Raw genomic sequence first — 144,179 nt, 5'->3', positions numbered from 1 at the left:
ATAACAAAACACATGAAACCGATAGTACATTGTCCTTGTCTTTAATCTCAACTGGGTCTTTCTCAGAATAGACATGCATGAGTTTCTGATGAGGGGATCTTCAGTTAACTAGAGTACACTAGTTGAGTGCATGCATGCATCAACTAAATGTTAACTCTCTATTAGTTCCTCAAACAGTTTGGAACTAATTTAACTGGACTTAACTCAGTAAACTGAGTTAACTAATTACAACTCAAATATAACTCAATCTTATCTCCTTAATTTAAGGCTTATCTCCTTCATTCAAGGGATAACTCTTTCATGACTTCAGAAAGACTTCTAACTTGAATTTCTCCAACTAATTAAGTCAAAATAGCTTAATTAATTATTTCCAAGTAGCTGTTAAGACTAAATTTGATTTTAATTCACAATTTAATTCAATGACAAATTAAATTGGAATATTCTTGTTGCCATATTTCAACACAATGTGAGTTCGACTTGTATGAGCTTAACAACAAGGAAAAATAAAATAAAATAAAATAAAAAAAAATTAGATAATAATGATGAATTGAGTATTTGGGAGTCATTCTTACCTTAATTTATTTTTCTGCAAACCCATGTCTTCCAAGAAATTTTTACATGGTGTCATCTTAGGTATCTCCCTAGCGAGAAGGTTGTAATTGCCCAAAATAATGAAATCTTATTCGAAATTACACCAGAAACTATCTTCCAAGCTCTTCATATTAATCCTCAAGCTCCCTTATATCCATTTTCCACTGATTCACTCATGGAAATATATTAGAAGCTTACTTTCTCTCAACGAGCCCATATTTTTGAGTCTTTTCTACTTGACAATTCTGAGTTACCCAGACATAATCCCCCATACGCTACTTCTATTTTCCCTGAAATGTCAAGTCAAGTTATTTCTATGGTTACTTTCCTATTAGGTTATCCCATAGATCAATGGGTGAATGAAGTAGTGTTAGGAATTTTCTCAATCTTCTCAATTGGTCAAAAGCCATCAGTCATTTTCAACTATAGTCAATATCTATCAAATGTTATTCATGATCAGTTTCTAAAGTTTACTGTTGAAGGTGCATTCAAACACAAGTTAGTCTTTGTGTATTTGATGTTGTTCTATCAAGCAGACAGGTTCAAATTTTATTTGTAGAAGGTGGATGTACAAGGAAGACCACAATCAGTTATTCACTGGACTTCCTTCATTAGAAAGAATACAGAGGAATATTCATTTAGTAATTTTGTAAATCAGTTTTTTCATGTATCCTTGTGTCTTCTTAGTAGTAATGTTATACCAAGGATTTCACCAGAAATCAAAAGAGTTTTGCATCTTATAGAACAAGCCAAGGTTGGAGATTGGTATCTTTACCAAAATTATATAGAAATTTGAATCTATGGATGTGAACTCCCTCCCTACAGGTTGCTAATTTTTGTATCGATAAGAATATTTGCCTTGGAATATATCAGGAAAATTTTAAATATGGATGACCTGCATTTTTTGTCATGAAAGCAGAAAGTATAGTTTAAACTGAAGGGAAATATTGGTCCTTACATCGTCAACACCAGAGTAGTAGCAAAGGAAGCAGATGAGTTACTAAAGAAGATGAATTTCAAGCTGAGTTTCACATGGTCTTATGATCCTTTAGGGATAATTTCAAAATTGAGAGTTGAGAAGAAGACCACACTTATGCGCATATACTTAGACCAGAAATAGCGCAGTATGCCAATCAAGAGGAGTGGATAGAAAATACACTGCAAGAGGCTGAAGAGAAAATTTTAAGTCAAACATCTCTATAAACTCCTATTTAAAAGGACAAAGAAGCTAAGAGATCAAGGGAAAGTATGCCTCTTATAGATTCAGGTTCTCAAGATGCATACTTTCGTATTTTCAAGAGAAGAAAAAAGACATATCTTAAGGAAAATACTAAGGCTGGTACTAAAAATGATACTCAGACAAATACTCAAGAAGATGTTGAAAAATGGCAACAAGAAATTGCTAAAAATATAAATGCTAAAAATAGCAGTTTGGGTACCAGTGTTGGATTGGGCAACAGGGAATGAAAAATGGAAGTGCTAAAAACAGAAGTTCTATTTTTAGCAGTTCAGGATGGATTCCTATTTTAGTCAGTCCCTGGACTAAAAATAGGAAGTAAAATTCGAATTTGATATTAACAGCAGTTTGTAAATTAATTAATTAATTCAGTTTGAGTTAATTAGTTAAGGAAAAACAAACTTGAAGTCTATGTGAGGACATGCAACAATTTATCTATTAATTGAGGAATTTATCCCTTGATTAAAGGAGATAAGGATGAGTTCTATATTGAGTGTGATCAGTTGACTTAGTTTAACTTAGTCAAGTCCAGTTAGATTAATTTAACAGTTTGTTAAATTAATGTGAGTTCAATTAGTTAATGCATGCTTGCATATAACTGCTGCACTTCAGATAACTGAATATTCTCTCATGAATAACTCATGCATGTCAGTTCAGACAAAGACCCAGTTGAGATTAGATGGAGGGATTGTGTACTATCAGTTGCTAGGATATTACTTGTGAATATTCCTTGCATGCAGAAGGAATATTATTCCTTATGGATTGCATAGTTGGACTTGAGGTTACAGCAAGTATGATGTGGCCAATTCACACATGTTATGACATTGGACCCCAATCAAAACTACTCAAGGAAATAGGAGCTTGGAGGACTTGTGCATCCTATATAGACAAGCCTAGGTAGTCCTTGAGCTACATCATTAGTGTATAGAGACAACATGATAGCTTTTGAGCTGATTCTTTTTGTATGTTGTTGAGGATTTCCACTTGATTGATAATATAGAGATGGGGTTTTAGGCTGGTGCTTTCCCCAGGTTATATCTTCTGTGTTATGGTTGATTACTTCTCATTCTCAGTTATATCTGTTCATGCTTGATGTTGCTCATGTTCAATTAAGCTTCCGCAAAGTTTATGGTAGATGTAGATCTAGTATTATGCTTTAGTACATTGCATATATCAGTTTGATCTGCAGGTGAAATTTCTACATGATATCAGTGAGCTAGATGATTTGTAGAGAAAATTCTACATGGTATCAGAGCATAGGTGATCAAGGAAGAACAATATACAAGAAGGGAGAAGTTGAAGTTTGTGGTTTCTGAATATTGAATTGAGTTCTTATCACATCTATTTCACCGATGGCGTTCTATGGTTTGAGACTCAAATATGCCCTTGATGGCAGTTCGAATTATATAGCATGGAAGGATTGCATGGAGGCAGTATTAGAAGATAATGGTCTAAGGGACTTCATTGATCAGGAAGTCCAGAAGCCAACTGATGCTACTCAACTTGGGGAATGGAAGAAGTGTGTGGCTCGAGCTAGGAGAATCCTCTTGGAGGGAGTTCAAGACCACATTGTCTCGAGCCTCCATGGGAATGAGACTCCATTTTCGATGTGGAAAACATTGAAAGATATTTATCAGAATAGCAGTGATCATAGGAAGATGGCACTGAAGGACAAACTTCGAAAGATCAAGTGTGAAAGTGGGGACACGATCTCTATGTATCTGAACAAGCTCACCTCATCCAGGGATGAGCTTGGAAGTGTAGGGATCATGATCTCTGATGATGACATGGTGAGTCTTACACTCCTCAGTCTTCCTAAGAGCTGGCATAGCTACCAGGACTCGGTTAATGGAAGAGAGAAACTGCCAGATTGGGAACAACTTTGGTCGGATTTGATGCAGGAGGAGATAAGAAGAAGCACCAGAGATGGTTCTTCATCCATGGACAATGAAGAAAACTATGCCTTAGCGAGTAAGGCGAAGAAGGGGAAGGAGAAGGTTTCTCTTTCTGAGTCCAGTTCTTCCCATGGTGGGAAGAAGTTTGACAAATCGAAAGTGTGATGCTTTCGTTGTCATGAGATGGGCCATTTGTTACAAATTGTCCACTGAGGAAATCCGAGAAGGGATCCGAGGAAGGATATGAAGGTGAGGCACTTGCTTCACAGTTCGAGTTGGATTTCACACTCTTCGCATGCATGGTTTCATCTATGGTGGGAAGTGGTTGGTTTCTTGACAGTGGAGCTTCTTTCCACATGACCAGTGACAAGAGGTTTTTTCAGTACTTTGGAGGAGAAAGATCTCCAGATACTCATAGCGATGGGTAATGATGAAAAGTATAGTGTCTCAGGTGTGGGCACAGTTATTTTTCAGAGGGAGCATGGAGCTCGCCTTACCTTGATCGATGTCAAGTATGTACCAGGACTGAAGAGAAACTTGGTGTCGATCGTGATGCTGGAAGACAGAGGCTATGATGTAGTCTTCAGTAAGGGAAAGGTTTTCCTTAGACGCATCATCACTAGACGGGTGAAATAGATTGGTTCACAGGTCAAGAACCTGTATGCTCTTGAGGTTCAAGATGCATGCAAAGCCTTGAGCAGCAAGGCAACTGATGGAAACTTGGTGGTTGAGAGGGAGAGTATATTACCTCTCAACATGCAGCGCCAGAAGAAGTCTCAGATGATTATGGAGGAGCCACGATTGGTGCAGTAGCTTCAGGAGGTTGTGGAGCAGCCACAACAGGGGAAGCTGAGTGGAGATCGTGTAGAGACATCTACTCATGTAGAGAACTCCAGTAGGGCAAAACTTCGAGCCAGGTGGGCAGAGGGATCACATGCAACCATACTTCCAGGTAGGAGGTGGGGCGATGTGGAGTGATCGTCCCAAGGAGGAGGGGCAGGATCCTTGAGGTACCCAACCTCTTTAATTCGACTTTGCTATGGGAGCCCCGATGAGGAGTAGCAGAACTACTTGATTGGGTAGAGACAGATGCAGATGGAGCAGCAGAGAGAGCTATAGTGCAGGGAATCCTAGGACATCGTAGAGCTAGCAGGCTGCAGCAATGCGAGAGGCACAAGTGTGTTGCACAGTGCAGGGTAGCACAGAGAGGTGTGAAACGGTGCGAGATGCATGGAGATGTTGCAATAGCGTAGAGGTCAGAGAGGGAGCACTTGTCAGCAATAGGTAGAGCTTCAACATCAGAGTATGTTTCTAGCCCAACAGAGAGGTCAGTTGGGAGTTTTATTTGTTCTGAGAGTTGCTGGAGCAACCACACTTGGTAGAGGTGTTGCATGTAGAACATTCTGAAGGTACAGTATCAGGTTCGAGAGGAAGCCCTTCTTGTTGAGAGGGAGTGTTGAAAAATAGCAACAAGAAATTGCTAAAAATAGAAGTGCTAAAAATAGCACTGCTAAAAATAGCAGTTTGGGTACCAGTGCTGGATTGGGCAATAGGGAATAAATATGGAAGTGCTAAGAACAGAAGTTCTATTTTTAGCAGTTTAGGATGGATTCCTATTTTAGTCAGCCCCTGGACTAAAAATAGGAAGTAAAATTAGAATTTGATATTAACGTCAATTTGTAAATTAATTAATTAATTCAGTTTGAGTTAATTAGTTAAGGAAAAATAAACTTGAAGTCTATGTGAGGACATGCAACAGTTTATCTATTAATTGAGGAATTTATCCCTTGATTAAAGGAGATAAGGATGAGTTCTATATTGAGTGTGATTAGTTGACTTAGTTTAACTTAGTCAAGTCCAGTTAGATTAATTTAATAGTTTGTTAAATTAATGTGAGTTCAATTAGTTAATGCATGCTTGCATATAACTGCTACACTTCATATAACTGAATATTCTCTCATGAATAACTCATGCATGTCAGTTCAGATAGAGACCCAGTTGAGATCGGATGGAGGGACAATGTACTATCAGTTGCTAGGATATTCCTTGCATGCAGAAGGAATATTATTCCTTATGGATTGCGTAGTTGGACCTGAGGTTACAGCAGGTATGATGTGGCCAATTCACACATGTTATGACATTGGACCCCAATCAAAACTGCGCAAGGAAATAGGATCTTGGAGGACTTGTGCAGCCTATATATATAGGCCTAGGTAGTCCTTGAGCTACATCATCAGAGTACAAAGAGAGAAAGATAGCTTTTGAGCTGATTCTTTTTGTATGTTGTTGAGGATTTCCACTTGATTGATAATACAGAGATGGGGTTTTAGGATGGTGCTTTCCATAGGTTATATCTTCTGTGTTATGGTTGATTACTTCTCATTCTTAGCTATATCTATTCATGCTTGATGTTGCTCATGTTCAATTAAGCTTCCGCAAAGTTTATGGTAGATGTAGATCTAGTATTATCCTTTAGTACATTGCATATATCAGTTTGACCTGCAGGTGAAATTTCTACATGATATCAGTGAGCTAGCTGATTTGTAGAGAAAATTCTATAGAAGAATCATCAGAAGAAAAGGGCTCATAGGAGCAAGCTACAGTTGTTTTAACCAGTCTTCCCACCACTTATTTCTCACACACTAAAGAGACAACAAAGTCACTTGTATCTTCTACATCCCAGATTGCAACACAGTAAAACGTTTTTGCCAGATATAGAGAATTAAGAAGAAAAATGAAGCAGTGAAGGCTACAACATACTCAAAATTTTAGAAGCAAACCTCTACTACTCAGCACAAATTTTTGCCTGCACTTGACACAAAGAAGGGACAGTTCCAATTAGCCTTCTTAGAACCTACAGTTCCAATCCCTAGAGGTGCAAAAGACTACAAAACCTTTGTCTTTTCTTTTGATACCGAGAAGATTCATGCAATCGATAAGATTTATTTGCATAAACATGCTGGCGAAATGATATACTCAACATTAACAAGTTCATCCACGGCAGCCTCCAAGATGAAGGCCTCTCTAAACAACATGATTTCACAACTAAAGATAGAGTGAATGTCATCCTTGGCCAAAGACACTAGAACCAAAGCTCTTGAAGATTTGGTGATTAAAATAGGATACGATCCTAGTGACATCAAAGCAGCTAAGAAGTTGATTAAAAACAAGAACGTTGATATTCAAGCTCTAAGAAAGCATGTCAAGTTTCCAACCATAGAGCACCCATAGACTAAAGAAATCACTCATCTGGAGGTAGAGAAAGAAAAAATGTTCAAGTTGATAGTTGAACAGAATATTCAAATTCAGAAAATGGAAACATACATGGAGGCACTTTTGAAAGAAAAATAATTGTTGGCAGCTACAAGTACATCAGCACAGCAGATAGTACAGCAAACATCATCAATGACCTCAACAGAAAGGGAAGAAACATCCACTACAGATTCTTCTGAAAAGTTAATGAAAGATTTGGGAGATTTATCATTAACCAACCAAGAAAATGAAATATTGTTAGCATCATTGAAAATAATGGAGGAAAATAATATCAAAGCTGGCACTGCTTATTTAGCAGAAGTGTAGAAAAATTTCAAGCTTACTCAATAGATTAGAAAGTATGAAAAGCAGTCATTCACAACACAAATGTTGGCAGAGGCAAAGCAAAGCATATGGCATAACATTAATGCAAATATCACAAAATTGTGGTCATCATTCTAGATTATATTTGAGCAGGAGGAACTAGTATAGAATGTCAAAGTAGCGGTTGAAAGAAAAAAGGTTGAAATTGAACATAGGCCCATAGAAGCACACAAAATTATCAAGATGTTGAACTCCAAGACTAGGGATGATCTCAAAGAACTTCAAATTCAATACAAAACAGGCACAGTCATGGAAGTGAAAAATAATTCTAACAAAGAAGAACATGATGATACAACTTGAGAACAAGTGAAAAGAGATAGAACTACAAATAAAGAGGTTTAATAGAAAATTTAATTTGTTGCAGGAGAAAGAGCTTCCATCTTTGAGAACTTCTAATGGCAAATTGATTCCATTAGAGAACTACTAGGACCAGTGGTGTAATATAGTTGCAGATACATCCAAATTTGCCAAAGTGGTGGGAATAATAAGTGGAGAAGCTTTCATGGAAGGCCTACAATATGAACTCTTCATTGAGCATGAAATCCATCATTTGTTTCTCAATAAACCAACTTTTCAAACATACACAAAAGTGGATGAAAGATTTCAAAATGTGGTAAATTTCTCTATTCCAAGTGAAGAAAGATGGGATAAATTGTTGGAGATGGTTGAGTAAAATAAAATAGTAATCCTACATATTAGGAGAAATCAAACAAGAGGAGAAGAAATGTAGCTACAGTCAACATAAACACTCCTCAAAGTGTGAACAAAACATCTGAATTAGTCCAGGATTACTATCATTTGATTCTATTTTTGAAATATCTCCATTTTTTGCTAGATATTTTTTTGTAAATAATTTTATTTGAAGTTTGAATTAGTTCAAGATATACTCTATAACTATTTTGTAAAAAAAATTAGAAGGGTTGGATAATTCAAAAAGAGAAGATTTTTCTTTGATTGAAAGTTGTGGACTTTACTTTGAAGTAATCAATTCATAAATATAGAGGCAATATTGTTTTAGGATTCTTGTGTCAGACAAATGGTGATATTTTCGTCTCTATCAATTTTTTTTTCCTTCTAATATTTCATATGAATGTTCTTTCATGATTGTTACAAGAAGATTATGAGTCGAATTTACTTACAGTACTCTACCCTAGCTTGTTTAAACAATCTTGATGTTTTCCTTCTGAGATTAAATATAAAATCCATTTAAGTATGCTTTATATTTAATTGATTCTCACCTTATATTCATCTTATCCATACTACATATAATTCATGAGATCCAGGAGTTTTCCTACCTCGCCCTGTTTAGTTACTTCGTTTATTTGTGATTGATTACTGAAGATTTTCATGACTCCATGTCGAATGGAATTTTCTTTCATTCTACAACCAAAACTTTGATAACCACCTAGAAGAACACCAATCTACCATAGTATAAACCTAAAGTATTATAAACCATGTAAAAGTTAAAATTTTGTTCGATTTTGGTGCTACATGTAGTTTTATTTCACAAGTTGCATTAGAAAAATGTGGGTTGGCATCCTATGAGAATGATGACTTTAAACATGTTGAAATGGCTTCTAGGGTAAAACAAGTAGTAGGACCTAGTGTTGATCAATGTCAGGTAAACCTTGGGGTATGTATAACTAAATTGAAGGCATGTGTCATTGCGCTAGTACATATAATGTAATCATTGAAATGGATTGGCTATAAGCTCATTGAGCTTTAGTAAATTGTTTCAAAAAGAAAGTGATTTGTTTAGATGATGAACGTAGGTCAATTGTGATTTGTGGTATTGAGAGAGGAGTGTCCCTATGATTCATCTTGATGATGAAAGTAAAATGTTGTCTCCTAAATGGTTATAAATTATATGTGGTCGAGGCCATAAGTGACAATATGGGACACTCCCTAAATCAACACCCAATTTTGTCATAATTTGAGGATGTTTTCCACAAAGAGTTTCCATGATTTCCCCCTATGAGGGAGATGTTTTCTGCAAAGAGTTTCCAAGATTACCCCCTATGAGGGAGATCAATTTCTCAATCAACCTAAAATCTAGTGAAGAGACAATATCCAAGACACCCTACAAGAAGATGGATACATAACTTTGTGAGTTAGAGATGCAATTAAAAGAGTTGTTAGATTTGGGATTTATTGGACCTAGTATTTCACCTTGGGGAATGTTGGTGATTTGCATCAAGAACAAGGATAGTTCCTTGAGATTGTGCATATATTACAGGGACTTGAATTGAGGCATATTAAAGAATAGGTACCTGATACCCAAAATAGAAGATCTCTTCAATCAAATGAAGGGAGTTGTGGTTTTCTTGAAAATCAATCTATAATCTGAATGCCACCATTTCAAAAACTACCTTTCAAAGTCAGTTTGGAAAGTATGGATTTATAGTAGTGTCATTTGGTTTGACTAGTACACCAACAATGTTCATGAGTCTCATGAATGACGTGTTCTGGAAGTATCTGGACCACTTTGTGCAAGTATTTCTACATGATATTCTCATGTATAATGGGAAGGAGAATGAAGAACACTTAAGGGTTGTGTTGACATGCTTAAGGGAAAATAAATTGTATGGAAAACCATCAAAATGCTCTTTATTTCAGAAGGAAGTTCATTACCTCGAGCACATCATCTTAGCATAAGGGATTTTCATTGACCCGGTAAAGGTGAAATCCATAATGGATTTATCATTTCCAAAAAATTCTCATGAGTTGCATAGCTTCATGGGCCTAGTAAGTTATTATCAAAGACATGGAATGGCTTTCGAAGTTTGTGAAACCCATCACCGAATTTCAATTCAAGGGGGTTATATATGAATAGAAATATGAAAGATAAATTGCATTCACTGAACTAAAGAGATTACTAACTAGTGCACTAATACTTCAAGTGTCTGACATGGAGAAGGAATTCATAGTTTGCAAGGATGCTTCAAAGAAAATATTAGGAGTAGTGTTGATGCAATAAGGTGGAGTAATTTCTTACTCATAAATGAAGTTAAATAAACATGAAGAGTTGTATGCTACCCATGACTTAGAATTAGTATTAGCGATGCCAACTTTGAAATTGTGGAGACAATGCCTCATTGAATGCCAGGTAGTGCCAATGGAGTGAATTCATGAGTAAAATTTTGGAATTTTGTACATTAAATAAAAAGAGAATGTGATGGTTGATGCACTAAGGAGAAGGCCATAGACATTCTCCCCATTACCCTTGAGGGTTAATTTAAGAGAGTGTGTGTTTGAAAAACTCTTTAAAGATAAATGTTATATGAAAGTTACATCAACGCTCCAAAGTGGGAAGTAGATAGAACCAAGGTTTAAGGGTTATGCCCTTGAACCAGATGGACTATTGAGATTTCAAGGGAGAATGTACATCCCTTAGGAATGGATTATATGAAGAACCATCCTTAAGGAGTCACATAAAGCACTCTACTATGCACATCTTGGCATGAAAAGTATGTATGTATACATGAAGAAACTCTTCTTTTTGGTGGGAACATGATGCAGTTTGCCACCAAGTGTCTAGAATGTCAGTGAGAGAAGATTGATCATTGCCACTCAACTAGATTCCTACAATCGCATGACATACCCATGTCTAAATGTGAGATCATTTCTATGGATTTCATTGTGGGTTTACCACTCATGTCATAAAGGCACAATGCCATCTTGGTTGTGGTTGATAAGTTGATCAAAAGTGCCCATTTAATCCATGTGAGAGACACTTACGAAGTTACCAATGGAACAAGTGTTTATAAGCGAATTTATTTGAATACATGGGTTACCCACAAAGATCATTTCTGATAGAGACTCTTGCTTTATGTCTATATTTTGGACAAGTTTGTAGTCAACACTGGGGAATCAATTAAACTTGAGCATTGCATATCATCCAGAAATAGATGGTAGATTGAAAGAGTAAATAAATTTATGCAATACATGCTTAGAAGGTATGTTATGAATAACCAAACTCAGTTGGAAACGTACCTAGGATTGGTAAAGTTTTCCTACAATAGTAGTTACCACAGTTTAATCAACATGCCTCCTTATTAAGATATATATGGGAGGCCATGTAGGACACTATTGAGTTGGGAAAGGTTAGAGGATAGAGTAATAGCAGGGATGGAATTGGTCCAATAAATGGAGGTATAAGTAATAAATATTCGACAAAGGTTAAAGGAAGCACATGATAGATAGAAGAGTTATACCAATGCACATAGGACCAATCGAAATTATGAAGTAGGAGGCTGAGTTTTTATTTGTATCTGACCCAAAAAAAAAGAACCATTATTTTGGGAAACGTACAAAGTTATCACCTCGATTATAGGACCCTTTAGTATTAAAGAGAAATATCGACTAGTTGCTTATTGTCTTATACTACCACCACATTTTCATAAAACTCATGATGTTTTTCATGTATCTGTCATATGACATTTTGTTTCTGATGAATCTCACAAACTCAATTGGATAGAATTGTAGGTCTTGGAAATGGGAATCATAACGGTTGAACCATTATGCATATTGAACCATAGGGTTCCACAACTCAAGCTTTTCTTAGCCCAGATATGGTTAAGGCCCAGCAGGACAAATATTTCCCAGGGTTTGCTACCTAGGAGGATGCAAAGAATATACATCACGACTACCCCTAAATTTTTGAGCATTTTTTATGCCCATATTGACATAGATAACAAACTATGTTGAGGCCCTGTTTGTATTTCCATGTTGTATGTTTATGAATACTATGTAATATTGATGCATTTAGTTGAACAAATGAACATACTTATATAAGACACTTGATGCATTATGTTTTGTTGATTAAAATATTTGATGTATGACTTATCTAATGTATGATTTATCTTATGTATGCCTTATCTAGTTATGATTTATCTAGTGAATGGCTTATCAAAGTTGTGATTTATCAGATGTGTGATTTACTTCTAGCATGCCAATATTATTTGATTTTTTTCTAGGGTATGTGGATATTGGACCCAATAACATGATGATTATTATCACATGTCTATATATATATATTTTTTTATGTATATGCCTGGATGAGAACTAACATGTATATTGCAAGGCATTATCTGATAGCCAAGATATATGCTAGTGCTGGATGTTGATACATCCAATGAGGAATGGTATTATGTATATTTTGCATCTACTTGATATGCATTATTATGACATGAGGTAAGGTTCATATTGCAAGTGACATGAATGCCTGGCTGGATTATTTGGTGACAAGTATGCAAAAGTGTTGTAGTGTCATCCATGTTAGGGTGTTGATCTTAGGCCTTAAAGGAGGGATTGAGAGATTTCCCACCTTGTAACCTACAAGACTAGAATTGTGGGAGGCCAGTAATGGACACGATCCCTTGGACATGTAATGATGATTTCCAGTTCCCTATTGGGGAAGTTAGGTCGATATAGTCGGCACTTCTACCATCCTTTTTCTACCATTGGTTAAATCAATATAGTCGATGCCATAAAATATTGTAACAAAGGATGGATAGGATGGGAGAGGAAGTAGGTTAGGGGGGATAAAAGGTTATAAGATATTTGGGAAATATAGATGGGAAGTTGTATCCTCACTTGAATTCCTTAATTTGACTATTGTTTCCCACCACTTTGTGAGTGATATCCTCAAGAGAAGTTTTTCTCCATGATGAACCTCAACGGGCAGGCAGCAACACCTTGCAGCGTCGTACTAGCTCGTTATGCCATTTCTCTGCCACCTGAGCCAGCCACATGGTCCCTCACCCACCTGTATTGATCATATGTTTGAAGGTGGGCCTCCCGAATCTAAATGTATGTCTTTTCAATTGGTAATTGAGTATTGGGTTTACTTATCATGGATACTTCTAAGTATGGATTGATGGGGGGTTTGACTGAAAGGGTGGGATTAGTTTGTGCTCTTGTCCCATTTATCTCTTTTGGATGTTACCCTTGGACCTTAGTCTCATGGGATCTCCTTTATTAACAAATTGGTTCTACGGTGGTAATACATGGGAAACCTTGACTTTGGGTGCATGGTTGTTTCTGGGAAAACTAGTGTCTTTTCGATCTACTAGTCCCACTAGGATTGGAAACTATCCTAGAAACAAACAATCAAAGCAATTTGTGATTTCCTCTATGTATGATAGATAAGAAAGAAGCATAGGGACCAACCTGGATCTTCCGCTTGACTCCTTGATTGATTTCTCTCTCCCTTGATAGAGCTTGCGCCTCTTCTCCTACTTATCCCACTCAGTGAATACCAATAGAAACAAAGTAACAAAACACCATCAAATCATATTGATCTATTATATCATAAGCAATGCAGAATCAGAAATACATTGAACATACAATGGCATTCACAAATAACAACATTAAAAAATACACGATTGTATGGAGGAAAACTCAAAGAAATTTATTAATAAAAGAAGGGAGAATTACAACCCAGCTGTCTGATCCAGCATCATCCTCCCAGCATCAAAGCCCTCTTCACCTCATGAAAAGCAACATCACCCAACAATACAATGCCCTTTCTCAAAGACAAACTATCAGCACTTCCTTACAAATTACCAAATTCCAGCCTCCATATCTCTTAGATGAGGGATCCGTTTATAGATGTCTGTAAGGGTGTGAGTCATCTCTGGGTTTTTTATTAGTGTCATTGCACTTGTTGTTCTTGGTTCCACTTGGAGATTTTTTGGATCTCTTACTCATCCCTGGGCGAATTCAAAGAGGCAAGTGTCATAGGAGAAGTTTTTGGAAGATTCCATGAGCATCCACTTAGCAAACTATCTCGGACATTTGTCAATACTCGCTCATCGCACCCCACAGAAGGCCTCTTCAGTATGCATCGCACCTTGACAGTGGAGCAGTGAGTATGGTCCAGTTTTGGCCAGTTCTAAGTGTTTTTTCAGGTGGAACTTTTTGGGGAATGATGTAATCAGTTGACCATGATCCTTTTTGGTATGAAACAAAACTTTTAGGGGTTAAAGAGCCCTTGGTTTATCGACATATAAGATTGGGGTTACAGTGCCCAAATATGTCTATAACAGTTGCCCCCTAAAGCATGAAGTCCTAAATCTTTTGATGTCGAGTGAAATGCTTTATCATGAGGATCTGAGGTATTCAAATTGGAAGGTGACCTATATAAGATACAATACAATATAACGTCATCATATTATTTTCATGATCTAGCTGAGGCAGGCATTCCCATTCTTAGCTTTATAAATTCATTTTCATGTACATGGGACAGATAATCGTCTACAGTTGCAGACTGGTGATTCTTCATATGAAGATTCATCTTCCCTGGCTTAGATGACTATCTGTGCAGCTTCTGTGTACATTTGATGTCTTTATATCCCTGAATATATCACAGCCCGGATGGATGAAACTAGATCCGGGGTCTTCAAACTCGTTCAATCTTTGCTCGATGTACAAGTCGATCCATGTGAAAATATGTCCTGAAGTCGAACATGGAAAGACATCGCTTGATTACCAGCCAATAATGTAAGCTGTTAACAGGCGCGAGAGGAATCACCGATAATGATAATGACCCTCAAGGTATTACAGTACAATTCACGTGGTGTGAATATATGATCCGATTTCAAACACCACGCAAAATCTTTTAGTTGAAGGCCATTCATGTAAACCATCGCCAGAAGTGAGAAACTTGCCATTGAGGCATGCAAGCTTCAAAGCACTGAAAGGGTTGTTTCTAAGTCAAATTCTTGGATAATGAGATGATGTCAACAAGAGTGACCCATCATAGGATGGCCTTAATGTATCCCATATCTACGACATGAAACGAAGCAAATGATTTTCTAGAGGTGAAAACGATCTGATGATATAAGGTTAAGGAATGGCGATCATGAAAAATGGAGGGTGAAGGTATTGCAGTGGATGAGGCATTAACTGGATGGTGAATTCTCTGAATGACTTCTCTTGAACATATCGGCGACACTGAGATGGATTGGTAGTGTTAACCCCAAAAGATGGATGGTATGGAGGACCAATGGTGATATGACCAGTGAACGAAATAACCCAACCCGACTCAATCATGGTGATGGAGTGAAAGTGTCATGTTCAAGAGCAACCTGCTACCAATAAAATTCTTCAAGTTTTCTTCCCTTTTCCCCAGTCATTGCTGACCAGTACCTCTTTATTTTTGTCAAGCTTGAGGAGGATAACATATGCTTGTTCTATAATTTGCCCTTAAGGCAAACTTGTCGCTATGTTTTAGCGAGTCTAACGACAGTGAAACTCATTTTTGTCAGGGTGGACAAGTTTGTCGCTATTGTTTTAGCGAGTTTAACGAAAAAGATAACTCGGTCCTTTTCATGTTTAGAGAGTTTGAAAAGGGATGAAAAGGAAACTCCAATAGTTATTTTTCGTAGCGTAATCCCTTAAGTCCAAAAAAGATTAAAATAATACAAAAGGGATGAGTTTTCGATAACTTTAGCGAGCTAAAAAGATAAGTGCTCGAACTTTTTCATGAGATAATCCCTCAGGTCTGAAAAGTTTAAAATATATAGGAGGGATGGCACTTCCAATCACTTTAGCGAGCTAGAAAGGCCAATAGCTCAACAATCTTTTCATATTTAGCAAGTCTGAAAAGAGTTTAAAGGAGACTTTTTTTTTTAGGAACTAGTGGCATTTAGGGTAGCAACTAGTTCTGGGTAACCTTGGAACTTCCCAAAACATGGTGATGTGAAGAGGGTGGCTAATAGGACCACTCATTGCAGATGTTCCTCAAAAAGGTAAACAATCAAGTGGAAGCATATGATCGGCCAAAAGAATGGAGGTGATGGCAGGAACACAACCAAGGCTCAAAGGGCTAATGGCAGGGCAATCACAAAGGTTATTTACCAAAGGTGGGTTCATTTTTTAATGAGCTTGAACTCTGGGGGAGCATATGCTCAGTTGGCAGGTTCATTTTTAACAAGCTTGAACCTTGTGGAAACATTGCTCATTTTCCTTTTCATGTAGGCTAGAAATGACCAAACTACAAAGCTAAAAAACACTAAAAAGCTAAGGAACTACTAAGGTTAGGTAGGATGGTTTCATCAGCAGTTTAGATAAAACACTTCCTTTGCTTCATCCATAGCACAGAAAAAGGTGAATGGTCGATCAGACCAATCATCTAACCTAAGAAGTTGAAAAAACTAAAAAGCTAAAAAAGCTAAAAGCTAAAAAATGAAATTGGTCATTTTTTTCTTGCATAAAAAGGTTTGCATGCCCCCAGGCATCGAGAAAAGGAGAGTCTCCAGCTAACCATATGGAAGTCATTGGAGTTAAGTAGGATTGTTTTTTCAACAGAGCCGACAAAACACTCCCTTGGCTTTGTCCATCAAATAGATAAAGTTGAATGGTGTGAGATAACACTTCCAATCACATAACCTATAGGGAAACCTATCTTTTCAGCTGGGTTCGTCTCAAAATAGACAAGGGTGCATGCCCCCTAAGCTTCGTTACATTCACCAGACTACTCGTGGTAATTAGGTGGATGGAATGAAGGTTGAAGAGACACTCTTGACAGAAAAGGACCATTTAGAGATGATATTTGACTTGAAGCTGCGTTTGAACTGGGAAATGAAAGTTGGTAAACAATGACAACTTTGCCTTCATGCGGGAAACACATCACTCGAAAGAGTGTTGAAACAATAGCCTCCATGTTGTAAACATAGTCATGTCTAAGGAGTAGATTGTAATCTAATGATCCTTGGACTACCATCACATTCAAGTGAACGGTTTTCCTTCCCAAAGTTATTGGTAACTTAGAAAGGATCCTTAACGGTCGACTGGTTCCTTTGTTAAAGCCTAACAAATTCTGTGTAACAGACATAAGCGATGGCGAACCAAGTGCTTTCCAAGAAGTTGAGGAAAGGATACTCACTGAAGCCCCTTCATCTATGATAGTGCCAGACACGATAATTTTAAACTTGTATTATGATTCAAAATGGTACATTAGAAGGAAGGTGGGATCTTGCTAGTCGATTCCAATCAAAGGAAGTAACCAGACTGCTTGGAGGGGGTACCAAATAAATGGTTGAATTAACCCCTTGAGTCGCGGGAACTGGGGGATTCTCTTCCTGTTGTGAAGGAACGGGCGGATTTCCCCCAAGTTCATCGGACTCTGAAGTGACAAAAAGAATTTGAACAATATCGTTCTCACTCTCTTTGGGAATGATATCATCTGAAGGTGGACCTTCTGAAGGCAAGACTGGGTCGACTGCCATCTCGGCCTGCTGACTTTGGTTCGGTATGGACTCAGAAGATTCACTTTCAACGATAGGTGCTTCGACCGACAGTTGAGTTATGTCAGTCACATTTTCAACTAGTGAAGGACTTAAGGTGAGTTTCTTGTATCCAGATGGAAGTCGATGTGGTGAAGCAGGACAGTTACACAAGACTCTTTTGGCCTCATTGAAAACAAGACAATGGGGAAGGTGATGGTCCCCTTCACATAATCCACATGGAGTTTTGACCTTTCCTTTCTGTCCAGGAATTTCATTTTCACTAGTTGATGGTGTGTTGTCAACATGATCACCAGAGGTTGATGACACCGAACGGAATGAGCAGGGAGACCATTCTCTCAAGATCCACAGAAGGCAAGGACAATATCGATGAAAATGGTTTCCTTTGCAAATTACATAAGGATATTTTGGACATTTAGTGTGCGGATTTTCACCAGATGATTCATGGTTGCCCCCTTACTTAACTGACTTCTTCTTCTTCTTCTCCTTCCATTTCTTCTTCTTCTCAGCTACTTGGTTACTAGTATCACTATTTTCACCAAGCAAAGAGGAAGAAGGGGAGGGAGAAACAAACGACGAAAGAGGTGAAGGGTCAACTTCAGTATTAACTAGTTACTGATTCGATTGCTGAGGAGTCATGTTATTTTGAACCGCAGAGGTTGAGAACAACCATATTGGTAGAGACAATGTGGCCATATGAGGAGCACCAATATTTCCCCAAGAAGTGAAGGGACTAGGATTCCCCTCGAGAGGGATTCCTTGATTGGTGGACTCCATTATCTCAAACCTAAGATCAACGAAGGAAGTAGGGATGTTATTTCGAATTTAATAAATTTTAATGATGCTTTGACACAACTTTGCTTTTTCAATTTTTAAGAGTCGAGAAAAAGCTGAAGATGACTCTAGTCCCCTTCGATTTTTAATGAGCCTGAAGTGACAAGTGCTCAGATGGACCTTTTCTTTTAAGGAGTCGAAAAGGCACGAAAGTGACTACTCTAGAGATCTAGAAAGAGGGATTACCAAACCAATCGCAAAACTGCAAAATACACCTTGGTGATAAATTAAAGAGAAATTACCAAGGACTTATGTATGGCAATCAATCTTCCCAAATGTTGTGTTTAGTACATTGCGATCGATAGGGTGGCAAACATGGCTTCCTATGGATAAATGATATAAGCCTATTGTGGTCTCCCAATATATACTTGACGGTAAGGGGAGCACAAGTCTATGCTAGCACTTGTTGTATCAAAGAGGAGGAATCACCCAACCTTCGATGAAAACGATAGTTACTAGATTTTACGATGTCGGAACACGTCTCTAGCCTAGACCTCTAGATGTGTTGCATTAGGTTCCAAAGCGTTGTTAAGTTCATTAAAATTTATTTTAGAGCTGATCTTGTTTAAAAGTTTGCCTTTCAATGGTTCACCAAATGATGTAGATGTAAAATTCCTAAATATACAATCCAAAATGATAAACAATCGTTGTTTATTTTTAGCAATGAAAATCCTAGCTACTAAGGAAAGAAGATTACAATTCTTTCAAACAAAGAGAAAAGAGCACACACTAAATGCACTTTTCCTAATTCATTTTTTGCACACAGTCTAAATGCAAATGCAAATGCATGTATTTGTTTTTTCATTCCCTTTAATGTTAAAAGATCTAAAATATTTTCTTCAAAGCGACATTTCAACAATTTCTTTTCAAAATGAAAGAAAGACTTAACGACACCTTTCAATTTCGAATAGAAAATGCTTTTGACACTTCAAAATATCAATAGATCAAATCAAATACATGATGAAAAGTTCAATCGACTATCCAAGGAAGGAAGACTCAATGACACTTCTCTTTCTGATACAAAACGACAGTTATGACACTTTTTTGCACCAAAACGACAGTTCGATTTAAGCAACTTTTTGACAAAGGATTGCAAATGATGGAAAAATACATAAAAACATTTTCTAATCCTAATCAATGGAGGTTGAACTCTGTAAAGCAAGGAGGCTTCAACAATGATATACTGTTCATAAGCAGCAAAACAATTGAACAGAGCTGAAAATAAGGACAAAAAACGCAAATTTCAAGGAGAGAAATAGGCTTACTCAGTCATCGCAACTGTGCTTCACAGAAACAGGGATGCATCTCACCTGCTACACTCAGGAAGTACGATGCATACTAGATTCCAATGACAGATAGTGCGATGGGCCAGGGAGCGCAACTGAGATGGGTATTGGCTCAAATTTGCAGCTGAATTCAGTGAGTTAAGTTGAGGTATTATGGACAGTAAAGAACAAAGTACATGGGTATGATCTTGGAAGGTTATTGAGCTAACAAAAGAGCATCTAGAAAGCTTGTAAGTCAAATGTTCAAATCATAAATTAAACCAGAGATTGACTGAAGCAGCATTCATCTACTTTGCAATTGCAGAGCAAGAGCAGTTCGAAGGCTATCTAGCTAACTTTAGGCTCCGTCTATAGTTTATAAAACAAACAATCAACAACAAACAAACAAACTATTTGGTACCCAGCGGAGTCGCCATTTTTTTTCCGGGAAAACTAGTGTCTTTTCGATCTGCTAGTCCCACTAGGATTGGCAGCTTTCCTAGAAACAAACAATCAAAGAAATTTGCAATTTCCTCTATGTATGACAGATAAGAGAGAAGCAAAGGGACCAACCTGGATCTTCCTCTTGACTCCTTGCTTGATTTCCCTATCCCTTGATAGAGCTTGTGCCTCTTCTCCTACTTATCCCGCTCAGTGAATACCTGTAGAAACGAAGTAATAAAACACTGTCAAAGCATCTTGATCTATTATATCATAAGCAATGCAGAATCAAAAATACATTGAACATACAATGGCATTCACAAATACACGATTGTATGGAGGAAAACTCAAAGAACTTTATTAATAATAGAAGGGAGAATTACAACCCAGTTGTCTGATCCAGCATCATCCTCCCAACATCAAAGCCCTCTTCACCTCATGAAAAGCAACATCACCCAACAATATAATGCCCTTTCTCAAAGAAAAACTATCAGCAATTCCTTACAAATTACCAAATTCCAGCCTCCAGATCTCTTAGATGAGGGATCCATTTATATATGTCTACAAGGGTGTGAGTCATCTCTGGGTTTTTGATTAAAAATCTCCAAGTGGAACCAAGAACAACAAGTAGTCATTATTGTTGTTCTTACTCATCCTTGGGTGAATCCAGAGAGGCAAGTGTCATAGGAGAAGTTTTTGGAAGATTCCATGAGCATCCACTTAGCAAACTGTCTCAGACATTTGTCCATCCTCACTCATCACACCCCACAGAAGGCCTCTTCAGTATGCATCACACCTAGCTAGTGTAGAAGTCAGTATGCATCACACCCAGACAGTGGAGCAGTCATTATGGTCCAGTTTTGGCCAATCCTGAGTGGTTTATCAGGTGGAACTTTTTGGGGAATGGTGTAATCAGTTGACCATGATCCTTTAGGGTATGAAACAACACTTTTAGGGGTTAAAGAGCCCTTGGTTTATAAACATATAAGATTGGGGTTGCAGTGCCCAAATATGTCTATAACTGTGGTCCCACTCCTTTATTTGCATATATTACTCCCTTTCCACTCACTATACCCCATTGATCATTTCTTCCACCTGGGTCCAAATTTCCATTCTAAGTCCACATAGGGCCAGCCTCCCTATCCCATTTCCCCCATCTTGCATCAGGCCTGGAATGATGCCCCAGAGGTTGAAGCAGCTAAAAGAAAAAAGAAAAAATCAAAATTGGACACATTTAATAGGAAATTGTACAACAAAATGAAAAACATGGTCGGGACAAAATAATTGGCACATGGGAAAAACCCAATACATGAGTGCTACCCTAATCCATGGTCATCACCCTAGTTCCATAGGCCATAGATGAGCCTCCTTTATCATTCAGGAACCCATGATTGTCCCAAGCCATGGAGGGAAATGAACCGCCCTACATAAAGGGGGTAATCACTATTATATCTTACACATCATGCTCTTGTCCTTTGAGCCCCAAGCAGTTAATTAAATAAAATTCATAAAAGGAAAAAGGTATATAAATAAGGGTGGAAAAATCAAGGTCGGGGCACCTCATGTACCACGATTTCTCCCTCCTACACATTACATACCCAGGTGTGGGCTTCCCCTTATCTAGCTACCCCTCTGCCCCAATATGTGGCCCATAATTTCCCTTCTCATTCCCTACTCCATTCCACTTATTTATCACTTGCCACCCCCATTAGAGGGACGTACCTTGGACATACTATCCCTTTTAAGGGTTGAAACCACCTAATAAGGTACTTGGTTAACCCCCTTTGGAGCTTGGAGACACTAGCACTGCCAATGCCCACTGCGAAAGGGCATACCATTATGAAGTGCCGACTTTGTTATCAATGGTTTGTAAACTCTTTTATGCGATTATTTTAATGACTGGTTGTACTAGAAGCCTAGGGGACACATTTGATCTTATGCAAGATTATAGGTGCTTTCCATTTGGTCTATGTCTCCCTATACAGGATCTCAACCCCTAGAGGTCTACATTGGCGCATATAGCGTGTGCAAAGAGAACCATTGGCCTCCATGGTAGTAGACATCACTCCATAAATCTTCATCGATGCTCAGAGACTACTAGCGATCCACTTTTGGGGTGATGGTGATATGCTTGGTACATTATGCCCAGCGGGCCCCCATAGGAGCCCCACACTCTTGGCAGGTGTCCCTAATCTAAATTGGATCCATGAAAATGATCAAAATGCTATGACTGTATCAAATCAGGATAGATTTCAAAAACTTGTGAACAAAGAGCTATCAGGAAGGACCTCTGAACAATGGAAGTTTGTAGCCAACAAGGAATGATGAGGACCTCGGTCAAAGCGCGTTGACCAAGGCCCATGGAGATCGCGCAGGACACAAACTAGCAGTTAGGAAGTCCGGAACGGAAAACAGAGGCCATTTCTGATGCGCACAAAACCCCTTGAGAAGGAAAGGCCCCGAGAGTTCGGTCACATGGGAAGTTGGGAAACCATAAGGAAAGTGCTAAAGTGAAAGGCGGGTCCCGTGCTCTGAAACCAACAGAATATCATAGGCACTTTGGGCTGTAAGTGGATTTGGCAGAGAACGAGCGATTCAACACATTGCACGATGTGTGCCCAGCGGATGAGAGAGAAAACAACCTCTCATCACGGGCTAACGGTCGAGCAAGTAAACCACGCGATAAAAGCAAACACCATAGGATTTGTGGGCTCCAGATCTAACAGCGAAGATTGCAACCGATGTATGACAATAGCAGGCGATCCAAAGAGGCGGAAGCGGAAGCAAACAGTCAGAGGATGGATTGGCTTTAAGCCATGAATGAACAGACAAAGAAGGGTGGGCACTGTAAGAAAGAAAGAGATAGTGAGACCGAGAGACAGAAGAGACAGAAGAAAGAAGCAGAGAATGGAGAGCCAAGTTGACCTAAGGTGGCATCGAGCAGACAGAGCCAGGCTTGAGAGGTTCAAGTAATCCTTGAGAAGATATCTGTCGAGAACTGAGTACCAAATTGGACTCATCCCATTAAGACCAGTCAGGTCGAGACTTGGTAAGGAAGAGTTTGTGCACTCTAGTGGCTTGGGGAATCCAAGAACCACCCTACTAAGCATCATTTGTTTTAGGAGACTCAAATTGAGCTCCTCATTATAAAAACACTGTTTCAAAGACACAATAAAAGAAGGCCACCACTAAAAGTTGGACCAGAGATGTAACCTTGGAGGATAGGGTGAACTTTTTATTAATTTTTTGTGTTCTTGCATTTGCTTACTGTGTTTCTCTTACTGTTTTCCATTTTCCAGTGTCTGTGTATTTTGCAATCTTATCAATCTGTTGCCTAAGATAGCATAGACACACACTAGCACATGAGTCTGTAATATCTTCATTCATTAATTAATTAACTGAGATCACTCACGAGTCATTTTCAGATCAAGTGGTATCAGAACTCAAGGCTGTTAAGGTTATACAAGCTTTTGTTGGATTTAGCTGTGAATGCTAACTAGATCAAAGCTCAAATTAGGAGAAGGAGAGTTGGTCGAAACTAATCCTGAAATTGGGAGAGTCTATACTCAGAAGATAATGTCAAAAGAAGGTTTTTTAGGGCCAAACCCTCAATTCATAAATAGTTTCATAGCTATAAGGTCCATGGTAGAAGAAATGTATAAGGACTTTAGAAAACACAAGGATGAAGATGCATCAGGCTCCAAAAAACAAAAAGGAAAAGATGAGTCTTTCCTCTATGACCACTCAAAAGGCAAAGGGAAAGAAGAATGCTTTCTCACACCTCCTAATAGCCCTAAACATAAAAAGAAGGCATCTTTAATTAAACTAGATGTTAAATTTGATTTACCTATATATGATGGAGAGTTGAATGCAGAAAAGTTGGACAATTGGATTAGACAAATTGATGTTTATTGCAGAGTGCATAGTATCGACTCAGACAAGAGAAAGATTCAGTTGGCAAGCCTATGCCTTGGAGGCACTGCCTTGGTTTGGTGGGAAGGCAGGACCCAAGCTGACCTGAAGAGACATGGTAAGACTATCTCTGTCTGGAGTGAATTTGTTTCTGCAATCAAAAAGCAGTTCTATCCATTGGCCTACATGCAGCAAGCCATGATGAGCTGGAAAACTCTAAGACAGTTGAAAGGGAAAATTTTACAAGAATACACCCAAGAATTCTAAAAGAGAGCATTGATTCTAGGAATCTCATTAGACTCACTTGAGACTCTGTTGAAGTACTTTAGTGGTCTACATAGCTACATGAGGCACACTATCCTCATGTTTAATCCCACTAGTATAGATGAGGTATCTGTTCAAGCTACTCATCTAGAGGCTAGAGGAAAGAATGGAAGTCCAGAAGTTAGGGGATCATCCCAACCCACTAAAAGTAAGAATAAGGAGAAAAGAAAGCAGAAATGGAAAGCAAGGAAGACTAACACTGCACAAAAAAGCAAGGCTTCATGCACTCACTGTAAAAAGGATGGGCATGATGATGAGCATTGTTGGATTCTGCATCCAGAGCTGAAACCTAAGAAGTTCGAGGGAAAGAAGAAGAAGATTGTTGCAGCTATTCAAAAAGATTTGGGGTTAGACTCAGGAGATGAAACAACTATTGCAGCCACAGGTATAAGAGGTAATAATTCTGAAGTATCTACTAGTAATTCTACACAATCTATTATTGATGAAGAAAAAGACATGAGCTTTTCCATATTCGAGTTATTTCCAAGCATCAAAAGATTGATACTTTGTTTGATAGTGGCTCACAAGTAAATTTAATTTCTGAAGCAATTGTAAAGAAGTTGGGATTAGTGACTACACCTCACAAGAAACCATTCCCATTAGGATGGTTAAATGATAAATAACAACTACAAGTGACTAGACAATGCAAACTCAAGTTTTCTTTTGGGTCAACATTTGTAGATGAGGTTGAGTTAGACATAATTCCTTTAGATATATGTGGAATTGTTTTAGGAATTCCTTACTTGTATGATAGAAAAGCTATCTTCTATAGATATAAGAACAAGTATCTACTTGTTAAAGATGGAATCGAATACTTTGTAAGAGCTCATAAGCTCAAGAATAATTATACTCTCATAAACTCAGGGTAGATGAAACAAATGATAAATTCATGCAAACAATTCTTACTAATGGTTGTAAAGGAAAAGAAACCTGATAAAACCCATGTATTTGAGGGATGTGATGCTAAACAGCAAGCTGATTTAGAAAGAGTTGTTTCAGAGTATGATATCTTGTTTCAAGAACCTAAAGGTCTACCACCCAAAAAGGAAACAGTGCTTGATATTATTTTGCAGCAAGATGCTCCATTGCCTAACATTGGAATGTATAGGTTGTCCTCTTTAGAGAATGTTGAAATCAAGAAGCAAGTGCAAGAATTTCTCGAGAAAGGGTTCATCAGACCTAGCACATCACCATGTGGGTCACCAATCGTTTTGGTGAGAAAGAAAGATGGCTCATGGAGAATGTGCATTGATTACCAAGCACTGAATAAGATAACAATCAAAAATCATTATCCCCTTCCTCGCATAGATGATATTTTGGATCAATTGAAAGAAGCTTTTATTTTTCCAAGCTAGACTTGCATAGTGGATATCACCAGGTCAGGGTTGCAGAACAAGATGCATGGAAGACTACTTTCAAGACAAAGCAGGGATTATATGAGTGATTGGTTATGCCTTTTGGCTGAACTAATGCTCCTGCTACTTTCATGAGATTAATGAATGATGTACTCAGACCTTTTCTTGATGATTTTGTTATTGTGTATCTGGATGACATTCTGATCTTTAGCAAAACATGGGAAGAACATTTAAAGCATGTTAAGCAAACACTAGATGTTTTGAAAAGAAAAAAACTTTATGTTAAACTCTCAAAATGTGAATTTGGAAAAACATCTTTGATTATTTGGGTCATATAGTAGGGGTGATGAATTGAAGATAGATCCCTCTAAGGTGTCTGTCATTGTAAACTGGCCTAAACCCAAATCTGCTACAGAAGTTAGAAGCTTCTTAGGAGTAGCACAATATTGGAGAAAGTTCATTTCTAACTTTTCCTTAATTGCAGCTCCCTTACATGCTTTAAGAGGATTGAACAAGGTGTTTCAGTGGGGAGGCAAACAGCAGAAAGCCTTCGACACCTTGAAAGAAAAGATTAGTACAGCACCTATACTAGCACTACCTGATCTTCAAAGACCATTTGAGATCCAAACGGATGCCAGTGACTATTCCATGGGAGTAGTGTTGATGCAGCACAATAAACCCATATGTTATCATTCTGAGACATTTAATTCTACAGTAGTTAACTATCCTACATACGACAAAGAATTGTATGCATTAGTACGGAGTGTGAAAAAGTGGAAACATTACTTAATGGGCAAAGAGACAGTAATATATACTGATCATCAACCACTTCAATATCTACACTCCCAAACTAAGTTGCAGCAATCAAGACATTATAGATGGATGGGTTTTCTACAATAGTTTCATTTAGTCATTAGATAAAAAAATGACATACATAATAAAGTTGCAGATATGTTATCTAGACCCATTATAAATGCATCTACTATACTTAAGCACAAATGTGTTACATGAGAGCTACATTGAAAAATATGCTCAAGATATAGACTTTAAAGATGTATATGCAACTTTAAGTCAAGGAAAACGAGTAGAAGACTTGGATTATCATGTAAAGTATCGACTCTTATATCATTGTGGGAAGTTATGCATTCCACACACTGAGAGAGTAAAGATAATTCAAGAAGCACACACTTCTCTAATATCAGGTCACTTTGGGGTAAGTAAAACAATTGCACAGCTGCAAAGATTTTGTTATTGGCCAAAAATGAACGAGATAATTTCTAGATATGTAAGAGGGTGTACTATGTGTGCTAAAAGCAAGCCCAGTAATACAAAACTAGGCTTGTACACTCCATTACCAGTTCCTTCTCACCCTTGGGAAAGTGTTTCCATGGATTTTGTTGGAGGACTGCCTAAATCTAGGAAAGGTCATGATTATCTGTATGTTGTTGTGGATAGGTTCAGCAAAATGTGTATTTTGATACCTTGTAATAAACAGATTACAGCTGAACACACTGCAAAACTGTTCTTTCTACATGTATGGGTTCATTTTGGATTACCCACTTCCATTGTATCTGATCGAGACACCTGATTTGTGGGGAAATTTTGGTCAAGTATGTGGGAACTAATGGACACCAAACTGAAGAAAAGCACAGCTTTTCATCCACAAACTAATGGCCAGACCGAAGTAGTCAATAGGAAAATGATCCAGTTGCTAAGAGGATATTGCAACAAACATCCTAAGCTTTGGGATGAACATTTATGTTATGTGCAGCATGCTTATAACCGAGCAAAACATTCTTCTACACAGATATCTCATTTTGAGACCTGTTTTGGTTTCACACCAAGGTCTCCTTTGGATTTTGTCTTTGGTAAAGACACCATAGTTGAGGGACATAGTGATGTGGACAGGGCAACTAGGTTCATTGAGCAAATCCAAGAGATCCACTAGGTAGTATAGTAACAGTTGGAAAAGATCCAAGCCAAATACAAGGCAAGGCATGACAGGCATAGGATGGAGCATAGTTTCCAAGTTGGTGACCAAGTCTGGATGTATATCAGCAAGGACAGGATGCAAGGTGAAGGTAAAAAGCTAAATCCTATCAGGTATGGACCTTTCAAGATACTTGAGAATATTGGTGAGAATGCTTTTCGCCTTGATCTACCAGCTTACATGCACACCTACTCAGTCGTAAATGCAGATTGCTTGAGATTATTTGAACCTTCACTAATTGAGGATCCCGAAGAGCAAAGTCAATTGCCTTCTATTGATGACCTGCTACCTGAATATCTTAATGAATTGCAGGAAGACACAATTCTGGATAGGAAGGTGAGGACGACACACAGGGGATATGTTGAGTACCTCATAATTGGGCTCAAGGGTTCAAAGCTGAGCAGTGCAAAGTGGATAGAGATTGGACAAGTGAGACAATTGTATCCTCACTTAGTCGATGCTTGAAAACCAACATTTGGTGGTCCAAAAGCTTTTCCAGTGGGAAGGTCGTGATCCGAATTGGATCCATGAAAATTATCAAAATGATATGACTGTATCAAATCAAGACAGACTTCAAAAACTTGTGAATAAAGAGCTATCAGGAAGGACCTCTAAACAGTGGCAGTTTGTAGCCAGCAAGGAACGACAAGGACCTCAGTCAAAGCGCACTGACCGAGGCCCATGGAGACCACGCAGGATGCAAACTAGCAGTTGGGAAGTCCGGATCAGAAAACAGAGGCCATTTAATTGCGCATCGCTGGGAAAAACCCCTCGAGAAGGAAAGGCCCCAAGCGCTCGGTCGCATGGGAAGCTGGGAAATCGTAGGGAAAGTGCTAAAGCGAAAGGCAGGTCCCGTGCTCTGAAACCGGTGGAATATCAGAGGCACTTTGGGCGGGAAGCGGATTTGGAAGAGAACGAGCGATTCCACACATTGCATGACGCGTGTCCAGCGAATGAGAGAGAAAAACGCCTCTCATTACAGGCTAATGGTCGAGCAAGTCAACCGCATGATAAAAGCAAACACCGTAGGATCTATGGGCTCTAGATCTAACGGCGGAGATTGCACCCGATGTATGACTGGATCTAGAGGGATAATTAAGCGATGGCACATAAAAAGTCTGAAGTCCGATTTGACCGTTGAGTTGGTGGATGAATCATTACACAGCGTAACCGAAATTTCGAACCGTTTGAGGAAGAGCTAGCACAGTTCGTGAGAGGACAAGTGGCCACTTCCCTATGAGACATTACGCAGTGGCGATGATGCAGAGGCGGGGAACTCCAAGCGAATAGCAGCAGGCGATCCGAAGAGGCCAAAGAGGAAGCGAAGAGCCAGAGGATGGATTGGGTTTAAGCCATGAACAAATAGACAAAGAAGGGGGAGCACTGTAAGAAAGAAAGAGACAGTGAGACCGAGAGACAGAACAAACAGAAGCAAGAAGCAGAGAACAAAGAGTCGAGCTGACCTAAGGCGGCATCGAGCATACAAAGCCAGGATTGAGAGGTTCAAGCAATCCCTGAGAAGATATCTGTCGGGAACTAAGTACCAAATTGGACTCGTCCCATTAAGACTAGTCAGGTCGAGACTTGGTAAGGAAGAGTCTGTGCACTCTAGTGGCTTGGGGAATCCAAGAACCACCTGTTGATGCCCCGAAAATTGTTGTATCAACATTGGGGGATAACCACCCGGTCCGGACCTTAGTACAACTCCTTTTCCGTTTGGAATGGTGGCTCCGACTAGGGATAATGGGACCAGTTTCCCAGAAATGGATAAACGGGATGAATGAATGATTGGTTGACTAATCTAATGATAGGAGAATAACTTAATTTATTGGCGAAATAAAAGAACTACTACTAATCCCGGGAACTATTGTACTTTTAAAGTGTAGCGCTTGATGATCTATGTTTATAAACAGGCATGTAGATGACTCTATTCAATAAACATGGACTTTTATTCATTTAAGAATTACTCTGCTTAAATCGTTAAACAAAGGGATTAGCGCAATATTGCTACACTTTATATATCATCGATACATATATGATCAAAGGAAAGGCATCCCATAAACATCCAATAGTGGAAGGAATAAAGAAATGCTGTTAAAACACATACATATATTCGATAATAGCAAAGGTAATCAAATAACAATTCATATGAAAAGAATGAATTCAGACATAGATAATAGTACCATATGAGCTGCTAGACACTCCCAATATCAATCGCTATTTGAGGTTCCTCTTCCCACACAGAAATACTTTCAAACAAAGACAGTAGTGCACATTTGCATAAAAGCTTCCTTGTCAAAATTAGAATAACTGGTCCAACTTTATAAAAGAATATGGCTGAAGCACAATAGTGCAACTTCAGTCTTTAAGTCAAGTACAAAACTTTACGACCCTTTCCAAAACAATGAAAGGGTCTATAAATACTTAATTAATCTAACTATCTACGAAACTAAAATCCTACTTAATTGGTATCAATTGATTTTGATCATATTTTCCTCAGCAACCTGGCAGTCGGCGGCATGACTCATCAAGTAGGTTGTTTTCCTTTGACCTTGAGCTGACTTATCGCAAGCATCGGCTCCACTTCGGGCGTTCTTTGGAGGCGAGAGCTAAGCTGGGCGGCATAGGTGGCATCCTGAATATCGGGGATAATATACCCGATTGCATCTGTAAGGCACTTGAGGGCGGCTCTTTGAGTATGTGGTTTTATCAAGAAGAACCAATAGGTGTCCCATGTTAAACTGTTAATTCCAACAATTAATCTCCCCTTTTCCTTTAGATCTGGATAACATGACTGCTCCAATGTTTTCATCGCTGTCAATTTTCCTGGAGTGCATTGGGAAATCATGTTTGACAAGTAGAGTGTTATTAACTAATTCAACCAAATTGCTTGAAGTTGATTTGCACCTTGAAACTGCCCTCTCTGCTTTCATTAACTGGGACTGCCATTCTGTAAATAATATATCTTTATGTGACTCTAAAATTCTTGGTAAATTCGCCGCTTGTCCCTGATCAGTATCTTGCCAGTTAAGAAATGCAGCTATCGTTTCTTCAGCTGTTTTTTCACTTATTGATGCCGTCAATTCGCATAGTGGCTCCGCCTGGGCGATTTGTTGACATAGAAGCTTGATTTGGGCTATTAATGCTGTATTTATCTGTAGTGCTTCTACTCTGAATTCAGTTATTTGTGGAACGCCCTTTGTCTTCTCAAGCTGTGCTGATAGTTGAGCAATCTGCTCATCTTTTGTTTTCAGCATTTGCTCATTTGCTGCCTTCAGTTGTGCCAAGGCCTCTGACAATTCTTTCTGCTTCTGGATTGCTTGTGGTCAATCCTTTGTTTCTCTGCCTGCAATTGTTGAGTTAATTGATTATTTACTTGCTGTTGTGTCAACAATTGTTGTTTTGCCTGCTCCGCTTTCTGTTTGCTTCAGTTAGCTGTGCCTGTAATAAGAAGATTTCCTGGTCTTTTGTTTTCAATAAAAGACTCACCTCCGATTCCTTGTCTATTGTTGCTACCGAATAGGCTCCAGCATATTGTGATAGTTTTGTTAAGTCATCAGAGGGGTCAAATTCCTCCTTCCAAACCACATTGCCCGTGACCGTCTGTTCTGGGAAAAGGGAAGGTTAATCAGTCCTTCTTCTCTTCCTCTGTCGTTTTACTACAGCTTTATGCCTTGGGCTATAGAAGACATCCAAGGGAGGAATCTCTTCTACCTGCAAAATGATTTGATCGGAGAGGTCCTTTGGTATTATTTCTACTTCCTTTGAACTGGGTGGGCCACTGGTTCCACTTGGAACCTGTTGTGAAGTGGTTTCCTGTGTGTCTGATGCTTTCGAATTTTCGGTGTCCTTTGAACATTCTAGACTGTTGATAATAGAATCAAATTGTTGCCATTCCTGGAGCAGTTTTGGATCAATATGAGTATCCACGTTTACTTCTGCGTTGCGTTGCTTCTGCTCTTTAGTCTAGGTCTCCTCCCGCACTTTCTCCTGCTCTTTCTCCTGCTCTTTAGTCTGAGTTTCCTCCTGTGTTTTTTCTTGTTCTTTTGTTGTAACCAAAGGTTCCTTTGACTGTTGTTGTTCAGGCTCGCTTGATGCTGTTGTTGGGGTTGTTGCTAACAGATCAAGAGGCAGAGTTTGCAACCTCTGTTCTCTAAGTCTGTTGAATTCAACCAACCCTTCATCTTGATATTTCATTCTGGCAAATGCCTTAACCTGCATTATTGACTCGGCTGAGGAGAACAGGTCATCGAACATATCTTCTTTATGATCAAACTTTGTCAATTTGGCCTGTTCAAGTGCATTATAGGCGACTTTGTTGGGATCAAATCGCCTATTAGGGAGAGTTGCTAGAGTTAATGATTTTATCTTTGTAGCTTCTTTCTTTACATGTTTGAAATCATGCAATGTGTAGACACCACATCTCAAAGGAAAAGAGGGCCAGATCTGCTTCTTATTTTTCTTGAGAGTCTGTTTAACACCCTTAGCAATGATCTGATAAGCTATTTCCCTCGCCAGCAGTTTATCAGGTATGTACAAAGGAAGGACGTGAGGTTTGGCTTGGCTACTGAAAACTCTTATATAAGTGAACTTTTCCTCCCCGAACCATATTCCTACTGATGTTAAGTCAATCCCGGCTTGGTAGGAAATCTTGGGAGCAGGTTTATCAAAAATAGAGTAATGAATGGGTAACATAAAGCCATTGCAGACTTGGTATAAATGGTGCTTATAAGAAGATTTCCGCAATTTCTGATGGTATATGTGAATAGGCATGGGGTCTTGTGATGTCCACCTCCAGCCGAGCACAGGAAATTCAGAATTAAAACACAAGGTATCTAGAATATAGGCATTGTAGTAGAATGGGGGAATTAACCTTTCAGTAACGCGGGTCTTATTTCTAAACTCAAGAATAGCTGTTGCTAGTTTATCTGACAGTATAGTTGCCCAATCCATTATTTCACTGTTACACGCCGCTTCCATCAAGGGAACCATTTCTATAGTGAAATTAGCGGAATCGTGCAACCCCCACAATCTACACATCATTATTCCAGCATAACAATAAGGAGAGCATAGGGAATCAACAGAATACTTACCGAAAGATTCATGCTTGTGTTTTGCCGGATTTTGTCTCCAATCCCAGATGGGTTCGGATTCAATTTCGTTTTCTTTTCGGAATTTCTCCAAAAACACCTTGTTGTACTTCTTCTCTGGCTCAGGCAAATGATACATTTGCCTTAAATCATCAGCGTTGAATGAACTGAAAATTCTCCCATCTCTGGTGCAGAAGGTTCTGTCCATGATTGGGATTTCCTCAATTGCCCACCTCACTACATCCGTATATGGGAGAATTTGTTCCCGAGCTGCTATCCGATGAAGGAAGGAGTCAGCTAAGTCCTTTAAAGTACCATCAGATTTCCGAGTTGAATCTGCAGAGGCTTGTACTGTTGTCACTTCAGGTTCTTTGACTTCAATCAAATTATAGGTACTTTGACAAGTAGTTTTGCCGAGACCAGAACATGTAGTATCAGATATCAATCCTTTCTTTTTATTTGTTGGATCAGCGATGGCTTGTCCTGTGGCTGGCGCAGCGGAAGCGACTGTGGTTTTCTTAGACTTCTTCCCCATTCTGCTTGAGTTTTCTGATTTGGAAGAATTCTGCACAGGCGTAAAAATAAGCGTAACACAGAGAATTGGTAGTGAAAATCAAATATGAGAGAGATATATTGATCAATGCATGATGAGAGATTAACTTTAAAGTGGCTGCGGATACAATCTATGGGAAGATTTTAGGACTTACTATTACATTGAATGGCCATTTAAAACCTGCCAATCCTTTAAATGCCCATCATATCATTAATCGGCCGAATGATTTGTTTAAGCGTGCCTGGATGTTTTGGCGGTTGAGCGCAGGTAAATCATTGTTCGACAGATAAGGCTTTTAATATGAATTGATCGTAATATCCCTCTGTTTTAACGGCTTTTTTGAAATTTGCACTTTTGGCTTTATCGCAATCGGGCGTCGGGGAAAACTTAAATCCTTATATCGGCACCTTTTGAAATCCCCGATCGCCGATAGCGATATTGCATCGCATCGGGAGTGTGAGCACTTTTACGAATGCATGGATGGTATATCGCCGATCGCCGATAGCGATATCACATCGCATCGGGTGTATTACCTGGGGTGCTTTAAAAACATGCATAGCATATCGCCGATCACCGATAGCTATATCGCATCGCATCGGAGCGAAAGGAACTTTATCGCATCGGGGAAAAGCAATGGGCCTTTAAAGTATCCTCCTATGCCATTGCGATATGCGATCTTGCGATCGCTTTATCGCGATGATAAAAGATTGATTATTAATATTAAAAGGCCAAAATTGGTTAGTCCAAAAGGTTTTTTATAATGTCTTCATTTTGTTTTTGGACCTTTTTGAATAATACAAGGTTGATACCAATCAAAATTAAAAGGGACCCATTTCATATGATAGTTTTTTGTGAATAAAAATGATATGAAATGGGGGGTTGTTGTAGAGCACAACAATTGGCGATTCGCTGGAAGAAACAGTTATCTCTGAAAAGTATGGAAATACTTAAACTTTTCCAAAATAGAGTTCTCATTAAAGGAGAAAATTCTAATATAACTAGGTATATATGCATTCTAAATAAAATGAATCTATCTTTGTTAATTTCCTCTCTTGTTTAAGATTAGATACATTCTAAGTTTTAAATTGGTCATTATTGGTTTATAATGATAAAACAGAGAACCCTTCCAAATCAGCTTTTAGAATTGACTCCTTTGTCATAGGTAGAGCCTCTGCTGCCAGCAAACGTTCATAGTTTCGACAGGGATACCTTTAAACCATATTATTGTCCATTGTCCCATCCATTTAAGAGTGTGATTAACAGAATGAATTCAAAACATGTTTTCATATTTTGTATTTCCTTTCTTTTTCTGTTATTGCTAAGATAAAAAGCCATTGTCCTGGTTTGGTGGCCAGCTATTGACAATGCCATTCACTGGTAGTAATCTAACCGAACAAGCTGGCTCGTGATGAGACCCCTTGTCTTATAATTCTAAGTCATTACCCTGTTTTGGTATGCAGTATTGGTAATGTCGGTTAAACTATTTCCCTATGAACATGGTAAGCAGGCTTGTAATAAGACCTCTTATCTTTAATATCAGATTTTTTAGAATTACACTCTGAGTAACCATAAACTTTGGTGAATGGGATGGACAATTTTCTCCTTAAGAGTAAATGGAAGACAAGGTAAGAGTTAAAGATGCTAAAGTTGGATTAGCTTCTGTTTTGATATTGATAACCTTTTTATGACCAATCTGAAAACATAAAATGATTTACAATACTTCTAAACTTCGAGAAGGGTTCACAAAAACTAAAGTTTGATTTTGGAACGCAATTATACCTAGTTTCCTAGAAATTATCCCTCTTGTGTAATACTTCTATCATTTTAAAAGTAAATATCATCACTACTTCTGTTGAGCAACTTTTAAATACAGCAAAGGTCAATGGAAGATACATTACAACTTTATTTTCTAATGATCCTACAAACTACAAAACTCTATTAAACTAAAAAGGAGAAGGGGTTACCTCCTCAATTAAAGAGTTTCTTTAAGATAAGGCCATTAACAGGGAGAGAATCTCTCAAACCTGATAAATCTTGTAATATGAAGGTCGAATGGCCTATCTTCGCACAGATCTGAAATGGCCCAAGCCACATCTTCTGGAACTTGGTGTGTTTTCCCTTGTCCTCATGGGCTTTGTCCCATTTCAGAACTAAATCACCGACTTGAAATTGTTTTGAACTGGATGAGACTGAATCAAAGGATGACTTGATGATTTGCTGATGTTTTGCATGAATAACCTTGGCTTTTTCCCTTTCCTCTTCTAATTTTAGAATTTGTTCATGTCTAAGTTGAATAGAAGAAGAAGGGCTTTCCTCAATAAACTGAACTAGGACTAAGGAAGGAAGGACAAGATTTGTTGGTAACACTGCTTCTTTTCCATACACAAGATTGAACGGAGAAGATCCTATGGAAGCCTTCTGTGTTATCCTATCAGCCCATAGTGCGAATATTAAGGATTTATGCCATGTTTTATGGTTCTGTTCGATAGTTCGCTTAATAATTTTAATTAGATTTTTATTTGTAGACTCTGCTAAACCATTACCTTGAGGATAGTAATTAGCAGAATATTTTAATTTAAATCCTCTTTTAATAGCGAAATCAAACATAGCATTGCCTGAGAAGTAAGATGTGTTATCAAAAACAAGAGCATTTGGGACACCAAACCTGGTAATGATGAATTGATCTATGAATTCAATGATTGCCTCAGAATTTGTTGTCTTCAAAGGAATTGCTTCAACCCACTTAGTAAAATAATCGGTAGCAGTAAGGATATACTTATGCTGTTTGGAAGAATGCGGAGTAATTTCCCCAATGATGTCCAATCCCCATTGCTCAAATGGTTGTTCAATGTTGACCGGCTGCAAAGGAAAAGCTGATTTTCTTTGTCTTCCACTAGAAGTTTGACAATTTCGACATTTCCTTACATATTCATGAGCATCTTTAAGCAGAGTGGGCCAATAATATCCAGCATGAATGATTTTATGGGTTGTTGTGTTAGCTCCAAAATGTCCTCCTGCTGGTCCATCATGTAATTCCTGCAAAACCTTTTGTGCTTCAGGTTTTTCTAGGCATCTTAATAAGATTGAATCATAATTTTGCCTAAAAAGCACATCATTAATAATTGTGAAATTTTTTGCTTTCAATCTAATGGCCCTTTTGTTTTTGTAAGACAGGTTAGGAGGTGCATATCCATTTTTCAAATAAAAGATTAAGTCAGCATATTGTGACTCAGAATCAGTAATACTTATCTGGTTGATTTCTTCGGTTTGATCTGTATCATCTGATTCTGGAATGTTGGATGCTCCTGCCAATAACCTGCAAAAACCTTGGCCTCTAACAATCTTTGCTGGTTTAATTTCTAAGTCATATTCTTGAAGTGTTGTAACCCAATTTGCCATTTTTTCACCTAGTTCCCTTTGGATCAATAGTTGCCTTACTGCAGGGAAAGGAACTATAACTTTTGTGTGGGCTTTTAAAAGGAAGGGCCTGTAATGTTTGACAGCTTTATATACAGCAAAGGCTTGTTTTTCCACTTCGGAGTAATTCAATTCAGCACCCTGAAGATTTGAACTATAGAATGAAATGGGTGCTTCCAAATTGTGATCATTAAGTTGTGTAAGTACTGCTGCATAAGACAAGGTGGATGCGATAGTATACAATGTAAAATGATTAGAAAAATTAGGAGTATTTAAGGCTGGGGCATTGATTATTGATTGTTTGATTAAATCAAATGCTTCCTTTTCTGCTGATCCCCACTTAAAGACTGAATTTTTCTTAATCATAGTTTGAAGTGGCAAAATAATTTGAGAAAAATCTGGAACAAATCTTTTGACAAAATTGATTTGGCCTAAAAATGACTGCATGGATTTTTTATTATGAGGGAAAGGGATTTCAGAGATTTCTTTGATCCTGTCAGGATCAATATAAATGCCATCTTTAGACACAATAAAGCCTAAGAGATTTCCTTGATCAAGAGCGAAGAAATATTTTTTAGGGTTAAGAGAAATACCATATCTTTTGCAGCGTTGAAAGATTTGATTTAAATCATGCAAATGATTGGACTTCTCCTTAGAAAATATAGTAATATTGTCTAGATAGACGACTACTGTTCTATTAATCAACCCTTTAAAAGCTATATCCATCGCTCTTTGGAACGTCGCTCCTGCATTAATAAGTCTGAAAGGCATTTTCTGATACGCATATGTTCCCCATTTTGTTCTGAATGTGGTTTTGAGCTGGTCATCAGGATGGACCAATACTTGGTTATATCCTGAAAAACCGTCTAGAAAGGACATTAACTCGGAGCCTGCTACTGATTGGAGTATCTGCTCCATAGTAGGTAATGGGAAATTATCTTTTAAGCTTGCTTTGTTCAAATTTCTGAAATCAATACAAATCCTAATGTCGCCATTTTTCTTTCTGACTGGTACCATATTGGAGACCCAATTTGAGTGCCGAACAGGAAAAATAATCTTAGCTTTCAAGAGTTTATTAAGTTCAGATTTTATTTGACTCTCTAAGTTCGGATGTATTTTCCTTAACTTCTGCTGAATTGGTTTCTGTTCAGGAAGCATTGGAATGGTATGCTGGATGATAGATGTATCATATGTCTTTAAATCATCATATTTCCAAGCAAAAACCTGTTTATTTTTCCTTAACAGTCTAATGAATGCCTCCTTCTCTTCCAAGGAAAGTCCTAATCCTAAATTAATGTTTTGAGGAGTTTGCTCAGTGCCAAGGTTTATCAACTCAAACATTAGGGTAGAACTTCGGAGCTTTGCATTAGTCACAGGTTTAAACCTATCTTTAATATCATAAAGATCCTCAAGCTTCACCACAGGCTTAGGGATTGAATTTTCCTCAGGTTTACCTCTTATTTGAAGGTCATGCTCGTTTTCCTCGATGATTTGATCGTCATAGGACTTTTTGGAAGTTAAGAACTGTAAAATATCTTCATCATGGTTGAATACTCTCCAATTAGTGACATTGTCAAGAATCGATGGCCTAAAAAGAAATTCTACTGAAAATCTATCTGGGCTGTAGTCTTCGGAAGGTAGGAGCTTGGAAGCAACATTGGCTAGCAGGTCAGCTGCCGAATTTTGAGACCTGGGAATAGAAGAAATATTGAATGCCAAAAAGTGGGAGGTGAGTTCCTGTATCAGCGATTGATAATGCTTGAGATGGGTGGAAAGACAATGAATTGTATTCCTTACCTGTTTGATAATAATTTCAGAATCTCCAAACACTTTCAAATATTGGACCTTAAGGCCAATAGCTTTATATAGTCCTTGGACTAAGGCTTCATACTCTACTGTGTTATTTGTGCATTCAAATTCTAACCTACAGGACATCATTGTTTTTTTCCCTTGGGGACTAATCAAAATACATCCTGCTCCTGAGCCCTCACTAGATTTGGACCCATCGAAATATAACGACCAAAATAAAGAAGTATTAAAAATTTTATTTACAGTTTTCTCAGTACCATTGAAACATCTTGACCTATCTGTTTGTGAAAAATTTTCAATCTGAGATGTAAAATGGTTTACTGAGAAAGGGGATGGCTGGGCAACGAAGTTGCCAAAGAATGACTCTGATGAATAGTTCCCCAAAATGTTGTTATTAAATGCTATTGGTTGGTTTTCTTGCTCAAACTCAGTAACTGTATGGGTCATATGTTTTTCCCGATCGATCCTTATTTGATTTGGCTTTCCCTTATAGGGAAGCCACATATGTGACCAATCAGTAGAAATATACCCATGTAGTTTCTCAGACCAATCCCTACTCAAGATTAAACCGTAAAATTCAGGTATATCGGCTATTAGGATATCAATCCTTTGTATTATTCTGGGATCAGCAGATAACTTGATAGTTACAGAATTAATTTCTCCCAAAACCTGTACTTTAGTCCTGTCCAACTGTACAATATGAATAGAAGACTTCTGGGGTTCAATGTTCAGTTTGGAACAAACTGAAGCTGGCATTATGTTAGAGGATGCCCCTGAGTCAATCAAACAGTTGTGCAGGTTTCTATTGTAGATATCATAGGTTAGAAGAAAAGGTGGAGTATGAGAGTTTGATCTATCTCCTATTATGACTGCATCAGTAGCTTCAACCATACCAGAAGGTGGTTGACCTGTATCGTTAGCAGCTTTAGCACTGGGAAGAGGTGTAGTGGGAACAACATTTAATTCTTTGAGAAGCAATTTCCGCTGATGTTTTAATTTGCTAAGTTCAAACATGGTAATGTTTGCCTTAATTTTCTTCATATCATCAACAATATTATAATCCATTGAATCAGATACTACCAAAGTTTTAGATGTTGAAGGAGTATTTGAGGTTGAAGGTTGGTTTTGAGGAACTGCTGCAGGTGGCTTCTTTGTAGATACTTTTTCCTTTGTTGTAGCCGCACCTGCACTCCTTTTCTTTGAAGTTGCCTGAACAGGTTCGGAGGTACTTTTACTCCTAGTAGTGACAGGAAACGCTTCTTCTTCATTATCTGTAACGGAGTTAGGTAGTATGAAATCCCACATTCCATGACATTCAACAATCTCCTCTTCTTCATCAGTAGGTGTAGCTGTTTCTTCTTCTCCTTCTTCAAGATCTGAATATGCATTAGATATAACATTTGGTGGTTTTGATTCAGTTTTCTTATAATTTCTAAAGGGTCTTTTGGTCGAGGTTTCGGCTACTTGTTTTTTGATTTCAACCATTTCGTTTGACAAAGTCTTGAGGACCTTTTGCAGACCCTCCATGTCATATGGATCTTTTGGGGTTTTCTTCTTTGAATCATCTTTAAAAGAAACCTTTTTGGCTTTTCTATCTTCTAGAGCAGCTTTCTTTTCTAGAGCATTAATGCGTTTCTCCACAGCAAGTGCTTCTTTCATGTTTTCAGCTAAAGTAGGTTTCCCAGCCCTATCTACAAAAATAGCTATATTGGCAGGTAGGGCAGTTATATACCATTCGCTTCGGATTTGCTCACTTGGTTTGGAGGTCATTGGGATTTTATTCAAGAGTTTATTGAATCAGGCATTAAATTCCTTAATTGGTTCCCTATGCTCTATCCTAATATTGGAGAGATCGTTTATTAGTGTAGCCAAAGACCTATCATCTCCATACTTAGTAAGAAACTGTTCTTGGCAAGTGTTCCAACTGGTAATGGAACCAGAAGGTAAAGAAAAATACCAGGATCCTGCTGATCCTTGCAAAGTATAAGGGAAAAGTCTAACAACAACATCTTGTTCTGTTACTCCCTTCAAGTTGACTGCCAACATGAAGTTATTAATATGTTCCTCAGCTTGCATCCCATCATCTGGGTTAAACTTGGGTAGCCATTTTTCAGGAGCATCAGGTAATGCATGCAATGGTGCAGGCATGTTGACTGCACCAGGCCTGGTCCATGTATCTGCCATTATAACAACAGTAGTAGATGATACTACTATTGAAATTCCAAATGTCTGGGAAGGAAATGATATTGCGGAGTGAGCAGGTTGGGATGTTAAAGTTCCTAATCCCTGATGAACAACAATATGTAATGGGGGAGTGGATGGTTGACTTCGCACAGGGGAAGGTGAGATGGAGGATGTGGATGAAAGCTCTTCACTGTCAGATCCTTCAGTATATTTCTTCGCCTTTTTCCTTTTGGGTAAAGGGAACTCAGTGGGTTCAATACCGAGCTTTTCGCTCTGAAGTCTGGTGAGAGGGTGAGGTAAATTGAACTGCGAAGTCACACTGCTTTGTGATACCTCAAATTTCTGTGGTGAAATCGAGAAGCTCTGAAGTTTGTGGATAAGAGTCTGGACTTCAGGGGATTCGAGACTTAATTGTTCTGGAGTATGATGGGTTTGAGCAGTGGTAGTTGATTCCTCTTCTTCTTGCTTGGATACTGGAGAACCAGCATGCAATTGGGAAGTACGAGGTGATACGGAGGGAGAATTACTCTTAGAATGGCCTGCAAATTTGGGTTTGCTTGCCATTCACAGTTGAGGCCCTCCTTCTAGTGCCAAAAATGTTGATGCCCCGAAAATCGTTGTATCAACATTGGGGGATAACCACCCGGTCCGGACCTTAGTACAGCTCCTTTTCCGTTTGGAATGGTGTCTCCGACTGGGGATAATGGGACCAGTTTCCCAGAAATGGATAAATGGGATGAATGAATGATTGGTTGACTAATCTAATGATAGGCGAATAACTTAATCTATCGGCGAAATAAAAGAACTACTACTAATCCCGGGAACTATTGTACTTTTAAAGTGTAGCGCTTGATGATCTATGTTTATAAACAGGCATGTAGATGACTCTATTCAATAAACATGGACTTTTATTCATTCAAGAATTACTCTGCTTAAATCGTTAAACAAAGGGATTAGCGCAATATTGCTACACTTTATATATCATCGATACATATATGATCAAAGGAAAGGCATCCCATAAACATCCAATAGTGGAAGGAATAAAGAAATGTTGTTAAAACACATACATATATTCGATAATAGCAAAGGTAATCAAATAACAATTCATATGAAAAGAATGAATTCAGACATAGATAATAGTACCATATGAGCTGCTAGACACTCCCAATATCAATCGCTATTTGAGGTTCCTCTTCCAACGCAAAAATACTTTCAAACAAAGACAGTAGTGCACATTTGCATAAAAGCTTCCTTGTCAAAATTAGAATAACTGGTCCAGCTTTATAAAAGAATATGGCTGAAGCACAATAGTGCAACTTCAGTCTTTAAGTCAAGTACAAAACTTTACGACCCTTTCCAAAACAATGAAAGGGTCTATAAATACTTAATTAATCTAACTATCTACGAAACTAAAATCCTACTTAATTGGTATCAATTGATTTTGATCATATTTTCCTCAGCAACCTGGTAGTCGGCGGCATGAATCATCAAGTAGGTTGTTTGCCTTTGACCTTGAGCTGACTTATCGCAAGCATCGGCTCCACTTCGGGCGGTATGTTGAGGTGAGAGCTAAGCTGGGCGACATAGGTGGCATCCTGAATATCGGGGATAATATACCCGATTGCATCTGTAAGGCACTTGAGGGCGGCTCTTTGTGTATGTGGTTTTATCAAGAAGAACCAATAGGTGTCCCATGTTAAACTGTTAATTCCAGCAATTAATCTCCCCTTTTCCTCTAGATCTGGATAACATGAATGCTCCAATGTTTTCATCGCTGTCAATTTTCCTGGAGTGCATTGGGAAATCATGTTTGACAAGTAGAGAGTGTTATTAAATAATTCAACCAAATTGCTTGAAGTTGATTTGCACCTTGAAACTGCCCTCTCTGCTTTCATTAACTGGGACTGCCATTCTGTAAACAATATATATTTATGTGACTCTAAAATTCTTGGTAAATTCGTCGCTTGTCCCTGATCAGTATCTTGCCAGTCAAGAAATGCAGTTATCGTTTCTTCAGCTTGATCCAATTCCGCTCTAGCCTTTTCTGTTTTTTCACTTATTGATGCCATCAATTCGCATAGTGGCTCCGCCTGGGCGATTTGTTGACATAGAAGCTTGATTTGGGCTATTAATGTTGTATTTATCTGTAGTGCTTCTACTCTGAATTCAGTTATTTGTGGAACGCGCTTTGTCTTCTCAAGCTGTGCTGATAGTTGAGCAATCTGCTCATCTTTTGTTTTCAGCATTTGCTCATTTGCTGCCTTTAGTTGTGCCAAGGCCTCTGACAATTCTTTCTGCTTCTGGATTGCTTGTGGTCAATCCTTTGTTTCTCTGCCTGCAATTGTTGAGTTAATTGATTATTTACTTGTTGTTGTGTCAACAATTGCTGTTCTGCCTGCTCCGCTTTCTGCTTTGCTTCAGTTAGCTGTGCCTGTAATAAGAAGATTTCCTGGTCTTTTGTTTTCAATAAAGACTCACCTCTGATGCCTTGTCTATTGTTGCTGCCGAATAGGCTCCAGCATATTGTGATAGTTTTGTTAAGTCATCAGAGGGGTCAAATTCCTCCTTCCAAACCACATTGCCCGTGACCGTTTGTTCTGGGAAAAGGGAAGGTTGATCAGTCCTTCTTCTCTTCCTTTGTCATTTTACTACAGCTTTATGCCTTGGGCTATAGAAGACATCCAAGGGAGGAATCTCTTCTACCTGCAAAATGATTTGATTGGAGGGGTCCTTTGGTATTATTTCTACTTCCTTTGAACTGGGTGGGCCGCTGGTTCCACTTGGAACCTGTTGTGAAGTGGTTTCCTGTGTGTCCGCTGCTTTCGAAGTTTCGGTGTCCTTTGAACATTCTAGACTGCTGATAATAGAATCAAATGTTGCCATTCCTGGAGCAGTTTTGGATCAATATGAGTATCCACGTTTACTTCTGTGTTGCTCTGCTTCTGCTCTTTAGTCTGGGTCTCCTCCCGCACTTTCTCCTGCTCTTTAGTCTGAGTTTCCTCCTGTGGTTTTTCTTGTTCTTTTGTTGTAACCGGAGGTTCCTTTGACTGTTGCCGTTCAGGCTCGCTTGATGTTGTTGTTGGGGTTGTTGCTAACAGATCTAGAGGCAGAGTTTGCAACCTCTGTTCTCTAAGTCTATTGAATTCAACCAACCCTTCATCTTGATATTTCATTCTGGAAAATGCCTTAACCTGCATTATTGACTCGGCTGAGGAGAACAGGTCATCGAACATATCTTCTTTATGATCAAACTTTGTCAATTTGGCCTGTTCAAGTGCATTATAGGCGACTTTGTTGGGATCAAATCGCCTATTAGGGAGAGTTGCTAGAGTTAATGATTTTATCTTTGTAGCTTCTTTCTCTGCATGTTTGAAATCATGCAACGTGTAGACACCACATCTCAAAGGAAAAGAGGGCCAGACCTGCTTCTTATTTTTCTTGAGAGTCTGTGTAACACCCTCAGCAATGATCTGATAAGCTATTTCCCTCGCCAACAGTTTAACAGGTATGTACAAAGGAAGGACGTGAGATTCGGCTTGGCTACCGAAAACTCTTATATAAGTGAACTTTTCCTCCCCGAACCATCTTCCTACTGATGTTAAGTCAATCCCGGCTTGGTAGGAAATCTTGGGAGCAGGTTTATCAAAAATAGAGTAATGAATGGGTAACATAAAGCCATTGCAGACTTGGTATAAATGGTGCTTATAAGAAGATTTCCACAATTTCTGATGGTATATGTGAATAGGCATGGGGTCTTGTGATGTCCACCTCCAGCCGAGCACAGGAAATTTAGAATTAAAACACAAGGTATCTAGAATATAGGCATTGTAGTAGAATGGGGGAATTAACCTTTCAGTAACGCGGGTCTTATTTCTAAACTCAAGAACAGTTGTTGCTAGTTTATCTGACAGTATAGTTGCCCAATCCATTATTTCACTGTTACACGCCGCTTCCATCAAGGGAACCATTTCTATAGTGAAATTAGAGGAATCGTGCAACCCCCACAATCTACACATCATTATTCCAGCATAACAAAAAGGAGAGCATAGGGAATCAACAGAATACTTACCGGAAGATTCATGCTTGTGTTTTGCCGGATTTTGTCTCCAATCCCGGATGGGTTCGGATTCAATTTCGTTTTCTTTTCGGAATTTCTCCAAAAATGCCTTGTTGTACTTCTTCTCTGGCTCAGGCAAATGATACATTTGCCTTAAATCATCAGCGTTGAATGAACTGAAAATTCTCCCATCTCTGGTGCAGAAGGTTCTGTCCATGATTGGGATTTCCTCAATTGCCCACCTCACTACATCCGTATATGGGAGAATTTGTTCCCGAGCTGCTATCCGATGAAGGAAGGAGTCATCTAAGTCCTTTAAAGTACCATCAGATTTCTGAGTTGAATCTGCAGAGGCTTGTACTGTTGTCACTTCAGGTTCTTTGACTTCAATCAAATTATAGGTACTTTGACAAGTAGTTTTGCCGAGACCAGAACATGTAGTATCAGATATCAATCCTTTCTTTTTATTTGTTGGATCAGCGATGGCTTGTCCTGTGGCTGGCGCAGCGGAAGCGACTGTGGTTTTCTTAGACTTCTTCCCCATTCTGCTTGAGTTTTCTGATTTGGAAGAATTCTGCACAGGCGTGAAAATAAGCGTAACACAGAGAATTGGTAGTGAAAATCGAATATGAGAGAGATATATTGATCAATGCATGATGAGAGATTAACTTTAAAGTGGCTGTAGATACAATCTATGGGAAGATTTTAGGACTTATTATTACATTGAATGGTCGTTTAAAACCTGCCAATCCTTTAAATGCCCATCATATCATTAATTGGCCGAATGATTTGTTTAAGCGTGCCTGGATGTTTTGTCGGTTGAGCGCAAGTAAATCATTGTTCGATAGATAAGGCTTTTAATATGAATTGATCGTAATATCCCTCTGTTTTAACGGCTTTTTTGAAATTTGCGCTTTTGGCTTTATCGCAATCGGCCGTCGGGGAAAACTTAAATCCTTATATCGGCACCTTTTGAAATCCCCGATCGTCGATAGCGATATCGCATCGCATCGGGAGTGTGAGCACTTTTACGAACGCATGGATGGTATATCGCCGATCGCCGATAGCGATATCGCATCGCATCGGGTGTATTACCTGGGGTGCTTTAAAAACATGCATAGCATATCGCCGATCGCTGATAGCGATATCGCATCGCATCGGAGCGAAAGGAACTTTATCGCATCGGGGAAAAGCAATGGGCCTTTAAAGTATCCTCCTATGCCATTGCGATATGCGATCTTGCGATCACTTTATCGCGATGATAAAAGATTGATTATTAATATTAAAAGGCCAAAATTGGTTAGTCCAAAATGTTTTTTATAATGTCTTCATTTTGTTTTTGGACCTTTTTGAATAATACAAGGTTGATACCAATCAAAATTAAAAGGGACCCATTTCATATGATAGTTTTTTGTGAATAAAAATGATATGAAATGGGGGGTTGTTGTAGAGCACAACACCACCCTACTAAGCATCATCTGTTTCAGGAGACTCAAATTGAGCTCCTCATTGTAAAAACTCTGTTTCAAAGACAAAATAAAAGAAGGCCACCACTGAAAGTTGGACTGGAGACGTAGCCCTGGAGGATAGGGTGAACTCCTTATTAATTTGTTGTGTTCTTGCATTTTCTTACTATGTTTCTCTTACTGTTTTCCATTTTCCAATGTCTGTGTATTTTGCAATCTTATCGATCCGTTGCCTAAGATTACATAAACGCACACCAACACATGAGTCTGTAATACCTTCATTCATTAATTGATTAACTGAGATCACTCATGAGTGATTTTCATATCAGTCCCATTACTTGTACAATGTCATGGCAACATTCATTCCACCACTTGCACTCTTGCAGAGGATCTACAAGAATATTCGATTCATATGGAGACCCATTTGGTCATTTATGTGCCCTCAAACCCATTGGGCGCACCACAGTCTACTACTTGGAGAAAAAGGGGCCACCTCCTTGTGCATCATATTCTGAGGAATTTATTCCTCATTATGGCACTTCAGGATATTATTAGGCCTTTGGATGGCCCCACGACATGTACATATTATTATTTGGCCCCTTCTGAGGCTTATTTTTCCACGTGTGAGCTAGTTTGGTGGGCTTGTCACCAATAGGGGTTTTATTTGCACATTATTTTATCATTAGGGGATAATGTAGGCCTATAAGCTAATTTAGAATCCTTAGGACGATATATATTGATGTTAGATACATTCATTTGGATCATCACTTGACTTGGGATCTCTCTAATCATAGAGAACTTCGCATTTTTTTCCTTAGAGGATATTTTTGGAGATGGATGAATTTTGCTGTATGGATTTGGGTTATTTTTCTTGTCTTGGATATTTGTATTGAAAATGAAATGTTGGTTGTGTTGGTGTCTGAGTGTGAATAAACTATTCCACCCTTTTCCACATTAATTCATCAATTCGGGTGCGTACAACTTTCAAGGTAACGCGCAAGGTATATGCAAGGGCAAGGTTACAATCTTACATCAACCAAGGATTCGTGGCTAAAGAATCAAAGCATCGTTGTAATAGTAATTAGAAATAAATTGTAGAACTTAAAAGGCATTCACATCAATCAATAAAGATTTGTAACAACAATAAGAAATTAATGCACAATAATGAAAACAGCACACATAAAAGAAATACGTAGCACCTGATCAGAAGAGCGGGCCCAGCTCTCTGATCAGGGTTGCGTTAACTCACAGCTAAGAAGAGAACATCAACTTGCTTGTATTTTATTAATATGTAAAGAGATGTTACAATATATGCCTCTGTGCGGCTAACCCTTCGCACAGGAATAAACCCCTTTTATACAAATACATGGGAATGACATATTCCCCAAAATTGGAAACTAATGCCCAAAATATACAACAGTTCAAAACAACAACTAATTTCCGAGAGAGTGAGAACAGAAAAGATCCAAAATAGGCTTGAAAGCAGCTGCGAGTTGGTTATGTTGTTACAGTGTTGTTGAACAACTGCTGTGAATGCGGGACTGCTGCTACAAGTTGTGAAGGCGATACATGTTCACTGAATCTGCGGAAATAACAAGTTTTAGTAGTTCGCATAGGAAAAACCCCCGTGACTTTACTTCATCAATTAAATATTCCAAGAGACGTTAGGAAGAAGGGTTACCTCATAGGTTTATCACAATAAATGCATATCAATTGGTGCAAAAGGATGGAAGGATAGGTGAAAATGTAAGGAAAAGATAAGCAGATTTGGTGCCCAACATCTCCCCCCAACTAGCCTTCTGCATGCCCTCATGCAGCTCGCCGCTTTCGCAGGTCTGGGTTAGAATGGTTGTAGTCAGCGTGGAGCTGGGCGAGATCATACTCGTCTGCCATGTTTGTTCCTGGGGGCTTGTACCCTTCTAAGAGAAGGACATCCTTCCACCAATCATCTGGTACATTGTATGCTGGGGTATAATTTTCTACTAGAAACCAAATGATGGGGAACCTGAATCGGATTCCCATCCACCTAACCCCGCATGTTTGGATGCATGCAATATATCTTAGCACCCGACTTAATGCTCGTGCAAAATTTGGCGCTCCAAAAGGTTCCTTGTTCCGAATAGTTGTAGGTGACATCATCCACCTCTTCTGACAACTATCAAGGGCCTCATCTTGAAATGTGACTATTTGTTTGACACAAAGGTCAATACACCACTTCTGTGTCCTCAGCATCCGTTCTCTATTTCCCTCAATCTCTAAAAGGGTGGTGTGCTTATTATACATAGTCACGGACCGTTCATGCTCCCCTCTCATCATAAGAGACTTCGTGTTTTGATTTGACTCAAACATATTAGAAGCCTTCTGCCAGTTTATCTGGCTAATAGTATAGGAGGTGAGATCCCTTAAATTAATGTCCCTCACATATGGGACCGGGTTAAACTCTTTGTCATTGCGCAGAAAGTATCCATGTAGATAAAGCTCACACATCAAATGTTGGGTTACCAAGTCATGGATTCTCAGTAGACGGAGGAACTGTATAGATTCCTCAATCTCATGATTGACCTCCTTCTTAATGCTTTCCAAACAAAAGAGAAGAAATTTCTCATGCAAGAACAAGACATAACTAGAAGCAGGAGGGTGGCATGTCATTACATGGTGTGCCAGGCTGAACATCTGTTCTTTGTCAGTCTTCAATTCTAGCACTTGCCCTTCCAAACGTTCTACTTTGAGCTGCTGCTTTGTATACCTCAACCGTAATATGTCCACTCGCTCTATATACTCGAAGATAGCCTTGGACGACTGTTCTTGGACCCTTTTCACCTCATTCTGATAACAGGCCACGGTGGATTTCCAAGTTTGAATCTCAACTATTAAATAGAATTCACGACCATCGAACAAGTGCTCAATAGGATCTGTTTGAGTAGCAGAAAAGGTCATCGGCACATCATCTACCTGTGTTTTTGCTTCAACCATCGTGGCCTTAGGCTTCTTAGCCAGTCGTTTATACTTTCTTACCAGTTTCTTGAGTTGATGCACCTATCTTCTCAGCCTTCAAACCTCTGTTTTCAACTGTGTTGTGTCCCTGAACTGTAGCTGATATTTCTTTTTAAGGGGTAGACTCCTTTTCTCACATAGTTCTATCCATTCCTACTTAACAACCACTTCATCTGTCCCTATGGCTGGTTCAGCAGGTGGCAGATTACTCGGAGGAGTATCCACTGGTCCTTCTACCGGATTCTCCATCCTTGGTTCCTCCCTCTCGGGAGCAATCGCTTCTTGTTTGACAACCAACTCAACTGGCCCTGTAGCTGGTTCAGTAGGTGGTGGATTACTCGGAAGAGTATCCACTAGTCCATCTGTCAGGCTCTCCCTACTTGGTTCCCCTTTTTCGGGAGCAATTGCTTCCTCTTTGACAATTAACGCAACTAGCCCTACAGCTGGTTCAGTAGTTGGTGGATCACTCAGAGGAGTATCCACCGGTACTTCTACGAGCTCTCCTTACCTATTTCCCCTGTCTCATAAGCAATTACTTTTTCCTCCCTTTTGGGCTCCAGGGCATCTGTTGCCTGAATATCACATCCTTCGTCCACTCACTATTCCCATTCTTCTACAAGGTGTTCCTCCTCCCTCTATTCTTTGGAATGGCCTTGCTCAGAATCAGCAACCAACAAACTAACAGCAGCTGAACCTTTAACCGACCCATCAAACTTTAAAATGGGAGGAACAACAACCTCCTTTTCTGAGTGTCGGGGAGAATGAGACACTCTCGCTCCTCTTGGAATGGTGGCACAAAAAGGAGACTAAAAGATGTTTTCTCCCTGGTCTACATTGGCTTTGTCTGACACCTCGAATTCCTTCCCTTCACCTGTGACAATTCTGCTCTAGCTCGAGACTCCCATCTGTGTTAACTCATGTCCTGTGGTTGACATTGGTTCTTGTGGGACAGTGTCAACCTCAAGACTCATCCTTTCCACATTTTCTGGGACCAAATGGGTTGGTGGTGGTTCTTGTGTGGCACCAACACCCGTATCCGACGCTTCCTAAGCAGATGGTGCTGGCATTATTTCCTCTGGCACTTTATTAATAAAAGTGGACTCTTGTATCACTGTTTCAATCCCATCCATCGTGTCCATAATTCCTTCCTCCATCGGCTCCATAGTCTCTTTTGTTTCGAGCCTTTCCTGCTCCAGTCCTTCCTCTTCCATTGGCTCCACAGTCGAGGCTGGTTCTTGTGAAATAACCTCGGCTGTGGCACTGACAGTCTCTTCCACTTCAGGCCTTCCCTGCTTTGGTTCCTCTTCTTCCATTGACTCCACAGTCGAGGTTGGCTCTTGTGTAACAGACTCGACTGTTTCTTCCACTTCAAGCTCCCTTTCTTGCTTTCATTCCTCTTCTTCCATTTCCATCTCTTCAGGCTCTTCTTGGTCTACATATTCATCCTCTGTTGGTTCCTCCTCCATTCTCTCTGACTCCTCTTCTCTAGCAGCTATAACAGCTGCTACCTCTTCTTTTGTTGATTCCTGGAATGTCGCCCAAGTAATTTGAAATTGGGCCAATGCATGCATAACCAGTAACCGTACCATCTTGTGGTTGGTGATGACTGCTACAACCTGTCACAAACTCTGAGCAGATTGTGCCATCAATTGGAGGCTTTTTAGCATAACTAAGGACATGTTCAAAGTGAAGACCTATGACTGTGGAAATTGAAGACGAGCTAACACACTGAAATGATACTTGAATGCAGTGGTGTACCATCCTTCGCAAGTTACATATTTCATCACAAAACCTACTACATCGCCCCATGGATGCAGTAATGAGTTCCAGTCACACCCCCAACCTTTTTGGACGACACTCTCACCAGCCTGTAGAAATACTTTAGGAAACTCTGGGAGGAAAGTCCTTCATGAAAACCAGCTCCGTCCCTGTTGAGACAATCCACTGACTTCTACAATAACTTCCTCTGTGACAGGGATTTCTACCCCTCTTACCCGAGAGTTGTCTTCATTCAAATTGAGTGTGAATTCCACTACAATCCCCTCGTCAAATCCCTGCAACCTGTTAAAATAAACGTCCGAACCTGCATTGACGAAAAGCTACCACACCTCTCTATTGTTACGGACCAAGGTGGTATCCTCTGACTCATGACACACAACCAACCCACCCATTGTTGTAGAAACAGTAGCAGCACTTGGATGCAGTCGACTGTTGGGGGAGAGAGTAATAGCAACCAAATTGACAAAGATGGTAACAACATGGTGAAGCGCGGGGTAAAAAGTGGTGAAAGTGGCTAGTGATTTTTTTGAAAAACGCAAGAATTATGGCGAATCATGGTAAGTACGATGAAATAATTACAATAATTAATTCATATGAATTGGAAAAGACCGATTGGTTATTGAATGTTTGTAATTCAAATTCTAATGCATCAAACTAATTATTACAGAATCACGGGTTTTATGGGTGTATCGTTCGCACTAGATTTAATAATGATATATGATATGTCATTATTATGGTTTTAAGTATGCCGTCATTTACTTATGACAAGACCCCCCACCCCCAACTTAAATGTAGTTATCCATGTATATGTCTCGTCGATGGAATATTTTAATTGAATCCGTAAGAGTCAATGGAGACGTACCTGGCGGTGGAGTAACGACAGAGTAACCGGCAGAGTAACAGCAGTGGCGAACTAACAACACTGATGGAGTAACAGCAACGGTGGAGTAACAGCACCAATGGATTAACAATAGTGGCAGAGTAACAGCACCGACAGAGTAATAGCAGTGGTGGAGTACAACATCTGACACTTAGAAAAAAAAATCAGGAGTAACAACAGTGGCAGAGTAACAACAGCGGTGGAGTACAGCATCAACTATTACTTGGAAAATTTCTGTCAGCTCCTCATCATCAGATTTCGATCATTATTCCTGAAAAAGACAAACAAGCAAGTAGTAAAAGCATATTATTATTATTATTATTATTAAAATAAAAATAAAGAAGAGAATGCAGAGGAAGCATTATCTACACCAACAACCATCAAACCAGATTTATCAGAGAGTGTTTGATGAAGGCATCCTTAGAAGTTGGACGGTGGTATAATTTCAAACAGTGTCCGTTCACTAAGAAGGAAGCACGAGTATCATCTATTGTAACCAATATAACCATTCCATTATCAAACACAGCGTCCACTTCATAGGGTCCCATCCAGTGAGTATGAAACTTTCCTTTAAAATCTTTAAAACGAGAGTCATAGAGCAGTGCCCAATCTCCTTTATGAAACACCTTATTCTTGATAAATTTATCGTGACATTTCATTCTCTGTTGTTGAATAGCAGTAGTTTTCTGGATAGCCACTAAACAGATTTCATCTAACTCATTTAGTTGTTCCAGATGGTGTTTCTGGGCCTCCGATAAGTCTAATCCTACTTCCAAAGTTGTTCTGAGTGTGCTAATCTCAAATTCTATCGGAAATAAGGGGGATTTCCCATAGAATAACTAAAATGGTGAAAACCCGATTGTGTTCCTCCATGTTGTCCTGTATGCCAAGAGAGATTCCAGAAGTTTCTGAGACCAATCCTAACGATGGCTTGCTACAGTCTTTGTCAAGATATTTTCCAATACCTTGTCTGTACTTTCTACCTGTCCATTCGCCTAGGGGTGGTATGGAGTTGTCACCCTGTGTTTGACTCCATATTTCTGCATAAGCCTTGCTATCATGTGGGATGTGAACTGTGCCCCTCCATCTGAAAAATCTCCCTTGAAGTACCATATCGAGCAAAAATCTCTTCAAAAAGGAAATCTCAAACCACTTGTTCCATTACTTTCGCAACAACTCTGGATTCCACCCACTTAGTCACATAATCAGTGCAGACCAGAATGTGAACCTTTTGATGAGAAGGTGGTTTAAAAGGTCCCACGAAGTCAATTGCCCACTTCTCAATAGGCTCGAGGATTACCTGGGGCTGCAATGGCATTTCACCTGATTTTCCAGGTTACCCCATGTGTTGACAACTGTCACATCTTCGGACATAATCTCGAGCATCCCGAAAGATAGAAGGCAAATAATATCCCATTTGCAACACCTTGTGGCTTGTTCTTTTATCTGAAAAATGTCGTCAACAAGGGCCATCATGGGCAGCCTTCAATATCTCATAAATGTCATCCTTAGATACACAACGTCAAATATGCTAATCAACCCCTGTGTCAAAAAGGTATCCTGCCATCCATGAGTATCGGGTACTATGATGAATAATTTTCTGTTGTTCCCTGTATGACAAGTGATGAGGTACCTTCCCTATGTCAAGATAGTTAGCAATATCTGCATACCACGGAGTGTTAGCAGAAATTGCAAAAAGGTGCTCATCTGGAAAACTATCTTCTATGGGTGTACCTTCAGCATTATTATCTAGTATAGACAAAAAATTAACAACCACATTATCCTTCCTGGTTTATCTACTATGGTGATGTCAAATTCCTGAAGTAACAGCAGCCATCTTGGAATACGACCAGGAGTAATGGGTTTATTCATCATATACCTGATTGCTGCGTGATCAGTGTGTACAAAGGTGGGATACTTGGTAATATAATCCCGGAACTTGTTGATGGCGTAGATGACAGCAAGGAATTCTTTTTCAGTCACTGTGTAGTTTAACTCGGCAGGAGCCAAGTTATTACTAAAATAGTAAACTGCATATGGCACCTTGTCTACTTGTTGTCCCAAAACTGCCCCAACTTCTGTCTAAGAGGCATCAGCATGGATATGAAATGGTGATGTCCAGTCCGACCCTAAAAGGATCATAGCTCTACAAACAAGTTCCTTGATCTTCACAAAGGCTACATCACAGTCATCTATCCACACAAAAACTGCATATTTTGTCAGTAATTGAAAAAGTGGATGTGCTATCTTATCAAAATTTTCTATAAAGCGCCTATAATAACCAGCGCAACCGACAAAGCTACGTACCTGTGTGGGTGTTTTGGATATTGGAAAGTGAAATGTTACCTTTATATTAGCTGGATCCATCCAAATTCTAGTAGCTGAAAGCAGATGTCCCAAGATATTCCTTCCTCCATCATCATGTGGCACTTTAATGTACTCAAAGAGACATGCATCCGTTTGCATCTTTCAAGGAATTTTTCCAGATGTGTTGGCCCTTCTTCGAATGAATCCTCGTATGGAGTAAAATTTTCCATATAAATTTCAACATTGTCATCTACCAAATCAGAGAAAATCCCTAAAATTTCCCTTTGGAATGTTGCAGCCGCATTACAGAGGCCAAATGGAAGGACTCGGTATGCGAAAGTTCCCCAAGGGCACGTGAAAGTGGTTTTATCTTGATCCTCGAGAGCTATCTAGATCTAGTTGTACCCACTAAATCCGTCCAGGAAGGAGAAGAACTTCTTCCCAACCAAAGTATCCAAGACTTTATCAATGAACGGTAAAGAGAAATGGTCATTCTGTGTTGCCTTATTTAATTCTATGTAATCTACACATATCCACCATTTACCATTTTTCTTGGGAACAATCACCAACGGGGAAACCCATTGGCTATCCGAAATGGGGTAAATAAATCCTACATCTAGTAACTTTTGAAGTTCTTCCTTGACAATGTTTTTCAGAGCGGGGTTCATCCTCCTATGGGGCTGTCTCACAGGACGCAAATCCTCTTTGATGTATATATCATGGGTACATAGATTGGTAGGAATCCCCTTCATGTCTGTATAGTCCCAGGCGAAGGCTTCTTTGTGATTTTGGAGAACATCTAGAAGTTGTTTTGTCTGGGATTCTGACAGATTTGGGTTAATATTCAGGGTCTTTCCTAGTTCTACCTCCACAGGAATGTTGTCATGGGACACAGTTGTGGGCAACTCTTCAAATCCATCTGTTGTTTCAATACTTTCCTGCGTTTCACAGCTCAAAACAGATTCTAGAATTCGCTGATTTGAATCTGAAACAGAACAAGGGTCACTAATGAAGGTGGTAATTGTATCATCTTCTGTTTCTATTTTTAGCTAAAGGGCCTGTCCAATAGTAAGAACTGGTCTTAATTCTTCATCCTCAAATTCAGACTCTTCCTTTGGTAAAGGTTTCTTGCGACCAAATGGCTTCACTGATGGGCTAGGTTCTGCAAGAGGATATAACATAAGGTTTTTAGTAACATGCTCATTTAAGATAACCATATTCCCATAACGACACCCAATGTAGGCGTCTGCGGTTTCCAACCACGGTATTCCCATAATCAAGGGATGGCCACCAGCTGGGGACTACATTTACAGTACTAAGAAATCCATAGGGTAATGCCATGAATCAACTGAGATTGTAATGTCTTCTAACTTCCCTACCAGTTTGACGTAGATCTATCTGCCAGCTCTAACACCGTAGGTGTATGTTTCAGGTTTCGAAGACCCAATGTATGCATAGCTTCAACAGTGATGACATTTATAGCAGCACCCAAATCTACCAGCACATTTGGAATTTCCACTCCATTAATTTTCACAGTTAGAATTGGGTTCCCCAGGTCCCCATACTTCACATGCATAGCCTTTCCCATCATAAAATCTGATAACTTTCCCATCATATGAATGGTGAGTGGGTCCCTTGATTTCTTTCTAGGATTTTTAGCACAATATTACCTAAGAAGTTTTGCATATATAGGTACATCCCTCATAGCTTGTAACAGGGGAATCTTTTACAAACAAATTTTGTAACTCCCCTAACAGGTCAAACTCAACTTGAGGGATCTGTTTACTCAAGGCCAATCTTTCAAGATATGGCAAGTCAACTCGGTGTTCTTGAGTAATTAGCAGCTGAGGAGATGTCTGATTTTTAATAGCATGGTTTGATTTCTCTTCAACTATTTCTGGTTATTTAACCTCACTGCCAACTTGTTCAATAATAAAATGTGAGGGCCAAGCATCTACTACCCGCCAGAATATCAAATTCATCTCATCAAGTTCTGCAGTAGAGATGATGTATGAAGGCAAGTTGAGGGTGTCAGCTTACTGAGCCCCTTTATTGTTAGGATTTGGATTGGGTTGGATAGGAAGTTGACGGCGAATAGGCGGATTACCAGGAGGTATATTAGAGGGCAGTTGAATTTGATGTTGTGGCATTGACTGGGGAAACTATCCATGAGGAGAGGGTCCACACCAGTTCGAGGCCCATTGAGAATTTGAACTAGTTTGAGGAGCCCACTGTTGCCAGGGTGGAAACTGATATTGAGGCCACGTAGGTGGATAAGACATGGACTGAGGACCCATATTAAAATTATTAAAATATTGATATGGATCCTGTAACATACTTTGATTTTCAATTGGTGACCGAGGTTGCCATGGCTTTTTGGATCCCATAAAATACAGTTTGCCCATGTCTTCGGATGTCCCTTGAAAGACCGCTTTCAATCCTGGTAAGCGAGGGCATGAACTTGTCACATGACTCAGCTCGTAGATTGCATATTCTTCCACGTAGTTCAATGGACATTCTCTATGTGGATGCTTCTTTCTGCATTTTAGGCAAAATGTAGCCATAGATTTTTCCAATTCCATCTCTTTCTGTTTTACTTGCAGTGTGTCCATCTGTGTAGAAAGGGTACTCAAGATATCAATCCTTAAGTTATCCAACAAGTTTCCAATTTCTGCTTTCGTGACACCTCCACCAGATAATTTTGTTGACCGAATTCCTTGTTTATTCCTTGCATCTCCCCTCGAGCACTGGATGCACAACTCACAGATGGTATCGAAGTCCTATTTTGATATATCTCCCTTTCCCATTATGTTTAAAAGTTCCAGAGAGTCTTCTCAAAAAGCTCGAAGAAGGATAATTTTCAAATTGTTCTTATCCATGTTAGAATGACCTGATCTCTGTAGTGTGTACTTAAATTGTTCCACACAGTCCTCCATATAATCATCTCCCTTCTGCATGAACATAAAAAGTTCTTCCTTAATATCATGAGATTTGTAGTAATCCTGATATTTCTCCAGAAAAGAGGTTTTCATACCATCCCATGTGGAGATAGTATTTCCTCCTAGGCCCATAAACCATCACAAAGTTGTCCCTTTTAATGTAGCAGGGAATATTTTTAGTTTCTGAGCATCGTTTATATAGTCATATCCCCAACACACAATATAAAATTCAAAAAGAAACATGTCAGGGTCTTCAGAAGTCAGCCCATGAAAGCTTGGTAAAGCTATCAAAGGAATGGGCTTCGTTGGTGCGCCAGTCCCAAGATCCTCAATTGGGAAGTCAATAGTAGAGGTTGTGGGTGCCATGAATATCCTCCAATAATCACTGGGAATTTCAGTAGGCTCTGCAGGGAATGATGGAGGGGGTCTTGTCATGAAAGTTTGAGTTGCTTTAATAGCACTCCCCTTATCTCATGGTGATAACAATACCCTTACATATCCTTCCTCCCTGACATAATGGCTTGATCCCTCAGACCCCTTTTGTGCAACTTCTCCTTCCCTACTGGAATGGGCTAGTTCCTCAGACCTTCTGCTTGCAACTTCTTCTTCCTTTGTTATCAGCAACGATACTCCTTCATCAGGTACACTGTTGCATACTTCTTCTGCTACTGGAAGGTTTTGTTGTATTGAATCAACAGGAGGTACTGTGGATAGCACTGGCTATTCAATAGATTATCCCACTGATTTCATTTGAGTCTCTGTCCTCACAACAACATGAGAAGATGCCTCAGTTTCAGCTTTTGTGATGATTTGTTGGATATAAGTGTTCCTTCCCAAATCCTGTCCTCCTTTCTTCGAGGCTTTTCCTCTGCCCCTTTTATTCGAATCTTTGTTCATGCAAGTTGGTAAGAGGGAAATATTTAAACTAAATCACTACACTCAGGACTTGGAGTAGGGTCTCAAAGGATCATTCCCTCCCTAGGACAAGAGGCAAGGTTTTAACAAACAGGAAATTAAAACAACTAAAAAAAAAGAAATCTAGGGTTCAAGACCCGAAGCATGGTGTCAAAAGACCCTTCCCTCCCCAGGACGAGAGATCAGATAAGAAAATAACACACATAAAAGGAAATCTAAAGCTCAAGACCTGGAGCAGGGTGTCAAAAGACCATTCCCTCCCTAGGACGAGAGATTGGGTTTTAACAACTCAGAAAAATTTAGAACAAATGACCAAAGTAAGCGACTTGGCCCAAAAATAGTAAAAAGCGACAAAAATTAGAATAGTACGCTCGGGACTTAGAGCAGGGTAGAACTTCCCTCCCTAAGACGAGAGATTGATCCTCTGGTCAATACAGATCATGTCTTGCACCTTGTTAGCCTTCCCCGGCAATGGCGCCAAAATGTTGGTGTCCGAGTGTGAATAAACTATTCCACCCTTTTCCACATTAATTCATCAATCTGGGTGCATACAACTTTCAAGGTAATGCGCAAGGTATATGCAAGGGAAAGGTTACAATCTTACATCAACCAAGGATTCATGGCTAAATAATCAAAGCATCATTGTAACAGTAATTAGAAATAAATTGCAGAACTTAAAAGGCATTCACAGCAATCAATAAAGATCTATAACAACAATAATGAATTAACACACAATAATGAAAATAGAACACATAAAAGAAATATGCAGCACCTGATTAGAAGAGTGGGCCCAGCTCTCTGATCAGGGCTACGTTAACTCATAGCTAAGAAGAGAACAACAACTTGCTTGTATTTGATTAATATGTAAAGAGTTGTTACAATATATGCCTCTGTGCGGCTAACCCTTCACACAGGAATAAAACCCCTTTTATACAAATACATGGGAATGACATATTCCCAAAACCTGGCAACTAATGCCCAAAATATACAACAGTTCATAACTGTAACTAATTGTCAAGAGCGCGAGAATAGAAAAGATCCAAAATAGGCTTGAAAGCAACTGCAAGTTGGTTATGCTGTTACAGCGTTGCCGAACAGCCGTTGTGAATGCGGGACTGTTGCTACAAGTTGTGAAGGTGATACATGTTCACCAGAATCTGTGGAAATAACAAATTTTAGTAGTTCGCATAGGCAAAACCCCTATGACTTTACTTCATCAATTAAATATTCCAAGAGACGTTAAAAAGAAGGGTTACCTCATAGGTTTATCAAAATAAATGCATATCAATTGGTGCAAAAGGATTGAAGGATAGGTGAAAATGTAAGGAAAAGATAAGCATATTTGGTGCCCAACAAGTTGGATATACTATATAACGTTGTTATTCTTGTTGTTGCATACTACTAAAACTAGGGGTAGTTGTTCCATAATTGAAATGTGGAATTAAGCATGTTTTAGCTAATTTAATGTATGGGCCAATGTTATATGAATTAAATGTCCTAGAGATTATTTGTATCAATAATATTGCATCATTTTCTTTGAAGTATAAATGCTTGAATTTCACTTTTCTTTTCTTTCTCTCAACATTGGATTAAGATGACTTTCTAGGCCTCCTTGATTAAGAAACCAAGTTCTTAATCATAATCATCCTTGAATCCAAATTCCTAACTAAATTAGGCACTGATCCCTAAAAAGGGTAGTCATCTCCTTTAATTTTTTAATCATTTACCACCTTTTCCCTGGTCTGGCCGTCAAAGGTCACCTAGGGCATCAATTTCCTAGGAATTGACCCAAGGAAAACCTTCGATCTCCTACAAGATATTGTGTTGGTGGGTCCCCTCCCTCTCCTCCAAATTTGAGGTAATTCTAACTGTGGAATCTCAGGAATCCCAAGCCCTAGCTCTAGGATCAAATTTTGCCTAAGCATCCCCAAGGCTAGACCTCAACAGGATCAATTCAACCTTTTGAAGTAAATATTCCTTTTTGGTCCTTTCCCTTCACCTTGTCTAGGATAGGAACATCATTGGTTGCCACACTCCATCCTCTAGCCTGGGTTGGGTCCACTTGACCACGTGTGGTCCCACTTCTCAATAAAGATTATTTGTCAAGGACCATTTGGGAATCCAATTTTCCCAAGGATTATATGGATTGCAAACCTCATCTATAAGCCTATTCCTTCTCCCTCAACCCTCCAATCCTCACTCATTACCCCTGGAGGACCAAGTCCCTTGCTTAAAGAGCAAGAAAGTTCCATTCTTCACTCCATCCTTGGGAAAGGGTTTCCAGGGTCACTTTCTGCCTATCCGTTGACATATACTTTACAAGTGATCCCTACACTACCAGGACTCCTCCCATCGGTGAAATTCCATAAAGAGTAGGGTGACTTAGCTTTGGTGACTGTGGGCTAAGCCTCCACCATTTCCCTTAACCTAGTAGTTTCCCTCTTAGGAACCCCTTTTAGGCCCCCTGCTAGTTTGAGTGGTAACATTTCTGACTCTATTGTTGGGGAAATGAAACATGCATTTTGTTCCCCATACGAGATATTGACATATCATTATTAGCAACTCCATTGGAAGAATGAAGCCCTAGTTCTTCATTGAACTTTAAGGTCGATGCTTGTAGGGTGAAGCAAGCATTTTTCTAGGCATCTTTAATTTCACCCTGGCGACTCCTACATATGTTTCATGTATACCTAATATAGGTTTTCATTCTTTCATAAATTTACCACTTTGGACAATGCTAGCATTCCTAGACATCCTAATCATGTCGTGGGAAGGATGCTATGTGGGATGCCCGTGTTTGATGGTGATTCGCTCTCCATAATTGACCAGGTAGAAATATTTAATGCACATGGTTAAAGAAAGAAGGTTTTCCACCAAGATGTCCTTATGTTATTGTTCATGGGATATATGTGTGGTCATAACTCATGGCTGCATGATCATGAACCTATGAGCATCTCATCTATTGAAGAGTTTGTTGATGGCTTTCTTAGACATTTTCAAGTACACCCTGCATTATGCATCCAAGATGAAGCCTTCATCGAGCATCATCAAGACATTAAGAATCTAGGTAATGAGCAAGAGGACAAATCCTCCTTGGGTCCACATGATGAAAATAATGATTTTGAGGACACATGTGTTGGGAAGGATGAATTTATGGAAAGTGAAATTGAGACCAAACTTACCTTTCTCAAGGATATTACTCCTAATGAATCCTCTTCTAAAAAAATTGAGAAATATGATCCCATTAGCCCCTTGAAAGATGACATTTAGGACTATTTCCACATTGAAAGAGAGAAATGGGAAATTCTTAGTCCTTAATTTGATGGTGCTCCCATTTACAACACGAACAAGGAGGATGAGGATGGGATTGGTCTTCTTTTCCCCTCGAGCACTATTTGTGATGGAATACACATTGATACCCTTGGGGGGGAGAATCTTAATTTTTCCTTTGCATAAAGAGGGGGAGTTGGAAGTGATAAATTTTCATTTTAGGATAAACCCTATATTTGATACTAGGGAAACTGATAAGTCTCCCACTTCTCATGAGTATTATTCTATGTTATAATCACTTGAGCCTTTTGATTATGATCTTAGGAAAGAAAAACATGTTGAATTCAATATCTCATCCTCCCTTTTTCCTATTTTTCATCATCTTGAGTCTTCATTAAATGATTCCCTCACCTCTAATCATATGTCCTCAAGTAATTGTGAGGCCCTCCTCCCTCCTGAGTATAGTGTCAAGGAAGAGACCTTCATTGATTACATTTTTCCTCCTTGGACGTACCCTCACGGTTTTAATCACTCCATGGTATCCCCTCTCGAGTGTGATCATCATTTGAAACCTACTTGTGTCTCTCCATCTCATTGGCCTCCCTTTCCTACTAATCATAACCTGATGAAGGCCATAATCAATGACATAAATATTAAGGAAAATGGTGGAAATGATGTGCCATAGGTGGCCATCCATCAAAAGTTTATGAGCTTGGTCTTTGACATCTCTATATTTTGGTTGCAAGAGAAGATATCATGGACTAGATTACATATTTTTCTTACCTCTTCTCACATAATCATCCATGTGTGGGCATCATATTTTCCCACCTCCCACCCGCAACATCCTCCATGTGTTTGGGTTTGCATTCTCTTTGGGATTTGCTACTTCAGTAATCATACAAGAATGAATATTTATATTGACTTGATGACATGTTGGTTGCTTTGGCTTTATGATTACACTTAATATAAGCTTCGTCATATGCATCTTAGGGTCGAATGCATTGCATGATGATTTTTGCATTAGAACCAATCGCATATGATATTTCTCATGATAGATTAGATTGCATTTAGATTAAAAATTGCATATTATATTTCTTGTTGATTTTATGGGCTAGCATTAAGCATGGGTGATCATAAGACACCATGAAAAACATATTTCCCGTGGCTTTTATCTTTGACATGTGCTGATAACAGGTCTATGGTGACCAAGAGATTTATGGAGTTCCTGTGACCTCATGTTCAAGCAGCCTCGTCCACTTCTTCGAGAGATCACATCCCAGTTGGAGCCAGATGTTACCCACCACTTCATGGGTGATATCCCCAAGAGAATTTTTTCTCCATGATCAACCTCATCCAGAAGCCAGCAACCACTTACAGCCTCCTACTAGCTCGTTGTGCCACTTCTCTGCCACCTAAGCCAGTGAGGTGGTCCCTCACCCACCTGTATTAATCGTATGTTTGAAGGCGGGCCTCCCGAATCTAAAGGTATGTCTTGTCATTTGGTAATTGAGTATTGGGTTTGCTTATCATGGATACTTTTAGGTATGGATTGATGGGGGTATTTGGTGGAAAGGGTGGGCTTAGTTTGTTCTCTTTTTCCCTTGATCTCTTTTGGATGCTACCCTTGGACCTTAGTCTCGTGGGATCTCCTTTATTTACCAATTGGTTCTATAGTGGTACTACTTGGGAAACTCCAACTTTGGGTGCATGGTCCCTCTCCTTTATCTGCATATATTACTCCCTTTCCACTCCCACCTGGGTTCACATTTCCATTATGGGTTCACATACGGCCAACCTCCATATCCCCTTGCCCCCATCTTGAGTCAGGTCTATAATGATGCCCCGAAGGTTGAAGTAGATAAAAGAAAAATAAAAAAAGAATAATTGACCACATTTAATAGGAAATTGTACCACAAAATGCAAAATATGGTCAAGACAAAATAATTAGCACATGGGAAAAATCCAATACATGAGCACTATCCCAATCCATGGTCATCACACTGGCTCCATAGGCCCTAGATGAGCCTCCTTTATCATTCAGGAACCCATGATTGTCCCAAACCCTGGAGGGAAATGAATTGCCCTACCTAAAAGGGGGTAATCACTACTATATCTTACACATCATGCTCTTTTCCTTTGAGCCCTCAACAGTTAATTAAAGAAATTTCATAAAAGGAAAAAGGCATATAAAGAAGGGTGGAAAAATCAAGGTCAGAACACCTCATGTACCACGATTTCTCCCTCCTACACATTACATACCCAGGTGTGGGCTTCCGCTTATCTAGCTACCCATATGCCCTAATATGTGACACAGGATTTCCACTCTCGTTCCCCACTCCATTCCACTTATTTATCACTTGCTTCCCTCATTAGAGGGATGTACCTTGGACCTACTATCCCCTTTAAGGGATGAAACCACCTAATAAGGTACTTGGTTAACCCCCTTTAGAACCTGGAGACACTAGCACATGTAAAAGCCCACTATGGAAGGGCATGCCATTATGAAGTGCCCACTTTGTTATCCATGGTATGTAAACTCTTTTACATGATTATTTTAATGATTGGTTGTACATGAAGCCTAGGGGACACATTGGATCTTGTGAAAGATTATTGGTGGTTTCCATTTGGTCTTTGTCTCCCTATATAGGATCCCAACCCCCATAGGTCTACATTGGCCCATATATGGCATGCATAGAGATCCATTAACCTCCACAACAGTAGATAAGACTCCACATCTCTTGATCGATGCTCAGAGACTACTAGCAATCCACTTTTGGAATGATGGTGATATGTTTGGTACATTATGCCCAGCAGACCCCCACAAGATCCCCACACTTTTGGAAAGTGTCCCAGAACTTGTACGATGTCATGGCAGCATTCATTCCACCACTTGGACCCTTACAGAGGATATGTAGGCATCTCCGGTTCATATGGAGACCCATGGGGTCATTTATGTGCCCTCAGACCCACTAGGAGCACCACAGGTCTACTAATTGGAGAACAAGGGTCCACCCCCTTGTCCATCATATTCCGAGGAATTTATTTTTTAGTATAGCACTTTAGGACATTATTGGGCCTTTGGAGATCCCCATGACATGTACATATTATTATTTGTCCCCTTCTGAGGCTTATTTTTCCACTTGTGAGCTATCTTGGTGGGCTTGTCACTAATAGGGGTTTTATTTGCACATTATTTTTTTATTAGGGGCTAATGTAGGCCCATAGGCTAATTCAAACTCCTTAGGAGGTTATATATTGATGTTAAATACATTCATTTGGATCATCACTTGACTTGGGATCTCTCTAATCATAGAGAACTTCACATTTTTTCCTTGGAGGATATTTTTGGAGATGGATGAATTTTGATATATGGATTTGGGGTATTTTTCTTGTCTTGGAGATTTGTCTTGCAAACTAAATTCTGGTTGGATATACTCTATAACATTGTTATTCTTGTTGTTACATATTACTAAAACTAGGGCTACTTGCTGCATAATTGAAATGTGGAATTAAGCATGTTTTAGCTAATTTAATGTATGGGCCAATGTTACATGAATAAAATGTCCTAGAGATTATTTGTCTCACTAAGGTTGCATCATTTTCTTTGAAGTATAAATGCTTGAAGGTCACTTTTCTTTTCTTTCTCTCAACATTAGATGAAGTTGACTTTCCGGGCCTCCTTGACCAAGAAACCAAGTTCTTACTCATCATAATCCTTGAATCCATATCCATAAGTGAATTAGGCATTGATCCCTAAAAAGGGTGGTCATATACTTCACTTTTTCACCTTTTACCACTTTTTCCTAGGTCTAGCCCTCAAAGGTCACCTAGGGCTTCAATTTTCCAGCAATTGACCCAATGAAAACCTTCTACCTCCTACAGGTTACTGCATTGGTGGGTTCCCTCCCTCTCCTACAAATTTGAGGCAATTCTAACGGTGGAATATTTGGGAATCCCAAACCCTAGCTCTAGGATCAAATTTTGCCTAAGCATCCCCAAGGCTAGACCTCAACAAGATCAATTAAACATTTTTAAGTAAATATTATTGTCTGGTCCTTTCCCTTCACCTTGTATAGGATAGGAACATCATTGGTTGTTGCACTCCATCCCCAAGCCTGGGTTGGGTCCACTTGGCCCTGTGTGGTCCCACTTCTCAATAAAGATTATTTGTCAAGGACCATTTGGGAATCAAAGTTTCCCAAGGATTATATGGATTCATAGCCTTGTCTATAAGCTTATTCCTTCTCCCTCAACCCTCCAATACTCACCCCTGACCCCTACAGGACCAAGTCCCTTGCTTAAAGAGAAAGCAAGTTCCATTCTTCACTCCATCCTTGGGAAATGGTTTCCAGGGTCACTTTCCACCTATCCATTGACATATACTTTACAACTGATCCCTATACTATCGAGACTCCTCCCATCGGTGAAAGTCCATAAAGAGCAGGGAGACTTAGTTGTGGTGACAGTGGGCTAAGCCTCCATCCTTGCCCTTAACCTAGAAGTTTCCCTCTTAGGAACCCAATTTAGGCCCCTTACTGGTTTGAGTGATAACACTACTACATCTTTCTCCCTATTTTGTCATGCTTTATTGTCATACTACTTCTTGACTACTTGTATCCTCTTGACTCTTTCAGACGAAGTTTTCTAAATGAGCGGTGTTTGTAATGCCCCTACCTGACCCTATTATGTTACATGGTGTTAATAACCTATGAGTTGAATGATTTTTATCTATGCTTGATTATGATATGTATTATCAGTAGAGGTATGAGGTATGTATATGTTAGCTACTACCCACACCTCCCATGAATATGCTAGTATCTTGTAGCTTATTATACTAGATAATTAATTAACATTTAACCTTGATTAGCAAATAAGTTGTGATTAACCTTAAGACTGATTAATGATCAATCTTATGGTTACCCTTAAGATTGCTTAATAGTTAAGCTTGATTAGTGCCTAATTAATCCTTAATATTGACTTGTAATTAATAAATTATATTTAAACATGATTATTTAATATTTAATTGATTGGATTATTATGAATCCATAAGGTTGAGTGACATGATTAAATATTAATAATTTATTTATTTATTTATTTCTTCTTGGGCCTTAAAAAGTTGTTCCTCTAAATTTATTCGAGAATAAGGGAGAGTGGGAGTGGCTCGAGGGGAGGCATGGAGGGGTAGTCCATGACATTTATTTTGAAGGAAGTGGGTGACATTTATTTTAAAATGATTTGTTAACATTCATGGGGAGGGAAGGCATAAGTGTGGGGAAGTGGAGAGGTCAAGGGGGATCATTATTTTTTTTTTTTTTTGGTTTTGGGTCGTATGAAAGGAAAGGGAATAAGGAGAACCGAGAGGAGAGAGGAGGGAACCATGATGGGAGAAATTGGGACTTGGATGGTGGATTTTGTTGTTAGAAGGGTGTTGGATCGATTTCAAACACACTATGACTATGGTTGGACTTGGGCTCGAAGCGCTAAGGAACCTGTATATGTTCCCTAGGATAGGAAGTCAAATAAACTACCTAGTCAATAGGGTGGCATATTTAATCAAGTGGTCGCAACAGGAAAACCACAACTGAGCCACCCTTACATAACCAAGTATTCTTCTTGTGGTTTAAATTATGTAAATTGTTATAAATATATAGATATATATAAATTATATATATATATATATATAGATAGATAGATATAGACATAGATATAGATATATTATTGTGTTGTGAATATGTTATTTTTTCTACAGTGAAATTATGTGGAAATTATATTTTTGGTTGGAGGATCCTAGCATGGGTCCTTACAAAGCACTAATCCTTTTTTTTTAAAACAAGGTTAGAACATTGAGGTTATGTATTGGCTTTAGATAGTTGAACAAAGCCACTATGAAGAATAAATACCCTTTATCTAGAATTAATGATCTCTTTCACTAGCTAAGAGGAGCAAACATATTTTCAAAGATAAACTTGATATAAAGCTATCACTAGGTGAGAATCACAGAAGAAGACAGATGTCAAACAAATTTTGGAAAAAGGTATGGGAATTATGAGTTTGTGGTGGTGTCTTTCACACTGACAAATGCACTAGCTATCTTTATATGCTTAATGAATGGTATATTTATAAATTACTTGTATAATTTTGTTATTGTATTCTTGGGTGACATATTTATTCCAAGTCAGAAAAAGAATATGAACATCAATTGATATTAGTACTAAGGGAACATTATTAGTATGTTAATTTTAGAAAGTACTCCTTTTGCAAAGAACATATTCACTATTTGCAATACATCATTTTGGAAAAAGGTATAGCAGTGTATATAAAGAATATTGAAGCCATTAGGGGATGGTTTATAACAAAGAATGTTTCAAAATTCAGATATTTTAGGGGCTTAGTTGGATATTTCCTGAGATTTATAATATACTTTTCAAGGATAGCTCATCTCAACACTTCTCTACAAAAGAAGAGAAATAAGTTTGAATAAATAGTAGAATGAAAAGATAGTTTTTAGCTATTGAAGAAGTTTCATACCAATACACCTAGTTTCAATATTGTTGATCCAAATCAGGATTTTTTGGTATGTAAAGATGCATGCAAAGAAGGGCTTGGTGGAATTTTTACTCATAAAGGAAATACCATTAGTTATGAATCTAGAAGGCTCAAGGAGCATGAGATATATTATGTTACACATAATTTGGAGCTTCCTGTCATGATACATGCATTAAAATTGTTGAGGCATTATTATTATTTTATTTTTTTATCTACAAGAATTGGAAACTACGCTAATCTCGTACTTTTGTGACACGAGGTTGATTCCAAGCAATACCATTATTACCTCTAGGTGCCTATGTTTACCCCTTCTGTAGGCAGAAGTGAATCGAGGGGATTTGAAACTAGAACCTCCTTGTACTTAACACTTATTTTCACGACCATCGCCAATTGAGTTGCCCCCCAAGAGATAAATGTGGAGGCATTATTTATTGGGAAAAAAATTTATTTGATGATAGAACATAGTGGTCAGAAATATTTATTTGAGCAAGAAACTTTAAATTCTAGACAAAAAATATGGTTGGAATTTTTGAGTAAATATGAATGACTTTGGCATTAAGAACATCAAAAGGAAAGAAAATATATGTGTTGATGCACTCAATAAAAGGGTACATATTATGCATATTACAACCATTAATATCAATACTTCGAATTTAAAAAGCAAAATTTAAAAGGATACATTTATAGACTAGCAGTACCTACAAGCAAAAAACAATGTATAGCAAAAGGAACCACCACAAAAATTTAAAGAATACAAGCTATAAATGTATAAAATTAAGGTATATATTCCTAGTTCTTAGTAATTGACGGATTCGATGATGAAAGAAACACATATTGCTCCATATTCAGGACACTCTGGTTACCAAAAAACTTGCAACAATAAGAAGCTAATATTTTTGGCTGAGAATGAAAAGGATGTAACTAATTACATTTCTAGTTGTATGGAAGGCCAAAGAGTGAAAGTTTAGCATAAAGACCCAAGTTGTAACCAAATTGCTCAAGACAACAAGGGAACATGATTCAATAACAGTGGTAGTGTATAATTTGACATAGGATGCTCATTTTATTCTAGTGAAACTAAGTCATATGACAACTATTATTGAAGAAAAAAAACCCTATATGCATGGAGTTGTTGCAAACTTTACTAAACTTAGACGGGGGGTTGAATCAGTTTAGTACATTCATGGACAACTTTCATTTTCTTTTTAATGTTTATCTAAATTATTCAATACATAGTTTAACAACATATAAAATGCATATTTAATATATGAATAGCATATAATATGTGAACAATAACATCAAGTCAGCACATATAGACACCAAATGTAAGTGGAAACCTCGAATTTGTTATTGTTGTGATGCAAAGGCAAGCTCCTACTCCCTTATTACATCTAATTTTTTGTAGCCTCAAACATACAAGAAGTTGCTACCTTAGTTTCTTCTCTAAGCTTCAATTTACAAGGAAACTCCAACTCCCATAAATTTTCTGCGAGCTACAACCCACAAGAGGCTCCTACCTCAACAAGCTCCAACTTGTTCTTTATCAAGCTACAACTTGAAAGGAGACTACAATCCCCTGAAACATACAAGAAAAAATATGTTGGTTTACCTTGTGTTAAAATTGGAAACTTGGGCCAAATTCCACCTTAGGACAACTCATACGATGGAGATGATTATTGCATTGGATTCCTCTTTTCGAAAGGTCCAATATTGATATAAATATCATCTCATTCGGACAAGCAAAAGTGTGTTTTTGAATTTATTCTATCACATGCAAAAATTGTTTAGGTCGGCCTCAGCTTAATGTAGGCTCAAGAAGCCCAATAGATGTGTCTCTTCATGCACAACAAAGTGTATAAATAGAAGAGACCTCACACCTCATTTGGACATCATTCACTCACACATTCTCCTCTCTCTTCATCAAATTGGTTCGTACATCTTGGGCATATTCTTTCTCTCTCTCACACACATGTAGCTAGGATGACTGATTTTCTAGGCTAAAACAAAACTGAAATTTCAGACTATTGACCAAGCATTGACCACTATTTTTTTTACTAAATTTGACTACATTTTTGGAGGTAGAGTTTCACTCTATTGAGGTTGCATTGATTGGAATGAAAATCAAAGAGTTTGGGTTGTTTGACTTGTGTTGATCACAGGCTTGATTGACTGCAGGGCTGACTATTGTTTTATTGAGTTCAACCAGAGTTTGTGGGACTATTTTGGGTTGACTTTGACCCCTGCTAGAGGCTGAATTGGACAACCTTTGACCGACCTTCAAAGGAGGTGTTTTGCTGCCGATTTGATCAACATTGACTTTTTGGTTAGGGCTGAAGTTTGACTGCAGTTGACTACAGAATTTGACAGGGCTGATTTAACTTTGTATTGGGATATTTGTTTGGCTTTTAAACTATCTCTCTCTGTTGAACTATTGAATAATAATAAGAAGATTTGATCAAAGGGTTTTCCCTACATTGGGGGTTTTCCCTCGCATCTGCCACATCCAGTGTTCTCTTGTCTTGGCTTGTCTTTTGCATTTGTTTTTATGTTCTATCTACATTCATTGTCAATGTGCTTAATGGTTAATGTGATTTCTAGTGGAAATATTGGAAATTGTCATTGGGCTACTTAAGTAACATTGAAGTAAATTGAGCTAAGAATAGAACATACCATTGTTATCTAAAATTAACATGGGATTAGAGCTTAGGTGAAGACAAAGCCCAAGCAAGAGTGAGAAAATAAATCACTAAGGGAAGTTGTTGAACAAGAATTTGGGTCTAGCCTCAGTGGCGACTACATCTTACTTCAAATCTGAGGACAAGCTTAAGGACAAATTTGACTATCATGTATGGAAGATGTCTTTGGATTTGACTTTGAAAGAAAATCATGTTATGGACTATGTCAAAGGAAGAGTGTTGGAGCCTCCTTCAAATGCACCGATTGTTGTAGAAACAAAGTACAAGAAAGATGAGGTCAAAGTTAAGAAAAATATTATTGATTCTATTCACAAGCCTTTGGTTGCCTATATTTATGATTTGGAAACATCTAAGGAGATGTATGACAAGCCGGTTGGGATGTTCAAAGTAAATAATTGAAACCAAGTTCTCTTTCTCAAGGACAAGTTTAAAAATATCAAGATCAATAGAGGAGATTCCATTCAATCCTACTTCATGAAGATTACCGAAATCAAGAATGATCTCCTATTTGTTGGAGAATTTTTTGGTGGCAGGGAACTCAATCTTCTTTCACTTGCAAGCGATGGTGTTTAAAACTACCATCCTCAACAATGACAGGATTCTGGGATTTTATGAATTATGGGCTAAATGCACTCAACAAGAAATAATGATGATGGAAAAAGATAAGCCCTCAAATGGAAATAATCCTATCGATTTTTGTGCTCATGCTAAAAGAAAGAACAATGTTGGTCCAAGAAGATAAGGTCAAGGATTTAAGTGGGGATTCAAAGAAGGAAGAAAAGAAAGATGCTTCAATTGTAACAGGTTTGGACACTTTTCTAGAGAGTTTCCTCACAATAATGATACTCTAAGGGATGATGACAATAAAAACCACAAAAACTACAAAGGCAATGGAAACCAAAGGAACAACAAAAGAAAGAGGAATGCTCTTTCTTCTCGATATGGAAATGGCCATCCTCCCAAGAAGGCTATAAACTCTAGTTATAAAGAAACTAATGTTGTAGATAAGAAAAATTATTGTACCTTATTTCTACCCTCACCATTTCCTCTCCTCCGAATACATTGGATCATTGGTTGATTGATAGTGGTACCTCAAGGCACTTCAATGGGTACACGGAGGCACTCTCAAACTTGGTTGAAAAGAAGAAAAATATGGAGATCATACTTGGGGACAATGCCACCTACCCCGTGAAAGGGATTGGGACTATCACGCTTCACTTAAATCAAGGTCAAACCCTTCATCTACAATAAGTATTATATGTACATGATTTGAAAAATAACTTGGTCTCTATTTCTATTATGGAAGATAAAGGTTTGAAGGTGACATTCATTGATGGGAAGGTTCATTTTTGGAAAAGGAACCCGAAAGATGCATTTACACTTGGATTAAGGGTTGAAGGTCTCTATCAGGTTGGAGGAAGTCCTTTGGGAGAAATTCCTTGCGATACTTCTCTTCAATCCAAATTCTAGCACTGAAGATTTCCTCACCTTCATTACAAATCCTTACCTGATGTAAATAAGATGGCCATAGCTATGCCCAAATTAAACATAGATCATGAAGGGGTTTTTTAGGGTTGTGTAGATGGAAAACATACAAGGAGACCATTCCCCTCAATTGAAAGTAAAACTACCGATATTCTTCAATTAGTCCATTCTGATCTATTAGGTGTGTTGAACGTCATGTCTTTAGGTGGATACTTGTACCATGCGATTTTTGTGGATGACTTCTCTCACAAAACATGGATCTATTTGTAGAGAAATATTTTGGATTTCCCACAGTGGTATGTGAAATGTGGTATGAGAAATATTTTGGATTTCGCACTTACTGTCCTGATGATTTATCCTTTTTGGGATTCGAAATGTCGACACGTTTCACATACCACTATGGAAAATCCAAAATATTTCTCTACATTGGAACACCATGGAATTTTAAAATCTAACATGGATCTATTTCTTGAAGAATAAGGATGAAGTGTTCAAATGGTTCCACTCTTTCAAAGCCTTGGTCAAAAATCGAACAGGAAGGAATATCAAAATATTGAGGAGCGATAATGGAACCGAATATGAGTTAGATGAATTCAATGACTAGTAGAGAAGTTGGCATTAAGAGTGAGATCACTACTACATATACTCCTGAGAAAAATGGAGTTGCCAAAAGAAAGAATCGAACTATCATAGAAGCCACCCATGACAAGCTTCATGACCAAGGTCTATTGAAGTTCTTATGGGGAGAAGTTTCCAACACTGATGTATATGTTCAAAATAGGAGCTTGCATAAAGCATTGGACTTCAAGACACCTGAAGAAGTTTTCACCTATAAGAAACTTGATATTTCTCATTTTATAATTTTTGGTTGACATGTATATTTTCATGTGTGGAAGAAGAAAAGAAACAAGCTAAATGCATCTAGGAAGAAGGGAACATGTGTGGACTACACTGACACTTCGAAGGCATATAGAATTTATGTGCCTGGTCAAAGAGAAATGGAAATAAGTCATGATGTCACCTTTGATGAAGATTCTACCCTTCGGAAAGTTTGTGATCTTCCTATCCCTAGGAAGGACAATGATGATGATGTAGGAAAGCATAATTAATCTTCGATAGATGATCTGATGCCCAGTGTTCAAGGTCTGATGGATCCCATTGATCCACCTCCTGATGAGCCCCCTACTTCAAGGAAAAGACCTTTGTGGCTCAAATATACTCTTGAAGATGTTGAGAGACATCTTGCAACAAGGGGGACATTTCGTGAAAGCAAGAATCCGAATAGGTACCAAAGGTACTTAGTTGTTATGAGTACCATAGTTTAATTTAAGCCATGTACATGCGAAGAAGCTATGAAGCACCAAGTTTTAAAGGATGAAATGAACAAGGAATATGAATCGATCATGAATAATGATGTTTGGGATGTGGTTCCTAGACCTAAGGACAAGTCAGTGGTCACTTAAAAATTGCTTTACAAAATAAAACATGGAACTGATGGAAGTGTTGAAAAATTCAAGGCCAGGTTTGTTGCTCAAGGCTTCTCTCAAAAGGAAGGAGTGGACTATGATGATATATTTACTCTAGTTGCCTGATATACCACTATTCATTTGATCATATCCCTTATTGTCTCTCAAGGATGCAACCTACACCAAATGGATGTAAAAACTGCTTTCTTGCATGCCTCACTTAAGGAGGAAGTATATGTAGAACAACCTGAGGGGTTTGAAGTTCAAGATCGTAAGACACATGTACGCAGGTTGAAGAAATCCCTTTATGGGTTGAAGCAAGCCCACGGGGCTTGGTATGAGAGGATAGATAGCTATCTTATGAAGCTAAGTTTTACAAGGAGTGAAACTTACCTAAATCTATACTTCAAGATTTAAAAGGGCAGGCCTCTCATTCTGGTCCTTTATGTGGAAGATCTATTTCTGACAAGTGATGACCCTCTCATTTACCAATTAAAGAGGGATTTGGCTTCTGAATTTAAAATGATGTACCTAGGACTGATGCACTACTTTCTAGGGTTGGAGGTCTGGAAAAAGCCAGGTGAGATTTTTGTTTCTCAAGGAAAATACATTGTGAAGTTGCTTGAGAGATGTGGGATGGTGGATTGCAAGTCAATGTCTACTCCGATGGAACTCAACTTCAAGAAGCTATGTAGAAGTCTTGTTGGGACTGGATTAGCAAACCCTTCCGAGTATCATCAACTTGTGGGGGAGGCCTGATGTTATTGGTAAAATCTCATCTTGACATATGCTTCGTTATGAATACGTTGAGTCAATTTATGGTTGAGCCTCATCACATTCATTGGATTGCTCCTAAGAATCTCTTTAGATATCTCTGATGCACAATCCATTATGGATTGAGATACACTACTAGGAATTTGAGGCTACATGGATATATTGATGCTAACTGGGCTGGAAGTGTGGTGGATCGTAAGAGCATGTCTGGGTGTTGCTTCTCTTTGGGGTATGCTTCAATAACTTGGATGAGCAGGAAGCATAAATCAGTTTCTTTAAGCATTGTCAAGGTTGAATACATTGTTGCAAGTATGGTCTGTTGTGAGGTTGTTTGGTTGAGGAAGCTCTTCAGTGAGCTATTTGAGCATGTGTTGGATACCACTTGTGATCTTCTGCAATAACCAAAGTGGGATTCGCCTTTGAGAGAATCCCATGTTCCATGACTGCTCCAAGCACATTGATATCAGGTATCACTTTATCCGAGATACAAGGAGCAATAAAGCTCCAACACATCAGGATGGATGAGCAGGTCATAGACATTCTCAAGAAGCCCTTAGGGAAGGTCAAATTATTAACCTTCTGAGAGAGACTTGGATTCGTGGAAAGACCCTCCTATGAGGGTCTCGCATGAGTTGGACATTGAGCTCTGGGAGCTCCTGGTGGCTTGGGGTGCTTCTTGGAGCTATGAGTAACCATAAGGTGAGTGGTTCACCTTCCCCTGTGATACCCCATGTGTTGATCTAAAGATGATCTGAAGTCGTCATTTATGTCAACCCAAGCAGCAGCAGGGGCTACCCTGATATTGCAGGGGATTTTTTACTTGAAAACTTACTCTATTTTGAGTCAATGATCTTATAGATAGATTCTACTCGTCGAGATGTTTCTGTTGATATATGGCACACCAAGTAATTTTTCACGGTTTGAGAAATATTCATGATTGAAGTTAGTAACCCCAGTTAGTGGGCTGAAACCCTATTGGATTGTGGCATGGCACTCATAATTTGTTTAGTTCATTGAATAGTCATTAATTAATCATTTTTTAAGCTCCTAAAATCCCTCCAACATTCCCTATAGAAGCCCCTCTCAACTCTATAAAAAAGAAATCTCATATATCCTCCAAAGGTAGTGATCATGGAATTTTTGCTATAACTTCATTTATGCAAAGTCTTAGATTTGGAAATTAAAACCCATTTGATTTGAAATCCTGATGAACGTCATGAACGAATTTCGAAGATATGATCTATGGAAGTTAGGGTTTTCGCAGGCTGCCGAATTTCATCTCAAAGAAGTGACCTTGGGAAAATTGTCATAACTCTCTCTCTAAGAAGAGGATTGGAATTCAATAAAAAGTGATGGATAGTGCACAGGCTGTAGTTTTCTATTTATCAATTTCAAAGCCAAAGGAGGAAACAGTGACACGTGGCACGTCGTACATGTTCGCTCTACTGAACTAGTCCATAATTAGGTCATTGTGAGAGATTGGGCATAACTTTGCCTTGAAGAGTCCAAATCGGGTCAGACCTGTGGCATTGGAAAGAAGACTCAGAGGGCTTCTTTAGGACCAAATATCAAATGTTGGAGATCTGCAATCGTAGAGATACATCAGATTAAATATCGTGCTCCTAGCAAGCAAGAAAAACTAGATCAAGTGTTGTCAAGGGGTGCAAAGGACCAGAACTTCTAGGGCAGCAAAGAGCAAGGTGTAGTAGAGGTAAGCTACAGGTAAGTATCTTCTATATATGCATGTTCATCTCATAATTGCATTAGGTTCTTTGTATTCTATTTTGTTGTTTTTGTTTAGCACTGACATATGCTCTGTGGGATGAAGTAAGTTTTGCTATTATCATGTCATGGGCATTTCCTTGAAGACTTTTTGCAGGTATTATATATTCATAAAGAGAAGACTCAATGCATAATCTAATGTTATGAAGAATGAGAAAGGGTAGCATGACAAGAGCAGAAATCAAGGTGCAGAACAACAGCAAGAAGTTCACCACATGAAGTCTTCAAGTGGGCAGCACTGCATATAGACATTGTAAAAGTATCATTGGACAGAGTCATTGTAAAAGCATCTTTGTAAAAGTTGTACAAGTGTCTATCTACCAAGAGTTGAAGAGGCAGCGTCGGGAGGTCTAGGATCATCAGTAGGTGGTTGTGTCATAGTTGCAGTTATGGTCTAGTGTGTCGTCTTCTTCTACATCATTCTATATCATTGTAAAGTGGACCATCTTCCCTTGTACAGGAGTCCATTCTTCTTTTATTCTTCTATAGGGTGGTAGGCTGGTGCTAGGCTGGTGCATGAAGTCACCAACAGGTTCAAGCCTTTGAAAACTTTAGGGTGGTAGGGTGGTGGTAGTGTGAGTTGTAGCTCATTGGGTGTTGGGCCATCCGTTCAGTTAACTACTAAAAAATCTTGGGCGTTGGAGTGTCCATCTAGTGGGAGCTGGAGAAGAATGATTTTATAAATTCTAGTAAGTTGGAGCTTTCTTTTCAATTGGAGTTGAATATTAAAGAATTATTAGAAAAGTGTTCGGTGGTTTTTGACCCGGAGGGGATTTTCCACCTAAAATGTTTGTGCCTTCTGTGTTCTTTTATTCACTGTTGGTACTACATAAACATTAATGATAATTGAAGATGAACTAATTCTCTGAAAAGATTTAAAAGTGCTAATTCCTAAGGAATATTGATTCCCCCCCGCCCCACTCTCAGTATTTTCCAACAATTGGTATCAGAGCTTGGTTCCTTCAATAGCAGTTTAACAACTAGAAGGATATCATGGAGCATACCAAGAATGGTGTACCTCTATTCAATGAAAATAATTATGCACTTTCGAAAGGAAGAATGGAGGTCTATCTCTTGGCACAAGGTTACGAAGTATGGGACACTATTCAAAATGTCTTTACACCAACCATGGATGAACAAGGTAAGAAGAATTTGGTAAATGATGCAAAAGAAAAGAATATTATTATCAGTGGACTTATTGAATCTGCTTATCATAAGGTGTTGGGTTGTAAAACCACCAAAAATGTATGGGACAAGCTTGAGAATATATATGCAGGTGACTCAAATGTTAAAGAAGCAAATCTTCAAATCTACAGAGCAAAATTTGAGCAACTCAGAATGAAAGAAGATGACAACATTGTTGCATACTTCCAACACGTTGATGAAATAACCAACACTCTAGAAGGATTGGGAGAGCCTGTTGATGAGAAGACTATTATATGAAAGATTCTTAGAACATTACTAGGAAGATTCAACCCAAAGGTATCGACATTAGAATACAGTGCAAATCTGGACAAACTCAGCAAAGAGGAATTACATGGAGTTATCATAGCATATGAAATGATACTTGATGAAGAAGAGGGTACTTCGCATCTAGAAACTGCATTCGTTGCATCTAAGAAGACCAATAAGGACAAACAACCTTCAAAGGCAAAGCCCTGCACCTACACCTGTAAGTGTGAAGAAAAGGAAGATGATGAAGAAGGTTTTTCAGATGGAGAATGTTAGGTCCCTATAATACTAGTGATGCCCCCATTAATATTGTAGTTGTATCCCTTATTAATATTGTTATGCTCCTATTGTCCCCATATTGTTATTACTGTGCCCCATAGAATCCCTCTACTGTTATTTTTGTGCCCTTATATTATTATTGTTAGGTCGACCTGGTTATATTGTGACCCCTTAGTCTCCTATATATAGAAAGGAGGTTTTGTCATTTGAATCATCCAAGAATTGTTCATTTATGTAATGTAAAGGAGGTTTCCCCCTCGAAGAGGCTGAATTATAAGGCGTTGATCTATCTTTTCTATCTTTCTGTGAGCTGGTTTCATAACATTTGGTATCAAAGCTTTGGATTCTAGGGTTTTGCTGCTCCAAATAGGTCATCGTGGCATTTTCACTATAACTTTTTTTCTGCGATGTTTCAAAAGCAAAAAAAAAACCCATTTGATACAAAATCACACTGAACCTCAGATCCAAATTTCAAAGCTTTTCACTCTATATTTATGGAGATATGATCTGAGGACATTAGTCTTTTTGCAGACTCCTGAATTACATTCCAAATAGGTGACCTAGGGAAAATCATCATAACTTTGTCTTTGAGCATTGGATTGAAATTTTGTAAGAATGTATAGAAAGAGGACGGACTATAGTTTCTTATATATATTTTTCAGAGCCAAAGGTCGAAACAATGACACGTGGCACTTCATACAAGTTCACTCTTCTGGAAAGGTCTATAATCAGGTCATCATGGGAGATTGTGCATAACTCTTCCTTGGAGAATCCAATTTGGATCAGAATGGTGGCATTGGAAAGAGGACGCAGAGGTCTACTACAGGTCGCAATTTCAGAACTAGATGATCCAAAATTACGGAGATAAATCAAATTCAATATCAAGCTCCTACAAAGTGAAAAAAGGTGTATAGTTTCTTTTTTTAATTTTTGCATAAGCTTGGTTTGAAAAATTAGTTTGAAGGAATTCAAAGGGCATAGTAAAGAATTATTATCAGTAATTGATGCCCAGAGGAAAGAAAATGTAAACACCTAGTAAGCAACCTGAAAGCTCTAGCATGACTCATGAAGAAGAGGAAGAAATGCAACATGATATATCAAAATTACGAGACCAAGTGCAACAAGTGTCTCTTACACAAAAAGTAACAGAATTTAAGATGGATGGTTTAAAGAAAGATGTAGAAGCTAAGATGTTGGGTTATGACTTTGAAATCATATACAAAAAAGGGAAGCAAAATGTTGTGGCAGATGCACTTTCAAGAAAGGATGAGGATGTGGAAGCATTGTTGTGCGCCATTTCTATTATCCAACCAGATTGGATAAACGAAGCAAGGGAGGAATGGAAGAATGATGAAGAAGTGTGGGAACTTATTCAAAAGTTACAACAAGATTTCAGTACATCTGATACATTTAGCTGGAAAAATGATTCATTATGGTACAAAGATCGCTTATACCTCTGTAAGAATTCCCAACTCAAACAAAAAATTCTTCTGGAATTGCACACTTCTTCCTTAGGAGGGCACTCAAGATTTTTAAAAACTTACCACAGGGTTAAGAAGGAATTTTTTTGGGATGGCCTTAAATCAGATATTCAAAATTTTGTGGCGGAATGTTTGGTATGCCAACAAAATAAAGCTGAAACAATTAAGACACCAATTCTATTAAACCTTTATCCATTCCAAGCCAATGTTGGGAGGAGGTTTCAATGGATTTTATCATAGGTTTACCCAAGTTTGAAGGAAAGAGTGGTGGTAGTTGATAGACTTACCAAGTATGCACACTTTTGTGCATTATCACATCCATTTAAAGCCAGTACAGTTTCTACGGCATTTATGGAAACAATTCAAAAGCTACATGGAAGCCCAAAAATTATTGTAAGTGAAAGAGATCCCGTTTTTACAGGAAATTTTTGGACAAAATTATTTTCTTCTCTTGGTACTCAGTTAGCTCATAGCTCATCTTATCATCCTCAATCTAATGTGCAAACAAAGATAGTAAACAAATGTTTGGAAGGATATCTTTGTTACTTTTTATCTGATAAACATACACAATGGGTCAAATGGTTGCCTCTGGCTGAATGGTGGTATAACACTTCCTTCCATACTGCAACAAAAATGACCCCATTTATGGCAATTTATGGATATCAACCACCATCCATCACATCATATTTAAGAGAAAATTCTAAGGTTCAAGCAATGGAACATCACATCAAGCATCAACAACAAGTTCTCCAAATCTTAAAGGATAACCTTGTGTTGGCGCAGAATAGAATGAAACAATAGGCAGATCAACATCGCAGTGAAAGAAGTTTTGATGTAGGTGATTGGGTATTCCTACAGCTACAACCATATAAACAAATGTCCCTCAAGCAAGCTAAGAAGGATAACAAATTGTCACCAAAGTATTATGGTCCATGTTAGCGCTTGGAATTCACCTAGGCTGAGATAGACAAACTCTCAAGGCTACATCAAACCATTTCACCTCGTAGCTAGCCCTACGAGGTATGAGAAGGCTCTCTCGGGTCAGATTTGATAGATCTTATAATATAATAAGCTGACCAATTAGGATCAAAGATATTAGGCTAGTAAATTGATAAGGAAGGTTGATTTAAAGTTTTTGGGTTTTTTGGTGGCAATTGGAGGGAGTGCAATTCAGGGTGCGGGGATTGAGCTTAGTTTTTGCAGGTGGGTCTTTGGGGCAAGGTAGGAGTCTATGCTGATGCCTTTAGCTGAAAGAGATGATCAGGGAAGAAAGAAGAGAGGCTAAAGAGGGCAAACAATGAATTTGAATCCTCTCTAGACAGTGGAAAACATAAATTTTAAACAAAATTGAAAGCTGAGCATGGCATGCATGAATTCAAACTTTATCACTTCTTTTGTTTAAATAGCAGCAAGAGATTAAGAAATGGAACACATAAACACACTTACAATAACAGTAGGAGACACACCATCAACATAATAATCCACAATGAAGTCTGCAAAACCCTGGCCTTCCTTTTCCTCAAATTGCAGAAAATACAAGTCAAAAATACAATAGCCCTTCTCCCTCTAGAGTCCAACCATCAAAATGAGAAAGAGAAGGCATAATATAGAAGGTCAAACCTCTTTCCCCACCTCTAGGGGTCGAGCTCAGCTTCCTAGGAGCTGTTACAACTAATTCTAAATCAGTCACTAGATAATAGGCCAGCACAACAACTTGCCTCTAAAAGTTAGGAAGCCTATCCATGCATTAAATATTAACTATTTACATCAAAGAAGCTTCTAGAAGAGTAAAGAAAGATAAAGCCTATCAAATTACCATGAAAATATTACATTCATCCATCATCTACAAGTAAAAATGGTCAACCATAGTCAAAACAGTGTTTTTTGACCGAAAATGGCAAATTCTGGCAATTCTGGAAGTTCTAGTCGCGCCCCTGGAAGTTCTGGTCGCGCCCCTTTACAGTTGTTTTTGAGTGGGTTCCACTGATCCAAATCAGGTGAAAAATGGCTCATTGGAAAGCTTGGCCTGTCTAATTTCCATCCCAAGTGAAATTTCTGAATTTGGTGTAGATTTGACCCCTAAAAAACCATTTCTCCCAAGGTCACTTTCTGCAACTCAAAAAGTGGGCAGAAAGTCATTTTTTAGGTGTATTTTGAGCTTTTGGAGGCTCAAAACTCAAAATTAGGCTGCCCCCAAGTACTGGTAATTTTTCTTTTTGCATGCCCTTTCCAAAAATGCCAAGTTTGCAAAATTCCGAGCAGCCCTTCAAAATGGTCTCACCCGGGGTGAGACCAAACCGTGGGCAAAACCTGTAATTTTACCAAAAATTTGCAAAATGCTCCAAAATTCTCAAAATTTTCAGATTTTGATGCTAGATCAAGGCTGATCAGTACCATGATGAGTGAGGGATGCCTCAGCCAAGATGCGGAGTGGATTTGTCCTTTTCTTCTTCTTCCGGGCCTCTGACAGCTCTCTTTGGAGAATTTTCATTCTCGCCTTGCAAACATGTAATCTTGCCCAGTAGTGTGTCTTCATGTTCTGGAGCAGCTCTTTGTCACGGTTTGCCTTGTCTAATAGTCCCTCCAAGCGCCAATTTGCTCGGATGAGCAATAACTCTCTATCCTTGGGCAGTGGGTCCCCAGGCCTCCTGCGGTTGATGACTCGGTCGAATCGAATCCTCCATAACTCATCCAACTCCTTCTCGGTCTCCAACTGTTTGGTCCGCTGCTCTAAATAAGTGATAGTCCACTGAGCCATCTCAAGCTTCCGCTGCAACACAAGGTTCTCTTCCTTGAGCTCATAGAAATCTGAAGAGGAAGGAGAATGAGCATCACGACCAGTGAAATCATCATGTGCCTCGCCAACTGCCTCATCCTCAACCATGGGCTGCTTGCCCTCTCGTACTGCCTGTGCCGATGAAGAAAGCGAGGCCCCTTCCACCTAGTGTGGAGATAACACTCGCTGCTCTGATGATGAAGACGAGACCCCTTCCACTGGCTGTAGAGAAAGTACTCGTCGGGCTGCTGCAAATAAGGTCCTGTAACCTCTCTGATATGTGACCCGAGGAGAAGAAGCCATGTGTCTTGGGATGCTGGTCTCGGGCTGATGTGATGGCCCTCCCTCCTCATGAACTACCTCAGGCCCTGAATGTGGCTGTGTGAAAACATCTCGGGAGATGAAATCCGCCCAAGGGATGCCCTGCTGGCTCAGCTGATGGGAAACTACTAGCTGAATAAGACCATGATGGCATAGGCTCCGGAGCTGCTGTACTGGAGTCTGTCTCCGAAAGGTAGTGGCTATCCTCTGAATGTCGTGAAATAAGTATGCCGAGATGTTCATCATCCTCACTCTGGTGAAGTGCATCATCATGCGGATATGACAAGAAAATACTCGTGAGAATCTCCCCTCGCATGTGAAGTAGTGCATAATGAGTCTCATGGTGTCTATATACTCTGCTCGGAGGAACTTGATAGGAAAGTTCCTTGTCAAGTGATGCACATAGGCAGGCCTAACATATGGCTCATAGTATACCAGGTCCACCCACTTGCGCTTTGGCCATACCTCACCCACATTGGGTATCCCGGTAGCATCTGTGATAGCCTCTGGAGAAAACACAAAATTCACCCCTGCAAGGGTGACCTGCCTGTCATGGAGATGGAGGACAAACAACCGGGCCAAGTCTCTGTGATGCTGGATGTGTGACAGCCTCTCACAAAACTGAAAACAAGCCATATGCTGAAAGCAAGATACTGCCAATGGGCAAGCCTGCAACTCTGTCAGTGATGTAGGCTCTTCCCTCTTGTGGTGACCACCCTTGCCTCCCCTACGAGGCCTCTGCTGTATCTCAATCTCAGTAGATGATGATCGGTCATCACCTTGCTCATTAGTCTCAGTGGTTGACATGGTGTTATTGAGCAAGGTGGAATAAATAAGTCAAAATGACCGCTGCCCTGCCTGCAAAATGCTGTGAAGTATGCTGTTTTCAAGGGGAAACATCATGAGGGATATGTTAGGGGAGGGAATTTACATATAGGAAAGGGAAAAAATATATATATAAGCAGGGAATTCTGAAGGAAAACATCACATAATGTTAAACATGCCATCTCATCTTTCATCATTTGCAAATCAATACTTTATTTAGGGAAACTGTGATTTTTAATCACCAAGGGAAAGGACAATATAGAATTTTCATCATGATGGAAGGATGTCATGGGCATAGGGGGATAAGGCAGCATCAACTATCAACATTTAACCGGCTGCTCATTTCATTTTGTCTTTGAATGTCTATTAAGAGCATACTCTGTTTTTTATAACTTTTAAAATGGTCATTGATGCTTTTGGGGAACAGGGACTTTGTATGCTTGATCACCAAGGGAGGGAAGGGTTACTGTAATAAATTTGCAAGAAAAATGGGATATGATGTGTCAATGGTATTTAGGAAGATGAGGGTGAAAGGGAATTAGGGTTTAAGGGGACAATGAAACCCCTTTATCAATCACTACCAACTACTTTACATAACAGCAGTTCTTTTTTAATGCTGGCAGTTTCCATCATGCTTTACCATAGGGAATTAGGGTTTCTGATTGTAAGAGGAAAGGAAGGGGTTGTTGTGATCATTTTACAGTGGAAGGGAGAGGGGATTGTAACATAGGAATGAGGGAAAATAGAAGATATTAGGAATTAGGTTTAGGGGAAATAATGGAACCCATCAACAAAGTCTGCTGCCAATCAATTTTTGTAACAGCAATTCATTAAAAACAGAGGCAGCCTTATTTTTTCATTTGCCATGAGTGAATTAGGGTTTTCAATTACATACTTTGTCAAAAGGGAAGGGTATCAATTGCATAGGGATTTTAGGGGATTTAATGAGCAATTGAATCAAGGTTTTTGTGAGGGGAAAGGTAAGGGAAAACAGAGTTTAAGGATAGGGAGATAAATACCATGTCACTTTGCAAACCCTAGCACAACAAAACTGCTCTTTTGATAACTATGCAGCTGTATATTTAATGAATTTTTGTCATGAGCACCATACAGCTACTAATCTTTGACATTTACACAGCAAGAGGTCATTTTTCTTTTGTTTTTATAAGGCTATGCAAGTTACATTTTTCACTGTTTTTTTTTGTGTGATATTCATAAGCATGCCTTGCTATCATTTTTTCTTTTTGTTTTTATATGCTTTTTTTTATTCTGCTGTGTATTTACATATGTAAATTTGTTGTATATACTAGTGTAGGGTTTGAACATGACACATGGGAAAAGGTAGGGTTTATAGGGTTTGAAAGGACTAGGGTTTGCACATGATTTAGGGGTAGGATTTGATAGGATTTAAGGTGCAGGTTTGGTATGACTAATTTGCAAATGAGATTAACAAATATAACATGTTAACATATGTAATTTAATTTTGGGAAAATGAATGGAGGGATATAAGGAAAAAAATTGCCTTGAAAAACAAACAAACTGTCATACATATGCATGCAAAACATCAAGTCATTTTAACCTATTTTCTATGGATTTCCTTGCATAAAATCATGACCATAATCTTCTTTTGCAACCCCAACACCATTACACAAAACGTGGAGGAGGCATACCTTTAAAAATTGGAGAGAATTTGAGTGAATTTGAGCGTTTGGGAGAGTTTCAAGGCGGGCAGACTTTTTGGTCGCGCAAGCTCCCAGAATGGTCGCGCCCCTCCGTTTGGTCGCGCCTGTGTAATTTAACACAGCGCGTTGGCCTTTTTTTGGTCGCGCTCCTCCGTTTGGTCGCACACCCTCCAAAAGACTGAAACTGCTGCAAATTTGCTCAATTTCGCCCTCTAATCGCCTTTTGCTTGTAATTTCTTGCTCCAAATGCACAATGAAGACCTTTCAAGAGGGAATTTGCTTTTATAGGCTCATATTTAAAAAAATTTGACTTTAAAAACCCACTTTATAATGTTTAAACCTTTACATTCTCTTTAACACTATTTTAGAGTCTTTTTGTCCTGAAATAAGCTCTTTGGATGCGTTTGACTTCGTTCTTTTTGCAGGTTGACCGCCTGATGGACTGTAGCGAAGGAACCAGGGTTGTTGCCGGCACTTTTACAAATTTTTGAAAATTTCTTTGTTTTTTCAAATTCCACATGACCTTGGAATTAAAAACAGTGTTTACAATATAAGGCATAAAATGAGCTGTAGCTGAAGAAGATGACAATGAAACATATGTACAAAACTCCTTCCGGCTTGCTGGGCACTTACTGACCATGACTCATGACCTTGAAATGATTTTGACTCATAACCCTAGACCTAAGACCATGGGACTTCAAAACAATAATAAAAACAAGCATGACTCAATTACATTGTTGTATGACCTGATCCAACAAAGCCAAGAAGGGAACAAAGACCAGCTCCTCCATTCAGTGTTATGGCATGCCTAGCGGGATGCAAAACTGACACTGATGAGACACCTATAAATGCATATGCAAAGAGTTATTGATCACTGATGGAGGGCTCAAGACCGACACTAACAGTCCATACAAGGTGTTGCAAAATATTGGTACTATGGCATACAAATTGCAACTTCCTGCAGCTTCTCGAGTGCACCCAGTTTTCCATGTTTCATGTTTAAAGAAGGTTATAGGCGACAAGCTCCCAGTTCAAATAATATTGCCAAAACTTCACGAGGAAGGAAAAATTATATTGGAACCGGAAGTAGTCATAGAAACAAGAACTCGACAACTAAGAAATCGATCCATTTCAAAGTATCTCAACAAGTGGAAGAACTTATCCGCTGAAGATTCCACACGGGAGGATGATAATTTTATACATAAGCATCTAGAACTACTCAAGCGTTGAGGACAACACTTTTTTTGAAGGAGAGGGGCATGTTAGGTCCCTATAATACTAGTGATGCCCCCATTAATATTGTAGTTGTATCCCTTATTAATATTGTTGTGCCCCTATTGTCCCCATATTGTTATTATTGTGCCCCATAGAATCCCTCTATTGTTATTTTTGTGCCCTTATATTATTATTGTTAGGTCGGCCTGGTTATATTGTGACCCCTTAGACTCCTATATATAGAAAGGAGGTTTTTTCATTTGAATTATCCAAGAATTGTTCATTTATGTAATGTAAAGGAGGTTGCCCCCTCGAAGAGGTTGAATTCTAAGGCGTTGATCTATCTTTTCTATCTTTTTGTGTGTTGGTTTCATAACAGAGAATATCCTTAATTTACGAGAAAACTAAAAATTGGTAAGGGAAAATTCAAAGGTAAACTTCCATTGATATGTTTCTGTTGTGGTGAGGTTGGGCATTTCGCAACAAAATGTTCGAACAGAAGTGATGGAAACTCAAAAGGAAAGAAAGGCTTTAATAAATTCAACAAGCAAGGAAAGAAGAAAGGATTCAAAAGAAACTTTCTCTCTAAAAAAGATAGCTCATCATCCAATGAAGACAGTGACAATGAAGAAGAAGCCAATGGGAGAGTACTATTTATGGCCAAGCGCAATAAACAAGAGGTATCAAACAATGAAGAAGAGGGTTGACCATAGAAGAATTTTCTAAGGAGGTAATCAAGCTTATAAAAGAGCTCAAGGCTGAGAAGATTCGTTCCAATACTCTTGAAGAACAAGTTCAAGGTCTCAAAATTGAAGTTGAAGAACATAAATGTATTGAAGAGTCACTTCAAAATAAGTTGGAAGAAAGCAACCGAGAAAGGGAAGCATTAGAAGCCGAAGTAGTCTCGCTGCGTAAAGAAGTGTAGAAGGGAAAAACTATCCAAAACTATACCAACAGCTAAAGGGCATTGGAAGAACTCATCAACAATCAACGATCTTACAATGACAGAACTGGCCTTGGTTACAAAGAAGAAAAAGTAGGACCTTCCACAACAAAATACAATGAAGCTATGAGATATGATAGGCATGTAGACTTCATTGAACAAGATTCGCAAGAACAGCCTTGGAAGACAATTCCCCGACGAATATTTCCATCCAAGTACCAACATATTTTTCATGGCTATTGTTATTCATGTGGAAAATTTGGTCATAAAGTTGTATAATGTCGCACGTACCCTAGGAACCAATACAATTCCAAGAGATCTGTCAAATATGAACCTCCCAGGGCTCAACGAAACATCAATAGATTTGAACATTTAAGAAGTAATATTGAATGTTACAAATGTCGAAACTTTGGACACATAGCCAGAGACTGCAGACTTGAAAATCCTCCAGAAGAATCTTCGAAGCCATAGAACGAACGAACATGGAAGAAGAAGAACATTGATAATTGTGCTCTCACTCTCAAGGCTCAAAACAACAAAGATGTGTGGTATGTTGATAGCGGTTGCTCAACGCATATGACTGGAGATAGAAAGAAATTTGTATCTCTGAAAGAGAAGAAGGATGGAACCATGTCCTTTGGAAATGATGGATCTTCAAATGTTATAGGATCAGGTACCGTCAATCTCGGAAGCAAAGATGCTCTAGCCAAGAATGTTCTATTGGTTGAAAACATGAATCACAATCTGCTCAGTGTTGGACAAATGTGTGATCAAGGACACACAATGCTATTCAACTCCACAAAATGTGAAATTAGGAAAGGCAGGAAAGGTAAAATTGTGGCTACAGCAAGTCGAGCTCCAAACGACATATATGTTCTGGATGAAGCAACTAAAGCATGTCTACTAGCTAAAGAATATGAAAGTTGATTATGGCACAAACTAATGGGTCACTTAAACTTTGACAATCTTGTCAGGATAAGCAAAAAGGAAGCAATACGAGAAATGCTGAAAATCTCAAAACCTTCCAACACATTATGTGAGGCATGTCATCACGGCAAGCAAACAAAATGCGGATTTAAAACAAAAGAACACTTTGCATCACATCCATTGGAATTGATACATATTGATCTATGTGGTCCTATGGGAACAAAAGGCTTAGATGGAGAATTATATGTCATGTTAATGATAGAGGACTGTAACAGGATGACAGCTGTCAGTTTCCTAAAGAAAAAATCTGAGGCGTTGGTCGAAAATGAAACTGATTTAAAAATAAAGTTTCTAAGATCAGATAATGGTGGAGAATTCACTTCCAAATTATTTCAGAAATATTGTGACGAAAATGGAATAAAAAGAAAATTTTCAATAGCACGAACACCTCAGCAAAATGGAGTTGTTTAAAGAAAGAACAGAACCGTACAGGAAATGGGTAGAACAATGCTGAAGGACTCAAAATTGGATGAAAATTTCTGGGTTCAAGAAATTGATATGGTAGTCTTCATTATCAACAGGAATCTTCTCAGAAATAATTGCAATAAGACCCCATATGAATTATGGAAAGGAAAATCGGCTAATTTAAAATATTTCAGAATCTTTGGAAGCAAATGTTATATCAAAAGATAAGATCCAAAGTTGGGTAAGTTTGAATTGCATGTTGATGAAGCTATCTTTGTTTGTTACTCACACAAAAGAAAGGCCTATAAATGCTATAATCTAAGACGAAAATAGATAGTGGAGAGCATAAATGTTACATTTGACGAAGATAGTGTTCTAACGAATAATGATGAGGATCTAGAATCTTTGAAACCTGAGACACATGTTAAAAAAGGTACAGAGAAAATTCTAGAACAAGAAGCAACTGTCAACCAGGGAGAAGTAAATAATGATCAATAAGATATACAGGAACAACAATAAGAAGCTCCTCCAAAGAGAATAAAATAATGGATTCAAAAGAACCATCCATCAAATCAAATCATTGGTGACATAAATGAAGGAATTGGAACAAGAAAAGGTTGACAGCTTCTTTCATCACAACAAGCTCACGTTGCTTTTTTAGCAGCCTTTGAGCCTAGTAGTTTTGAGAAAGCCAACCAGAATGAACATTGGGTAGCAACTATGAATGAAGAATTGGATCAAATTAAGAAGAATAACACCTGGGAATTAATTCCACGACCAAAAGATAAAAATGTCATTGGGACTAAATGGGTGTTCAGGAACAAATGAATGAATATGGACAGGTTACCAGAAACAAAGCAAGATTGGTTTGCAAAGGCTATGCACAAGTGGAAGGAAATGATTTCGACGAAACATTTGCACCAGTTGCCAAAATGGAAGCCATTCGGATTTTTCTCGCCTATGCATGTTCAGGAAAAATAAAATTCTACCAAATGGATGTTGAGTCATCATTTCTTAATGGAGAATTAGAAGAAGAATTTTACATCGAACAACCTGAAGGATTTCTACTATCAGAAAAAGAAGACTATGTTTGCAGGTTAAAGAAGGCTCTCTATGGTCTCAAGCAGGCTCCCAGAGCATGGTATGCTCATCTTGATGGATATTTACGTCAACAAGGGTTGAAGAAAGGTACTGCTGATAGCAATCTTTACGTACAAATAGATAAGGATAATTTAACAATCATTGAGGTATATGTGGATGATATAATCTTTGGTAGCAATGATGATCGACTAAGTAAGAACTTTGCTACAAAGATGCAAAGTGAGCTCGAGATGTCTTTACTTGGTGAGTTGACATACTTCTTAGGGCTTCAAATATCTCAGCAAAAGAAAGGAATATTTTTATGTCAAGCCAAGTACATCAAGGAAATGCTCAAGAAATTAAAAATGGAAGATTGCAAACCCGTCCTTACTCTGATGGTAACACGTTGCAAATTGAGCATAGACGACTCATCTAAGGATGTGGATCAGAGGTTGTATAGATCTATGATTGGTAGTCTTCTATATGTAACATCCTCCCGACCAGATGTTATGCAAGCAGTTGGACAAGTAGCAAGATTCCAAGCAGCACCAAAAGAATCACAGATTATTACCTTTAAAAGAATTCTTCGATATCTAAAGGGCACAATAGAAAATGGCTTGTGGTATCCCAAGGGCAACAATCTCATTATTCAAGCCTTTACAGATGCAGATTAGGAAGGAAGCATTGATGATTGTAAGAGTACTAGTGAAGCAGCATTATATCTAGGTGGTTGTCTCGTATCATGGTTGAGAAAAAAGTAAACCTCAATCTCATTATCTACAGTGGAAGCAGAATACGTTGCGGTGGCAGCTTGGTGTACTCAAGTCCTTTGGATGAAACAAACTTTGCAAGATCTTCAAGTACAATTCAGTGAGCCTATTCCCATCTTTTGTGATAAAATTAGTGCCATCAACATCTCCAAAAATCATGTCCTACATTTAAAAACAAAACACATTTCGATAAAATATCATTTTGTTAGATAACAAGTCACTGAAAATAATATCAAACTTGAATATGTTGGTACAAAAGAACAAATCATTGATATCTTCACTGAACCTTTAACTCATGAAGCATTTGAATATCTTCGCCAGAAGCTTGGGATTCTCCGAAGTTTTCATTAGATTTTCCTTATTCAGAAAATAAAGGGGGAGTGGAAGTGTGTACAGGTCCACAGGATGGTTGTATGCCAGGGGGAGCTACCCTTTGCCATTGATGTCAAAGGGGGGGAGAAGGCAGTAGGAAGAGGTACCATGATCATAGGAGGAGTATTTGTGTTGCCATCAATGCCAAAGGGGCAGATTGTTGATCTAAAGATGATATGAGGTTGTCATTGATGTCAACCCAAGTAGCACCAGGGGCTACCCTAATCTTCCACAGGAATTTTGACTTGACAACTTACTCTAGTTTGAGTTAAGGATCTTCTAGATAGATTCTACTCGTCGATATGTTTTCGTTGATATATGGCACACCAAGTAATTCTTCACGGTTTGAGAGATATTCATGTTTGAAGTTAGTAACCCCAGTTAGTGGGCTAAAACCCTATGGGGTTGTGGCATGGCACTCATAATTGGTTTTGGTCATTGAATAGTCATTAATTAATAATTTTTCAAGCTCCTAAAATCCCTCCAACATTCTCTATAGAAGCCCCTCTCAACTCTATAAAAAGAAATCTCATATATCCTCCAAAGGTAGTGATTGTGGCATTTTCGTTATAACTTCATTTCTGCGAAGTCTTAGATTCTGAAATTAAAACCCATTTGATTTGCAATCCTGATGAACGTTGTGACCTAATTTCAGATCTTGTTTTGCTATATTTTCGGATATATGATCTGTGGAAGTTATGGTTTTTGCAGGTTCCCGAATTTCATCTCAAAGAAGTGACCTTGGGAAAATCATCATAACTCTCTCTCTGAGAAGAGGATTGGAATTCTGTAAAAATTGGTGAATAGTGCATAGACTTTAGTTTTCTGTGTATCAATTTTGGATCCGAAGGAGGAAACAGTGACACGTGGCACGTTGTACAAGTTCGCTCTACCCAACTAGTCCATAATTAGGTCATTGTGAGAGATTGGGCATAACTTTGTCTTGAAGAGTCCAAATCGGGTCAGACCTATGGAATTGGAAATAAGACTCAGAGGGATTCTACAGGACCGAATATCACATGTTGGGGATCTAAAATCGCAGAGATACATCAAATTAAATATCGTGCTCCTAGAACGCAAGAAAAACTAGATCAAGTGTTGTCAAGGGGTGCAAAGGACCAGACTTTCTAGGGCAGCAAAGAGCAAGGTGCGGAAAAATGATGCAGCAGAGGTAAGCTACAGGTAAGTATCTTCTATATATCTATGTTCATCTCTTAATTACATTAGGTTCTTTGTATTCTAATTTGTTGTTTTTTTTTAGCATTGGCATATGCTCTGCAGGATGAGGTAGGTTTTGCTATTATCATGTCATGGGTATTTCCTTGAAGGATTTTTGCAGGTATTATATATTCATCAAGAGAAGACTTAATTCATAATCTAATGTTCTGAAGAATGTGAAAGGGTAGCATGACAAGAGCAGCAATCAAGGTGCAAAATAGCAGCAAGAAGTTCACCACATGAAGTCTTCAAGTGGGCAGCACTACATACAGACATTGTAAAAGTATCATTATACACAGTCATTGTAAAAGCATCTTTGTAAAAGTTGTACAAGTGTCTATCTGCCAAGAGTTGAAGAGGCAGTGTCAGGAGGTCTAGGATCATCATTAGTGGTTGTGTCATAGTTGGGGTTATGGTCTAGTGTGTCGCCTTCTTCTACATCATTCTATACCTATTATAGACATATTTGGGCACTGCAACCCCAATCACATATGTCCATAAACCAGGGGCTTCTAAGTCCCTAAAAGTGTTGTTTCATCCCCAGCGGAGTAGCCATTTTGTTATCGGGAAATCTAGTGTCTAGTCAGAGCTGTTAGTCCCACTAAGACGAGTAGCTATCTTAGAAACAAACAGATTAAAGTCACTTGTTTTTTCCTTTACGAGAGAGAGATGAGAAAGAAGCAGAGAGTACCAACCTCAGTCTTTTGCTTGGCTCCTTGCTTGTTTCCTTTCCCCTTTGACAGAATCTCGCCACTGCTTCCTTGCTTGTACAGCTTCAAAGAGCACCTGTAGATTCACAGTAGCATAATACCATCAAAGCATAGAGATATTTCACTATAAACAATATAGGATCAGATATATATTGACCATACAAATGCATATAACAAACACAGTATTCATAGATACACAAGAATATGGAGGAAAACTCAAATAGCTTTATTAGTAAAAGTCATAGAAGAGAGGATTACAACCACTTGGTCTGAACCAGCGCCATCCTCCCAGCTTGAAAGCCCTCTTCACCTCACACAAAGCAAGATCACCCAACAATGTCTTCAAAGAGAAACCAATAGCACTTCTTTGAAAATTACCAAATTCCAACCTTTGGATCTCTTGGATGAGGGATCCATTTATAGATATTTGCAGGGGGGTGAGTCAGCTTCTGGGATTTTGATTATTGTCATCTCTCTGATAGTTCATCTGCTTTAATGTTTAACGCTACCAATCCATTTCAAAGTGTCACCGATATGTTCAAGAGAAGTCGCTCAGAGAATTCACCTACCCAGCTTGTGTCTCATCCGCTACAATACCTTCACGCTTCATTCTTTCATGACCGCCACCCTGAACCTTGTATCATCAAATCGTTTTCACCTCCATAAAATCATTTGCTCCATTCCGTGTTGTAGATGTGGGATTCATTAATGCCCTCCTACGACAAGTCACTTCTTGTCGACATCAGCTCATTATCCAAGAAATCGACCTAGGGAAAACCCTTCCAGTACTTTGAAGCTTGCATGCCTCAATGGCAATTTTCTCACTTCCGGCGACAGGTTTACATTAATGGCCTTCGACCGAAAGATTTTGCGTGGTGTTCGACATCAACTCATGTATTCACACCATGTGAATTGTACTGCAGTACCTTGAGGGTCATCATCATCATCGGTGATTCCTCTCGCGCCTGTTAACAGCTTACATCATTGGCTGGTAATCAGGCGATGTCTTTCCATTTTCGACATCAGAACATCTTTTCACATGGATCGACTTGTACTTTCAGGCAAAGATTGAATGAGTTTTGAAGACCCCGGATCTAGTTTCATCCATCTGGGTTGTGATATATTCAGGAAAATAAAGACATCAAATGTACATCATTGTTGCACAGATAATCATCCAAACTAAGGGATCATGGCTCTACCAGAATCATCAGTCTACACACAGACGGTTGTCAGTCCTATGTACATGAAAATGAATTTATCAAGCTGAGCATGGGAATGCCCGCCTCAGCTAGATCATGAAAATATTATGAAGATAATGTATTGTATTATATCTTATTACAGGTCACCTTCCAGCGCGAAAAACCTCAGATCCTCATTATAAATCATTTCACTCGACATCAAAAGATTTACGACCTCATGCTTTAGGGGGCAATTGTTATAGACATATTTGGGCACTGCAACCCCAATCACATATGTCCATAAACTAGGGGCTTCTAAGTCCCTAAAAGTGTTGTTTCATACCCTAAAGGAGCAAGGTTAGCTGATTACATCATCTCCCAGAAGTTCTCCATGAAAAGCTACTCAGAACTAGTCAAAGCAGGACCATACAGACTGCCCAGTGCTAAAGGTGCAATGCATCTCACCTACCACATGCAAAAAGTGCGATTCATACTGGAAAGCCGTTCTATAGGGTGCGATGAGTGAGAGCAGACAAATGGCACAAGCAGTTTGCTATGTGGAAACCCAGAGAATCTTCTAGAAGCTGCTCATTTGACACTTGTCTCTCTGAGTTCACCAGGGGATGAGTAAGAGATCTAAAATCTCCAAGTGGGACCAAGAACTATCAGAGAGATGACACTAATCAAAATCCCAGAAGCTGACTCACCCCCCTACAAATATCTATAAATGGATCCCTCATCCAAGAGATCCAAAGGTTAGAATTGGGTAATTTGCAAAGAAGTGTTGTTGGTTTCTCTTTGAAGACATTGTTGGGTGATCTTTCTTTGTGTGAGGTGAAGAGGGCTTTCAAGCTGGGCGGATGGCGTTGGGTCATACCAAGTGGTTGTAATCCTCTCTTCTATGACTTTTACTAATAAAGCTATTTGAGTTTTCCTCCATATTCTTGTGTATCTCTGAATACTGTGTTTGTTATATGCATTTGTATGGTCAATATATATTTGATCCTATATTGTTTACAATGAAAGATCTCTATGCTTTGATGGTATTATGTTGTTGTGAATCTACAGGTGCTCTTTGAAGCTGGACAAGTAAGGAAGCAGTGGCAAGATTCTGTCAAAGGGGAAAGGTAACAAGCAAGGAGCCAAGCGGAAGACTGAGGTTGGTACTCTCTGCTTCTTTCTCATCTCTCTCTCATAAAGGAAAAAACAAGTGACTTTAGTCTGTTTGTTTCTAAGATAGCTACCCGTCTTAGTGGGACTAGCAGCTCTGAATAGACACTAGATTTCCTGATAACAATACCATTGTAAAGTGGACCATTTTCCCTGGTACGAGAGTCCATTCTTATTTTATTCTTCTATAGGGTGGTAGGGTGGTTCTAGGCTGGTGCATGAAGTCACAAACAGGTTCAAGCCTGTGAAAACTTCAGGGTGGTAGGGTGGTGCTAGGGTGAGTTGTATCTCATTGGCTGTTGGGGCATCCTTTTAGTTGACTATTGAAGAATCTCAAATATTGGAGCATCCATCCAGTGGGAGCTGGAGAAGAATGATTTTCTAGATTCTAGGAAGTTGGAGCTTTCTTTTCAATTGGAGTTGAAGATTAAAGAATTATTAGAAAAGTGTTCGGTGGTTTTTGACCCGGAGGGGGTTTTCCACCTAATATTTTTGTGCCTTCTGTGTTCTTTTATTAACTGTTGTTACTGCATAAACATTAATGATAATTTAAGATTAACTAATGCTCTGAAAATATTTAAAAGTGTTAATTGCTAAGGAATATTGATTCACACCCCCCCCCCCCTTCTCAGTATTTTCCAACACCATGATGGTTGACATGTGCGTAGGGTGAGTGGTTCACCTTCCCCTATGATTGACATATGCATAGTATGAGTGGTTCACCTTCTCCCATGGCATATCAGAAGGATGATGGTTCACCTTCTCCTGTAGATGCCCTAGTATACATCCTACCCTTGGAGCCTAGGACTCATGCGAAGTAACTCTCATCTGGAAATTGAGTTGGGAAAATTGGTTAGGGACAATAGCAGTATTGATGGATGCATTGTGTATTGTGGTACTCCCTATGACTAGGATGCATGGTGTTCAACAACTTGATCTTGGATCATGGATTGAATTTTGTCAGTGGAGAGTGATAAGGTATTGTGACTCACTCTCGATCACTTCTTCTTCATTATTACTTCATGGTTCATAAGCGAAGAGCACAGATGATAGAGATGGTACATGATGATAGGATTCTATGATGATGACAGATGGATTGGAATGTGGAATTCTCCCTAGTTGAGATGGAGTGTTAAAATTGGAAACTAAGGCCAAATTCCACCTTGGGACAGCTCATATGATGGAGATGATTATTGCATTAGATTCCTCTTTTCGATAGGTCCAATATTTATATAAAGATCATCTCATTCGGATAAGAAAAAGTGTGATTTTGAATTCATTCTCTCACATGCACAAATTGTTCAGGTCGACCTCAGCTTAATGTAGACTCAAGAAGCCCAATAGATGTGTCTCTTCACCCACAACAAAGTGTATAAATAGAAGATACCTCACACCTAATTCGGACATCATTTATTCACACATTCTTCTCTCTCTTCATCAAATTGGTTAGTACATCTTGGGCATTTTCTTTCTCTCTCTCACACCTGTGGCTAGGAGGACTGATTGTCTGGGCTAAAACAGAACCAAAATTTCAAACTATTGACTAGCGTTAACCACTGTTGTTTTGACCAAATTTGACTACGTTTTTGGAGGTAGAATTTCACTCTCTTTAGGTTGCATTGATTGGCACGAAAATTGAGGAGTTTGGGACTGTTTGACCTGCGTTGACCGCAGGCCTGTTTGAACACAGGGCTAACTGTTGTTTGACTAAGTTTGACCAGAGTTTGTGGGACTATTTTAGGTTGACTTTGATCCTTTCTAGAGGTCGAATTGGACTTCCTTTGACCAAGCTTCAAAGGAGGTGTTTTGCAGTTAATTTGACCAACGTTGACTTTCTAGTTAGGGCTGAAGTTTTACTGCAATTGACTACAGAATTTGACAGGGTTTATTTGGCTTTGTATTGACCTTGTCTATTTGAGTTTTGTACTCTCCCTCTCTGCTGAACTATTGAATAATAATAAGAATATTTGAACAAAGGGTTTTCCCCACATTGGGGTTTTTCCCTGGCATCCGCCACATCCGGTGTCCTCTTATCTTGGCTTGTCTTCTGCATTTGTTTTTATGTTCTATCCGCATTTACTGTCAATGTTATTAATGGTTAATGTGATTTCTATTGTAAATTAGTGGAAATTGTCATTGGGCTACTTAAGGAACATTGAAGTAAATTGAGCTAAGCATAGAACATACCATTGTTATCTAACATTAACACCTTGTCTATAATTGTGCATATCTCCATATATATATTTGCTTCTTCTCCTCATATCTGCTTCACGTTTGGTTCATATGTACTGGGTAACTCATGAACAACAACTCAATCAACCATCACACACTCTCTTACCTTCTAACCATACTAGCCTTTCAAAATCACATATTTTATAAACAACCTTTTGTCGGTTGTTAGTATTCCATACAAGAATCTGAAATGATAAATATTGTCCCTTTTCATTCCAAAGGTTCCTCTTCAATTTCAAAACTACTTCAACTCTTTGAGTATTAAAAATACATGAAGTCAATTTCATCATATTGAAAATACATGCATTAATATTCTTCATGCCAATATAATGAATTTCAACTTATTCAATTAACATGCATTTATTGCAACACATTAACTTGTATTCTCTTGCATCACATCACCTTTGTTCTAATCACAACACCTCAAAAAATCACCAAGCATCTTCAAGGTCATGCCTCTGTAGCTAAACTTACTATCAATGAACATTTGAACAAGAATTGAACTAAGTGAACAAGAATTACATTGTGCAAGCAGAAAACTTCAAGTGTCACAAAAACACTACAACCATTTCTTCAACTCAAATAACAAGAACAATGCAACCACTTCTTCAACTTAAATAATAGGAACACTGCAACCACAACATCACAAGCATCACAACATTCTTCATGCATTTTTATTTTCCTTGCATCACAACAATCTTCTTACATCACAACATCTCAATCATCATATGCATACATGCTTACCATTAGCCACTACTACATATGCATAAAATCTACCTCACTAATCAACACCAATCAACATATGAAAACGCAAGAAACCTTTCACCAACACCCTTTGCATCATAACAAAAATACCTTGTACCCAAGCATAACAAACATACTTTGTTGCTTCTTTTCTTTGTTGTCAACAAGGAACATATCTCAGTGAACATCACCTTCTCACACACATATTGTGAACACACTTCTTGTTTCTCCTTTGGTCCTTTGCCATCAATGCAAACAATCTCCCCCTTTGGCATCGATGGAAACACTATGATCCTCCCCCTTTTTTTCCTGAGAATCATCTTCCTTACCTCTTCTTACCTCCCCCTTTAACATCAATGGCAAGGGGATTTACTTGGAGTCATTTCCAAATATATTTGAAGAGTTTTGTTGGTCAATACAAGGATCAGTATGAAAGAGAATGACTATGCCCTTGTTGTTTACATCAATGAAGATTACAAATTTTTCTACTTTCCTCATCTCTACAAATATTTTTCCATTACAAATAGACAAGCATATCTAATACCATTAATCAAATGGGGGAATTATACTCTAACACTAGAGCAACAAAAAGGAGTGTTCTAATGATGTGAAAGGGAAGGATGATCCAATGCAATCCATCTCAACAGAATTCCATTAATACCAACATTTGATTGAGATCTTACCATTTACAGTTTTGGATATCATATTTAACACCTTGCCTGATGTCATAATAAATTCAAGCTCTTCCCTTGTTCCATAATTGTATTTGTCTCTAATGCCAATATTTCCTCTCTATTGTTATGTGCTACACCATCAAAATCTTAATAGTTCCATCTATAGGATAAGTAGGTCCCAGGATTCAATGTTCATTCACATCTTCAAATCTTCCCATTACTAAGGCATAATGTGCTCAAACATTGCACAAAAACATCCATTAGACCTAATTCTTTTCATAAAATTACCATCACTTCATTTAAACCCTATAAACTCTGGTATATAGATCATTCCTCTTTATCACTTGACCTTTTACCTTCAATATGCCTTATTCTCTTGTTTTTATACAAGGCATTCTCCAAAAATGGTCATAAAACTCAGATTTGGAAATGCCCTTCCAACTATTGTTAAAGGTAATTCTACTACACATAAAATGGATCAGAATTTGTAGATATATCTCAGTCAAGCTTTCATGTCTTCACTATGCTCCATTTAAATATGGTTGTAAGGTCATTAATGGTGTGCCTTGATCTGATCTGATATAAATTTAATGATCATTTCCATATACTCGTTTTTCTCTTACATCAAACTCTTCCAAGAATAAAATTACCAGAATAGATCATAATGGGCTTTTAGAGTAGAAGCTTTGTTGCTATGAAGTTCCCAAAATGTGCTTTTCCCATATGTTTGATGTCCAACCACGAGAATCACTAGGGAAATGAACCCCTTCTCCAATTCCTAAGCAAGACCATGTAGTTCGTTGTGTGCTTCATAAAAAATTTTAATATAAGATGGCTTAGAGGAAGGAGGATTGGTATTATCACTACCACTCCCAGCAACTTGAGATTAAGATGATATCCATTTCTATGGTGATACATTGAACATCAGAATTTGTGCCATCAATAATTTGGTTGTGAAGCAATAATGTATTTAAGCTTAGCAACTCTTAGATTTTCTCCCTCGTACGGTTGTTCAAATTGATGAATACTTGACAATGAATAACACATTAGGGAAATTTTCCACACAAATTAGGAATTATGGCACAAAACCCTAAAATATATCATCATTTTATATATATATAGTGTTGAGAAAAGTGTTGAGTCAATGCCAAGATGTTGAAGGTGGTGCTGATAATTTCGAAAACCTCTCAAAAATATGCACACACAATAATAAAAAAAACCACGCTACAATCCTTTATAACCATCACGGCCAAGCGAGATGCATATGTGAAGGAGTAGAAATTTGTGTATCACATGTTAAAAATAAGAGGAGGGAGTAATATGCTTCCCCTCTACCGTTGTAACCTACTTTTTGTACTTACGATGTATCACTTAATTATCTCTTGCCCAATGCGATGATGGTGGAAATATGGTGAATTTGTGCACGTTTTGGACCCACTACTTTATCTCATTATTTGAAACATAGGCACTTTCTCGATCAATCACATCAAAGAATTGGGTGAGTTAGTTGATCTGCCACTTTAATCCTTTTAAAAATCGCTGTCACTAGCAGTTGATTTCTTATTTGATAGTAATTTTCCCTCCCCCTTAGTCTAGGGTAGGCTTGCCCAATGGGCAATTAAGACAATTAAGATCTTGATTGATGTACACATATATTAATTATGCGTGGAGGCCTAATAGAAAAATGACAGGTGGAAGGCCTAACAGGATATTGATTTTTTACGCAATAACATTACTCTCCATATCAAGTTGAAACTATCATATGTATCAATTAACAAAAAATGGAGATCACTCTGAAAATAATGGCATGGGAATAACTACTGCATGGAGATCACTAATCATGTATCACATCATTATCGTGATCTAAATCTGGTGAAAAATAACTGTAACAATTACTTGCACTTCCAATGAAAAAATAAAATGATATGAGATCATAATGTTCATTGTCAGATGTCAGCGCAATTCCAATGATTCTTTGTGCGGTCTAGTGTTTAGTACATGACTCTCTGCAATGATTAATAACACTCCTTTCAATAACGCAGTATGAATAACTCTTCCATCCAAATATGCTCCATCCATCCATGTCACTTCTACCACTCTGTTATCTTCTACAACCCTGTTCATATTTGATATTTCTATTTTGTAACGTTGGATTAACATTGTGTCATATAACAATAGAGACTTTGCCACCTTCATAATTAACATAATTATACTAGCACCAACACCTGTTGTGCAATTGATATAATCAATTATATACATTTAGTATTCATGTATGTTGGATTTCCAACCTTTTTATGTCATTAGGCATCTATCTACCACACAGTGTCACACTTTCAAACTATGTATCTGTCATCTGGTATCACAGTTTTCTGGAATTTTTCATACTTCAATCCACCCGACACTTCATTATCCAACCTGTCATGCCCCTACACCTGCGGTAGTCTTCCAACTGCTTATAGCGAGGTGCGGCACCACCGAACGCTTTCTTTTCACCAATACTCACCTTCGTGGACTACGCCTAATTCACTTGTCCTTTAGTTTGTTTTTCGCAACCAAGTAAAATGAAATTATCCTTTATACTTAATGAAGCCCATACTCATTCATTATCATCATGCAATTAACCAAGAACAATAACAATTGCACACAAGTATAAAGGGGAGGGGCAACTCCCGAACAAGTCTGCCCAACAATATATTATAATCAGTATTTCTTCAATAATACAATCATCAAGTATACTTGGCAAAACTCCAAGTCTATACTTAGAATAATTTTACATTCAAGGCATAGAACAGCCTTTACAATACTTGTGCCAACTTCACACGATAGGAGGGTGCTCACCCGAGACACCTAGAACTCCACCTTAAGTTCTGCACAAAACCATCCTTCCGGATTCACCCAACACACGGCACTCCTTACCAACCTTCAACCAAGACAACCTGCGCAACCTCCAAGTCTAATGCGCATGAGATGTGCGCATTCCCTTTACCAAACTGTGCACTTCCTCTTCCTTGTGCGAAGGCTTGTGAGCGAATGTCGATGGTGAAATGAACCTTCCTCACACTTCATTTATATGCATCATACATATGCGTTAAGGGGGGTGTGCACCCCCATGGCCGACCCCACAACTATGCACATACGCCCACACATGTCTCCATAACATATGTCGGCCTTGCCATCGTGCAAGGCTTCTCCAAGCCAAGGTATAAACTCCTCGCCTCCACGCATTTTTCCACTAAGTGTCGCGTGCCCTTGTGTATCGTCGCACTTAGCTCTTGTGTTCGTCGCTTTTCCTCCGCACGTTGGTTATGTCGCGCCCGCCCCTTGCACTTTGCACACCCATCACACATCTAATGCCTGTCGCACATCGCACGCCCGTCGCATATCGCACGCCCAACCGCACCGCGGATACGAAGGCCTTACATCCTCCTCCACCTGAAATCATTGTCGTCCTCGACAACATACCATCTCAGTAGCCATCCACCAATATCATCATCATCCATGATGTCGACTCCTCCATATAAGGCAAACATCCCTGCAACATATATAGAACTCCATCTCCATCATGTCTCACCTTAGTGACTAACTGCCACCAAGATACCCATACCAAGGTATGTACCTCTATGGTATGCTCTCCATCAGATATCATCTCGATCCATGATCATCGACCCCTCTGCCACAATCTTAACTGCAACATATCGTGTCGACCTCATCATGTGTCATCATGTGAATCTCTGTCATGATACTCCAACAAAATGCCAACACATCTCTGTACACTTCGCGACCCCATGTCTGAACTAGTTGGGTAGCTAATCCAACCATCACGCTCAATCCATGAGAGTGAACATCCTCATGCCATCATCCGTTGTTCCTCAAACATTTGCCACATCCTCGACTCATCAAGAATCTACCACCATAATCCATGCTCAGGTCCATGGAAACCCCATCCATCTGCAACATGTCATGATGCTTGATGCCAAGCCATCCTTGCACCATCAGTCATACCTGTTCAAACATGTTCAAGGACTCACTGCCATGAGCAGCTAACAATGAGCCCCATCTTCTCCATCCATCTAAGAAGATGTAGAGGGAGTAGACCCTGAAGGCTCTCCCTCACTAATCAACTCAATCCATCTATTAGGATCCTCAATCTCCATCCTTTGTAGATAAGCAACCCGGTCTTCCTTCTGGACATCCGGCCTCACATATACCTCCTCATCATCATCATCATCCTCCACCAGCTCTAGCCTTCTTGACAAATCCAAGATGCTATCTGAAAGTGATCTAATGACCAATGACTGCTCGGTAAGCTTTGCCTCAATAGTAGACAATCGCTTATTCACCTTCTCCTTATCTTCCATTTGCATCACTCCCAATTTACAATCAGGTTTTGTCACACCAATGGTTGGAACACCAATGGGTACATCTTCCCTTCCATCATAAATGTAGAGCTTCCTCAAATGTGGAACAACCATAGCCTCAAATTGTTTCATGAATTCCATCCCCAATACAGCCTCATAGTCATCAATCCGCACTATAGTGAAGTCCACCTTCCCGGTCCATTCACCAAGTGTAGTGTCCACCCTCTCAGCTATACCAAGAATCTCAATAGGAGGAGAATTCACTGTCTTCATTTGTGCCTTTGCCGGTACAAACTTCAGCCCAACTCTTCTCGCAGTATCTTCACTCATGAAGTTGTGAGAAGCCCCACTATCCACCATAGTGAGTATATCCGCACCTCCAACCTTCATCTGAACATACTCCAATCTGTTCCTCTCAGGATCCCTCCTGGAGACCACCTCCGTAGTAGCAGTAGCACCAAGTATCTGCATCATCCCCACAGAAGAACCTTCATTCTTCGCATCAGATTGTGCAATAGAAGCCACCTTTGGTTTAGAAGGACAATTCTTCACCATATGTGGTCCAGCACATATCCAACACTTGAAGGCTTTCTTCATCTTCAAACTATCATCCGATTTCGAAGCATCTTCCTTCTTCTTATCTTTCGGTTTATCGGACTTCTTCTTCCTATCATCAGAAATCTCATCATAATGCTCCACCAACCTGTCAACAGCAGCAAAAGCTTCTTCAAGTGTCCTAATCTTCTGCCTCTTCACTTCATTTCGTGCCCAAGGCTTCAACCCAATAATGAAGTTGAACACCTTGTCCCTCTCCGCCATGTCAAGAAGTTCAAGAGCTGCACTTGCAAACTCTCGCTGATATGCTTGTAGGCTTCCGGTCTGCTTTATGTACTTAATCTTTGTCCTTGCTTCCCATGTTTCATCCTGAGGACTAAAATGAGTCTGCAAAGCCTTCTTCATGTCATCCCACGAAGTAATGTCATCAGCACTACCATTGGCAATCTGATCCAACCTCCTTCGCCACCACATCTTAGCATCCTTTGTTAAGAACTGAGCAGCTACCTTGACTTTTATCTCATCATCAGATAGACCCAATCGTTCCAAGTATTGCTCCATGTCCCATAGAAAGTTGCCAAGAGTCTTTGCATTCCTTGTTCCATCATAAGATTCTGGTTCCTTGACCTTCACATGAGGCACTCCTCCACCTGAGTTATGCCTCACTGCCTTCTTCGACACCGCTATCTCGTCCTTGGCTTCGTCAAGAGTTTTCTTCAAGTTCACGATCTCGACAAGACCCTGATCCCTTGCTTCTTCAACCTCTTTGACCCTTACTTCAAGTTGTGTACACATAAGATCAGTGTACTCATACTGTGTTCGGAGTTCATCGAGCTCTTCTTTCGTCTTCAAGTTGGCCTCTTGTTCTTTAGCAAACAAGTCCATATTCTTATCCCAAGAAGTCTCCATACTCTTCATCTTTTCCAACACCTTTTCAATGAACCCAATAGTAGTATCCTTCATAACGTGACTAGACCCAGCCTGAGATTCGACTGCCATCTCTAACAGCTTCTTCCTCCTTTGCAATCTAGTTTCGACCATCCAACAGCTTCACCAAGTCACCTACAATTAGAACCAACCCTTGTTCCACTTCGTGTGAAACGGTTTCCTTCACCTGCAAGTACCCTTTCACTGTCATCAACTTCAAACCTTCACGAGCAAACCTTGCTCTGATACCAACTGTCACAATAGTGCAGTGGGATCAGCACTTCATCATTAACCCAAACACGAGCAAACCTCGCTGTGATACCAATTGTCACGCCCCTACACCTGCGGTAGTCTTCCAACCGCTTATAGCGAGGTGCGACACCACCGAACGCTTTCTTTTCACCAATACTCACCTTCGTGGACTACGCCTAATTCACTTGTCCTTACTTAGTTTTTTTTTTGCAACCAAGTAAAATGAAATTATCCTTTATACTTAATGAAGCCCATACTCATTCATTATCATCATGCAATTAACCAAGAACAATAACAATTGCACACAAGTATAAAGGGGAGGGGCAACTCTCGAACAAGTCTGCCCAACAATATATTATAATCAGTATTTCTTCAATAATACAATCATCAAGTATACTTGGCAAAACTCCAAGTCTATACTTAGAATAATTTTACATTCAAGGCATAGAATAGCCTTTACAATACTTTTGCCAACTTCACACGGTAGGAGGGTGCTCACCCGAGACACCTAGAACTCCACCTTAAGTTCCGCAAAAAACCGTCCTTCCGGATTCACCCAACACACGGCACTCCTTGCCAACCTTCAACCAAGACAACCTGCGCAACCTCCAAGTCTAATGCGCATGAGATGTGCGCATTCCCTTTACCAAACTGCGCACTTCCTCTTCCTTGTGCGAAGGCTTGTGAGCGAATGTCGATGGTGAAATGAACCTTCCTCACACTTCATTTATATGCATCATACGTATGTGTTAAGGGGGTGTGCAGCCCCATGGCCGACCCCACAACTATGCACATACGCCCACACATGTCTCCATAACATATGTCGGCCTTGCCATCGTGCAAGGCTTCTCCAAGCCAAGGTATAAACTCCTCGCCTCCACGCATTTTTCCACTAAGTGTCGTGCGCCCTTGTGTATCGTCGCACTTAGCTCTTGTGTTTGTCACTTTTCCTCCGCACGTTGGTTATGTTGCGCCCGCCCGTCGCACTTTGCACGCCCGTCGCACATCGCACGCCCGTCGCACAAGGCACGCCCGTCGCATATCGCACGCCCAACCGCACCGCGGATACGAAGGCCTTACACAACCCCTCGAACACCTACACCTATGGCATATCATTTACTTGCTTTAGGTCTGCTGGTGCATGTAACATATATAATGAAAATCACCAGTCAATCAAATATTATCATGTACGCAATATTCTTTTGATATTATCTTTGTTGCGACCTATAACCTTCGCATTCCATCAGTGTATCCTTTCATTGGGTTCACTCTTCCCTTCCAACTTTATAACCTTGGATCGGTGAACAACAATATTCACAGTCGTGTCATTAACTTTCTCATGAGTAACGCACTCAACATGGATGACCCATTTCTTTCAATAAACTTGGAAAAAATCGCCCTCTCTTCCCTTAAATGTTCCTCGTACCACTTGAACTTCATCATCTTCTCTAATTGGAATCAAACGAACATTATACGTGCACTCATGTCAAAATACGGTGCATACTAGATGAGGTCGTGAAACCTACTTTAGCATAACTCCAGCAATGATTGGCTCTGTCCATGCTTATTGATTCTTTGAGAACATAAATTCTACATTTTACAAAGGGCTTTATGAGCAGAATTAATTATGCATGGGACTCCAGCTATTAAAGCAATCTTCATTATTCCTTTACTTGTCCTTGTTCTTCTGCAAGGAAGAGTGTAAGTTATTGGAATTATCTTGAATTTTGTCTTTGTCTCTGGCTTTATCTCTAGAAGAACCAAATGAGACCCAATAACTCTCTTTTTTTCATCTTCAATCCAAGTTTGAGTTATAGAACAACGAGATGACTTGTTTCATTAATGAAAACAAACATTCAATCTTCTTCCTTTTTCTTCTATTGCCTTCTTTGTTTGTGCATTCTCCTCAATAAGCTGGGTTATAGAGTACAAATTGAAAAAATGACTTGCATTATCATTGGCAACAAGCATTCCATATTTTTCCTTTTTGATTAACCACACCAACATTTTGGATTACATTTTATGCAAAATAATATTTGTATGAAGAAAAACCATTAACCAAAGGTGTATTTCTTTGAACTTTTATGTATCTCCACTATATTGAGGCATACTAATTAGGGGAATTTTGAGGTCTAAAATGGGTCTCCTAAGAAAAATGTACAACCAAAATAAACTTTATAAGAACCAATAGGATTCAAGATGATGATGTAAACATGGGGCAAGATTCACTATTTCTGGAGTAAAAAAATAAAAAGATTAAAAAATAATAAAATAATAGAACTACTTTTTCAATTCGTATTTTCAACTTCTCTCTTAAGGTTTTACTCAAATTTCGAGCGAGAGTACTCGTTGGATGCAAAATTTAATTCATCATCCAAGGAGTACCCATGTTGCATACCTTCGATGGACCCCACTACACGAAAAATTAAAAATACATGAAAAAACGTGATTGCAATCACGTTTTTCATGTATTTCTTATTTTTCGTGTAGCAAGATCCATCGAAGGCATGCAACATGGGTACTCCTTGGATGAGGAACCAATTCTGCATCCAATGAGTGTTGCCTCTAGAAATTTGAGTAAACCAATAGGGCGATAAGTTGAAAATAAGAGTTGAAAAAATAGTTTTTTTTTTTTTTTCCGTTTAAAATTTGATGACGTAATCTAATCTTTTTTTTATTATTTCCACTATTATTTTATAATTTCCTTAGGAGGCCCATTTTAGACCTCAAAACTCCCCTAATGATCCTCAAAGGCTCTTGCAACTTTCTCAATAGAAGTCTCTAGTGAGGATGCCACTTCATGAAAATGTTTATAGAAATGGAAACTCTCCTTTCTTCAGATTAAGCTCTTGGGAAGAAATATTTATAGAATACAAGCCATGGTAGCTCGCTGCAATACCATTGTAAGTGATGAGTTTGTTATGAGGTTGAATAGTGCCTTCTCACTAATATTTATTTCATTGTTGTCTCATATATGTGTGTGTGTGTGTGTGTGTGTGTGTGTGTGTGTGTGTGTGTGTGTTTACTTCATGTTCATGTTCCCCTTCTGCTCCCACCTCGAAAAGTATTTCCACTAAAGAGGAATTGGAATATATCAAATGAATAATGAGTATTGTTAGTTCATAGTATCCAATGAGTAGAGCATCAAAATTTCCAAGTGCCACAAATATTTCTTCTAATATTAGTATCTCAACTTGTTATAACCAGAACAATAAATCTAGTACAACAAGCTTATTAGGTCCACAATAAATGAGATGCTTTTCTTTACTAAATTTTGTGTCCGTATGGGATTTTGAATGATTATTTGAAAGTTTTTTAGAGTTGAACAAGTATTTTTCATTACAAATTTTGACTTACTATCTTTTCGAACTTCTCAACTTTCAGATGCTTGTGTTCAGGAATCTTATATTTTCTTCTTGTTCTTCAAGATAAGTCAAGGAGAACATATTGACTCATTGTTGTCTTGTATAGAACAAATAGTTTTATTGCATATTTGAGACTTCAATTTGTGTGGTAGCCTTAGAAACATGATTATGGTTTGTTCTAGCTCATGTGCAAGTTTGGTCTCACCATCATACCCATTATCATTTCTAGGATATTTTTGGGGTTTCTCTCCCCTTGAGATGTTGCTTCTATAACACTGTAATTAACCATATTCTTCATTTCTTTCATGAGTATCTCCCCCTGAGACCATGATGACTACATTTAGTCATTGAAATCATAGGATGCTCCTTTTACTTCCTCTTCCATACTTTAGTGGGTTTCCTTCTTTTATCTGCATTTCTTTTTTATTCAATGTTCAGTCTACTTTGTGTGTCTTTTTCTTTCTGTCTAGACTTCTAACTTGCAATATTTGGCTATGTGGCCAAGGTTGCTACATAAATATCACCGTATATGACCAAGAAATGTTTGAAATAGTGTGTGAATTATTGTGCTCATCTTCTTCTTTGAAGACAATTTGTATTCACTAGCTTTATGCCCAAATCCATTGCACAAATAACGGTAACCATAGAAATTATTTGTGTACCTAGTGGATGGTTGTCTTCTATGGTTTCTTTCTCCAGGGAATATTCTCACTCATTTCATCTTCTATCGATTAGTCTTGATTTATTTGCTCTTACATTATGTTGCTACATGTCCAGGTTCATGGCAAGAGAAACACTCGATATCTTTCAAAGGAGCAAAGAACCTCCTTAGGGATCTTCCAAATTTTCCCAACTCAACACCAGGAGAAAATGACTTTCTTGCAAATGACCCTTTCTTAACCTCATTCTTTTGATTTTGGTTTTGTTTCTTGCCTTTGTTTGTTTCCTTGCTAATTTTAGGTTTTAACCCTGTACAGAAATTACCTACAAAGGAATTCTTAAAAACAAAAATTATACAATGGCGAGAAACACAAAACAAATACACAGAGATTTTCCCCCGAATCCCAAAACCGGGACTACCAAATTGATTTTTCATTATATTTCTTTCAATGTTACAATATACATATATACATGCCGAATAATCCATAAACCCCAATCCATTAAACCTGGATTAGAACATAATTATATTTCCCTTGACCGGATCCACAAAATACCATGGGTAGAAAAACCATAATGCCCAAAACTGTGTGTTAAACCCATGCACAAAACAATAGGTAGGTCCGCCACCTAATATATGGTAAAAAAAAAACTGGGGTTTTTCCTTGGACCTCGTGTAGGGGGGCTACCACCCCCTTACTAACCTCCCGATAGGGGGGGCTGTCCCCCCCCCCCCCCCCCCCCCTCACCCCCTGACTTCGCTCGTGGGGCTAGTCATGGAAATAATATAACACACACCCAACACTAATCACGTTACTTTTCCCTTCTCATACAAGTATTTTTTATGTTGTTGTATTATCTTGAATGGATGCATTATCTAAGTTCTTCATGGAGACAATCTTGTCTTCTAGATTTTTACATAGTTAATTATTTTCATATATTTTATTTCTTACTGAACCAATCTCATCTTCTAATATTTAACACTCTAGGTCACTCTCCTTTAGTCATTTACTCATCATTTCTTCATCTTTCCTTGTACTCGTGCTCTCTTTCATCACATATATACAATGCTTTCTTTTGATCTATGTTCTCAATTGCAAGTTTGTTTATTTCAGCCGAGGTTGCGCCAAGCTTGGCTTCTTCTTTAGCTTCATGACAATCAGGTACATTCACATTAGCAAAACACATATCATTTGATTGAACACTTTATTTTAACAGTATGAATTCTTCTTCTTCCTTTTCTTCTCCTTTTCTGCATTGTTACTACCGGTATCTCCCTCATGCATGAGTTGCAACCTATCCTAGATCTATTTTCCAGATGTTAGATCTATTATTGTCTCAATATTCTTATCCCCGAGGTTTGTTGTACATTACACATTTTTCCTGAGAATTCCATTTGTGTTCTTTCTTAGAGTGGGAGTCTTTGTTGGATCCATCACACATTAGATTCTAGACATTAGGTCCATAACCCATCAGTTCATATTTTAATTTCTCTTTCCATTCCTTAAAGTATGTAGTACTAAGCACATATACCTTTTGATAGTCCATAATTCAACCACATCTACCTTCCAATTGTTAGGCTTACATAGAAGGAACCTACTCTAATACCAATTGTTGCAAACTTGACTAAACTGAGAGGGGAGGGGTGAATTAGTTTAGTACATTCACGGACAACTTTTCTTTTCTTTTTAATGTTTATCTGAACTATTCAATGAGTAGTTTAACACCATGTAAAATGTAGATTTAATATATGAACAACATATAATATGTGAACAACAACATCAAATCAGCACATATGGCCATTGGATGTAAGTGGAAACCCATAAAGGGAGAAAACCATGAATTTGTTATTTTTGTATTGTAAAAGCAAGCTCTTACTACCTTATTACATCTAGTTTTCTGTAGGCTCCAACCTACAGGAGCTTGCTACCTCAATTTCTTCTAGAAGCTTCAACTTGCAAGGAAGCTCCAACTACAATAATTTTTTTGCAAGCTACAACCCACAGGAGACTCTTATCTCAATAGGCTCAATCTTGCTCTATCAAGTTACAACTTGAAAGGAGACTATAATCCCCTAAAACATACAATAAATAATATGTTGGTTTACTTGCTCTATAACTTTGCACACCTCCATATTTGTCTTTGCTTCTTCTCCTCAGATTTGCTTCACATCTTCCTCATATGTGCTAGGTAACTCATGAACAACAACTGAATAATCTCTCACACACTCTCTAACCTTCTAACCATATTATCCTTCCAAAATCAGATATTTTATAAACAACCTTTTGTTGGTTGTTAAATTTCATATAGGAATCTGAAATGATAAATCTTGTCTCTCTGCATTCCAAAGGTGTCTCTTTAATTCCAAAACTGCTTCAACTCTTTGAATATTAAAATTACATGAAATGAATTTCATCATATTTAAATAACATGCATTAATATTATTCATGTCAATAAAATGAATTTCAACTTATTCAATTAACATGCATTAATTGCAACGCATTAACTTGTATTCTCTTGCATTAACTTGCATTCTCTTGCATAACAACACCTTTGTTTTGATCACAACACCTCAACAAAATCACCAAACATCTTCAAGGCCGTGCCTTTGTAGCTGAACTTACTGTCAATGAACATATGAATAGGAATTGAACTAAGTGAATAGGAATTACACTATGCAAACAAGAAACCTCCAGTTGCCATAGGAACACTGCAACCACTTCTTCAACTCAAATATCAAGAACACTGCAACCATAACATCACAAGCATAACAACATTATTCATGCCTTTTCCTTTGCCTTGCATCACAACATCTCAATCATCATATCCGTACATGCTTAACATTAGCCACTACTCCATATGCACAAAATCTTACTCACTAATCAACACCAATCAACATATGTAAGCACAAGCAACCTTTCACCAACACCCTTTATATTATAACAAACATACCTTGTGCCCAAGCATACTTTGTTTCTCCTTTTCCATGTTATCAACAAGCAACATATCTCTGTCAACATCACCTTCCCACACACATATGGTGACCACATTTATTGTTTCTCCTTTACCATCAATGACAACAATGCCAACAGAAGTATCAAAAACACTTATGTTTAGATACAAGTTTTACTTAAAAAAATTGCATAGGATTATTTAAGGATTTGGTATAAATATGAATTTTAGCACAACATATCATAAATAAACTGATGGGTAAAAAAAGAGAGTCAATGAAGTGATTGGGGAGATCTTGAAAATGAATATGATGGATAAATCATCCAAGTGGGAAAATTACTTGCATTTGCATATAATAATGAGTTTCAAGTTTCATTTACTATGAGTTAATTTGAATCTTTATATGGAAAAAAATAATACTTCAATGAGTTGGGACAAACCAATAGACATAGTGGTACTTGGGCCGGAATTACTCAAGGAAATGGAAGAGAAGATGGTTATAATTAAACAAAATTTAAATTCAACTCAATAAAAACAAAAATGCATATAAAAGTAGGACAACCAAATAATTTGAAGTGGGAGAGTACATAGTTATGAAAGTGAAGCCAAAGAAAAGTTCCTTGAATCTAAGCAGTTGTAATAAGCTGGCAATTAGATTTTGTAGTCCATTTGAAATGTTGGATAAAATAGGGTCAACTGCACATGTGCTTGCATTTCCTACTTCAATGAAAATGTGTAATGTGTTATATGTGTCTTTGTTGAAAAAGTATGTGTGTGATCCTATCCATATCATTGATTAGATTTTGATTCAGGTGGAGCAACAAGGATACTTCTAGGTACAACTAATGTGTATATTGGATAGGAAGGTCTCGGTGTTTTAGAACAAATCCATAGGTTAGATAAAGGTCCAGTGGAATGCCACAAGGCCTAAAGAAGCTAGGAGTTGGAAGATTCTATACAAAAAGCATACCCATATTTATTTTTAATTTTAATGTAAATTATGTAAATATGTACTCTTGCATGGTTTTGAACATAGAGGACAATGCTACAATAAGGCGTAGGAAAATGTAATACCTGAGGTTTTGATCTTCAAATTAATAATGTGTGTTTGTACATGATGAAATACTAGAGAGTCTAGTAATGTAATAGCTTTGAACATTAATAATAGAATACATTATTGGTTACAGATGGACAAGGAAAAGCGTTATAGGGGGTCATGATTCCATATGAGAGGGGATAGATAATAAGGCTAGAGTAAAATTTGCAATATTTTATAGCACCCATATTTGAATTAGTTGATAAAAAGGTAGGTATGTGAGCTTCTTTCAGAATCCATATGGTGCTTCGATAGCTTCATATTTAACCTTACATTCTTGGTTGTCTGGGGGGTTCATCATTCATTCTCACTTAGTATTCTTGCTTTTAGGGGGGGAGAAAAGAAAAAGAGTTCTAGGGAAGATAACCTTTGCTAATTGGTTGTGTAAATAAATTTGTTATTATTCTAGCATATGAAAATATGCTTGAGTGCATGAATACATTGACATTATTAAAGAATTTGTCCATGGATGAGAGTCTCTAGAGCTTCCAACATTGATTTTTTTTTACCAATAACACTAGATCGCTAGAGGGAAATAGAATAGCCTGGGAGATTGCAATGTGGAGAAAGGGATTATTTTATTTGTGTTGTGTAGGTTGAGAGGAAAGAGAGTTGGATGTTGGGATTACTATTGGATTTGTTGAGTAACTTTAATAGCTATGACCATATTTGTGTAATTTGTGAGAGTAAAGGAAGCTTGAGAGTTAACTATCTATGAGTGATAGAGTTTTTTAAGGCACCCATCCGTGTGGAGTCATATCTTTAGCTCAGGGGTGGTCAGTTGTAAAGAGTGAATGCATAATATAGCCTAAGGTTTGGTGGAACTTTTGAATTTTGTAGTCAGTTGGTGAAAAGTTATCAAAGATAAGTGCCTTCTATGTTCTGTGTAATAATTATATTGTATATTTGTTGAGTAATTATTTCTTTTAATGTTGTGTATGTTATTAAGATTTTACATGAATATATTAGTGTTTTTTATTAATTGCATGAATATGTGTTTTTCACGCATTTTTTCTTGATTTTCTTGCATGTTAAATCATGGTATTAGAGGTTAGATTTCACCAATAATGTGAAAGTTAAATGTACCCTAGTGTGAGATATGTTAGAAAGCACAAGTTGAATTTCCTTCGTTAATTTGAAATTTAAAATGGAGGTTTCATAATTTTTGCAAGCTATTTTATTTCTTTTAGGCAATGGATCGTGATTCCAAAAGCACACAAACTAAAGTAAATTTTGCATATTTTTCAAAAGTTAAAATGGACAATAAGAAGCATCAAAACACAGCAAATTGATGATGGAGTTCACCCTCTTGGGCTACATCTTTGGGCCTAGCTTCCAATGGTGGCCCTTTTATTATATGCTCAAATGTTTAAATACATCAACAAAAAATGATCAACTTGCAAAAATAACATTGCCATTGCATCTAAAATGCCCAAAAACCCCTGTGTAGAATCTTCTTGGGCTCAAAAAGGCTGAAAAATGGCCAAGATAGACCTCCTTCTTCAATTTTCCTACCAAAAACTCTGCAAAATTGTTCACTCTACAAAAATTGGAAACTATATCCCTCTTTGGTGTATTAGTAAGGCGGTCAAATTAAAACTCGGAGGTCTTGAGTTTGATCCCCTCTTATCGACGTGTTTCGTGTTGTTTTGGTTAAACAATAAATATATATTTTTATGGGTTGAGCCATTCTGCCAAAAACTTCACCCCTCCACCAAAGACATCGCCCCTCCTATCATTCATATGGAAACATATGTGACCAACGAGCCCGGGCCATAGGCCAGGTGCCTCCTTGGCCCCATTCCCAATCTCGTGGTGGTTGATAAGATTGTGGGTTGGCGCTAACTTCGTTCCCTTCTCCTTCGTCCCCACTGTAACCTCCACCTGTGGTCACCGCAGCAAACAAAACTGTGGACTGGGGCATGGGAAGGGCACCACATGCCCCACCCTTCCCAACACTTCAAATTTGGCCACGAGACTGTAATGAAACCTGGGGCCCCATTCCCCCAACCAATGAACCATATGTTAATAAATATAAGTCTACCACTAATGTTTAATAAGAACTAAACATGGCATAATGGTAGAGAAGTTTGTTAGTTTGTTGGAGGTTGGAAGGTCAACTCTGTCAAATTATTTTTAGTCTATAACTGAATTTTCGCCTCATCCATAGTTCCACATGGCACCCTGGGATTGGGCCACATGTCACACTGTGATTGGCCCCTCCCCAAAACCTTCAACCAATACTAGTGCACCAAGTGTCATCACCTGACTGACCCAAATGGTGAATTTCAATTGGCTCCCATATTTCCCAGTCAATAGATGACATCATTATATGGACTGCCACATGGCATCCGTACACCGCTCAGTCAACCCTGCAAGTTGACTTTTTAATTAGTTGCCAAAAACTACTGAACGTGATAACTTCCTCATATGATGTCGGATTGAGGCGATTCAAGAATTGTTGAAATCAGAATGCTGAGATCTATTATTTAGTGTCATTTTCAAGATATTTTGATCACTTTCTTTTTTGAGCATATTTTTTCCCCTTGATCATTCCTCCCCATTGGAAGCTTTTGGACTACCAAAAGTTTTTTTTACTCAGCAAGTAAATGAGGGTACAACTCCCTCACTTTCTTGATCTCTATCCACCTTCCTTTTCTTGTATTGGTACGTTTGAGCCCCACATGAAGATACTCCAAATTTCCTATTCGTGAAGTTTTTATTCTTCTGTTAAGAATTTAGTCTTCCTGAAACTCATTTAAATATTCAGGAGAAAAATATTCTATAGATGGAATTTGAACATTCTCTTCTTGATCATAAATCATAGGAGGCTCATGCAATCTAAAGTTTTCCACATACACAACAGAATAAATTTGTATGTAAGGTATCAAATCTAATCAGAAATCATTGTTACCAATCTTCTCCAAGATTTTGAAAGGACCATATTTGATTGGCTTGAGCTTTTTACCTTCACCTTGTAATCTCTCCTTACTGATGTACAACCAAACTTGATCTCCCACTTGGAAATCATGATCAACCCGATTCTTATCATGTCTTGCTTTATACTTGGCTTGGAATCTCTCCAATTGTTCTTGTACCCTTTGATGCACTAGATGAATTTGTTCAATGAAATGCTTGGCCTTTTCCACCTCACTATGTCCATCTATTGCAATATCTTTACCAAATATGAAATCCAAATGACAATTTAGAAAATAGCTCAAACAAGCTTCAAATGGAGATACTTCTGTAAATGAATGTTTGGCATGATTGTAGGCATGTTGTATGTGATGAAAATGCTCATCCCAAAGTTTAGGATGTTTGCCACAATATCCTCTAAGGAGATGCACTACTTTTTTGTTCACTACTTTTGTCTAGCCATTAGTTTGTGGATGAAATTTTGTGCTCTTCTTCAACTTTGTGTCCATATGTTCCCATAAACCTGACCAAAACTTCCTGATAAATCAAGAATCTCAATCAGAAATAATCGAAGTAGGTAAACCAAAATGAATCCATACATTTTGGAAGAACATCTTCGTAGTCTATTCAGTTGTAACTTGTTTCTTACATGGAATAAACACACACATTTTTCTGAAATGATCCACTACAACATATAAATAATCATGACCTTTCCTAGACATTTGTAGTCCCCCAACAAAATCCATAGAAATACTTTCCCAAGGACGATAAAGGATAGGACAAACCCAATTTCCTATTTATTGGCTTGTTAGTAGCACACATAGAACATCCTTTTACATATATGGATACACTTTCATACATGTGAGGCCAATAACAATACCTCTATAAGTGAGAAATTGTTGTGCCTACACCAAAGTGACCATCAATAGTAAAAGTATGGGCTTCCCTTATGACATTTAATATTTCAACCTTTGGAACACATAGCTTTCCAAGATGATACAACAACTTGTTATGAACATGATAATCCAACTCTTCAACATGATTGCCTTGACTCAAAGTTGCATAAACATCTTTAAAATATTCATCTTGAGCACACTATTCAATATAGCTTTCATGCATGATTGAGTTATGATTAAGAATAACCAGATGCATTAACAATAGGCCTTGATAACATGTCTACAACTTTGTTGTATATACCTTTCTTATACTTGATTACCAAATGAAATTGTTGTAGGAATCCCATCCATCTAAAATTTCTATCTTGTTGTAGCTTGGTTTGTGATTGTAAATATTACAAAGGTTGATGGCCAGCATGAATAATCGTTTATTTACCCACCAAATAGTTCTTCCATTTCTTCACACTTTGTACCAAAGCATACAATTGTTTATCATAAGTTGGATAGTTAATTACTGCATTGGTAAAGGTTTCAGAATGATAATATATTGGCTTACCATTGTGGAGTACTAAAAAGGTATGTTTTTAATGATCATTTCAGTATCTTTTCAGTGGGACTTGTGAATCTTTTACATCATGAATGTGGAAAACAATAGAGAATTGTGATAAAATATGTGGAATTAGTATGCAAGACTTAACCACTGATAGTTGTCATTCTCCTATGCAGGAAAGGGTAAAAATGAGGAGCCGTTGTTCGAAAGAAAAAGATAAGAACAGGGTAACTTCTGACCCTTTGACGAAGGACCGAGTGCAAACAAGGAAAAGCAGGCTAAAGCAAATCGGTCCGGAAAAGGAGGAGAAGGCACCAGCTCGGCGGAGGAGAAAAGAAGTGATTAAGGATTAACAGTTTGGCGAATCCCTCAGGATCTTCGATCCTGAGGGATCACTGCTTTATTTATCTTATCGCTTAGACATCTCCGCCGATTACCCTTATATAAAGGGACGGCACTGTTAGTCTGAGAACAATGCTTTTATGTAACTTCTTGTTAAAGATTGAACTTTGATCATCGAGTCTCGTTGAACTTGGCTCATTGTACTTTCTGTTTTATGCATTAATATAAACTTGGTGATTATCTTATCTCTTTGTCTGGATTAACTTAAAGCGGTGTACCCTTGAGGCTAAGGGCCTGGCCCCGGAGGACACTTGCTTCTGTATCACTACGATTTGTTTTCTGCGTGGTTTGCTTATCGTCACTAGTTGGTAATCTGATATGCTTTATAAGTTACATCACATGCTCTGTTAAGGTTCGTTCGTTAATGTTCTTTCTATTGACTCTGCATTATATTATCAATACTTTCAGAGTGGATTCAATATTATTGAACATTGTTATCATTGTGTTATGGAGCTTATATGTTGGGTATGTGTGTTAAGGAAATTATCTGAATGGTGTGTTCTTTATGATTCAGGATTCATGCTGTTCCATTTTGAAACATAGTTGTAATTCCTGTTGATGATTGGTGTTAAATCAGATTACTTCTTCAGAGTGTTATGTGTGTATGATTTTCACATGTGTTTCCATAATTAGTAATTAATGTTGTTCCATTAGTTGGTTGTGTGATTTGCTTGGAGAATGAAATATTGGAGTTTTGGATTACAATGAGTGCGTTTGAGTTGATAGGATAAAGTTTGGTTATTGCTCGCGAGGTTTAGTTATAGCGATTGTTGTTCCATTTCATAATTACTGTTCCATTTCAAGCATTGTTGTTCCATTCTAGAGTTGTTGTTCAATTTCCTATTTGTTGTTCCATTTTTATCTGACGTTTCATTTACTTGCATTTGGTGTGAGAAACGATCTGTGGCTGTAGTGAGCCTCGGCATTTGCTGCCTCGCTCCCAGACTCGTGGTCCATGCTCTAGTTTCCTTTCCATCAGTTTCCAAAGGGATGGACTATTGCTGTCGAACCCTTGACTGATAAAGTTTCCCAGCTTTAAGAGTGTGTGCTTTAGTCATTTGAAGTAACTTAGTCATAGACAAGCATCAGTTTACTCTTGTATTTTTGTAGGACGCTGTACTACTAGCATTACTCTGATAAATAGCCTCGGATTGAGTCACTCTTTGAAATAACCAAATGCTCCCAGATTGACATATTAATGTGAGGTAATTAGAGGTGAAAGAGACCCTTTTTATAGCTCTACATTTTGGCGCCGTTGCCGAGGAAAGAGTGTAGCCATTTTTATTTTTCAGAGTAGTGTACAAACCTGCTAGGGAAGAGTTGGATCTTAAAAACGAAAGGTAAGAACCTACGTGCGGAGCATGTAAAAGCCCTGCTCCACTGTCCGCTTTCCTAACAGATTTTCTCTTGCTTTGATTGAATAGAATTTAGCAGTTCATTTGAGTGCATGACTAAGCAAAAAAAACCAGAAAAGAATATCAAGCTTCCATCCAAACCCGAAAAAGATAAGGGGCTGGTGACCCTTGGCCGAAAAACTTTCATAGACGAAATCTAAAAGAAAACAGAATCTCAAAACTATTGCAGGAAGGGAATTTCAACTCCAGAACTATTGCAGGAAGGGAATTTCAGCAACTTTTGTGAAGGAGAAGGAGAAACAGGGGAAACTGAGGAATCAAAATCTCCCATTGGAACAGATCAGCCATTAAACAGCCCAAATAAGGGAAGCACTGCGAAAATCATTGTTGAGGGAATTCAATCTCCTCAGATGTCAGGTATTCCTCTTATCCCAGATAAAGGAAGTGCCATTAAAACTATCCCTGCTAAAATCGTTCCCTCTCAACCTAGGAATAGCCTCCTAGATATCCCAGAATGTTATTGGCATATATTCGATCCTATGGCTCAGAATTAGCCAAATACTCAAACCTCTACATTACAATATCCTATAGTGGATTTTGCATCAAATGCGCCCATGAAAGCTATCCCTCTTCAATATATCCCAACCTTTCACGGTCTCACATCAGAAGATCTGGATACATTTTTATTCGAATTTGATGTGTTGTGTAGGGGATATGATTACACCACCGATCCCCAGAAATTGAAATTATTCCCCTCGACATTAAAGGGGGCTGCTCTAAGATGGTTTATGGGACTAGGTGGTGGGGTCATCAACAATTGGGATCAGATGAAAGAATCCTTCGTAAAAAAATATCAGGATTATTGTAGGTCTAGAGAATTGAAAGATGAAATATTTCAAATGACAGCCAAACCAAACGAAACATTAGAAGAATATGTGGAACGCTTTCAATATAATTTACAAAGATCTACTTATGCATCACTACCTTTACCTGATAATGTGTTAAAAACTGCATTGATAAGGGGCATGAAGGAACAGTGGATCGAAACATTAAACATCATGGGAAAAGGGGATATTTATCAAGAGAATTTTGTTGACATTATTGATTTATGCATCAGGAGTTCGAGAGGCAGCACGAGAATAAAACCGGCGGAATATGATTGGTTTGCAAGAGATAATAAGATAGCAACAGAAGGAGTAACGCGTGTGGAGATTGGAAATTTATTAGAAAATTTTAAAACTGATATTCTAGGGACACTAACTACACAACTTGATATTATGCAGGCCAAACAAAAGCAGATGGAGGCAGAACAGAATTTGGCAATCTTCTGCTCCCGATGCAGAAAAAAACATAGTCACAAGGAGTGTCCACTGGATACAGTCCAAACATGTGCCATCTGTACAAACGATCATCTTACGGAAAGCTGCCCCTCACTTCCTGGATTAAAAGTAGTATACAAGGAAGCAGAGGAAGAACCAGAAATGGTGTACTTGATCAACCAGCACCGCCAGTGGCAGCAAAGACAATCTAGTATGTTTTTAGACCCAACCTCTTCTTTTTAGCCTCCACAATATAATGCTCAACAATATAATATGTGGCAAAATCAACCCCCACCCCCATTCTCAAACTGGTCACCACCACCGTTTCCTTCTTCAAACACATGGCTGAATCAACCAAACCAATCTAGTTGGCCGAATTTCCCTTATACCTCACCATATTGGCAAAATAGCCCATATCCTCCGCAATGGACTCCCCCTACTTCACAAGGTTCACCCTGGCAGACAAACTGGCAAAGACCGATGCAACAGCCAGTAGGAACTATTCCGCTCCCTCAACCTACTCTGCCAGCTCTACAACAAAATCCCCAGTCTAATTTGAGACTGCAACTCCCAGCCCAACCCAACCCCAATCCAAATAACAGACCGGTCCAATCTCTTCAAATCATAGAATCACCAGAAATAGGACCCGACCTGCGGGAGTGTAATGATCTTCAATTACGATCTGGATGTATCATTGAAAATGAGGGAGATAAAACAGTTCATAGTGAAGATCAGTTAGTAAGAGAACATCAGTTGCAACAAGAGGATGCAAATAAGCAGCAGTCTCATAATTAAGCAACCACATCCTCTCCCCCGTTCCTAGAACGATTAGTCATACCTCAACCTTTACAGTATCCTGACTTTGACATTCTGGAGGAATTACAAAATTTATATATAAAAATCTCGTTCCTCTAAGCCATTCAAAATATTCCTATATATGCAAAAACTATTAAAGAATTGTGCATAAAGAAACCAAGGAGGAATATAACAAATAATCCAAGAGTCCAAGTAGTCGGTACTTTATCTGATCTCTTATCTGGGAAAGAAACGCCCATCAAATATGAAGACCCAGGAAATCCAATTGTAACTGTTCAAATTTACGGTCAGACCTTGTCTAATGCCTTAGTTGATCTAGGAGCTGCAATCAATATTTTAACAACCACCACCTGTCAAAAACTCGGCATTACATCTGTAGAACCTACCTCTACTTTGTTAGAATTGGCCGACCTATCTGTGATTAGACCAGAAGGTACTCTACACAATGTCATGGTCTCTGTAGATTCCTGGGAATATCCGACCGATTTCCTGATAATTAATCCAAAAACCCGACTTGATGGACACCCGCTAATCCTAGGTAGGCCTTGGCTTGCCACCGCCGATGCTTACATTGGTTGCCGGCAAGGAAATATGACCATAAGTAAAGGACTCGATATTAAGAATTTGGTTTTATACCCTCCAGCGCAGCCAAGTCTCACAATAATTAAAACTAACAAGTATCATGTATCATACCTTATTGATAACATTAGATCTCCATTGACTTTGCAAGAGGCACTTGATTTTAAAGACCAAATAGAAGATGATGCCATTAACAATTCCATTAGTCAAACTGAAGCCGAATCCTACACACAATGTCACATGATAGAAGCAGCATTTGATAATGAATTAGAAGAAGATCCTCTGAAAGACACACATGATTAGACAATACCTGTTACTTCTGTTGCAAATAGTAAAATTGTGGAAATTGAATCGGGAAAAACTTTAAATATCAATGCCAACCTCACATCTGAACAAGAAACTAAGCTCATCCATCTGTTAAGAAAATATCATCAGGAATTTGCATGGGATTACCCTGATATGAAAGGAATCGACCCACATTTGTGTACACACCACATTTATATAGAAAAAGATGCTAGACATGTCCGTCAACCACAGAGAAGACTTAATCCTCATCTAAAGGATATGGTGAAAGCGGAACTTCAGAAACTGTTAGATGTCAATTTTATTTATCCTATTTCTGACAATAAATGGGTCTCTCCGCTTGTGGTTGTACCAAAAAAGAATGGAAAATGGAGAATTTTTGTGGATTACAGGGAACTCAATAAAGCAACACAAAAAGACCACTTTCCACTCCCATTCATAGACCAAGTGCTAGATACTTTGGCGAGAAAAAAATTCTTTTCCTTCCTGGATGGCTTTAGTGGATACAATCAAATTCAGATTGCCCCTAAAGACCAGGACAAAACAACTTTCACTTGTCCTTGGGGGACATTTTCCTACCGAGTTCTACCTTTTGGCCTATGTAATACTCCCGCCACATTTCAAAGGGCTATCCTTAGCATTTTTTCAGATTTAATAAATGATGGACTTGAAGTGTATATGGATGACTTTACACCCTATGGAGATGATTTTGATCCAGCACTAAATACCCTAGAAAAAGTCCTACAACGTTGTATAGCTACCAGGCTTTGCTTAAGTCACGAAAAATGTTACATGATGATGACTGAAGGACTTATTCTAGGACACTATGTTTCAGCAGCCGACATTCAGGTAGACCCGGCCAAAATCCAAATACTTTTGCTTATTCCCACTCCTACTACTCAAACAGAGGTACACAGCTTTCTTGGATTTTCTGGATATTATAGACGATTTATAGAACATTATTCACACATTGCTGCACCTTTATATGCACTAACTGGTAACGTTGATTTTCTTTGGACAGAAAAATGTGAACGTGCTTTCAAGGATTTAAAAAATCTTGTATCCACAGCCCCAGTCCTACGAGGACCAAACTGGGATCTGCCATTTCAGATATCAACTGATGCCTCAGATACAGCCATTGACGCAGTCCTTGGGCAGGAAGAGGATAAAAAACCATATGCTATCTATTACATCAGCAAAAATTTATCCCCTGCTGAATTAAATTACATTGTTACTGAAAAAGAATTCCTAGTTGTAATCCATGCTGTCAATAAATTTAGACATTATATTACAGGCTATCCTGTTATTTTGTATACGGATCATTCCGCCATAAAATACTTAGCAAATAAGCCTGTCACAAATGCCAGAATAACTAGATGGTTGATTTTATTGCAGGAATTCGATATCACAATCAAGGACCGGCCTGGCAAAGAGAATCCTGTAGCCGATTTTCTCTCGAGAATGCCAAAGCCAATTGATGCAGCAGCAGTTGAAGATCAATTTCCGGACGAACATCTGTTTGTTGTTGCCGTTCGAACACCCTGGTATGCCGATGTTTCCAATTACCTTGCAGTAGGTAAACTACCAAAACACTTAACCCCTAATGAGCGAAAATAGATTGTTCAGAAGAGTACTCGATTCTCCTGGATTGGGGGCTATTTGTTTCATACAGGGGCAGACATGCATATCAGGAGATGTGTTCGAGAAGATGAAATCTTTGACATCCTAAAAGCCTGTCACGACGGACCATGTGGGGGACACTTTGCTGAGCGTAGAACTGGACACAAAGTATTACAGATAGGATATTACTGGCACACGATTTTCAGAGATGCAAAGAAATTCGTCCAAGCCTCTGATAGCTACCAGCGAGCAGGACGTCCTGGTCAAGCTGACGAGATGCCTCTCAAACCACAGTTAGTCATCGAACCATTCGAGCAATGGGCTCTTGATTTCATTGGACCCATCAACCCCTCATCAAATCAGAGAACATATATCTTGGTGGCAACGGAATATGTCACCAAGTGGGTTGAAGCAGAAGCATTGCCAAGAGCCACAGAGGACTCTGTCATACAGTTCCTCTTCCATCTATTTGTACGTTATGGCCTTCCAAGGGAAATAATCACAGACGGAGGACCACAATTTGCTGGCAATAGATTAGCAGCAACACTTAATAATTATCATGTCCAGCACAAAATCACTACTCCATATCACCCACAGGTGAACGGACAAGTAGAAAGCAGCAATAAGGTAATAGAATCAATCCTAAGACGTGATTGGGCTGCCCGACTACCTGAAGCACTCTGGGCCTATAGAACAACATGGAGAAGCACCACTGGTTACTCACCTTATCAATTAGTGTTTGGAAAACAACCCATTTTCCCTATAGAGTTTGAAATCCAAACATTACGAACAACACAGGAAGTTGGCTTAGATCTAACTGAGGCACAGATTAATCGACTACAACAGATCAATGAATTGGATGAAATTAGGCTCTCCGCTCTCCGCTCTAAAATTTGTCACCATGACTATTTGCAGTTAGTATGGCTCCATCAACTGTCATACTATCCTCCTTGGCAAGTCTCATACCTCTGCTCTTCATGTCAAACTCCAAGAAAGAGAGAAAGTCTTTAAAAATCTATATATCTCTGGGTACGCAGTTTCTCTTAGCCTTACCTGCGTGTACGCACCTCAAGTTCATAATACCTGCATACTTGTATGCTCTGTCTGTAAAGGGGTGGGTGCGTACTCCTGTAAAGGTCAAAAGGCGCAAGTTTCACTTCAAAAAAGTTACTTGTGGTCATTTCTAGAGCATTCTAGAAGCTTGTTTGACGTGTATTGAGCGCCTCCAGATGGTTCATGTATCCCTATGAAAGAGGAACTTATCCCATCAAGAGGGGAGCTATACCATTCAAAGAGGGGCTTATCCCATTGATGGTGGACCTGATTAACTTCCTCTAGAGCACTATAAATACAGGCATTGGGCTAGAGGGAGGAGAGGTTGAAAGTTGAACATTCCTAAGGGTAGATGCTACTGGAATTAGGACTCCTTTATAGAGCTTGAGAGGAGAGATTCCCATCCTTTCCTAGCCTTATTTGGAAGTGGGTGAGCTGATCAAAGTAAAGGAGAACTCTTGCTGGACCCTAGGAGGGACCTGCACAACACCAAGGCTCAGGTTGTAATGGTTTCTTTTGTTTCCACTTAATACAAATAAACTCATTTTTCTCAACAGATTGTTATTCATGATTTGTTTCATATACTCCTTGGTCTGTATGATGAATATGTGTTATTTTATAAGTTTATCAGGTGCTATTTAATCTTTTGGCTTGTTAGTGAATGTCGGTTTCGAAGAGAAGGAGGAGCTCATCCGGATCGGCGAGGCTGGACTACTACAAAGCGTTGGACTAAAGGTATGTTATAATCACCTGATTACTTGTATTCTAAATGCATATTTAGAGAAAGGTAGTGTTTACTTGTCTTGTTTGTCACTAGAAAGCCTTAGCTTCTAGGGAGGTCGGTTTTGTCCGCAAAATTGACTCTTTCCACATGACAAAATGGCGACTCCACTGGGGATCTCCATTGATGTGAATGATTTTTCCTTTGTGTGAAACTTTGATTTGAGAAAAGTCGTTTGTTTTCTGGTTTTTGGCTGTTTGACTGTGTATTTGGGTGGGCTAGCTTAGGGTTAAATTAGATTTAAGTTTTTCTTAGTTTTGCTAGAAGTACGCACCCTTTGAGTTAAGCACAGTGCGTACCTGTACGCACTGCAGCTTTGTGCACAGAGCGTACACGCACCTGTGCAAACAGGTTGCCTGCGTACCCTGTCAAAATTGAGAAAATTTCAATTTTCTTCTTTTTGCCTTTTAGATTTTGTTTTTAATTTGTTTTTTCTGCCCAGATCCACTGGTTGCCTGTCATAAATCTTCACCTAAGCTTGTTTCATCAGTGTCAAGAGTTTTAGTGAAATTCATAGAGATTTTGCCCTAGGGTTTGATTTTTGCACTGGTCCTGTAGTGACTTTGGCTTTAGAAGTTGAAAACCTTGGATCTCCCTGGTCTTTTCAGTCTTCTTAGGAGTCGGACCTGTCATAGAATCCACCCTTGTGAGAAGCCTACCTTTGTGTTGTCTCTTTGCCGAATCTCGAAAAAGTTTGTTGATTAAACTTTGAATTTTATTCTTAATAAAAAGAACAAAAGATTTTGATTTTTGTTTTTGACTGGTTTTTTATTCTGCATTAACTAGTCCTTAGTTAAATTTTGACTGAGTAAAACATCCCGGAATCATACTTGGTAGGCTTTTTGCCTCATTAGATTTACTTTTAGGTGAATTTCTCTTAGATTTGCTTTTGGGTGAAATTGAGTTGATTTGAGTGCCATAGATTTTTTAACTTTGATTTCTGTTAAAGTAAGTTTTACATGCTTTGTTAATATAGGGAAAAATACAAAAAAAAACTCTTTTGAAGAAAAGTTTGCTTTAGTAGCATTTGAGTCTTTGAAAAGAAAAGGAATTTTCGTGAAGTAATTAGTGGTCATGTGTTGTATGCTTTGAAAAAGATAAAGAGTTTGTTTCTTTGATTTTCATTGCCAAGAAAGTTGTCTTTATATAAATTTTGCATTCTCCAACTCTCTTAGCTAGGGAATTCATTGAAAAAGAAAATTAGTATAAATCATCCTAAGTTCATCTTTTTAGTGGATTTCAGTCGAGTCTACACACCATCAGTTTCATCTCCACTACCTTTTGTCCTAAAGAAAAGCCATAAAATTAACGCTTAAAGTAAAATCAACTTAGTAACTTTTATTTACTAGGGCTCTAAAACACCAATATAGATCAGGCTAGTGTCTTGGAGTAGGAGAGTAATTAACTCTCCAAGACAGTAAAACCAAACAAGTAGCTCATCTTGTGGTAGGATAAATCCAACTGTTTCATTTGTACTCTGGGAAATCTCCTCTTAAAGGAGAAGCACGAGACCGTGTCCGAACCAGTGAGGGGATCAATCCTCCTTCATTGGGAAAGACGCCAGATACGCACGTACTACAAACAGTAAACCTCGGATTATTGTCGAGGAGCCTGGGGTCACTTGTCGGTAAACCTTGGATTATTGTCAAGGAGCCGGCAAGGGGACTGAGCTTGTTACTCTGCCCTTGCGTGCTATCGGGTCGTAGACTGTTCCCCTAGGTATATTTGTTGCTGTTGGTAACCTTAGTGACCATTATCTTTAGGATTCTACCGAGGTGACGGTGGAGGGAAGATCCCACTGTACCTGGAGCAGACGTCGACTAGACTCACTTGGATTTTTCGGGGGGTTCACTTCACTCGAGACGGTTAAAGTGGAGGAACTTGTGCCGGTCTATTCATTAAGCAGGTTGCCGGGGTAACTGTTCCACCCACCACTTCTGTATTGAATTCGTCGATGTTGGGTTTCATCTCCAACTAGTGTTTTCGGTCCGGAAGGCTACTGTTTCTGTATGGTTTGACGCCCTAGATTCTTTAGGCGTGTGATTCGAATTTGTTTGGTTCTTTAGAGACTTTAAGGCAGTTTGCTTTGAGATTTTACTTTGTTTGCGTGTGCAGTAGTTAAAAGTTTTTAACTGTGACTGAATTACCGACACAGTCCCGTAGACTTCGAGGCAAGTCTCCTGAGATTGTTACCGTGGCCGATTTGTTGAGGAAGTCCCGTAGACTTCGGGGCGAACCTCCTGAAGACGTCCCGGGTCATTACAAAGGTTTGAAAGTCCTTGTAACTCCTAGTGGCAGTAAAGTAGGTTCACCTGAAGAAGGAGAGTCGTCGTTGGTAGTCCATCCAGATTACCAAGGTCTAGAAACAGGTTATAATCCCGAAGCTATTGTAGTTTCCGAGCTTGCTGGTAGTTTTTCATCTGCTAGTGATATAGGCGAAGAACCTGCAATATCTGAACCTGTTACTCCAACTTCTAGTGCTCCTGATTCACCTAGGGTAGAGAGAGTCATCACTGAAAATCTTCCTGCTGGTTTGATAGCTATTGAAGAACTTGCTCCAGAAGAAGAGTTTGGCGTCTCTATCCTTGAAGATCAACCTACTATTGATCTAAGGGAGCGTGAATCCATGATTCTTTTACAGTCCTCCTAGAAGCACTACTTGGTATCTTTCGTTAACTAATTATTTGGACAACTCAGGGTTAAGTTTTTCTCCACCTCGTACTCCTTATCCACCCGGAGGTATTTATACTCCTGTAAATATGTCTGGTCAGTCGTCCGTGTTCACTCAATCTCCCAATCTTTCTTGTACGGCGGTCCTTCTGTTCCCTCTGGGTATCAGTCACTTTCTGGTACTTTTGCGAGAGCATCTCCTCAACCCATTGAACATGGGTTATTAACTGGAAACAATGGTAATAAACCATTGGGTGTAGGAGACATTTACATGATGTCAGGTTCAGTTCCCGGTTCTAAACCTCAAGGTGGCCAGTTACCACCTGGGGGGCAGCCTCAATTAACACCTAGGGGGCAACCTCAAGGTACACAAATTACGTTTGGAGGGCAACCTCAAGGACAGTATGTACCCATAGTACAATACATTCCTCAAGGTCAACCCCAGCCTCAATATGTACCCCAAGGTCAACCTCAGTATCAATTTATCCCTCAAGGTCAACCCCAGTATCAGTATTTACCTCAAGGGTATCTACCTCAGGGTCAGTACTCGAGTCAAGGTTATCAACCACCCCAAGGTCAATCTTATGTTCAAGGTACGGGAAACGTACCTTTCAATTATCAATCCTACCCTCAATCCGGTTATGGATCTCAATATCCTCAACCTGTCATGGGTCAATACCCCGGAATGAACATAGTTTGGGATCCATCGCAAGTTCAACAGGTATTGCAGCCAAGTGTACAGTTGTCATCTCAAGCTGGACAACCCTTAGTTTCTGGTTCACCCCAGCAACCAGTCCAGTCTAATGTTCAAACTTTTGTACCTTTGGTAGTTACTCAGTCGCCCATTGCACCTAGTACTCCATCTCAAACGACTGCTGCAACTACCGCAACATCTGTTCCTTCCACCACACTTACTTCTGGAGTATCGACAGCTCCAGTTTCTACTGTCTCTGCCACTACTCCTCAAACATATTTACCATTGTCTGGATCGACGATTCAAACTACGGTTCAGATGCCTGTAGGATAGCCTGGTTTAAGTACGGTTGTCACTAGTCAACCACAATTCGTTTATCAACCGTACCAGGGACAGTACCAATACAGGCCTACTGTCCAGCAGCCAGTTTACCAGTATCAACTGTATCCTGGGTACACTTATCAACAACCTCAGCAACCCCAGTACGGTCCGGTTAATCCTGGTTTTCCAGGAGGATACAATATCCCGAATGCGATACCTATTCCAAGTTATCCTGGATATCCTCCTCCTGGGACTGGTCTTGTGACCCAGAGTTTTAGGGATCCTAATCGGCAATTACCGTTTATCGCAACTTTGGATTTATCGGACTTGTCGCGCCTAACGAACGATCCAATAAATTATCTTCCGTTTTGGCCGCCAATGCCAAATAAGTTTCCCAGTGACATACCCAAGTTTGAAGGTAAGTCTGGAGAGGATCCGTCAAATCATGTGATGACTTACCACCTCTGGTGTGCTTCAAATTCCATCTCGGATGATTCGATCCGTTTACGTCTTTTCCAGCGTACGCTCATTGGTCTCGCGGCCAAGTGGTACATTGAGTTACCACGGGCCTCTTTTTATAACTTTAGTCAGTTAGCTACCTCGTTCCTAACTCATTTTCAGTTGCCAGTCAGATATGATAATGGCACGGAGTTACTAACTTCATTAAAACAGTCGACGTCCACTTATATTTCCGATCATATACATGAATGGAGACGTCGAAGGCGATTAGTGAAAGTTTTTATCCCGGACCAAATCTTAGCTGAATGGTTTGTTAAATCATTACTACCGAAGATTACTGAAGACGTAGCTAAGGCCGGAGTAGTTACTGAGGAGCAAGTGATTGCTCAAGCGCAGTACCTTGACTTAGTTTACACTCAGTCATGTACGTTACACGAAAAGATCCCAGATCTTCCAAAGTCAAATCAAATCGTTGTTGCTCCTTCAGGATCTCATGCTGCTGATGGCATGATTGGTACGGTGAATACTAAAAGCAAGAAGAAGTCTTCAAAGAATTCTTCGCCCATTATAACCTTACCAGACTCCCCGACAGGAGAATCTTCTGCTGAAGTTTCCGCTGATATTCATGCTGTAGAGTCATCTACGACTAAATCAAAAAACGGTGGGAAGAAGAAAGGCAAGAAGAAGAATAAAGCAAACAAGACTCCAAAGGAGAAAACAGAAAAGTCGGAAACCAATGACGAAAAACGCAAACCTCGATATCCTTGTCTTATTTTTGAAGAGGATCATTTTACAAGAGATTGCCCTCATCGGGCCGAGGTTGTGAAAATCGTCAAGGGTTCCCCAACTCCTGCTGTTTTGAAAGATCCATTTCCAAAGCAGGAGAGTAAGATGATAGGTTTTTCCTCGAGTGCCAGTGAAGAACCCATATTAATGATGTCTCATGTAAGGATTGCGACTCGATCGCAAGATTATGGTAGTAAGAGTCCTGTTGATGGATCGAAAGAAGCAGAATCTTCTCATTCAAATCCATCAACCTCAGCTCCTGGTTCCGATCCACTACAGATCAAGAAACCTAACCCTGACTTAGTAATCAAACCGCCCGCCAATGGTGTACTTCGAAGGTCTGCTTTCAATCCACATGCGAGAGCGGCCCAGAATTACAACATTGTTGAGGATTTAGTTGTTTCACCCTCAGCAATGTCGGCTTTAGAAGTGCTGCAATCATGCCCAGCACAGCGAAAATTACTTTTGTCGGCTATAGGGGCTGTTGATGTTCAGGACCCGAATCTAATAATCTTTGATCTAGAAAATAGTACACCACGTTTGCCTCATCAGATGGCTTTCCAGATCCCAATGATAGTCAAAAACAGGCCTATTCATCGAACTATAATTGATGAGGGAGCTTCCACGTGTATTATGTCGATACAGTGCTGGAGATCGCTTGGTTCTCCTTCACTAAATCAATCCCTGACAATTCTTAAGGCCTTTGATGGCCGTGGGTTCCATCCGTTTGGCATTCTACAGGATTTGCCTATAGGGGTTGAAGGAAAAACCGTTAGTCTAGATGTGGAGGTGGTTGATGCCCCTCTGGACTACAACCTTCTCTTGGGTCGAAGTTGGTCTTACGCTATGACAGCGGTCGTTTCATCGGTCTTCAGAGTAATAAAGTTTCCACATAATGGCAAGATCGTAACCATAGACCAGCTGGCTTACTTTTCATCCGACCCAGCCTCTTCAGAGAGTATCCAGCATGTCGGTAAAACGACTATCCCTTACAAGGATGTTGGCGTAGGATTAGTTAAAGATGTCGGTTTACTGGGAACTTTTCCTTTTCCTCCAATCAACGCCGTGCCTTCATTTGCATCTATTCATATGATTACTTCAGACACCATTGTTTATGACGATCCTTGGATCGTTCCTTCTGAATCTGAGATAGACTCATTTGGTGATGCAATGCCTTTGAGTCCATATGAAATTGCCTATGAAGCCGCGCAGTCTTTTACCGACCCGAGTTCAACCAAAATCGACCAAATGAATGTGGTCCGTGAGGAATCACTTTTCGCGTCAACCTCGGAGTTAATAACGTTTCCCGAAGTTGTGTCATCTGACGAACAACTTTGTGAAGTCTTGTGCGTAGACGATTTACCATGGGAAGATCTCCATCATAGATCTTCGTTTTTACCTGAGGATGATCGTTTTGAAAACGATTTCTCATCAATCTTTATAGCTGAATATGTCAAAGAAGCTCAGAGTCCAATGAAACATCCTCATTCAGAGCTGAATTTGGGAAACATTTCTCGCACTATTCCCATTGACATTTCAGTCAAGCCCGGAATTGTTGAGCACATTCATATAGGTGCCTCGTGTTCAGATGACGAAATTCAGACAGACAAGGCCCTATTTCAAGAATTCCGCGACGTGTTTGCCTGGTGTTACGAGGAAATGCCAGGAATTGATCCCGCCATTGTTGTCCATGAGATCAAGACTTACCCGGACGCTAAACCCGTCCGACAACGTTTGCGTCAGATTCACCCACGAAAAGCGGCTGCGATTAAAGCAGAAGTTGAGAAGCTGTTGAAAGCAGGTTTCATTTATCTGATCCCGCTAACGGATTGGGTATCGAATATTGTTCTGGTTAACAAAAAACAGGGAACAATAAGAATATGTATCGACTATAGGGATATCAATCGTGCTTGTCCCAAGGACAACTATCCAACACCCTATATCGATCAAATAATTGATGATTGTGCCGGCAGTGAAATATTTTCCTTTATGGACTGTTTTTCCGGTTACAACCAAATCAATATTCTACCTGCCAATCAACCAAAAACGGCTTTCATTTGTCCATGGGGGACATTTGCTTATTGCAAATTACCTTTTGGGCTTAAGAACGCCGGAGCCACTTTTCAAAGGGCAATGTCTTATGCATTTCATGACATCAAACACATTGTGCAACCGTATCTCGATGAATTCCCCGCTCACTCCTTACATCGAGCTGATCACCTTGTCCATTTACGAGAAATCTTGATGAGGTGTAGGCATTATCGGATTCGGTTGAACCCACACAAATGTGTCTTCTGTATAGAAGTGGGACGATTGCTGGGATTTGTAGTTTCAAAAGCCGGCATCCGCGTCGATCCCTCGAAGGTAGAAGCTATCATCAAATTGCCTCCTCCTTCGAGTCTTCGCCAACTCCAAAGTTTGCAGGGGAAAGCAAACATTTTACGCCGATTCATTCCTAACTACGCCGAGATTACCAAGGGTTTTACCCGGTTGTTGAAACAGAACGCTCAATTCTCTTGGGATGAGATAGCTCAGAAATCTTTTGATGCACTCAAGCACGTGTTGACCCATGCACCGTTGCTGCATCCTCCCAAATACAACCAGGATTACTTTTTGTACCTCGCCGCTACTCATTCCACCATTGGAATGGTCTTAGTCCAGGAAGATGAATTCGGAACGGAACATGTGATCTATTACCTTAGTCAGACGTTAAATCCCACTGAGCTCAAATATTCACATGTGGAGAAATTGGCCTTGGCAGCCGTTCAAGCTGTCCAACGTTTTCGTCACTACATTCTTCTCCGTAAAACTACAGTCATTTCGGATTGCAACCCTATGATCTACATTTTGACTAAACAATTACTAGGGGACAAGTACTCTAAATGGATCGTTATCCTGCAAGAGTTCAACTTGGAGTTTGAAAAATCTAAGTCTAAGAAATCTTTAGTTTTTGCAGAGTTAATGTGTGACTTCCCGCGTGCTGACACCGAAACTGTGGCAGAGGAACCCATTGCGGACGAATCTTTGTTTCTCATCAGCACTTTAGATCCGTGGTATGGGGATATAATTGTCTATCTCCAAAGCCAATCCTTTCGGCCCGAGGTTTCAAAGTCGGAATGTCGGAAAATTCGATTCCAGTCCCAACAGTACAAAATTATTGGAGATACTCTTTATCGCCGTGGGGCGGACTTGGTTTTTCGTCGTTGCTTAACTCACGAGGAAGCTGAAAGGGTTTTGAATGACTGTCACTCTGCAGCGTGTGGCGGTTATATGTCTGGGTATGCCACAGCCCAAAAGATATTGCGCGCTGGCTACTTCTGGCCGTCCTTATTTAAAGACAGTATTATTGCGGTCCGGAAATGCCACAACTATCAAGTGTTTGATCGCAAGATGCGCGCACCACCTACTCCTCTCCACCCTATAATTGCCGTTGGTCCTTTTGCCAAATGGGGTATCGATTTTATTACATCTAACCCTCACTCGGCTGGGGGGCATGCGTATATCATCCTTGCGGTTGATTATTTTACTAAGTGGGCCGAGGCGATGCCTACATTCGAGGCAGACGGCAAGACAGCTGCAACTTTCGTATTCAATCACATTATTGCTAGGTTTGGTGTCCCACAAGCGATAATCACTGACCATGGGCGCCATTTTCGAAACGTTATGATGACAGAACTTACAGGCCATCTTGGTTTGTGTCACGATAGCTCAACTCCTTATTATCCACAAGCGAATGGTCTAATTGAGTCCATCAACAAAGTTTTAGTTATCATGATCCGACGAATCATTGGTATTCATCGGTCGAATTGGCACAACATGTTATTTTCCACGCTTTGGGCGTACCGAACCTCAGTGAAAACATCAACAGGGTTCACTCCTTTCCAACTAGTTTATGGTTTGGAAGATGTGCTGCCCATTGAATGCGAAATCCCGTCACTTCAAATGGCTATCGAATTACTTCCAGCTACTTCTGAAGAGGAGAAGCGTTTATTGTACTTAGCTCAATTAGATGAGACTCGACGTGACGCTGCATTGGCAATCGAGACTCACGCAAAACGTATGAAAGCTCAGTATGATCGAAATGTGACCCCTCGAAATCTTTCGGAAGGAGACCTAGTGCTATTATATGATCAAGCTAACGATAAATTAGGTGCTGGAAAATTCGTTCCTATGTGGCATGGGCCCTACATTGTCAAGCGTAAGTTAGCAAAAGGGGCCTATGAGCTGGTAGATTTTGACGGGGACTCTTTGGGTAAACCCAGAAATGGACTTTACCTAAAGAGGTATTATGCTTAAATGATGGGTATGGAGATTTAGTTAGGTTAGATTTTTCTTTCTAGCTGGTGTGTTTGTTAGTATAGACAGTGTGCTTAGCTTAGAGAGTGTGTTTTTTGTCGTTATTCTGGCTTATCTTGGTTTTACTCTTGATATTGCAGATGTCGACGCCTCTCTAAACGTACATTGGATTCGCTGATGGTGCTTGTCGTAGTACACGGAATATCTCTTCCGTGGCTTGGGTTATCTATTCGCCCTCTGACGAGTTAGTTTCTATGCATGGGGTGAGCCTCGGTCAAACAACAAACAACATTGCAGAATACAGTGCAGTGATTGAATTATTGTCTGAATCTATTTCGTTTGGGATTCAGAGTTTGATAGTGAGGTTAGATTCTGAACTCGTTGTATTACAGCTTAATAGAGTTTATGCCATTAGAAATCCAGTGTTATTAAGGTTATTTTTGAGAGTGCGCCTCTTGGAACGTGAATTTGATTACATTGAATATCAGCATATTCCAAGGTCTTTAAATACATTAGCAGATGCAATTGCTTCTCGAATATTAGACAGACATTTGCGATAATCATACATGTAAATTTAAAAACATCTCATCACACATGTTTAACAAAATAAGCCAGTAATAATAATATATATAGATAGGAATGTGTCAAAAAATACATCGTCTTCGATCATAGGTTGAAAAACACCTTATGATCGGCAAAAATGATAAGTACAAAAAACCCAAAATGTCACATGTGTCTACAAAAGTGACCATCCAATCACTGGTGGTGCTCTCTATACAACACCACTGCACGGGCTACCCTACACAAGAACCTCCTAAAAGGTCCTGGGACTGCAACCACATAGCACTGAAGTCTGATAGGAATATCATCTATAGTCGTCTCTGGTATGTCTGCCGTAAGACGCTCTAGGTCTTGTTCCAACTCAGTTAAGGTCTCTGCAGCCGTGTCCTGTGGGGCCGGTGCCAGTGCAACTGGTACTCTCCTCTCGAAAGGCCGGATATTGGCTGGATGCTGTGGGCCTACATCTGCATTTTGAAATTTGTCACTGTCAGTTTTGAGACGATATAAAAACAAAAAAAAATAGATAATTTAAAAACTTGTGAAAAATGAAGTACCTGTGTCATCCCACTGTTCTCCCGGTGGAAGAATCATGTCCGGATCTCCACGAAAATCAACTCCGGCATAAGGAAAATCCTGTATCGAGAAGACCTGGTTCTCTAACCAGTGAAAATACTCCGGTCTAAATCAGACAACCTTCGTGCCCTCGTCAGGATGACGGGCCATCACCGCAACCCATCGCATCAACTTAGGCTCTCGGGGAGGCCCAACCTCAACAGTGAGCTGCTGTGGGATCAGCATCGGAACCCTCTCTAGGGAAAAACTCACAACTAAAGGCCCATAACCAAAAGTCTTCAGTTGTCCGCTTTTGGCCCTAGTGAGTTGGCCCTTTAAGTTGGCCAACACAGCATCGCACCAGTTGAAAATGGTGCCCCGATAGCAATCAATCGCCATCCGCATCTGGGATCCAGTGGCAATGTGCAAAGCGGCAGCCCCGCAAAGTCTGGTAACTGTAAAGGAAATTACCATAAGTTCAGGTCGGGATATCTTTTTGATTTCTATCCCCTTATCCTAGTTTTGATTATTGCACCGCTCTAGTCAGAGACTAGCAATGGACTGGCCACCCAGCCTAGTCCCTCTTGGGCAAACCAGTGAGGAAGTAAATATCTGAGGGCTCTATCTCGAGCTGGTGCCCTCCAATGTAAAAACGCTGATCCTGAACATTCCACCTTTCAACCAGCCACTCTAGAAAGCGCACCTGGGCCCTCATGCCAGGTATGGCCCAGTATTTGTAAAGACCGCATGCCTTCAAAGCATCAATGGAAGGTTGGTGATTAATCGCGGCCAAATCAACATCTTCGTGTTCTCTCTCGCGCCAATCAAGCATGGTGGGCAATCTACACACCATAAAACATCTGTTAGAGTCCATAAAATTGAAAGTTTTTGGTTCATTTTGGAGAAATGGGAGTTTCAAAATCCTTTCCGCGGTGTACGCAGCCCGCCTTTAGAGACAGGGCGTATGTACGCAGGTTCTCTTAAGGCAAGCTGCGTACGCCCAACATTTTCCCAACTGAGAAAATGTCGGGGTACGCAGGTCACCCATGGGGCACCTGCATACCCCGAAAAGCGGACCTTGAAACCCCAAGGCCTCCAAAAAATGAAACTAAAGCTTAAAAACGAATTCTAAACGGATGGAAATGCAAGGGAGGATGTTGTAGAATACCTGATGAGACGGCGTTCGGTTTCGATGGTCGGATTCTCCGCAGTGTCCACGGGAAGTTTCTTGCCAAAAGCCCTTTTTCTCTCCTCAACAGTAAAATGGTAAAAATGAAATGGTAAAAGCCCTTTTTATAGGTTTGTTGAGTAAATAAATGTCAAATTTGTTTATTTTCCACCATGAAAAGGTATTTTTCAAAGTATTTTTATCTATCTTTAAACAGGTATGAGTAATGTGTTGGTTTTTGCGCAGGATAAAAGGATTTTCAGGGAAAATTGTCATTTTTCACAAACAAAAACATCAGAGTCATCTTTTAAGCCCTTTTTTGACTCCTAAAACATGAAAAGATTGCTGAGCGTTTCTTTTACACTCGTTAAAACGGAATTAAAAGATGGTCCCCTTATAGCCCTTTTCTGACCGTAAAAACAGGAAAAGATTGCCGGATTTTTGTCGTTTCAAATTCGATACTGGAAATAAAACGACGTGTCCTTGATCGCTTTTTACTTTTCAGGTCAAAGACACTAATCATGAAAGTACTCCTTGGTCGCAAGATCAAGCGGTTCTCTCAAGTATTATTTTATACTTTTTCGGGCTTGGGAGACACAAATTTATGAAAAAGTTCAACCCTGGAGTCTTCTTAAGTTTTTTCAGACTCTCTAAAATTGAAAAACGCCGAGTTTCTCCTATACTGGACTCGTTAAAATTTCACAGTAAAGGACCTGTTCGATTACAAACAGGAACGGACCACTCCTTCTTAGGGTTCGAATCAAAACTAAGTTGGACTCATCCGAAGGATGAGCTTATAATCAAGCATATGTTATCCTCCTCAAGCTTGTAAAAAATAAAGAGGTACTTGCCAGAAATGGTGGGGGAAAAGAGAGAAAAATGAGCCTATTTGTTATCCTTTGTCTTAGAAGAAGCCTTATCACCACTCTTGAACACGACACTTTTCATTCACCTGGGTTGGGAAATCCTTTGCCTCACAGCTGATTAAACCACATTGAAAGTCTTCAGCTGGGTATTAACTTTGGGTCAAATGTCACCAAGCCATCTGTTGTATCGTTATGTGTTCAAGAGGTCACTGCAAATAAACCATTCATCTGCAAAATACCCGTCATCCATCTCGACCATCCCTGAGTCAGTCCTTACAGCTACATTTCTTCAACTTGATCTATGATTTCGTGTTGTGGGCTTGCCTGCAACGGGTCGCTTTCTATCGACATCAGCACATTATCTAGAGAGATGACCTAGAAATCATCAGTACCTTGAAATCTACATGCATCAATGGCAGGTTTCTCGCCTTTGACGACGGTTTACATCATTGACTTTCGATCGAAGGATTCCGTGAAATGTTCGACATCAACTCATTCATTCACATCTCATGGATTGTACTGAGTACTTTGAGAACCATTGACATCACTGGTGATATCTCTCACACTTGTTAACAGTTTACATCATTGGCTGGTAATCAAGTGGTTTCTACCATGTATCAACATCAACTCATTTATTCGCATGGATAGAATCGTACTATTTCGGGAAGTAGAAATGAAGACCCTGGATCTAGTTTCCACCATCCAGGCTGCGAGGAGTTTTGTATTCTTTGTATAGTAGACCAACTATAAACAGATGGCTGCGTCCATACTGTGTCTACACAAGTCTATGATTATGATGTACTGCAAAATCATTCCTGTATCAGAGCAGTAGTTAGTTTGTTAGTTAAAGTTTTCAATCTGAGTATGGGAATGCCTACCTCAGCGATGATATGATCTTATATATGTATTTTTTGTTGAATATTTGCAGGTTCCGACTGGGCTCTCCACAAGATAATCCTTGAAATGATAAAGTACTTCACCCTTCCTAGATGATATGAAACCCTAATCTACTACAGGCTTCGCACTTTAGGGGGCAATCTGTTACACTAAAATTTGTCACCATGACTATTTGCAGTTAGTATGGCTCCATCAACTGTCATACTATCCTCCTTGGCAAGTCTCATACCTCTGCTCTTCATGTCAAACTCCAAGAAAGAGAGAAAGTCTTTAAAAATCTATATATCTCTGGGTACGCAGTTTCTCTTAGCCTTACCTGCGTGTACGCACCTCAAGTTCACAATACCTGCGTACTTGTACACTCTGTCTGTAAAGGGGTGGGTGCGTACTCCTGTAAAGGTCAAAAGGCGCAAGTTTCACTTCAAAAAAGTTACTTGTGGTCATTTCTAGAGCATTCTAGAAGCTTGTTTGACGTGTATTGAGTGCCTCCAGATGGTTCATGTATCCCTATGAAAGAGGAACTTATCCCATCAAGAGGGGAGCTATCCCATTCAAAGAGGGGCTTATCCCATTGATGGTGGACCTGATTAACTTCCTCTAGAGCACTATAAATACAGGCATTGGGCCAGAGGGAGGAGAGGTTGAAAGCTGAACATTCCTAAGGGTAGATGCTGCTGGAATAAGGACTCCCTTATAGAGCTTGAGAGGAGAGATTCCCATCCTTTCCTAGCCTTATTTGGAAGTGGGTGAGCTGATCAAAGTAAAGGAGAACTCTTGCTGGACCCTAGGAGGGACCTGCACAACACCAAGGCTCAGGTTGTAATGGTTTCTTTTGTTTCCACTTAATACAAATAAACTCATTTTTCTCAACAGATTATTATTCATGATTTGTTTCATATACTCCTTGGTCTGTATGATGAATATGTGTTATTTTATAAGTTTATCAGGTGCTATTTAATCTTTTGGCTTGTTAGTGAATGCAGGTTTCAAAGAGAAGGAGGAGCTCATCCGGATCGGTGAGGCTGGACTACTACAAAGCATTGGACTAAAGGTATGTTATAATCACCTGATTACTTGTATTCTAAATGCATATTTAGAGAAAGGTAGTGTTTACTTGTCTTGTTTGTCACTAGAAAGCCTTAGCTTCTAGGGAGGTCGGTTTTGTCCGCAAAATTGACTCTTTCCGCATGACATGTACGTTATGGCCTTCCAAGGGAAATAATCACAGACGGAGGACCACAATTTGCTAGCAATAGATTAGCAGCAACACTTAATAATTATCATGTCCAGCACAAAATCACTACTCCATATCACCCACAGGCGAACGGACAAGTAGAAAGCAGCAATAAGGTAATAGAATCAATCCTAACAAAAACCATTGTGTCACATAGACGTGATTGGGCTGCCCGACTACCTGAAGCACTCTGGGCCTATAGAACAACATGGAGAAGAACCACTGGTTACTCACCTTATCAATTAGTGTTTGGAAAACAACCCATTTTCCCTATAGAGTTTGAAATCCAAACATTACGAACAACACAGGAAGTTGGCTTAGATATAACTGAGGCACAGATTAATCGACTACAACAGATCAATGAATTGGATGAAATTAGGCTCTCCGCTCTACAAAACACGGCATTGATTCAACAGCAGCGAGCTAAATGGCATGATGCCCTCATCAAAAACAAAGTCTTCCATGAGGGAGACTGGGCCCTATTATATGACTCTCGGTTTCAGGACTTCCCTGGGAAACTCCAGACTCGTTGGTTAGGACCATACGGAATCCAGAAGGTACATGACAATGGGACCGTCACTTTAATCACCATTGACGGTTCTGGATATACCTTCAAAGTGAATGGCCACCGAGTTCGTCTCTATCGTAAACCACTCACTCGGGAATCCTTCTGCCAACAGTTACGCAGAGACGCTGATATGGAGATTTTAGGAGAGGAAGAGAAATCTTCCTCACCTATATTTCATTAAGGAATTCATTTCTTTTCACAATTTGTACATAATTTCTTTTCTTCAAACTCGTTTGTGCACATATAGATTTCAATTTTTTTTTTGCTGTTCCTGAAACGAATTTCATTTGCATTTTTCTGCAGTTCCTTTTCAAAAGGAACAACACTTTTGGTTTTTCTGCTATTCCTTTTCAAAAGGAACGGCACTTTTGGTTTTTCTGCTGTTCCTTTTCAAAAGGAACGACACTTTTGGTTTTCCTGCTGTTCCTTTTCAAAAGGAACAACACTCTTGATTTTTGTTGTTCCTTTTTCAAAGGAATGGCGTTCGCTTGTCTTACTTTTCTTTTTCTAAAAGGAACAGCATTTTGATTTTTGTTGTTCCTTTTTCAAAAGGAACGCCATTGGTGTGTTTTGCTGTTCCTTTTTCAAAAGGAACGGCATTGCTGTGTTCTGTTGTTCCTTTTTCAAAAGGAACGACATTTGCACTTTTGAAACCTATGCTCCTTTATTGTTCTAGCATACTTTTTGTGAAACAGCTTATCCCTTTTGCTGGTCCAAGTTTGAGGATGCTTCTTGCCCCTATTCTTTCAAAGTCTTTTAGAGACAAGCGATGCACTTATGCAATGAATACAAAATCACAACATACTAAAATCAGGCAATTATAAATCGCTATCTTTATAAGGCTATGTATTGGTAAGAGGACAGAAGGAAGGATGTACTTATCTTTTGTTGTCATTGCCTTACTAATTTTGCCCTGATTGGTTATCTTTATCATGCCATTCTTTTTTAATTCCCTTTGATTTTGGTTCAGGAATAGGAGCAAAAGGTTTATATCCTCCTATTGAGATGATAAGACTTCTTCCACCATTCCTACTCTTAAGGAGTGTTGAACCACCCTTTGTGGATATATAAGGAAAAGTGCTTTATGAAAAAAAAAAAAAAAAAAAGCAAATGAATTATAAATTGTCAAATGCAGGATAGGGGGTCTCATCAAGAGCCAACCTACCATGATCATAAGGATGGAAGCGAAGTGGCATTCCCACTATGGCCACCACACTAGGGATATGGTCCAAAAGGTATAGCAAATAAACAAACCTTGGAACAGGAGGTCTCATCACGAGCCGGCCTGCCCACTCTTCACCCCCTCCTCGTGAATGGCATTATGGCTAACTGGTTACCAAGCCATCATAATGGCCTACAGTTTGACATCACATTCCTTAATATGCACATAAAGGATCATGGTTCCGGGGGTGAAATAAACAGCTCTGCCAAGGTTATGGACACCTGTCGGCAGCAAAGCACTGTTAATGGTATCAAAGTCACATTAATTACACGAATAGGTAGGATACTAATACTCTTTTGTTTCTTATATCCTAGGCACTAATCATACATTATTTTCCGACTTATATATCGCATGAACATTTATTACACCAATCATGGCAAAGGAGGTGACAATGACCACTTGAGATTTGGCAAGTACGACAGACGTCCTATCTCCCGGCCTTGCATCATATCACAGCAGCCTCTTACGTAATATGCGATCTAACTTTACGCCTTGATTTCGGCAATCCGTTGTTTTTCTAAACATGGCATATTTTCATACGTTGTTCCTTTATGACTTGGTTACAGATCGGGTGCCGCTCCTTTCTTTGACGGCTGGGGCAACCTATCGCATTGTGGGGGGGGAGGTTAACCTCATGATTCCCCGGGTTATGTGTCAGCTCACTATTCGGGAAAGATAGTGTACCAGGAAATGGCACGGTTTAACGGCATGACATTTCTATTTTTTTTATACAAGTTGCTGTTCATAAGTCATTTCTGTTGCAGTCTCTGTGTTTTTCTAAATCCGACGATTACTACCCTCTCTGTGTTTCAAATAGCACAAGAAGTTGTTGTTCCATTGAGAATCCACAGTGAAACCATGGGAGGCAAGGCAATTTGAAGCAAACCACAGGAGTTGACAGTCTCCGCTGCTGCTCGGGAGATCCTGGAAAGAGCAGGATGGCTGACTTATCTCAGTCACCTGCAGGAGTCCAATGAAACAGTGGCGATGGAATTTCTGCAGAACCTGCAGGAGGATCACTCCACGGTGTGGGGGAAGCGGATAGCGGTCACCGACGATATAATTGCAGAAATCTCGGGATTACCAGCCACCGGACCTGTATGGACATTAAAGAAGGAAAGACTCCAGAAGATCATGGAAAATTTCCAGGACGAAGGCCAGAGCTTAACAATTAAAGGGAAGGGAGTTCTTCCAGCAACGCTAGGAGAACCCTGGGCAGAATTAGCAAGAACAGTGCAAAGCTACATCACTTGCGAGGGGAGAAAAGACGTGGTAAGGCCACGACACCTTAAACTCCTAGCTGTTTTAAAGCAGAAATGCTCTGTAAATCTTCCTGCACTTTTGAATTCTTTACTCCATGACGTCGCATGAAACCTGAAAAAGGCGCAGCATGTAGAGTCAGTTGTCAGCCACCATGGATTAATCCGACTAATAGTTAGTCATAGCCTCACCCAGCAGCAAAGCAGCTGGGAAGAATTCATTGCAATAATAGAGGGGAGAGCGATAGCACCTTCCCCAAAACGTAAACATACTCTAAGCACACCAAAACGTCCGAAAAAACACAGAGAATTAAGAAAACAAAAACATGTTGCAAGCACATCCGAACGACCAGAAACATGCCAGGAATCAGCAAAGCGTAAGCATGACACTGATACACCGGAATAGCCGAAGAAATGCAAAAAATCAGTCCGGTTAGCCCGGATAAGAGGAAGGCTGGAAAAACTCCAGGAAAGCACCAGCCAGCCAGTGGTAATTGAGGACAAGCAACCCTCACGACCAGAAATAGAAGAAGAACAAGTCAAAGGAGAAAAGGAAGGAGAGGCCGAGGAGGCTGAACAATCCGAAGAGGAAAATGACGAAGTAGCTCTGAGCATTCGGAAACAGGAGCTGAGCCTCCTGAGATAGAAGCTGAGCCTCCTGAGACAGAAGCTGAGCATCTTGAAATGGAAGCTGAGCATCTTGAGGCAGAAGATGGACAATCCAAGCAGGAGGAGGAAATGGGACAGCAGGTAGGTAACCCACCACAGGACCCAGTGGGTGAAGAGGAATTAGCCTCAATCTTGGCCAATATGGGTGAGTATGGCCAACCTTCCACTCCATCATACCTCCGCGACAAACCCCAGGAAGAAGATGCACCTGAAAAACCACATGCAAAAGAGGCAGAAGAAGGAAATCTGCCTGTTCATGAGGAAAAGGAGATAGGAGACACTGATAGGGAACAATCTGTTCCCACGGCACCAGAGGAAATTCATAGAGGAAGTGAGGATAGAAAGCGAAGCCACGGAACCAGTTAGGGTTCTTACCCCAGAACAGCCAGCACAAAACAGTGAAGAAGCACCCCAGGAGAAAGATCCAGGGACTAGTCACGGCCCAGAACGCAGCAAAAAGCCTGTTGTTCCTTCTAATAAAACATTGGAAATTAGAGAATTACGAAAGGAACAGCAGAGGTTATTGAGCATAATAGCCCAGCTCCACCAGCA

The sequence above is a fragment of the Pinus tabuliformis genome, chromosome 9 (assembly GCF_031772625.1).
Source record: "Pinus tabuliformis cultivar Carrire ecotype Pingquan chromosome 9, CPIR1, whole genome shotgun sequence".
Classification (NCBI taxonomy): domain Eukaryota; kingdom Viridiplantae; phylum Streptophyta; class Pinopsida; order Pinales; family Pinaceae; genus Pinus; species Pinus tabuliformis.
This window is presented reverse-complemented; position numbering follows the sequence as displayed.